The 120,253-nt window shown below is 40.9% G+C and overlaps 7 protein-coding genes across 8 annotated transcripts; 4 read left to right on the top strand and 3 right to left on the bottom strand.

The window, feature by feature from the left end:
* Nucleotides 1–44,750: 44,750 nt before the first annotated feature.
* tmx1 (thioredoxin-related transmembrane protein 1) lies at nt 44,751–52,794 on the bottom strand. Its single transcript, XM_069662486.1, has 8 exons — nt 52,582–52,794; nt 52,080–52,195; nt 51,171–51,216; nt 50,668–50,796; nt 50,257–50,302; nt 48,186–48,287; nt 47,999–48,065; nt 44,751–47,839 (listed from the first exon to the last, which is right to left on the bottom strand). The coding sequence occupies exons 1-8, from the start codon at nt 52,782–52,784 to the stop codon at nt 47,601–47,603; spliced, it is 948 nt and encodes a 315-aa protein (XP_069518587.1). The 5' UTR covers nt 52,785–52,794; the 3' UTR covers nt 44,751–47,600.
* A 1,053-nt stretch (nt 52,795–53,847) lies between these two features.
* Nucleotides 53,848–57,854, bottom strand: nubpl (nucleotide binding protein-like). The gene is made up of 11 exons (XM_069662176.1): nt 57,725–57,854; nt 56,760–56,904; nt 56,572–56,606; nt 56,192–56,282; nt 56,058–56,097; nt 55,806–55,896; nt 55,621–55,714; nt 55,349–55,434; nt 54,804–54,924; nt 54,413–54,495; nt 53,848–54,137 (listed from the first exon to the last, which is right to left on the bottom strand). Exons 1-11 carry the CDS (start codon nt 57,851–57,853, stop codon nt 54,075–54,077), a joined length of 978 nt encoding a protein of 325 aa, XP_069518277.1. The 5' UTR covers nt 57,854; the 3' UTR covers nt 53,848–54,074.
* Nucleotides 57,855–58,540: 686 nt separating this feature from the next.
* On the top strand, nt 58,541–61,022 carry LOC138591608 (D-aminoacyl-tRNA deacylase 2-like). Its single transcript, XM_069662253.1, has 3 exons — nt 58,541–58,769; nt 59,936–60,005; nt 60,115–61,022. The coding sequence occupies exons 1-3, from the start codon at nt 58,656–58,658 to the stop codon at nt 60,447–60,449; spliced, it is 519 nt and encodes a 172-aa protein (XP_069518354.1). The 5' UTR covers nt 58,541–58,655; the 3' UTR covers nt 60,450–61,022.
* Nucleotides 61,023–69,770: 8,748 nt separating this feature from the next.
* LOC138591160 (D-aminoacyl-tRNA deacylase 2-like) lies at nt 69,771–71,995 on the top strand. Its single transcript, XM_069661681.1, has 4 exons — nt 69,771–70,072; nt 70,181–70,298; nt 71,081–71,150; nt 71,412–71,995. Exons 1-4 carry the CDS (start codon nt 69,771–69,773, stop codon nt 71,738–71,740), a joined length of 819 nt encoding a protein of 272 aa, XP_069517782.1. The 3' UTR covers nt 71,741–71,995.
* A 1,904-nt stretch (nt 71,996–73,899) lies between these two features.
* yipf6 (Yip1 domain family, member 6) lies at nt 73,900–76,099 on the bottom strand. Its single transcript, XM_069661602.1, has 2 exons — nt 75,561–76,099; nt 73,900–75,089 (listed from the first exon to the last, which is right to left on the bottom strand). Exons 1-2 carry the CDS (start codon nt 75,897–75,899, stop codon nt 74,742–74,744), a joined length of 687 nt encoding a protein of 228 aa, XP_069517703.1. The 5' UTR covers nt 75,900–76,099; the 3' UTR covers nt 73,900–74,741.
* Nucleotides 75,875–80,048, top strand: snapc1b (small nuclear RNA activating complex, polypeptide 1b). The gene is made up of 11 exons (XM_069661601.1): nt 75,875–76,134; nt 76,718–76,864; nt 77,182–77,338; nt 77,463–77,603; nt 78,058–78,162; nt 78,237–78,392; nt 78,518–78,571; nt 79,163–79,225; nt 79,366–79,495; nt 79,581–79,652; nt 79,932–80,048. The coding sequence occupies exons 2-11, from the start codon at nt 76,734–76,736 to the stop codon at nt 79,970–79,972; spliced, it is 1,050 nt and encodes a 349-aa protein (XP_069517702.1). The 5' UTR covers nt 75,875–76,134; nt 76,718–76,733; the 3' UTR covers nt 79,973–80,048.
* A 1,390-nt stretch (nt 80,049–81,438) lies between these two features.
* Nucleotides 81,439–117,687, top strand: syt16 (synaptotagmin XVI). Of its 2 annotated transcripts, none has more exons than XM_069661599.1 (7): nt 81,439–81,471; nt 100,483–100,656; nt 106,540–106,767; nt 110,198–110,436; nt 115,483–115,944; nt 116,025–116,214; nt 116,409–117,687. In XM_069661599.1, exons 1-7 carry the CDS (start codon nt 81,459–81,461, stop codon nt 116,720–116,722), a joined length of 1,620 nt encoding a protein of 539 aa, XP_069517700.1. In that variant the 5' UTR covers nt 81,439–81,458; the 3' UTR covers nt 116,723–117,687. The 2 variants fall into 2 exon arrangements, with proteins under 2 accessions (XP_069517700.1, XP_069517699.1); XM_069661598.1 differs by having other exon boundaries at nt 81,442–81,471; nt 100,414–100,656.
* Nucleotides 117,688–120,253: the final 2,566 nt, after the last annotated feature.

The raw sequence follows: 120,253 nt of genomic DNA, 5'->3' as shown, positions 1-120,253 counted from the left end.
GGGAAACTAGGAACGTGGGAAGCCAAGAGGATGTTACTGAAGCATGTCCGAGCTTACATAAGTAGGAAAGATGTATGGCTAGTGGACACCAGCTGTGCCTTGATAATAAAAGGACACATATCTCATTTCCATGTTTATTAAGATAAATTCGTTGCATGCTGGATCCTCATGTCTCTTCACAAGACCCTTCCACCCCCTTCATGATGTCAGCGAAAGGTTTAAAAGTGGGGAGAGCCCCTCTCAGTTGACATGGTGACCTGTAATTTGTGCTCGGGGGCCCCAGACTCTGCTCCTACTGCTTGTCAGAGAGAAAGAAATGAAGTGCCAAACATGAAAAGGGGCGCGGAAGTGTGTCTGGTCAAGCCAAGCTAAACCCCCTCTGGCCCAGATTGTACACGGCTTTGAAGTGACATCAGAAAGGGACCTGTGAACAACAAAGCTACCCGGAGACCATTATCTTCAAAAAGCAAAAAAGAAAACCACAAATCCCCAAACCCTGGATCAGACGCCCAATTGATCAGGTTACTGTCATGTTTGAAGTCGATAAAAAGGAGTCAAAACTACTGTAACAAATGTCATATGTGATACGGTCTACAGCTTACCCTCTTCTCTCTCCCTCTCGAACCACAGAGTGCATCCTCCCCATCCTGATTTGATTATCTGTCTCTGGTCAGGCTGGAGGTGCAGCGGGGAGCAGGACGGGCTCTTTGTTGGGCACTATCTGACTAATTGAAATAACTCCCTCTGTGTTTCTGTCTCCCCAGGGGAAGATGAGTACCAAACATCCCTCTCCCACTGGACCTAAATCATCATGGAGAATCCTTGCAATTAGGCCTTCTCCTGGCTGGATGTGACACAGCTACTACAGCCCCCAAAGCAAGGTAAAAGCAACGTAGCATGACATCACACAAACCTTTATCTGTGCAACACTGCATGCTTGAGCACAGAAGTGGTTAACACTATACTATTTTGTCGATCACCGCGTTAGAAATTGTGTGTATTATTCAAAGATACTTACAGGTGAGCAAACGTATAAGTATTCAGATATGGTCAAGGCAAAGGTATTAGGGTGACCTACATCTGCTGAGCTTTTAATTTGAAAATATAAGGAATTAACATGCTGTTGTAACATCCTCTAGTCTTCTGGTTTCAGTTTTTTTAGATCTTGGAGCCTGACTGCAGGGATTCACACATATTCAGCTGGAGTTAGTTTGTCCACTCATGTTAAGCGATAAAGTCTGGCGGATCTCTGTTGGTGTTCCAGGTCATCCTTAAGCTGCAGGATGGTGTTGCATTCAGGAGACTTTGCAGGCAATTTAAATTTTTTTATTCCCCACCAAAGTCAATATTTTACTTCTTCATGGATCTGGCTTTGTGCAAGGTGGCAAGAGACTCTGTTTCCACAAAGTTGGAAGTGCTATATTGTCTCACATATATTATTGTAAGCTGTAGGATTAGGAAGTAAAACAGGTAAGAGTTGGGTTACGCTCCAGGAAAACTAGTTTGTGTGACGTGTTGTCCGACCTAACGTGTTAATGGAAACGCTCGAAGGTGGGGCCAAGGCCTTCACATGCTTCAAGGCTTCATTGAGATAGTTGCACACATTTTCAGCTTTTCCTGGCAGACATTTTTATACATTTCACATAAATGGAGAGGTTAAGAAAGGAGTTTAAACCCTGGCTTAGTTAACATTGTTAGATGATCTGTTTTAGAAAGTTACAGAAGAGGTTATACAAGTATGTAGACAGGGGTGTCATGGGAACATTTTGGTACAGGGTGGGGAGTGGATTTCTTTTGCAACCATCATTATTTGTTCAAAAACAATTGTAGCATGGTCGAATTTATTGCTTTTGGAAGGTGTTGTAACAACAATCGCTGGGAACTTTATTTTGTCTGCACACAACAAGCATGCATACTTGATTTTTGAACTCCATGGCCCTTATTATTAGTTTTTTCCCCTTTGCCTTCAAAAGAATTCCCGTAAATTTCTGCAGTTTAAATCTGACAACAAGCATGTGTTTGAGCTTCAATGTGAAATCTAAGAAGCCGTGCGTTCAATCACAACGAAACAGATGTTGTTTAATTGTTGCCATTTGGAGCTCTGTTATATAAGGATGCATACCGATCCTACTGAATAATGTTGGGTCAGGAGAGGTGGAAGATTCCCCGGCTCGGAGTGCCAGATCAAACAGAACAGTCCGCATAATTGTGCCTGTCATGTTTATTTTATGTACTTTTTTCCAGCATGTGTCTGAATGTGGATCCATTCTCATGCATAAGGCAGATTGCAGGTCAGTCGAATGAGCTTCTTGACTCAATATTCTCACCCCTTTGGGAAATATGAGGGAAATAGTGGAGGGATATCTGCTGGGAAGATATATTACAAAGTTTTATGGTTAGCAGAAGGTGCACTCCAGAGTACAGTAATCCTATTGGAGGGCAATATTGAAACTTATTACTTAAACTTTTAAGAATGGACTTCTTCATCGTGCACTATTGTACGGGAAAGTGCAGCTGTAATTCTGAAGCCCTGGTGCGCTATAAACTTAGTTGAAGAAGAGTAGTGCGGAAGCTGCACGAGATCCCTGCAGGCCGGTGGACAGATGGGGGCATTGATCTCTTCAGATATTATCAGAGAACCCATTAATTTCTCTGTGGCACCCAGTTACGGCATTGTAGGCAGAAATAATGGAGCGGAGATTAGACAGATTTTTATACTGTCTAATTATCAAACACACAAAAGTGTTGGGGTGCAGATTTCAGTAGTAAATGCCAGTAATTCCCTCAGATTTTTTTCCGTATTTCCCGCTAGATTTCAGCATTGTTCCTTCTCATATTTGTAACAATGTGACCCATAAAGAGCACTTGCTTTTTTTTTTGTCATTGTAAAGCAGAAACAATAGCCGCTGTATTGCTGACACAAAAGGGCCTTTGCCGTCATACTCACATCTGCACAGTCACCAGCTAATTTCTCAAAGCACCTCTCACTGCAGGCTGGACAGCAAGAGAGAGAGAGAGAGAGAGAGAGAGAGAGAGAGAGAGGGCAGCAGAGGAAAATATAAACAAAGAAAGAAAGTGAGGGAGTAATGCAGGGGGGTGGAGGAGTGCGAGTCACCAGATGGTACAGTGAAAAGAATACACAATGGTAACACAACACTGGCTTCATTCATTATGCTTATGTAATCTATACCGTAATGGTATACGCAGCATCGCTGTCTGAAAAGACACGTTATGTCATCTGTAAATACATAGATACAGCATGTTGGCATTCTTTCAGTATTGGAGGCCAAAAGGTTTAGGGATATTTGAATTGATCTCATGTTTTTTGCAGATTTCTGACATATATGGAATAATCTTTTTCTAATTTTTTTATCGGCCTTAAACACTTAAGAAGACGCAACACATTTATTACAATTTGGGTCTTAAAACTACTGCCATCATTTTTTTGGATGCATGATAATATTGCACTCACCAAGGTCAATGCTTTAAGTAATAATCTGGTCTGTTAAGTCACTATCTTTCGCCGAATGAGGTAACACAATGGTGATTGAGCCTATGGCCCACTGATGAAAGCCTTGGCATTTGCAGTGTTACAGGCTGGCTGTCTGGTACGACTTTCACGGAAAAAATCACAAGCGGTGCCCAGTTAGTGACGCGTTTTTTTCAACTGGATGATACGATCTAAACCAATCCAACCCACTGATACAGAAGAGAAACACAGAATATCTAGGCTAGCAAGCTCAAGCTAGCTCTCTGTTGCTTTACATTGCTGCTCCCTGATTTTAATGAGTCTTTGCTTTAACCAGAGTCACAAATATGAGCCAGCATACAGTGTGTGTGTGTGTGTGTGTGTGTGTGATTTGGGTGCAGAGGGCTGTTGTTTGTGTTTTGGCTAATGTAGCAACATGAGGTCGTGCTAGTAGCTGTGAGTCAATACGGGCACCAGCTGTCGTACCTGGCCTTGTCCCCGAGCTTTCACACGGCCACCTGGCACTTTGTCAACTCCACTCTGCATTACTCACTTAGTCAGGTCTATTTAGAAGAAGATAACTAACAGCACAACGTGCTCTTCACTTAGGGAAAAACAATAATCAACTCTGGGCACTGAGACTGATCATTACTGACAAGCACTATTTACTCTGCTATCAAATGTAACAGCCAGTGACATCCCTTTCTTATTGATGAAGTCCCTGTCGCAGCGTTTTTTGCTCTCCAAGTAATTGTCGATTGAGCGATGGCTGTGTTTGCATTCATTTCAAAAAGCAGATGCTACATTTCCTGCTAAATTAAAATCTGTCACCTCTTGTGTTCCATGGTAAGATGTGTGTGTAAAGAAATGGGCGTGCACATACAGTATATGTTGTATTACATTTAGTGTTTTGCATTTTGTGGATCGTTGAGATCCAACACTTTGAATGCAATTCCATCATCATGAAACATCTTTTAACATTGCAGTTTACATCCATCTTTTCCAGCTGGCACTGCCTTAGTGAGGATCATTGCTTACCTTGTTTGCCAGGTACCGAAACCAACATGAGGAAAATTGGCAGCAGATATGCAGTGGTAGTGCATTATCCCTGTGCTTGTGCATTATTACGTGCATTTAAACAATACAAGCCCTTTTCACATTGCAATTCCACCAAAGCGGCGTAACGAAGCACCGCTGCCATGCCGCCTTTGCTATTTAGATTGGACCATGCAACGGTGGCATAAAGTCGCCCCAATCTTTCGCTTGCAGAAGCAAAACGTGTGCGAGTGTAAACAAACGAAACAAACAGTACGTGCTTCACATACACACACACACACAGCGCTGTTCCGCCCTGATACCGTTTCGCCTCTGTTACCACTTCCGCTGCCGACTTTGCCCCACCATTCCGCCTCAGTGTGTAATAATCCAACCTTAAACTGGCAATGTAAAAAGGGGCTACAGAGACCCACCAATAAAAGAAGAAGAATAAATACTTTATTAATACACGAAGGGAAATCCAATCTTTTTTAATTAAAATATTTAATAGCGCTACTGATGGTTAGAAACGCCACATGGCAGCTTCAAATTACAGTTGTATTAATGGATAAATTGCCAATCTTTGTAGATAATTCAGCCACTTAAATCAGTATCAAGACTGCCGTTACAAGAGGAATTTTGTAACTTAAAATGTTCATTTAAACGTTAAAAAGTTCATTTAAATACCTTTCTTGTTTTTTGTACCACAGCTAATTTGGTCACAGTTGGCGTCTCATTCATAAGCGGTTGATATCTCACTTTGAGCTCATCAAACATTGACTGGAACAAGCACAGGACGTTTACAAGCGCTAAATTATTCACTGCAGGTGTTGAGTTGCATTCTGAGTATTGCGTGATGCAAAATTTATACGTGCTTTGCGCATGTGTGGCCTCCCTGACCACTAAAAAGATTAGGGCAGGAAATTAGTGAACAGACAGATGCCTAATGGACCCTCGTTATAAGAATCGTAAACAAGTATTGATTTCCTCCGCCTGTCAGAGCTGGTTCGGATTCGCTGTGACAGACCAGGGCAAGAGATCAAGGATGCTGGTCTGTCACAGCTGGTTGTTGTGCCTTTGAGCAAGGTTAGAGAGGAGGCATGCGTGGATGGATGGCTGTCCTCGGGCTTGATTCAACAGAAGCTTTGTCCTTTACGGTAACAACACGACTCGACTTCTGCTTGGGTTGACAATAATTTTCATTCATGTCAATATCAGTCCTTGCAGCGTGTAGTCATTGTAAATATGTATTGAACAGTGGAGTAAAAATAGCACGCATCAACTCATCTATAAGACCTCAGCACCCGGGGCTGGGTTGTGACTTGTGCTATTAATAACCGCCATGTATTAATACTATTTGTTGTCTGGCAGTCAAGGTTAAAGTGTGTCAGTGAAAAGCTCCTGAGCAAGCACTTACCTTGTGACTGATGTGCACAAACAGGACACCTTGAAAAAAAAGCCTTTTCCCGAAGTCCATCAGCTACCGTTCCCCAAAGTTACGGGAGATTAGCTGCTCTTTAAAAGACTGGAAGAGTTTATTGTTACTTCCTAAGCACATCCGAAGTCCATTAACATGAATTAAGATGTTTACCTTTTGGTGAAACCTTAACAGCAGCTTTCAGTCAGCGGGTTATTGTCCGTCCCATCACAGGTCACTGCTTGTTCCTGAGTCATAAATCACCTTGTCCAACATCTCGCAGGTTCAGGTTTTTTTTTTTACGGATGACTGGGGATTAGAATATCTGTTGTTGTTGGTGTCTATCAGGGATTAGAGTTGATTGTAATCACTGATTCTTCCAGGTCGCGGAGGTCACAGAGCCGGAGGCCGTGGAAAGGACGGAGGCTCGGGAGCACAAAACAAACAAACCCCCCCTTTTTCTTCAGCTCCTCTTACCCACCCCCACTGCATGGAATGTGCGTGTATGTTCGCTCTGCTCCCCATTCTCAAAATCTGCATCAACCCAAGGTATAAATGTCAACATACACAGGTTAATGTTCCAATAAACAGTGACTGCATGCGTGACATAGGTACGTCAGACTGGCACCTTTGTATCTGCAGGTTATTGAAGCGTGACCCCCCCCTGCTCCTGTCACGACCTCCTCCTCCCCTTCACTGCAATAAAAACATTCTCTGAATATGTGAGTTGGGGGTTGAGTGCAAAGTAAGAGTGGGGAGGGTGATAAAGACTAAACCTATTCAACAGGTGACTGGTATATCTAAAGCTCCAGGCCCAATACAACAACAGCTACCAACATTCGCTATTATTTTGATTCATGTTTCTGGCATCCTGTTTATTGTAGGTATAATATTCTGTCTCCCTTTAGCTTTTTGTTGGTGTCTACCAACTCTAGAGGGATATAACACTCTTTGGAAATCGATAACCGTACGAGTAAGGAAAATGCCTCTGATACAGAGTAAAATGTGGTATCAGTTAGTGGCCAGTAGGCTATGCCAGTCAATGCAGCAATCTGACAGCATCATTTATTAGCACCCCCCAAAATTGACCTGTTTCTTAATCCTCAAAACCATAGCCTACACACCAACAATATATATTGTATCTGCCACAAGTAACTTTTGTTTAGGAGTGGAAAAAGACTTAAGATTTAAGGTAAATTATCATACGAAGACAGCAATCAACAACAGTGCGGTGCTAGCTTAGAGTGCAACGTTAGCAAAGCTAGCAAAATTTCAATCTTAAGCATTTTTAGGCTTTATTTTTTCCATTAAAGTTAACATCATGGTTAAAAACTTTTCAGACACTCTTCGGCAGACATGAGACGTCAGGAGGGACAGCTAGCTAAGCTGGAGCTAACATTAGCTTAGCTTGTTTCTAGGCTCTTGGCTTGTTTTTGGTCAGGATTCCTTCAGTGTACTGAGCCGTGTATTTTTTTTTTTAGCTTTGGTATCAAGGGCTACTCGCTAATGGCCAATATTCAAGGAGGTACCAGAATTGGTATTGGGAGGGAAAAATATGTCTAACTATAATCGTTACTTTGTTAACTAGCTAGTTGCTAAGTTTGTTCGTTTGCAGTTTGGAAATGCGCAGTGGGTTAAATGTAGCTCTTTTTTGCTGTAAACAGCTTCCTGGTGTAGTGAGACTGAAGCAAACATCAGTGCAATCCTGGCTTGACTCTGATTCGTGCATCCTTTCATTCTTAAATGTGGGCCTTCGTTTCGAACAGGTCCTCCCTTTGTAATGTCACTCACGCCTGCTATCAGTTTAAACAGGCTTTAAATGACCTACATACAAAATTAAAACATCTTAAAACTGTGCAAAAAAAAATGTTTGGCAGCCAAAGCCGTTGCTTTCACTGTAATCCTGAAGCTGTCCCACGTTTGCTTTTAGTGGTTGTTTCTGTTTATTCAAAGCTTTCTTTATGTTTTCCAGTCAAAACACAGAGTGAAGAATGACTTCATCAGAAAAACATGCGGACGGGGTGAGATACAAGAAGACAAGAACAGACTGTGTGCTTTTTCTGTTCACTTAACACCACAACCATCAGATCAGATGTGACACTTCCAGCTCTGGTGTGAATATGTCTTTTTATGTCTTCTTTCGCTTCCATCTGTCCTGTCGTTTTCAGCATTGGATTATCTAGCAAAGCTGACAGGATGTCAAAAGAGGTGCTTAAAAGCTTGTCATGTTTTTTACGAACATAACTCATGTATATCAAGCAAAGAGCATGGAGGGTCAAGGCTCAGGCTACAACAAAGATATCAGGTGTTTTTAAGGGCACAACATCCTTGAGATACCTGAATTTTATCTGTGCCAAGTCTAAAGCCGAGTCCTTGATTTTATCCGGTAAACTAAAGCCTTAAATATACCAACACAATCTACACTACAGGACACAACAGGATAAAATAGAGGACATGCCGCTCTTGTAAATAGATAAAGGAGCTATAGAGAGATTCTTCATAGTGTGGAGAAAGGAAAAGGATAGGGGCAAAAGCTAATATTTACCCTCACTGCAAAGGTGTTTGGGTTTCGGGCAATGAGTACAAAGTCCAAAACTACAAACTGCCCCGACACATTTAACTTCCCCTAACTTTGTCTGCCAGTCGAAACCGAAACAGGCAACACCAGCGAGTGCAAACATAATCCCGTTTCAGAGGCCTGACCCCACAGGTGTTGTTTGACCTTGGATTCCTACAAGCGTTTTTGTTGCTAGAATAAAGAAAGATATGATGCTCCGAGTATCTGCACGGAGGATTATAAACCCTGTTGACGCATGTCGTGAAGGCTGGGAAAGCTTCCCCGCGTAACCCTGTCAGAAATACACACACTGATATAGACGAACTCACTGTCCTCCCACATGTTTGACTCCCTGCTTGTTGTGTCTCCACGGGCAGAGATAGTGACGGTGCCAGCAATGGAAGGGGGGCGCTGGATTAAATTTTACTGTGACGGGTTTGGTGGGTGGGTGTATGAAGTCTTCAAGGATTAGACAATGAATCAGCACAATTACCGATAAGAGACAGCCCTAACGTTAATACCACCAAGCTATATTTATATAAAAGCTCTACTTGTCATGTTTATGTGACACTTCAGTTGAAATATTTGTGCTTTTAATCCTCCAACGCGGTGCTATTCTTAGAGACTGGATTTACAACTACATTTATACAGTAGTGGGCCTATCAGCACATTAAAGCCAAGCGATGTAACTGTTGCTATAGCTGTCAATCTCTTCTTTCACATACAGCACGCAGATTAGATTGAGAACAGAGGCACAAGAACAAATCACCATTCATAGTCATCTTGAAGCACTGGATCCTTTATTTAAGACAGTGGCAGCCAAACAAGGCTTCTAACTGGCTGAAATGAACGACTGTTGCTAGCAGATTTGATCAGAAAGTTAGCAAATTAAGCTAATGTTAGCTTAACTAACTTGGTTGAAAATGCTTTCAGGCTAACTTTTTAATGTTTTCAGGTGACTCTGAACAAATATACATATATTTCTGACGGCTATATTTATGATACTGTGCTAATAGATAAGGCTAAATCCTCAGGTCCCTGTTATAAGTATCTAATAAGCATCCAGATGATGATTCAATTCTTGTATTGCAGTGCAAAGCTAGTAACTAAGTATTAACATAAGGAAAAATGTAGGTCAGACTGTAGTAGAACCCTTTTTGGTTGATAGTTTAGATTCTTGTAATGTTAGCTAAGAATGCTAATGTTAGCTCAATGAGTTGTAAAATGCTGTCTCTGGCTAATTATATAATGAGATTTAACGCACACTAAGGTCAGACCGTTCTAACTTAACCCTTTTTGGGTGATAGTTTACATTCTTGTAATGTTAGCTAATGATGCTAATTTTAGCTCAACGAGTTAGTGGAAAATACTGTCTCTGGTTATCTAGATAAGATGAGATTTAACATACAGTAAGGTCAGACTGTTCTCACATAACCCTTTTTGGCTGATTGTCAAGATACTTGTTCATATTGTACCGTCATTTTTTATGCTAACCCTAGCATAAAAGGGTTAGCATTTGTTGGCAAATGTTTTGCAGCAGAACAGAGCCTCTCAAGTTAGCTTAGTAAGTAACGTTAGCCTAAAAAAAAAATCCCAAAACTAAAATTTGAACTGCAATCTTTTGCAGATCACAATGACAAGGAAAAATGTCTGCCTTGTATACATACCATTTTTCTAAAAAACTTATTCAAGAGAAGATGTCAACGTGTTGTTTCAGTCAAAGCAATTGATATTTGTTCCTACATGACTGAGAACCTTCACATTCACTTCCTATGTATATGACTATAACAACCAACTTTTAAAAAATGATGGTAAGTAGGTGAAATATTTTCAATACAATACACAATAAATGTTCATCTGAGCTAATGCTACGACTTCAGCTAGACCCACCTTTATTTTGTTGAGTCACCTCTAGTTTTTTATGTTATGCTTTGCCAGAAAGAAATTATCCTTTGGAAGAATACAAATCTGAACTGATCCGAACTTAACGTATCATGGCATAAAGAAAAAGAAACACTGTACTTGAGAAGCACTCGTGCACTTCAGGTGATTTTGTAATGACGAATGTATTTTCTTTGCTGAGGTTTTGTGCATTCTATGTTTAAAATGTTGAAAGGTGAAATGACTAAATCTTAAGTACACGCTGAGCTAAAACATTATGTGCATGTTCTCAACTGAGACATTGATTTAGCACAGGGGAGACAGGAGCTGAGAGGTCAGCCTCCTTAGTCCACAAGGGACATGAGTTAAGGGACCATCCTGTTCCGTCTCCTCTCCGGAGCTCAGAGCTTCATGTGCTCACACAAAGGCTCAATGTTTGCATCTTATGCATCACTCTAAATGCGTCCCACACTGTCAAGAGAGGAGCTAAAAATAGCAACCTGGATGAAAAGTTTCAAGGCCCTAGGGAAGTGCGAGAGAGGCAGATTGGACCTGCTGTGCGCTCACTCTTAAAGGTTTAAAGGTTTGTACTATTTTTTCCACGTAACAGCAATATTGCAAGGGACGTTGTGTAGGACATAAAAAGGGACAAAAAAACAAAACAACAGCTTTACGATGGAGGTGAATCAGTGCAACCAGTCAACCAGAAAATCAGCCTGCTGCTTCTACATAATTAAGCAACAACATTGCATTATTTTCCATTACTGTAAGTTTAGCATGAAATTGGATTTGAAACTTGATTAAATACGGCAATTTATGAAAGTAAACATTATAATGCGTAATGTTACTTGTTTGTTGTTGTACAGTAATGTAGTTATGAGCAGGAACTGTTTGTTCAAGGAAGCTATGATATATCCATATGTCATATTTCACTGGCAATGTAATCTTGAGTATCGATAATGAGTGAAATAAGGAGTCTTTTCAAGTGACACGTGACATGTGACAAACACTGCTCGTCTCAGACATCAGGTCATCCTGCTGACTCTTATGTTTAGGCCTACTGAAAACACCAATCACTCAGTGAGGTAAGGAGGTACAGACTTGATGGTTTGTTACAGTCGGTAATTGTAGGGCGACTCGACACTGACAGAGTGCAGGGTTGTATCTGACATCAGGGAGTGGTGCTGGGGTTAACGTCTATACTCTGGGTCCCCCCCAGCTGCCCGTCAATTACATCATCATCTGATTACATCATCTCCCACTGGGACCCGAGAGCCGTCCCAGCGTCTCCTCGTGATTGGAGCTTTGCGGTGGCACACTACCCCACACCACAGCCCAAGATGCTGTTAGTTTAACTGTGGATCTATTGTGAAAAGGCAGAGCTCACCTCTATTTGCCATCTCTCTCATTTTTTAAATTTTGATTCAGTACAAAGCTTTATTTTACATATTTACATTGCGGCCATGATCCTCTGATGTCACACTCAGTGTCGGAAGTTCAAATGATGTCATAATGTTGTTCTAATGTGTAAGAGGTTTGCTAGTTGTTTAAACAGATATAGTGACATTTTTGTTGTTGTTTATATAGGGCCGCATTTCAAGTTAAAACAACATATTTGATAACTCAAATGTAATAAAAGGTCACAACAGCTAATGTTAGCAGCATCCATCTATTTCCCAGCTAAAAAAACTGTTGGCTAGCTGACATAACCTTTGGTCCGCTAACTGTCAGCTTACAAAACTGCTAGCTAACTAACAAGTTGTTAGCTTTCCTATCTTGTTTGAGTACTATTATTAATGTTAGCTTGGAAGTGGTTGAAGGCTATTGTTACCCTAACAGCTAACAATAGTGTTCAACCGCTTCCTAGCTAATATTACCACTTGAAATGTGAAATAAAAGATAACAAATATCAATTTGTCAGTATCTCTTTATGACTCAATTACCGTTAGACAACAGCTAACATTAGCGTTCAACCAATACTGACCTATCTTAACACATCATGACAGGAAAGCTAATGATAATGTTGGCTAGCTAGGAGTAACAGTAACGTTAGCGAGCCAAAGCTTATGTCAGCTAGCCAACTGTTTTGTTTGCTAGGCATTATTTGAATGCCGACATGTAATGTTGTGACTTGTGAGGATGGTTATAAAATGTGTTGTGTTTACTTGAAAGATGGCCCAAAGAGTTTATGATCAATAGAGAGGCGCTTGTTTTTGTATGTTTTACAACCTGGACTGCAGAGGTATGACATAACAGCATTTGAGCTTTCCATCCCGAGCATGATGTCAGAGAAAAATGGCCTCCATAAATGTACAAAATGATCAAATATTTAAATAATATACCAAAACAAAAACATTAAAAATAGAAAGATATAAAAATAGATAAATGTCTCTCTTTCCTTCCCAGTCTCTCACTCTCTCCGCTATAATTCAACATAACTGCAGAGAGAGTTCAGTTAAAGTTAACCGCCTCGCTGTCTTTGAGGCTTCCCACCCGGCCTTGAAAGCAGACAGTAATCTGAAGATTGACTGAAGCAGTAAAATACAAGTGTGGCCAAAGTAGCTCAGCTTTGATCATGTGTGTCACATAGTTTTAAGCTTAAATTTTTACCCTTCAGGTAAAGTTTCTCTCACTCAAGTGGGATATTACATAAACCAAAAGTGTTTCACAATAAGTCACTGAAGCAGAACCAACATTATTTTCAATGGTGCAATTTTTTTGGTGGTTAAAATCTGATGTTATATTGTATTTTATTGTTGATATATTTGAGTCAGAGCCATGAATGTTAGCCTTTGGTACTGTTACAGCAAAAATAAGGGGATCACCAAAGTTAGCATCCTGAAAGGACAATGAATATTGGTACACATTTTTTGGTAATCCGTCCGATAGTTGTTTTGATTTTGTCAGGACAAACATTGCCATCTTGGAGCAAAGACTGTATATAAAGTGGATGTAGCCTCTGAGACGTCAACCATTGGTAAATGAACAGCTGTTTTGTAGCCTCGAGTTTGGCACTGTGGCCGTCACAATTTTAGTTTTTTTGAAGCCAGAAGTGACTGTTTTTGGATGGGAGGATGGAGTTGGAGAGTAGTGAGGGGTTAAAGTTATCACAGCTATCCAGTCTATGCTGATTGCCAATCCACTAGTTGGCTGTTTAGATAGTTAACCACAGTGTTTCCCATAGAAGGACATTTTATTAGCGGCTGACTGGAGTTTGGTTTGGAGCGTGAACAGTTGGCTTGTTTAAAAATTCACTCCTGTTCAGTTGTCATAATTAGTGAAACTAGCTCGAAAATAGCTATAGAAACCAAAACTTTAAACATGTTTATTTCAGCTGTAAAGTTTGGCATTTTAATGAGGGTCTCTGCAGGGATTGACTCGCTTTTGGAGCCAGCCTAAAGTGGCCATTATTTCGGTCATAAATATCCACTTGTTAACCCAATATGCATTAATCTACTGCTTTAAAAGTCTCCAACAAATACTATATATATTAATGTTTGAGCAAATTCTTCTTCAAGCCACAGTGCCCTTCTATTTTAAGTATAGTACTTAGCCTTTTATTGAAAACGAACTCAGCATTTTGACCCATATTAACAGATTTACATCTTCAAAAGGGATGTATTGGCTTGGGTTTGAGTGCCACAGAAATAGTAGGGATGTCAAAGTAAGTAAACCATTGTTGGTTTGGGTTTTGCCATTGGATTTGTGAGAAAGTAAGAAAGATAAATATAAGAACTAATCTTTTAAATGCATGTACGGTCACTGTTATACTTGTGGATGGCAGGCGGTGTGAGTGGAAAGGATGGAAAACCAGAAATCAGCTCTCTTAGTTGCAAGAAGAATTTATTCAGGCCGGCCGCACAAAAGAAAAAGAAAAATGATCATAACAGGAAAACTGGCTCTCCTCACAGCCTTAGTGACAAACACAGACCAACCAGTCTGCTGTTTCCCCTCACCTTTTATACCCTGTCACCTGCTTCCTTGTACCAATCAGGTTGAAGGTCCGTAATCAGTGCCAAGTTGTTTCAGGTGGAATCAAACACCCCTCACCTGTGTCATGCCTGCCCGTTAGGTTAAGTTTTCTTTTATTTTCTCCTCATGTGTCTTGTCTGGTACTTCCTGTTTTCTTTTGAAATCACTCACCCCTGTCTCTGTTTCAGGTCTGTGTCCTGCCCCTCCCCCGTCATGTGCTCACCTGCTCCTGATTGTGCTCTCCCCAGCTGTGTCTCATCACCCACATTAGAGAATTAGAGAAACGAATGGCTTCTCTGCTATTGTCACTACAGCTCATGTGAATATTATCACTATTTAAACAGTTAAGAGGGGATTTTCATAGGAACAGGATGTAGCATAAACCGCCACTTTGTATGCAATGAGTCAAACACAAGAATGCAGAGTTAAGTTATTCTGCTTTGAGCAAGCAGGGGAAAGTTTCAGAGCTGCATGCATTGATATTTTCTGGCCCTTACCTCAACTTCTTTGTCTGCATAACTTTGATATTTTCTTCCACAGTTATATTTTTGACATTTATGAAAAGGGGCCTTGAAATAAATCCATCCAGCATCCTGCGTTGGTAGTTCAATTTGTTTTCCACGGATCAGTGTAGGCAGATAATTGCATTCACAGGCGGTAAATGTCATCAAACAATGACATTACAGGAGTCAGGAGATTGTTTTTTAATTGTTCATATCCAGCTTTCAGAAGCGTCGTGTGCTTTTTGTAAAAAAAACAATTGGACGAGACATTTTGGTGGCACATAAAGAGAAAAAGCTCACTTCTCTTTGTTCCAGATGGACCGTGTTTTTACGTGGGACGATGTCGCCGTCAGTAATTTCACTTGTCATTACCCTCACAAATAGAAATCCCTGCTCAATCTGCATTTCCATCACCGGCTGCATCTATTAGTACACAAACTAGAGCTAATGATCGGAAAAGAAAGGCTGCTGGTTCATTGAGACGCTCGCCCACACACTCGCGCACGCACTCCGAGTCGTCATACTGGAGAGTTTGTGATGTGTCTGCTCTGTCTTGTGGTTTTATCCGTGGTTACGATCTTCATTCGCAGCTTTTTTTCTTTGTAAAACACTTGATGTTTGGAATAAAAATCCAGCTTTGACTGGACTCAATTTTCCAAGCCGTTGCACGAGATCTTACCCTCAGTTTTCCCCCCTTTTACTCGAATTTCCCAAAAGGCCCGTTTGAAAGAAAGTCAATGTCGCATCACATCTGCAGACCTTCTCATTGATCCGCTTGATCTGAGATGTTTCGTGTGTCATACAAATGAGCAACAGGCCTCGGAAGACGAAGCAGGAGACGATCATGACAACCGAGCTCGATTAACAAACTGATGAGTGGAAGTTTCCTGGCAGCTCGTCAGTCGTAATGAGCAAAGTGGAGGATCATGACTGAAATGAGCTTTAGTGACTCATGTTGTGCGCCGAGTCTCTCCGCGGAGGCAGCAGGAGGCCCGCCCAGCACAGCAGCTGCTTGTCTCTCTGTCTAAACAACATCCATAACAGACTGTTCATGGACCACAAACTGCTTATGTTTTCAAATCTATCAGGAAGACATATTGTCATCATGCGGACTAGCTCCAACTTTCAAGGAACTCACTGGGATAGTAATCTGTCCTGCATAAAAATAAACTCCTGTTGTTCAGACTTGTCCACTCTAGTTTGCTTGTTTTTTTTTTTCCAAAACCATGCATACCACTGTAAAAACAACTCCAACTACTAACAATATGTTTGGTCACTAGGTCAGCAAAACAAGATATTAAAACATACTGGAATTATACCTTTATCAATTAGATAATGCAAGCTTGACAGCACACAGTTGCCTATTAACACACCGGCAGACACATGTCAACATTGCATTGATTTTAAGCTTTGTTTCTGGCCACCTGACAGTTAAAAATCCAATGGATTGTCTCCTTTTAGCTCCATCTTTGGTCTCCACCACCTCCAGAAGAAAATAAGCTGTTTAGCTGCTAAAAACAACACTTTATTCCACAGTTAATGGCTAACTTTTTTCAGTCCATCTGTCCGTCTGCTGTTCAGGGCTGGGCAGGTAGCATACAGGAGTTATTTTTTAAAAGCTTACTGTTAAAAAATATTGCTGTTGTGTGTGAAAATGAAGCAGATGATGATGAGCGCAGAGCATCAAGAAAAGTTGTGGACCATAAAACCTAAACAGTGAGTTCAAATGTCAAATAGCAAAGTTTTTAGACTTTAGGCACTTTAGGCCCCGTGTCCACATTGAGCCTTTTTCTGGCAGAGGTGAAAGAAAAAACGTTGCCTACGGGTTTCGTTTCTATGACAACAATAATTTTAACTAACTACACAGCTAACAACAAGCTTACAGTGCGTAGGGCGATAAAAGCACAACACTTACCAGCAACATTTAGTGTCCGGCCGACTGAAACGGCCAGAACAAGTTGCTCCTCCATGTTTGGTGGTAACCAGGGTGACGACACCAGCGCCTGTCTGAAAAGTTCAGAGATTTTCAACTTGAAGCGCTCGGACTGGCCGCACAAAAAAGGCCAAGCACTGGTGCTATGTGGACACAGGGCCTTATGGATTCATCACTACAAGCGCCACTTTTAAAAACATAATGTAGTCTGATCCATTTCTAGTGTGAAAATATAATTATAACAGTTTCCAGACCTTATTAACAATGTTATGTATATAGTATATTCTCTCTGTGTTCTTCCTTTGCCTTATTAAAGCTTTATCACCCCAATTTGTCGGGAATTATTTGTATTTTCAAGACAAAATCCTGAGGACAAATAAACAAATGTAAGTCCACAAATGAGTCAAAACTTTTGTGTTTTTTGGTGTCTTGTTTCCCATTAAAGCAGGCGTAAACTTTTGGCCAGCCCCGGCACACGACTGAGGTGTGATGAAGCAAAACACTTGAGAAAGGATCCTGTTCCAAAATAGAAAAACACTCCCGAAGGAACATTCCCCGAACGTGATTAAACAGCATCCTGGCGTTGAGTCAGGCCTGCAGGCTCGTCAGGTGTTTCGTACCTGACTGGGGCTCCTGCCTTTGATTGGCTCTTTATATTATTTGTCCTGATGACGGAGCTTTGAGTGTCCTTCCTCTGACTTACAACAAACTTGACGAGGCATGAGGAGACGACGCGTTCTTGCGTGACCTTTACTTGAATCAGTTATCCCAGCATTGTTTCCGGATTCTTCTGGAAGTTTATGATTAAGCAGACGGGGTGAAAAAAAACACATATTTAAGAATGTTAACCAGCCTAAAATTGTTTGAGCTTGCCAGCTGATTAATTATACTTCATATTAAAGCACCTAACTGCTGTCAGTAGACCCTAGTATAAATATGTAATTACAGTCCTGGTAACTATTTGTTTTTTTTACAGCTTTGCCCTCTGTCGTAAATGTGCTTTACAGTATCTGGCAGGATGGTTGTTGGTGGGATACAAAGCTATTAATCCCCCGCAGGTCGGCCTGTTTCTCTGTCATCCAGTAATGAGCTAATTAAGGCAAACAGTAACCCGTGGGAGCGCCACCCACCTCGTGTGTGCCAGGCCGTGAACCGTACCTGTTGTCTAAATCAAGACGTCGGCTTCAAAGGCCTTTTTGTTTTCATGTTTATGACGTGAAACAAACTGCTGGGCTGTGTTTCCAAGAGAATCTCGTTTCATTGTAAGCCAGCAGTAGGAAAGGATGCATCAGTTTAAATGGGTTAATCAATGTTAATTAGAAGCAGCTGCAGCAAGATTATCACTATAGTCTTGGTGTTTTTTGTTTCGTATCCAGAAACTTCTACTACATGTATAAAGGAACCTTTTAAATTTTGTCGTAAACATATTGTCTATTGCCTTTTCAATGAGTATTAAATTAAAATAACACTACACTAAGTTTTTTTCATTCTTTTCCCCCTGAGGTTGAATCCTACCGACTTTAGTGACCCTTTATTTTTCCTCCAGAGCCACCATGAGGTTGACATTTTGATTTTGCTGAATTATCTCAACAAATATTGACTGGATTGGATTCAAATTTGGTACAAACATTCAAATCCTCTGCAGATTGAACTGTGATCATTTTGGTGATATTCTGACAATTCATCTAGCGTTACCAGCAGGTAAATGGTCTGCACTTATATAGTGCTCTTCTAGTCTTTCAACCACTTGAAGTGCTTTTAAACTACATATCACAGTCACCCTTTAACACTCACATGCACACACTGATGGCAAAGGATCTATGCATAGCCTTATGCCTTCAGGAGCAATTTGGGGTTCAGTGTCAGTGCAAAGACACTTTGACATGTGACTGTAGCAGTGAGGGTTCGTACCGCAATCCTTCTGACTGAGAGACGACCCACTATACCGCTGAACCACGGCCACCCCAGGTCCAACAATGTAATATGACCAATACTTTGTTTGATGAATGATGTTCCCATTAACCTCACCTATTCTTCTTATTTAATGCTATTAGCCAAATAAAGCATGCTAAAATGCTAAACTACTTTAAAACAGTGAAGAAGGTGAACATTGTACCTGCTAATTATCAGCATGTTAAAAATGTCTCAGTGATATATTACTGGCATATTACACAGCTGTGTTAAATACTTGATTCTGATTGGTTACTGTATTCTGAGGTCTGTAATTTCTCGATAACAGACCGTTGCTAGGGATGCAGCTCTAATCACAATCTGGAGGACTAACTGTAATCATTTCAATCCGCTGAAAGACGTCTGGTAAATTTGACGTCAGTCTGTTTACAGAGGGGAAAAAAGAGAGAAAAGAGCGGAGAGAAAGCAGTTATGGTGGAAAGCTACAAAAAGTGTAAGCTACGACAGAGAGTAAACTGAACACAGTGTTGGATGCGGCGGTGTTTAAAAACGGTGAATGGGAAAGAAAATGTCAACAGACTGACAGTGACGAGACAGAAACGGGTCGAGGTCCTGCACACCCTTTCACCACCATCTTAAGCTCATACTTTCCCTTAACTCCTTAAAAAGGTTGACATTAAACTTTGACCTTTCACCAAAGCTATTTATTAACCCAATCAGAGAAATGTTACAGAGAAAAGTTTCATTGTATTATCAGAATGCATACTTGTAATTTACTCTTGATTTTTGGATCAGCTGCAGACTTGGTTGGTTTTCTTTTGTGTTTTCATGTTGAATCACACAGTGAATCTAAACACCTAAAGGAGCTTTCACTGCACCCTGTCATTAGATGGGAGGACACCACCATATTTACTTTTGATTCGTTGCTCTCTTTGCCTTTTTTTTTTTGGAAGCATCAAACACACACACACTCGAAAAAGAAACAGGAGCCTGTTGCAGTTTCTCCTCTTTAAAACACATTAGGCAATGATTAAGTGGTGCCTTGTTTCCTCTCTGGGAGCGACCTCACCTCCGGCTCTCACTGTGTGAGCTCGTGCTGTGCGTTTAGCCCGGCCTCCCCTCCGCCCTCCGATGTAATACTTCAGTGATCAAACCCTGAACCCCCCAACAGCCAGGCAGTCGCCTTCAAAGCACCTGCAGACCGACTCCTCCCTCCTCACAGCCACACGAGTCTGTCCCGACTGAAAATTGATTCTCACAGGCTGCCACTCCTTTTTTCTACCAGTGTGCAGAGTGAGTCTTAATGAAGCCTTTGATGTCTGAAAAAACACAGCTTCAGGAGCTTTTACTAGAACGCCTCATTACTAAACACTAGCTAACGGTTATGGTAACTCCTATAACCGTTCCGCTTCAAGTGAAAGTCATGCAGTTAAATAATAAACATGATGATTAATGAGTTAAATGCGCTAACGTATCAAAGTAAAAGTACTCTCTCAGACCAGTTGAGAAAGGCAAGAGGAAGGAAAGGGATGAAAACAAGGGTTTATATTGTGTTTATATTAAATTGGATGTAAAACACGGGAAAATAGGGATAAAGTTTGTAGTTGGTTTCCAGCTAAATTTAAAAAAAAAAACATTTACATCCACTTAAACGAAATATTAACTTGTTAGTCACTTATTACCGGAAATTGTAGTGCAGTGGTTAGCGCTGTCGCCTCACAGCTAGGAGGTTCCTAGTTCCCCGTGCATGCGTGGATTCCCTCCAGGTACTCCGGCCTCCTCCCACAGTCCAAAGACGTGCTCGTTAGGGTCAATGGGGACTCTCAAATTGCCCGTAGGTGTGAGTGTGAGCGTGAAAGTTTGTCTGTCTCTTTGTGTCAGCCTTGTGATTGACTGGCGATCAGTCCAGGTGTAGCCCCGCCTCTCGCCTAGTAACAGCTGGGATCAGCTCCAGCACCCCGCGACCCTGACCAGGATAAGAGGTATAAATAATGGATGAATTGTGTGCTCTCCTGTAGAAAACAATGTGTGTTCAGCTTCTGTGACTTAAATACTCTTTAGATTACCAAAGCAATTAACTGGAATTTACTCATTAGAATATTATCAATTAAACAAACCAAACAGCCCTGGAAACTTCCAAGAAAACCTTTTTACAGCTGGTTCTGCTCGAGCAGTTTAGTTTTTTTTCCTCTGTTTGACAGTTTTCTTAATTATTAACTGTGACTATATCATTGCTGGTGGACGCATTTACCTGAACTTGGCGGTAATGGCGCTGATTATATTGACTGCACTCTCCTGTTATCTTCTGGCTTTAACTGAGAGAGAAGGTGAGCTTGGGAGGCACTAAAACGTTGATTTTTACGAGCTGGCACCTGCTGCCTTTTCTGCTCTTTATGTAAAGTGTAATGAGGTAACTTTTGTTATGATTTGGCGATATGTACATAAAATTGATGGATGGATATTTGTGATGTTTAAAGCAAGATCGAACGTGAACATGAAAGTACCTTTCAGGAGCTTTAAAGCAAAAGTTTTGGGAGAGTACACTTACTTGCCAGTAACATTAGTTAGCTGACCTATGGCTAGCATTGCATAGCAGGCCGGTTATGGGGGGGACAGTGAGGAACACAGGCTTAGCTTTTTGTCTTCAGCCTGTCTGGCACCAAATCTGGAGGCCGCTTGGTTCCGTCAACAATCCTCGGCTGATAATGTTTACAGCTTTTCCTCGAAAAACTCCATTGTATCCCTGCTGCCCCTGTTAATCAGCCTGCAGGTCACAACGCCTGATCTGAAGACGGCTGAGGTCATCCACTTCCTGCTAATTGTCAGTGAGATCAGTGTAGCAGCGGTGATAAAAACTGGTCCAGGAAACTGGTAGAGCGGGAGTGTTGAGTGGAGCTGGAAGCGGAGCGGACTGGGAATATGGTTAGACCTGGAGGTTGGAGTTGGAAACGATCGTGGCAGCGGATGTTGTGGTTTTAGCTTTGGGAATTGGGACAATAAAGGGAACGATGCTGTTTTTTTCTATTCAAATTTCTGTTACAACACTTCTCTTAAAATAAAAGTTACAGGTTTGGCTCTATAACTTTATTGTTTTTTCTTTGGGAGCGGCACAATATAGGCATTGAGCAACGGAAATGTGTACGTGTCATGCCCTCCACTTTCTATTTCAGGGCTCTAACGGTGCAATTTTCTCCTCCTAAAACAACAGCTTGCTTTTATACGGTAGTGTTAACCGCTAGTGGTCCTGATTGCTTGGCCGAATGAGGAAATTCCCCGTCTAAATGCAGAGCTAAACCACCTGCATTTACACTAAACACAGCCACAAAACAATGAGAAGAAAACAGCAGACTGAGAGGGGACATGAGCTTATCTGTTGGTCAAGGATAGGATACATTAAATCCATTTCAACCTGGGCTCAGGGACAATCCTGCAGACAAGGGGGAGCATTAACGTTGCTATCTCATGGCTGAACCCTCTTCTTTGGGACCTCTCTGACCGACACAGGAACGCATTACAAACAGCCCCTGGAACGACGCGTGGAATAAACACTGTGCCTAAACAGAACCAGATGTTCCTCAAGCTATGAACCGGAGAACGCTGTGATCCTGCTCAGGGTTGGGCTGATCCCCAGCGTCACGGAGGCAAACCAGCTCCAGCTTTAGGCCTTTAGCAAAACAGGTCTCTTCCTGTGCCTCACAGGAGCAACTATTCCTGCTCTGAGGCCAATAATTCTGCACTGTACACATTTAATCTGGAGAATAGTTGTATCTTTGAAGTGACCTGGTGACTAAGAGGTCTGTTTCTTGCGTAGAAGTACGTAACTGAGCCTGTGCTGGGCTGTGCCTGAGTTAATGTTTTCTCGCCTGCATATTTGCTGGATGACGAACTCACATTACACCCTGCGTCCAAAGAGAAAGCACAAGTGGAAAGAGTTTACAGCCATGCTCGTGTTTCTGTGAGGCTGTATTTTAGTAGGCTACTTATTTTGGACAATATTTAGATTGTTCTTGCATTTTTAATTTTTCCGGTTTCATATTAAAAGTTAAAATTTTAGGACGAGACGCAGCGATGTAACATCTTTATTTAAATGTCTAAACTAGCCTTTTTACTCAAGTACTCTATGATAATTAAATGCAAGTATTTAAAAGTGGGAAACTTAAATTGCCCGTATTTCGTACTTACACACAGCAGTGCACTGAGCTGAATGCAAACAGCATGCTAACGAAAGCATGCTAACATAATCTCTACGGCAACGTTAACGTGCTAACGTTTAGCAGCTATAATATTTACAATCTTAGCTTAGCTTAGCATGCCACCATCTGCTCATTAACACTCAACATTAAATACCGCTGAGGCTGAATGATAAAGTCAATTGTTTTGCAGGTCATAAACAAAAGTATGTGGGGGAAATTTGATGCACTATTAAAGCAAGAGGTAACTGTAAAGCTGCCACGTGTTCCCTGCGTCTGTTTGGAGCGTCTGTTATGCATGTTCTCACTGCTCCATGTATGTAAGTTGTAGTATGCACACGACCGGTAGGGGCAGTGTAACGGCAACACAGCAGCGTGGACAACAACGGCAGAAGGTTTTGAGCTGATGGACCAAGTCCGCAATTATCCACATCTGTACGATGTGTCATCATCAAAACAGCTGACGATGGATAAGTTCCATTTTAGGAGGCAAAGTGGAAACCTGCAAAACTAAATAGAAACGAGTCCCAGAACGTCGGTGCACGGAGGAACATGTGGGGGAGAAACAGAGTGGGGACGGTGCCGACGGTGTGTTCTGTCCTCCGAACACACACAAGCTGACACTTTTTCTGCTGTGATTTCAGAATTAAGATAATAGTAACCTCCTCGAGTGTCGCCATGTCTGTTGTTTACATCCCACACATGGTAGTTGCATACGGCCTGAGCTCTCTGGTGTGCCTTTTAGAGGTGTCCCCCAGTAACACGTTTAGTGCATAAGCGACTACATTCATGACGCAGACGGTTGTGTACGCAAACGCAAGCTTAAAAAGCAAGCGTATATTGGGGTGCCGGTTAAGCTCAGTTAGTAGGTAGCGCAGTTCTTGTTGCACTGATCGCAAGCTCGACTCCCGCTCTGCCGATCATTTGGTGCATGTCATCCCTCACTCGCTCCTCCCCACACTTCTTGTCTTCTTGACTTCATCTGTCCTATCAATAAAGGCAAAAGCCAAAACAATAATCTTTAAAAAGTATATCTCCGGCCTAAGGGATCACCATCCCTAGGGAGACAAAGCTTAACCACCCGCCTTAACGCTAAACACTGATACAAAACAATAAGAAGAAACTGCAGAGTGAGAAGGGACAAGATCTTATCCAACGGTCAAGGACAGGTAAGATTAAATCCTTTTCTACCCAGGCTCAGGGACAATCTTGAGGTTGAAGGCACCAGCTGTTAAATTTAATAGGTTAAAGGTCAAATCATTTAGTGTAAATGTAATTTCAGGACGGGGTTGATAGAGGTCAGAAACTCACATTGTCAAACCAGAAAAGCAGGCTGCTGATATCCCGTAAGTTTCGTGTGAACTTGATACACTAATAATGCATAAAATTCTGAGATGAAAATCTTAATGGTTGTCTTGGCAGGAGTAAGATGCTTTTGTTGTAACTCAAAACTCAGGCTGGGGAAGTTTGGAGAGGCAACAACTTTGTGGGATTAGTCTCCACGGCCTGTGTGTGTATTTTCACTGAAAACAACAGATTTTCACATTCCTCTGCATCATTTATTCATCTGACAAGCATTACGGTTTCAGGCCTGCGTTAGAGATGATGCAAATATTTTCCTCCTGGGTGGAATCTGGCTTGTTTTTTCTCCCTCTCTCCTCCCAGGGTGAAGTTTTGAAATAAAGTGAGCGTCGAGTTCGCAGGGACTTGCCTGGATCCACCCTCGTTCGTTGGGAGGAAACCGCTTCCATTCCCTCCAATTTGAGACTCGGAGCCACAGCTCCGTGTTACACAATCGGTGGGTTTGGGAGCGACATTCTCACATGCTGATGTTAACTACATACGCAGCACTTTCCGCGGGTCAAACCCCAGCCTCTATAAACCCACAGACTATCTCAAAATTAAGCTGTTCGTTTGTGCTTGTGGTACAGAATTCCAGTTGTGTTACATTAAAAAAAACATAAGCCTTGTCATGGTACATTTGATGATGAAAAATTGGTTCTCAGCTAAAGCCAAAGCTTGTGACTCATACAGTAAAGCTGGAAGTTGTTATAAAGACTCACAGATGTACATGTGGCTGTACAGCAATCACATACTCGAGCTATGGCTCTATTGGAGTCTGTGTGTTTATCTGTATATTGCATTTATGCCACTGTGAATTAACAAAATAGCACTTAAATACAAACTATACACACCCCTAATTTATATGTAAAGAAACAACCTTCTCCCAATTCATAAAACCTGTTCAGGTATGACAATAGCTGCATCCCAATCCACAGGACGCAGCCTTCAACGGAGGCAGTCCATGGAGGATGCTCCATTCTAGCCTGCGTAGACCGTTAAAGCTGAACTGAAACGAGACGGTCCGGTCTGCCCTTGTGTCACCAAATGCCTCTCCTGTCATCTAGCAACAGGTAGCTATCGGGCTACCTAGCTAGCATAACTAACGTTGCGTAAGTTAACCTATTATTATAAAGGTAATTTGTTTCATGTGTCATGAACCGGGGATCAAGTGGAAGGACTGAATTGCAAACACACAGGCGGGGGATCCAAATTCCGAGACGGTTTAATGACAGAAAAGGTTCGGTACACAGGTGAGCAGTCAGGTCAGGCAGAGGTATCCAAAAACCTGAGGCAGAAAAAAGGCAAGGTCAGTAGTCAAAAAAACGAGAGCTAGGAAACAGAATGCTGTAACACGACACAAACGAACTGGCAACGAGACGGGGTAAAACACATGAGGTAATGGGGCTGTTGAGACACAGCTGGGGAGAGCGCAATCAGGAGCAGGTGAGCACATGACGGGGGAGGGGCAGGACACAGACCTGGAACAGAGACAGGGGTGAGTGATTTAAAAATAAAACAGGATACACCAGACATGAAACAGGAGGAACAATAAAAGAAAACTTAATCTAACGGGCGGACATGACATCAAGTGCCCTTTCATTTTCTTATATCGCTAGCTTTTTCGACTGAGTTGAAACCAAAAGCCTTTTACATTTTAAAGTGTATTCCTCGGCCGTTTAAAAGTCCGCCGTTTCGTTTGAATTGGCGCGCAATGCATCTTGGGATATTGTGTGCCGCGAAGGATGCACCCGATCGCAGCCCATTAAACGGACGCATTTGTTTCCCGCATCTGAAGGTGCCTTCGAATTGGGACGGCCTTCGACGCGCTTCTGTGACACAATCAGCCTTCGAAGGCTGCAGCCCCTGGATTGGGACGCAGCTCATGACTTTGTTAGCCAACATTTGATAATGTAGCCACTGTTCACTCATGTTAGCTAACGATAGTTCGGTTTTACTGGGCACCTAACCTTATAATGAGAAAGTTACAGGGCTTTGTGACGCTTTTCTACTTTTTTCTACTGTTTAGTAGCTTGTCACAAATTGACACTACAGTTTTAATGACTAGAATTAAACAAAAAGAAACAAAAAACGCAGCAGGCTACCTTATTCTGAATTACAGTGAAGCAATTTCAGGAAGAAACAGACATTTTTTTCTTATACATATAAGAAGTTGAATCAAAATGTTTTAATTCAATACAATCATGGTGTTTTGCTGCTAGAGTAAGATGGCTACATTAGCTACATTGCTAACATTAGCGAGAATTTACGTTGTAACTGACATTTAGCTAGTTAACTGATTGGCTGTCTTTTCTAGCCTACTTGTGCTACTGTAATACTAAATTAATTTAGTCAGGAGATAAATACTCGACAGCTAGCCTTGCAGTTACACAAATACATTGAAATGTAGCCTCATATTGTATTTGATAAACCATAAAATGTAAGCTAGCTAGCTAGGTGTTTTGCTACTTGGATATTTATTGACATTGGTGGCTTTTGAGAAAAGTTTGTGGACATTTATGAAGTTATTTAAATTAATGAGTAACTTAGTCTGTTTAAGGAGTCAGTTTATTGTGGCTGACTTTGCAAAATTTGTGTATAATGTACAGAGATTTCCATACAGAGAGCTCTGTCTGAGTGATGTATGAAAAGTCATCAGTAATTAAAGTTTGCTGTAAGTTTGACATTAAGGAAATGAAAGGGAAGCAAAAACCGTGGTTATGGTTACTGCAGGAAATAAACCTTTGATGGTGTACCGTGTAAAACAGAGTCCTGTTAGCTAAGCTGGAAGTGCAGTTCAAGAATCCAAACCTCTTTAAGTTTTATTCCCTGTCCTCCATTTGTCGTCGTCATGTTCTCCTCTAATCATTAGGTTGCTGGAACCAAAAACAACGCTCATTTTAATTCATATAGCTGCAGCACAAGCCACATGAAGAGGGGTCATAAGTTTGTTCCCCACCACAGCCGATGCGTCTGTCGACAGCCATGAGCTAATCGGCCAAAATGCAAATGCGATGCCAAATAATTAGCCTTCTACAAATCACTCTGCGCTCTGATAAAACTCCGCCTTCAGCCAAAACACAAACTGTTTGGCGTAGAAATCTCCAAATAACCCTCCATTATCATTCCACCAGGGCTGGCACGGGCCACAAAACAACCAAAATAACACGACTCATTTGGCGCGCAAACGTCTCATGCATCTGCCGTGCATGCTGAGGCTTTGATAGTTTCTGGATCGCCCGCAGAGAGAGCCAGATTCCTTCTCTCAGAATAGCTGGCTGTTAAAGTAGATGATGTGTTTAAATTTGCTCTGTATTGAGGAGATGCAGAAGAGGGAGTTTCCCCACTTGTCATTTAAATGTGGACTTGTAGGGAAACTGCACATGAATGTGTCATTAGTGGAAACAAAGCAGCGTAAAGGGACATTAAAGGAAGATTTGTCTTGTATTTTAGTGATGTTTGCACTGCTTTCTGTATGTATTCTTAAAAAAAAGAGGCATTTCTTGGCGTGTAAATGATCACGCAAAGACGCGCCAGCTTCAAATTCAATTATTCAGTGACACGCGCACAATACGACCGATTTGTCCTACAAACACTCCACTATTGTCAAAGTGTATCTTCCCAATGCAGCGCTCTGTTTAACTTGTATGTTGGCTCGACATGTCTGGACATGAAGGAGAGTGAAGGCCGCCGCCTCTTCAAACTCAGGCGCTCTGACAAGGCTGAAAAAGTAGTGTGGAGTTGTCTCTTTGTCATTTTTCTGCTATGTAAACTACTTAGATGGGGACTTGTCTAATTTAACATACTGTTTTTACAAGCAAAACCCAGTGCTAAGATAACAGGCCGAAGCTCAAAAGAGGAATTCATGCATCATTATTTATTCTCTTTTTGTGTGACCCATAAAAAAAGAGAGCAGAGGTGAGTGTTGGGTTGCGGCGCTCTGAAGGAGGCAGCAGGATGTCGGGAGAGCCGCGTACAGGTTACGGCCTGTCCTGCATTCAGAGGGGCTGGATTTAAGCTGACACACAGGAATGTGTCTACATATAGAGCGTGAAATCTGTGCAATGCGATCTGCTCTTTGTCAGAAAATTGACGACCAGAAAGATGAACAAAAGTCTTGATCGTTGGCGTGAAGAGCTCAAATTTAAAGCTGGAGGTTAAAAGCTCCGATTGTTTCATTGTCACACATTTTTAATGTCTATGTTGGGCAGTTATTTTACTGTATTTTGCTCAGTTTAAAAAAATAAAGGTCCAAATATACATAGTTATGGGTTAAGAGGTCCCTGCGTAGCTCTGTCCATCAGACAAGAAGGGAATTCTTCGAGGAGACGAACAGTGATCCTCGTGGCATGAACCCTCCTGATCTCAGCTGCCTGAGACTCGACCTCTCACCCCCTGACTGACCCTCGCTGCGCCTGCTGTGGAGTCGATTGTGGCATCAGAGGGCTGCAGGCGAGCCCCTTCAGTCCGGGAGAAATGAATCTTCCACATGCTGCAGGAGGAATGTCCGGGTCCAGACGGTCCGGAGTTCGCCCCTGGGAGTTCAGGAATTTGGGCACCTGTGAAAAACTTTGCAGGAGGGGGTGAATCCTCCTTAAGTTCATCTGCAGACGAGAGAAAGATTTCTTCTTCTTTCTTATTCCCTTGTCGTTACATACTTGTCACTGCCCTCAGCCGCTCCTACAAGCAGACAAGGTATCCTTGAGCGTCTGAATGAGACACACTGCGCTTTAAACTACTGCTTCAATGTAAACCCTTCCACAGAAATATTACACCATCCATACATGAAATGTAAAGAAGCACATTTTACATAAGAAACAGTAACAAGTCTTGTTTGACCTTTTAGAACGCCTCATAAATCACCTCAGAGATCAGTCTTGTATGTCAGTTTTATAACCCTCTGAGCTTTTTCTTCACAGAAACAGTGGCTGGAATTTCAAGAGGAGAGTCTGTGAACTTCACAGGATGACAAAACCGGACCCTTTTGATGTCCCGCACAGTCGAATCAGTGTCGACTCTGCCCGCAGCCCGGACAACGTGTTGGTGTCACATTTCATGATGTGTGCGTGTGAAAGCTTTGAAGCTGCACGGCTGCAGCTCGTGAATGACAACGGGGGAAGACAAAGAGTCTGCAGAATCGACTGATGGTCCTCAAACACAAAGAGAATCTGAATTTAAATTGTTTTATAACCACGTTCATTATATCTGACCTGCAGTGAGTTCTGGGTTTATTGGAACATAAAATACAAAGTTACTGTTGAACTGGTTTTATGTTTTTAAGGAGGTTTCAAAGATCTTTTTGTTCTCTGTTTGACAAAATGAACTGATTGATGGAATAAATGCACAAGCTCAAGTCTTTTTTATACAAACTGTTAATCAAATGAATTCCAGCAATGGGAAAGGAGCTCCCAGTCGTGATAAAGACAAAGAATTATCATGTCTGCAGTTTCCTTCAGGTCTGTACAGTGTTTCAGAGTCTTTCAGTTAATCGTTTTGGTTTGCTCTCAACGCTCTTATCAGCCTCTTTTTCAGGTGCAACAGGAAGCTGTTTTCAGTGAAGAGCTACCTGCTGACACATGGTTGGCTGCTAATAAAAGCTTTTAGCAGCTAAAGACCCATATATTCTCTTCAGGAGTTGGTGGAGACCAAAAACAGAGTTAAAAAGATGGCTATTATTTGCTTCACGTTTACCTATCAATTACAAAAGATGCTAATATACCAGTGTTTACAGCTTATTGCACCAAAGAGTGCATGTTTAAAATCTACTGCAAAAGAGTTAGACACATCACCGCTTACAATTCAATGTTTAGTTGAGCGGTGCTGTGTGTTTATTTTAATGTATTTAACCAGGAAAAGCCTCATTGAGATTAAAAATTAATTTACAAGAGTGTCCTGGCCAATTACTTGTGAAGTATCCTCCTGTCCGTCTCTTTTCTGCTGCGTCACCGTCTGACGCACAGGAGACAGGGTTAATAAACAGTGAAGATGTTACGGTGGTTAGGTCTTTATTGTATCTATTACTCATTCAGTCTGTTTATTAAACTTGGTGGCGACAAATTTGGAACGATGTTCGAGCGCTGCTCGGACAGAATATGTAGCTGAGATAACGAGGAGTCGCAGAAGTTACCGACGGAGCATAGCATCGCGCCGGAGAGGGGGCGGAGATTAGCGTGTCAACATGGATTTTGTGTTCCCTTCAATGCTGATCGGAGCCGAGGCGATAATTACCCGGGTCTACTGCAGAGTAATTTGACTCGGGTCTGAATGCTGATTGTAACCTTCTAAGCATATAAGCTGAGTGTTAGCCGCTTTTTTGACCAGTGGGAAAGCGGCTCAAGACAGCAGCAGCACATTTTAACAAAGTTTCAGACATACAACGCATAACTATTACAAAAACAAGTCAACATATCCTGGGTCATTAATCTACTTTTAAAAAGATTTAAAGCACAGCGTACCTGAAACACCTATTCCCTCATTTCAAGACGAACTTTGGGGACAGATAGCAAAATTTAGCCTTATTTGCACTTTACAACTACGAAGATTAAAGAAAGACTCTAATATGAAGAAAAGATGGTGGTGATGAACAAAAGTGGAGAAAGCGACAGAAGCTGTGGTGAGAGACGAAAGCAGCTGAGGGGGTGTGAGCATTTAAGACAGTTTAACTTCTCATCATGAATCATGTAACAATCCTCCCCTCAAATTAAGACACAGGATTTTGGACCACAAGACAAACGCAAAGACAAGCAAGAGAAAAGAAAACAGATGTTATTTTACAGTAGGCCCTATGACAGACAGAGAAACAAGGCTAATTTTTATCCAGCGAGCGTCAACATTTTATAAAATCAACTGAATCTTTGCAAACTTTTTCCTCTGCGGGAACACAGTGTCCTTCCCTTCCTCAGCTTCAGACTGTACTGTACCCTTCACTCTTACATAATTCATAATGTATGGCTGATGTTTCTTCCAGGAGCTGCACATTTACTCGTCCTAACTTTCTGAAAATCAAGGAATAACTCTCTTTATTTCAACCAGAACATAATAATCCATCAAAGGACATCAGGCTGCGTAACAGCGAGGACAGTTTGACACATTCAGCTCAGAGACTCGGCGTCCTTTTGGGGTCGAACATGACCGGAAAGATTTAAGACAACGGCGTGATTTATTCTCGTGTTCGCGCAGGGTTCAATCCATACTTGACGGCTGGAAAATAATGAAGATGTCAAAAGACAGAATGAGTTCATTTTAATATTCATCTGCTGACCACAGAGCGAGTTCGGACAACATGAAACACGAGCGCAGCCTCTGATGAGTTCATTACGGAGGTGAGTTAAGGCCGCGTGCTCGTCCTCTGAATTCTAATTAGCAGGTCATAAAATCTGGTCAGGGACGGGAAGAGTGATTCCCTATGTCCTTTTCTCCCTCAGTGGACTTCCCTGCAAAGTCACACAGCCAGTGGACATTTTAACATTTGAATATTGTACTCGTAATCATAAATCATCCTGTTTGGTTTGACCCGATGACTGTGTCCCAATTCAGGGGCTGCATCCTTCGAAAGGACGTTTTGCGGGCGATTGCATCACAGCAGCACGTCGAAGGCCGTCCCATTTCGAAGGCTCCTTCAAATGCGGCCGACAAATGCGTCTTTCTTTTCCCGGAATGATGGACGCGATGGATCCATCGTGGCCTAACGTGGCCCAAGATTCATTGCCTTGAAACTCCAAATTATCTTTAAGATAATAGGTTAAGTTACGGGAGGTTATTTACGTTAGCTAGTTAGCCAGCTAGCTTCCTGTTGCTAGGCACAGGAGCGGCACTTTTTGACGCAAGGGTAAGGGCGGGAACTGGTGACGCAAAAAGGAAATCCTCCGTAGACCAGACCGTCTTCAGTTTGGCCTTAGCGGACTCTGCAGGCTACGAACGACGCATCCTTTAAAGCCTGCATCTTTCGAAGGATGCAGCCCCTGAATTGAGACACTACTAATGTGACTCTTGTGCAGCTGACACCTCCAGCCTGTCCTTACAAAATGCAGCCATATTGGCCATCTGTGCAAGCAGCTTATTAAGACCCATTTTACGTTAAATGTGAGGTGGTGACACAGGAAGTTATTCCGATTTTGGAACGAGTACCAGCCAGCTGCAGCAATTTGTGATGCTGTAAAGAGACCCTCAAGTCCTTCTGGTTCACAAGGACTCTTTATGCATGAGCGCCTCAACATTTAATTACATATTTTGACCTCAGATGTGCTGACTGTTAAATCATCACTAAAGACACAACGTGACAGAAGAGGACACACACACATACTCTGATGCACAGGGGATCAATAACTTATGGATTGTCGACATCCTATCACACGAACCCTCACATTACTCCTGATCCGTCCCCTAAAAATACATGTTGACAAACAGCAGAAAGCTGCAATTAAAAGGCCTCAGAGACTCTGAGGCTGCTGCTGACGAGGTTCAGTAAGTGTTCCCTTGTCGTGTAAACCCTGTAATTACCTCACGGAGGCATCTTCCCTCTGCAAGAAATAGTCCGTCTCTCCTCCTCCAGCTGCAGCCCTCCAGAGAAACACCAGAGTCATAATCCTGCCCTGCGCCCGGAGCGCTTTTTCCTGCCACTTTGTTTCAAATGTAAACAGGAAGTAGGAGCTGTACGGCAGAAACTGTGGCAGGAAGTATGCTGTGAATGGTTAGGGAAGTGTTGAGGCCACCTTGATGTGGTTGGGATCAGAGGATTTGGCTGCTCTACATGCTGTATGAGGGGGTAATGGAGATGTTGTTATACTCTGTCATTCTTTGAACAGCAGATGTTTTACTGGGACTGTTAGAAAAAGCTAGCAAATAATAAAGAGCTGTCTCTGCAGCTAAAGAGGAGGTTATGTAGATCTTGGGAGCAAACTTGGCGTTGATTAAATTGATTTAAAATGCATCTAAATTGTTACAAATGTCTAAGCTAATATGCTAATATAGATAGCATCTGAAGGCAGCTTTAGTTTCTCCATCTGCAAGCTTTTTGGACCATGTATGATTGGATTTGATGGAGCCGGACCGAATGACACAACTTCAAAAACAGGCTGTTAACTTTGGCTCAGTTGGTGGAGCGGGCGTCCTGTGTGCAGAGGCTACAGTCCTCAACGCACTGATCGCAGGGCTGAGCCTACTTCTCAGTTGATTTATTACCTCACTAAACATTTCCTTAATAAGTTTCTGGTTTCAATCCCTAGTTTCAAGTCTTACTCAACACAACATGATATTCATTTTGCAAATGATGGTCCGCATTAAAGAAAAATGGATGATAAACCAGGGTATGACTGTAGGGCGTGGCTAACTTTGATTGACACCACTGGAACCCGTCAACCATGATAGAAACAAACCTATCCACCCTGTCGTCCAAATATGGTCACTTCCAGCTCCAATAAACCAAGACGCCGATGGCCAAGCCAAGATACAAGTACTTATTCAAACTGTCCTGATGGTCATGAAGCGAGCGTTATATTTCTCAAAGAAAAGAGTTCGCTGTAAGCCATGAATTTTTGTGATATATGACTACCTGCTACGGACCTGATATGTCTCAACATGCTGTTGTGTTAGATCTGGAATTTAAATCCTCTCAAACTTTAATAGCATATTCCTAGCAATGGTTGGAGGCACTTAATAAATGACCAACAGTCCAAAACTTGACTTCTTTATTGATTGTTTTTAGGTGCCGTTGCTCCAATACATATTTTTTTGTGGGCAATATGCTGTTCACCAGTTACCCTGAGACACTGAGGTAAAGCTAACGTTACTGGCTGAAGACCAAAACAACCAGTCACTACCGGTTAGAGGAAATACTTTGATACCTCATCTGACTGTGCAACAATAATACCTCGCATGCCGATTACACAAAGTGCCGGGGGGCATCACCATCACCATCCCACTGATTACATAACCACAGCATAAAGTGAGAACACGGACCGCTCACTGGTGCTCATAAATACAAATATCCATACTGTGACATTTGGTTTCTGCAGCAGTCAGGTTTGTTTTGATACCGTGTGGTGGCTGTAGATCTGTTTAACGTGAACCCAGCACATATAAACTCAACCTGAAAGGGAAAACATATTAACTCTGACCCACAGCAGAGGCTTAACCTTCACAGGAACATATCGGGCGTGTTGCTCCGGGCTCTTATCTGGGTTTTTGTAGTTGAGCTGCCGTTCTCCAAGAGCCTCAGATAAGAGCTTTTATGCGTCTCTAAACCGACACTGTGAGTCTCTCAATCAACTCTTAAGACCCTCAGAGACGTCAGAGGACCTCACCAGTGTTATACACTAAAGTTTAGAGAGAACAAGTACCTGTAATTTGTACTTCAACTTAAATCTGCTGATAATATGTTTAAGTAGGAGTTTCATTGGTATGGTTGCCGAAACGTATCGAGTACGTCATGTACCGGAGCTCACAGCATGGCAGACAAACTTCTCACACGAGGATTGACTTGAAAGTTACACTTGGCACATTTGAGGCTCAGAAAAAAACAGCAACAGCCCAGGCCTTTCCTTTTCCTTTCACCCCTCTCCTGTGAAGAGATTTAAGATGTGCAACATTTTTCCTCTCACATGGGCGTGTGAGACAAACACTCCCAAAGTCGGTGCCAGATTTTGCTCTCTTTTTTGCTGACCTGTGATAATGTTAAACCGGGGGTGTGTCTCATGTTAGATTAGGGACTTTTAGGAGAACCAAGAGGACCAGATGTGAGATTTGTATCATGTGACGTACTCCAAAACAAAGGGTTGGATCCATGGAAACTGCTGCACTGCACGCTGAGTATAAAGTTTTAACTGAACTTTATCCTCCTTCTGACCAAAAGATTTCTGTCTTCACACAAACGCAAACCACAAGACGCATAAAAGAATGCATCAGCACCTCTGCACCGAGATGAGACTGAGATCCTTTACATAAAAAGAGTAAGAATACCACTGTGTAAAGAGACTCGGTTATGAGTAAAAGTTCTTTCTGAGTAAAAGTTTTACCAACAAAATGCACAAAGCATAAAAAGTACTTATTTCGCAAAATAGCCTCAAAGTGTTAAAATATGTAGGCTAGCCTGAAGTCATGAAAGATGATGTGTTTCTTAGCAGACAAAAAGACAGATAATTCGAACACAAAAGCTATTTAAGTGTTCAACAATATAGGCTAACAAATACAAGTCTTGCAAAGCTTACATCAACATTGAAAAATGCAGTTTATGTAACATTTGGTCAATAAGTGCCAAGTCACAGGGGCGGATCTACCAGGGTGGCATGGGGTGGCAGCTGCCACCCTTGAAAAACGTCTTGCCACCCCAATTTTGAATGATCACATTAAACATCATCCATAACAAACGTATATATGCATGTATTTGAGGCTGGTCGGAAATTCAGAAGAGTGAAACTCCAATGTCCGAGTGCAAGTAAATGCAACACAAGATGATGGCATGACGCTCCTCCTTGCACCTTGACACTGGACGCGGGGCTGCCTGTCGGAAACTGGGACTCTTTGTAACGGCTCCATACTGTCTCCAAGCATCGGGGAAAGTGTGACTGTCCGGGGCGAGTGAAACCCCTGATTTTACATATAATAATGTCAAACTATTATTTACACAGGATTGTGATTCGTAGGTTACACAGAGGTGGAATTGTTCCCATGATCCCATGAGCGTGACACCTCTTATAAATACGCCACTGCAGTTTCCAGCAGCTCTCTGCAGACGGCTGTTAGTGCTGGTGTTTGGTTTTTTATTGCCATGAGGCTCAAATGTCTGCATGATGAGTTATTTAGATAGAACTACACTGTTAGTCTGATGTAACTCATCATTGGACATCATCTGTTGAGGCTGGACTTGCCTCATCAACTGAGATCTTTGAGATGATATCTTAAATAATTCTTTAAAAAGCTGCGACAAATTTCCCCCAAAAGATACTTTAAAAACTTTTAAGTCTCAGTGATTTAAAAAAAACCTGTTATGAACGGTTATGGAAAGTCTTTTATCTTACGAAATGATTCCAGGGGTGACGGTGAAATATTGGAGTCTCCTGTGATAACAAAGGTTGTGAAATAAAATCAAACATTTCCTGCATTAACCCTCCACAAACCTGAAAGTACATGAAGGACACCTGAAAGCCTAGACAAGTGAAAGTAGGCTTTGTTAAACTGTAACATGACTTCCTGTTCAGGGGCGGATCCAGAGGGGTGGCCTGGGCCCCCCTTGAAATCTGATTGGCCAACCCAACATCCTAAACTATAGACTTGTGTTTAATTCAATTATGTGGGCTGTGTTGCAACAGGCTGCTCGTAGCTTTCTTTCCATTTCAATGTGGCGCCTTTCCTTTAGTACTTTAAATTGTTACTCTGACCACACATCTTCTGTTTGAGTCGTTAAAGAATTAAGCTTAGAAGGAAGGGTTAATTAACTGCTCTTCATTTGCGTGTGTGTGGATACATACTTCATGCCACCCCTGCATAAGTCGGTGCCCCACTTGGGCCACCCCAGTCAAAAAAGTCTGGATCCGGCCCTGCCAAGTCATAGGCAGAGAAGGCCAGCTCATTAGCTAACATGAGAAATGAGGGGGATGCTCTTTCACGTTGCTAACGTTAGGTAAGGCAAATGTTGACATTGGCTATTATAAGTTAGCTAAACTGTAACTTAACGTTATCGTTACCTGTAGACGATTCAATTCAGAAATGAGTAGAAGTAGTTTTAGAACGCTAAAGTGAAAAGTGAACTTAAGTGTTTAAAACTAGCTAGCTAGCCACTAACATAAACCTTCAGCATCTAAAGTAGCTTGTGCATTTGACCATATTCACAAAACTGCTACTTTCCTCTGACATCATTTTCCAGGTGAGAAGTTAGCTGTGTTTCAGGTTGTGAGTCATGTTTATCTGGGGTATCACACACGTGATTATTTTAAGTTAAAACATTTGATAGCCCATTGGCTACATTAGCTAACGTTACCTTTCCCGCACTTCATAGCATACACAAGCCAGGAAGTATTACACGACACAATAGGAAAGGCATCGACTCAATGCTAACTTATGCTAGCTAACATGTTAGCTAGGAATTTACATGCTAGCTGACCCTATGTTGCAGTTTGAATGCTATTAGCTGTTAGCATTAAGTTGTGAAAGCTCTCACAACTTTCCTCCTTATAGTAAAGGTCTCACGAGTAGTAGTAGGTCTTCTCACCAACATAACTGAGACATGTGAGAGTATGCAGGGCTTTTAAAATATGACAATCCATCATATTTAATAAGTTGATCATCATGACAAATTTTTCTTAAAATGTAGAGAAGTAGAACTATAAAATAACAATTTTTTTATAAACTTACATGACGTATAAGTACCACAAAAGGCTCCTTGCTTTAGTAAATGTATTAAGTTGGTTTTAATGGAGGGTTTTATAAGACCAAAGGAAACTTAAGCGGTGGTTTAGTGACGTTTACTTCTTGCATGACTCAAAAATCTGTGAGTCAATTACATTTATTATTTCTATAAATGGACCTCAGTGTGTTTTTTTTGTCTTTACCCTGCTGGGACTTTTCTCTAGTTTAACCTTTATTCTGAAACAGCCTGTATGTTTTCCTGTGTTTATACCACAGGGTGCGTGTGCTGTTATTTCTGTCCCTGCATACAGTGAGAGAAAGACGTTTGCATTCAGGCAAAGACGAGCGAGGCAGGGTTTTCTCTCAGCCATGTCCGCAACGGTTTCCTGAAAGTATACCTGCTGTAGACTGAACGGAGACACAACAACAAACCTCTGTGTTCTCATTTATTTCTGTTGGAGCCACCGTGTGATTATCTGACCTGACAGGAAGTGACACACAGCTGGTAGATGTAAACATGGCTGGGCAGAGGGCGGTGAAAAGAAATCATGTAGCTGGACTATAATCACAGTGGAGAAACAATTAGTCACTAGAACAGCCCTACGTTTTGTTGGGTGTGTAACAGTGCATAGACATACAGTATGTGTGCTGAACAAATTAAGAAGTATTTTGGCTGCAACATGTCGCCAGTGCTCCAGACTAGCAAATAATCCATGAAGGTAAAAGCGGTGACTTTAAATGTTTAGAATTTGCCCCGAAAAACAACTTTCTAATGAAGAGGCTTTTAAAAAAAAGTCTTTAAATTCAAATGGTAAAATGTTTTATCGGTTTATTCTGCTTCACTTTTATGCATTCCCAATGGGATGGTATTTGATTGATTGATTGACTGAGTGAACTTTTCAAAATAAAGCTAAAAAAAAAACAAGACACAATTAAGGAAAAAAAAATCTGGAATCAAGGGCATGTTTTAACTTTTGTTTCCTGACTTTCTCCTGCATTTTGTCATCCAGTTTGTAGTGAAATCTGCACAACACTTAAACTAATTCAGGAAAAAAATGACAAAATGTTGTAGTAGAACAGAGGAGCACTTCCTGTAGGGGACACAACTTTAGGCAGATGCTACAGGTGCGCCAATAACTTTTAAATTTGACATACAAATTCAAACATTAGTGAAAATAATCCAATTATCCAATGCAAAAAGTCAGTCTGTAATAGGTGTACCGGTATAGTTCTAATAACTGAATACAATCTGATTCAGGAACAAAACAGAACAGAACAGAATAGATATTTATTGCTGCTTGCTCAGGTGCAGGACAGCACTTACGTTTGAATTTGCGTGTTCTTCTCGAGTCAGCTCCGCAAAATATAAAATAAGACAGAAGAGCATCAGAATAAATAAACTAAATTAAAATAGAATAAAGAACAAAAAGGAAACACTATATAAAAGATATATATAAAACGTATCTGTTATGAAAAAAATGTGCACATATATTATTGCACATGAAAAGTTTGCACCTATAACATTGCACATGAAAAGTTTGCGCCTATAACATTGCACATGAAAATTTTGCGCCTATAACATTGCACATGAATATTTTGCACACATAATATTGCACATGAAAATTTTGCGCATAGAATGTTGCACATGAACATTTTGCACATATATTACACATGAAGTTTCGCACATGTATTACCACACATGAACATTTTGCACAGAATTATTACACATGAAAATTCTGCACATGTAATATTGCACATGAAAATTTTGAACATATATTAATGAATATTCATAAATGTTCAAATGCTCTAATCAATAAAAATTTGCAATAAGCCTTTGTATCCTGTGAGTTTGCTCACAAAACACTTAGAACTGGTCAGATGTTTAATATATACATGTCAACATGTATGTCAATATATTTGACATATTCAGAGTAAAATATAACACAGTTGTAAGTTTGAGTAAGCTATACAGGTAAGAGTAAACGGGTAAGATAAAAACAGAGTGATGGGCATGATTCTCCTCAGTTTAACTTTTACCATGTATGAAAGCAGCTGGACGTGTGGACAGTTGCTAATCTAGATGAGAAATATTCCCATAACAGTAGATACATAATTTAAAGCACCAACCGGACTGATGTGCTGAATCTTGTGTGCTTCTGTGCATGAGAAGGCTTTCTTAGACAGAGTGAAAAACAATAGGCGCCCCGTTGTTCCCGCCTGCTGATTATCTTCTCCAGTATTTCAGATTAATGAATAAATCATCATTACGAGCCCAAACAGAGGAATCTCAATCTCTTCATCTTCTTTTATAGGATTTAATGGTCTGACCGCATGGAGGGACACCGAGGGGACACGGCCGCTCGGAGAACAAGTGCTGCCTTGTTGAACGCTCCCTCTCGCACCTCGCTGGCGTCCAGCAGCTCAGCCAGCGAGAAGGATCACATAACAGCGCCTTGTTTTCCTCGTGGATTTCTGTGGTTTGAGCAAAAGCCCTCCTGGCTGCCAGCCCGGGTATTTATATTTAAAAAAAGACCTCAATACAAAAAGTCTTCTGCCTCGTCCTGTGCGCAGAAGAGTCTCCAATCTCAAACAATGGAACTTTTTTAAAAGGCAGACAAAGGCGGTTTGCCAGTCAAGTTGATTTAATTTATCATCTGTTGGAGAATGTTTCCATTTTCATTATAGGGTTGGACATAAAATGCAGTTGCTTAAATGGAAATAAATTGATTTATAAAGCGAGTTGGATGAATTCTTGGTGTGGAGACAGGACAGAGGAGTGTGGGAAAGCGGACCTTCAGAGTTTCTGTTTGTGTTTGTGGTCGGCTGCTCACCGCTGAGGTGGAAAAAGTGACTCAGGGTGAAGTTGTGATAGAAGATAAAGAAACACTTCAATGATAGACACACCCTCACATCTTTCCTCGACTGCAGACAGTGTCACACAGGTAATAAGTGCATTTACTAAAGTCCTATAGGCCTACCTGTGTTGATTAATTGTACTTGTACTGCTTTATACATCACTACAATTCAGAGGGAAATACTGTACCTTGTAAACCGCTACATTTATATGTCCGGAATTTACTTATCAGATCAAAAGGCATGTAGAAAAACTGATCAGTATGGATTGGCCAAAAACTTTTGCACTCTTAAAGTGATAATCTCGAAGATTTTCATGTAAATAAATGTCTGTTAAGTCACACAATGGTGACTGAGCGATTCACTGATGAAAGCCTTTATATTTGCAGTATTACAGACCGGGTGTCTGGTGCAACTTTCACAGAAAAAATCACAAGCGGCGCCCAGTTAGTGACGCGTTTTCCATCACCCAGCAGTGGTTGGTCTGCCAGAGAGGGTAGGCGGAGCTAAGCGGCTGCTTTTCCGCTCTCTGCAAGTGTTGCGAGTAAACAGTAATCTACTATGGCTGAACAAACAAAGAAAAGATGGATGACTACAGATACAACTTCAAAAATAAGTGAAAATCCAAAGAAAAAGAAACAAACTCGACACTCAGATGAAGCAAACAGTCTAAAAAGGAAAGCGACCGTCAGCGAGGAAAATCAAGAGTTGCAACCGGAGCCAACCGTGGACGTCACACATGTGACGCTGTCTGGAGGACCAGCATGGTGTTTTGAGGTAAAACTTGAATGCCTCCAAAGTAAGCAGTATTTTTTTTCTTTGTGGTTTTGCCACTTCTACTGAAGTAAAGGATCTGACTACTTCGTCTGCTCCTGACCAACGAGAACATATCCAATGTTCTCAGTGAGACCCTCTGAAAACATCCAGCCAGTGGGATTTTCCTTCATCTGGCTGTGAAATATCTTTACATCATCCGTCAGACTGACACTCTCTATCTGAAATGTTAAAAGAATGTATTCCACAATGTCTCACAGAATCAAATATATGCTGTACCCATTTAAAGTAAGGCTAAATAAGGATGTGTCAAAGTTTAGCTAGGTTTCTGAACTAACACTGCTTGGTTAAATGTAGGAAAAGATCCCTGTTTTGGTTGAAAAAAACGAGTGAACTTAGACTGATACAAAGGACACAAACAGGAAGCTCCTGTACCCAAGATGCTGGGGAAAGAGACAACACAATCCGCAGCCATGCTAATGTGTTAGTCTGTCCTTAGACTAAAGCTAATGTCAGCATGCTAATATCCTCACACTTGATGCTACATTTAGATCACCAAAGTCAAAGAATTCACCCTCTTGAATAGAGACCTTTAATATATACAGCACATACTGTATCACAGCATCTGTCTGAGATATTTCCTCATGGTGGCACTAGAGTGAAAGTCAGGGGATCATCAAACTCAGTAGGATTGATCTTTTGGGATTCATGTGTATCTGTACCAAATCTAAGGGCAATCAATTCAGTGTTTGTAGAGATATTTGAGTCTGGATCAAAGGAGTGGACAGATTTAGCAACACTGCATCACCAGCACTGTGCTGCTAGCACGGCTAACTGTTCTGTAATACAGTACAAAACTTCCTCCATTGGTACAATCACTGAAAAACTTTCCTGTTAAAGTGAAAACAAGGACAATAGAAAACCATATGGACCACAGTGAGCTAAATGAACAAGAACCGAATCCACTAAACCAGCAGCGGTGCCATCTGCATCCACTTCACACTGCGGAGCAATAAAACAGCCGGCTGCTCATCCAGTGAAGTGTGTGTCCGATAAATCAAGGCGGCTTCAGTTCAGTGCGATGGCAGCTTTTATAAAGCATCTGCTCGGCCTTTGGCATGTAAAAACACATAATACAATCTGACTACACCGACACGTTAGAAGAGGCACACAGCAGGGGAATCCCTTCCAACACCTTCTTCCGCCTCCTTTATCCTCGGGCACATTAAACTTAACAGAGCGCGTGCAGAGGGCGACTCGAGCTGTAATGACAGCGCTGATTAAAGATCCACTCAGGAGACCGGCTCCCTTCTTAATCCAGGGGGAGAAACACGACTCAAGACATAAAGTGTAGTGCTTTATGTACACTAGATTTTTTATTCTGTATTAATGTATTTTTATCTTCTTTTTTATATTACGTTGTTTTCCTTTTCCAATGCATTTTAAATCTAATGCAACACACTGAATTTCCCTTCTATTGAAAGGTGCTATACAAATTAACTTGCTATGCCTTATAGTTCCAACATGACTGAAAATTAGAGTGAGAGTGACATCTGCTGGCTAGGACTGGGACTCAGTATAATACATTTTCAAATATGACTCCTCTTTTTGTAGGATATTTAGCCCCAACTATTAGGCTATGCGTTGTGTTGTGATGTACATGTTTATCCATCTATCATTTAAAGGCATGGTCGTTTAAAAACTGGTATAAAAAGTTTATGTACTCATGATTTGTCTAACTGAAATGTAGATTCAACTCCAGTAGCCTACTTTTATTTCACAGTTAAGATTGAAATAAGATATTTAACAGCTTAAACAAGTGGTTCACAAGCTTTTTGACTTCTCAGGTGACTCTGGGTTGAAAGCAGTTTTATCAAGAAGACATTTCCCCCTTTTAAATGTTCACAGGGTTTCATTTGAAGAGCTCCTTCACTCAAAAGTTTTTTCTAAAACTGACTTTCAAACGTCCCCAAGGCGAGCTACATTTGAAAGCCATTAACAGTCTAATCTCGGATCCCATCGGCTATAGTCTGAGATGACATAGCCTCTGGGGACACCGGTGAACGCGCTGGGCGGTAAACGATAGTTGACTTCCCGTCAAGACTTTTTTCCGCTCACGTTTTCTTGTGATTTGCTTGTTATTAATGAGTCTTACCTTTGCCGAAATTTCAACATCATGATGCAGATTTGTAAGAAGTAAAAATTACAGCTTTGTAAGGTCTGTCCTCAAGAGAAGAAGAAGAACTTTTAAAATGTTCGTTTTTTGAATGGAGGTCGGATCGATCTGATGCATTCGAGGAAGTCGGGAAATCTGAACGCTGAGCGGCTTTCGTGACACAGGATATGGGAATTCATCGCAAGTGAAAGTTTTAGATTGAGAACAGATCGTTAGCTGAACTTAGATGTCAGATGTTTATAGAGATTAATAAGAAACTAAATCGTCGTCAGATGACGCTGATGGGAGCCGGGATGTCATTACGGCAGATTAGTTCCACCTGTTTTTTCCAGCATACGCCCGCAGTGCTGATACTTGATTGGTCAATATTACTCGGACAGCCAGCATAGTTAAAACAAAACACTTGCCTTCCCGGAAATCCACATCCCTGCCTACAGATTCTACATTTCTATTTAGAATGTATAAATAGCGATTATTTACAGTCTAATAAACACAAAAACCAGCAAAGAAATCTTAAACATTTAGCGCAGCACAGATAAGAGATTACTTGCCAGTAAAGAGAGGGAGAGTTAGCATTAGCATAATGAAAGTTTTGCTAGCAAACATAGTAAAGACCGTGTGAGGTTTTCATGTAAGCCAGACGTTGGAGCTTCCTTCCTTTATCCACAACAACTTCGACCAAACAGTTTAATATCAAAGTAGCTATTTCTGTTAGTTTCACAACCAATAATGCTGTGTCAGCTATACACTGCTACAAGCTAACACAGATAAACAAAGATGCTAATGACACCACATTGATATGTCTGGTATGTTTCATTGATGTGCACTTATGTCTTACCTGTTGTCCACGTGAGCTGGGTGCGAGGCCTGATTTACAATATTCACATGGCGGCCATTTTGCTCTGATGTCAAGCTCAGGGTGGGAAGCTTAAATGCTTTTATAATGTTGTATTGATGTGATTCAAGTTGTAAGTCATACAAAACACAGGGAATCTGGGAGTTTTTTTCATTTGCAAGCTTCCTGATTAATCAGCAACTAAACTAAAACTAACTCAACAACTGAAAAGACAATGTATGGTGAATATGCAATGGGACATGTGGCCAAATTTAAAGGTAAGAATCACCATAAGAGGCCAAATTATCTGATTTTCCCGAAGTCTTTTATATAGTTTTTTGATGGAGAACTTATTGTGTATAGTTTTTAATTATCGGACGACCACTTTGATTTATCAGGTGGCCTTTGTAGGGGTCCAACGCCTAGGTTGGCAACTACTTAATATAGTCAGTCCCATGGGCAAGTTTTCTGCAGCAGCAACTACGTATTATTAGTAAAAATGTTTGCTGTTATATTTGTGTCAGTTAACTATTCGAAGCAACAAATGTGATCAATATGAGACTTTTTTATTGAGTTAACCCTTTATTAAAAGAAATGTCCAAACAATAAGCTTAGAGTGAAGTGTGAATGCTACAAGCTGTTAAGAGTGGTAGGGTAAAAAAACAACCTGTTTTCAACCATCACTGAAATGAGTCAATCGCTTTTCTTGATTATAGAGAAGCAGAAAAAAAATCCCTCATTGAGTTAACAGCGTGAAATGTGTATTAAAAACGTCGCTCATACACACACACCCACACAAACCATGTTTTCTTTACAGGACTGACACGGATACAGGCTGAGCTTAAAGTGGCATAAAAGGGCCAATGTGTTCATGATTTCAATGAGAAACCAAAGCACAATTAATGGCATTCATTTTGAGAAGTTAACTGCAGAAGTTCATCTTTAATTTAACATGTTTAAATGTTAAAAAAAATCTAATTATAATGGGTTAAAACAAGATTACAGTAGGATTAAATTATACCTCCCTTTGTTCATTCAAGTCCTCTTACTGTTCCACAAAGCAGAGCAGCATAAGGACGGATATGCCACGCCTTAAGAATATACTGTTCTGCAGACCTACTCAGAAGTCTGCAACACATCTGGGCTCTTTAAGTAGACACAATATAATAATAAGAGAATAATACTTAAACATAAGAAACAAAAAAGGAAATAAAATGTCCACCGGTTGATTCTGTGAAACATTAAAGGGACAGATTATCTACAGAACATTCCCCAGGCTTTGTGTTTGGAGTGAGTAGAAATCAGCTGCTTCCTAGCATGGTCTACTTTTCTGCAAACTGGCGACAGTGCAGCTCATTGAACGCTGATATTTTGGTGTGATTACTGATCATAGCACAGATGCTGTAAGGAGGGTTCCTGCCCCATATATACCCGTGCAGAGAGGATAATCACAAAACGACTGTATCCTGTGTGTAAGTTATAATAAAGATCAAGATTTTAAACCATTTGTGTCCTTTTTTTTGCTCAAAAGGCAAATGGGTTTTAGTATTAATTGTTTGTGGTAAAATCTGCCATTGCCCTGCTGGATTAAAATTGCCTTCAAAGCATAGACTGTATATAGGAAGTGGACGTAGGAGCCATGACATCACGTTGTTTTGTGGACCACTGTTTTGAAGCTTAGAGTCTTGTATTTTGGCTGTCGCCATCTTGTTTTTCTGGAGCCAGAATTGAAGACATTTAATTACACATTATTAAGCTGTGTCCCAATTCAGGGGGTGTATCCTTTGAAGGACATATTTCAAAACCAATTGCGTCACTGCGGCACGTCAAAGGCTCCTTCAGATGCGGCCGACAAATGCGTCCTTCTTTTCCCGGGCCACGAAGGATCCATCGGGTGCATCCTTCGTGGCCCAATGTCACTCGAGATTCATTGCCTTGAAACTTAAAATTATCTTTAAAATAATAAAGTTGCATGACGTTAGTTATGATAGCTACTTGTTGCTAGGTGACAAGAGCAGCGCTATGTGACGCAATGTTAAGGGCAGGAACAGCTGGCAACGCATCCAGCAAATCCTCTGCAGGCCAAGCCATCTCATTTCAGTTCGGCCTTTGCGGTCTACCCAGGCTACGAACGACGTATCCTTCGTAGCCTGTGTCCTTCAAAGGATGCAGCCCCTGAATTGAGATACAGCTATTATGAGGCCTGTATTCTGATTGACAGGCCACCCTGGCTGCAACTTAATCATAAGGTAGCCATGCCCTCACCCTGAAATGGGACTATTATTTACAAACATCACGCTGTATTGAAGAGGAGTTGAAACAAGTGATTGATTCCTTAACTCGTTAGTAAAATGTTTCCTGAGGTAATAAATTAACTGAGAAGTAATTGTATCATTCTTCTCAAACAGTGGTGTCTCCCCCTGCTGGCCACTAGAAAGAATGCAGATTAAAGGCAGTTTCAAGCCCCAGATGCTACATCCACTTCTTATATACGTCTATGTTCGACATGCATGAGGGACTCAGAGCAAACAAGGCGTTAAATCCAGTTATTTCTTCAGAAGAATCAGTTTTAGTATTTTAAGAGAGTAATGGAGCAGGACGGTGCGGACGCAGAAAGCTACAGGCTGCACACCTTCTCATGTTTTCTACTCACACCATCTGCTGCATTAAATCAGGTCTTAGTTTCAGTTATTATTGACTGACGTCTTTATTAAAACAAGTTGGTTTGGCTGCTCTGTATACAGATACACCAACTGCTCGAGTGTTTGCTATCATATTAAAAAGCACCACAGTAACCACGGGTATCTTAAGGATTATAACTCGCATACAGGGGCCATTTCAGTCCACTCTTTTCTCCACGACGCACTGAATGTTGTGTGCGTACTGTTGTGTTAGGTTGAACCGTCAGAGTTGGTATAATATGAGATAATATGACTGTATGTTTACATTAGCTGAATAGTAAAATTTAACAAGTAACCCAAGCCTGGTATAATAAATCAGAATCATAACCACATAATAAACACACATATCTTTTAAAAAACGATGCATAGCATAAACAACATTGCAAAAATCCATCTCTGCCGCTCTTCATACCTTAACCTCGGCCCGGCCTTTTGTCTCCACGAGTGAAAACAGGTGTCAGGAGTGTTTTTGCTCTTTTTTTCCAGGTGGAGCCTGCTGCTCAGGCAGAGAGAGTCTAAAGCGCTCCCGTTAAAAAACAAGAGAAGGAGAAGAAAAGAAGCGAGGTGTTCCTGGGGCCCAGAGAAGGAGGATGAAGAGGAGGGGGGAGGTTATAGGGGCGAGGGTAAGGGGGCTCCCTGCTGTAAACACTGCTGCTTGGGACCAAAACTCCTTAGACGTCGCTGACTCCGCATTGCTTTTATCTCAAAAGGAGAAGTAGCCGTGTGACTCTCTAGGTGTCCTCCTCCTCGTCCTCCGCCTCACGGTTGGCCACCACCCTCTTCCTCAGAGCTTCATCAGAGAAAGCCTGTCCCTTAGGTTCTGGGCGACCCTCCGGTGACCCTCTCCTCCTCCTCCAGACGTCGCTGTCATCATCCTCTTCTTCCTCTTCGTCGTCGTCCTCCTCTCCGTCGGCTTCATGCTCGTCCTCTTGTCGCTGGATTAACCTCGCCTGCTCCATCGACTGTTTTTCTGCAGGGTAACATTAACAACTGTCAGTAACCAGTTACAAACAAAACCTGACTACTAGTAGATCTATCTATCTTCTATTTTTGGTATCAATGCATACAAGGCGTGTTTTACTCAAGAAATAGAGGATGTATTTGGTCTTTTCTTGTATTAAAAACTCACTCTGGTAGTAATCCTGAGAAGAAAATCGCCGTGAGGGGAAGACAAAGTCTGCGATGAACACCAGTAACTGCAAAGACAGGACAATAACCACTGTTACTTTACTGGCATAGCATGAATACAGTTAGAGCATTCACTACACTCTCACTGTTTTTTAAATATGATGAATAAGTTAAGCACTAGTACTCACCAGTCCCAGAGCGAGGCCAGAGAACAGAGTGGCCAGGCCAAAGATAACATAAGACCCCCAAACAGGAATCCCCAGATGCTCCGTCATGTAGTTATGACAACGCTGGAAAACACAAGAAGAGTTTCACTTTATGTTGCACATGAAAAGTCGTTTACCTCGTCAAATAAATACCATATGGAATATAAGTCTGTCTGATTAATTTGTTCTCTAATCTCAAAAATATTTTAGATACATTAATATTGTTAAATATCTCTATTTTAATAATTGTTACAGTTTGAATCGATAAACAAATCTGGGAACGTGTTGGTGACTTAGAGGTCTCAAAAAAGAGGATAAATTAACAGCTGAATTTAAAGTATTTTGTATATTTTCTCCACATTTACCTCTTCAAATTTGACTCTGGTGATTCTGTAATCTTTCCTTTGGCGCCACCATGAGGCCACTCGTCCAATTTCTAAATATTTAAGATTTTACTTATCGAGTTTAATATACAGCTCCAGAAAAAAATAAGAGACCACTGCAAAAATCTGTTTTCCTCTGGTTATACTTTATATAGGTTTGCGTTTGTGAAAAATTAAAAATTTACTTTTTTTATTTTTTTTAAAATTGTAAACAACATTTCTTTCTACTTTCAAATCAGATACTCCAATTTAGGTTTTTTATTTTCAGAAAACAAACCTCAGGTTTTCAGACCTCAAATAATACAAAGAATCAAGTTCACATTTATGTTTAAACAACAGAATACTAATTTACTAAGTTTTAAGTTCAGCAATCAATATCTGGTGGAATAACCTGGTTTTTAATCACAGCTTTTAATGCGTCTTGGAAGACTTTCACATTGCTGTTGGGTTACGTTTGGCCACTCTTGGCACAAAAAATCAAGCATCTTTGTTCGATGGCTTGTGACCGTCCATCTTCCTCTTGATCACATTTAGGAGGTTTTTAATGGGGTTCAGATCTGGATTGGGCTGGCCGTGACACGAAGAGAGAGACGCTGATTTAAGGAACATTTGGAGTGGTCTCTTATTTTTTTACAGAGCTGTAAACAGACATAAGGGGGGCATATTTTTACAGCCCCCTGCAGACCTGCAGCAGCGATGACCACATAAGAGTTTGTTACTGTAGTAGCTGAATGTTACTGTTAGAAACTCAACTGTGCTTTTTGATTTGGCACTTGATCTGACGCTATTTTCCAGCTATATCACTCGGTTATCACAACATGATTAAAGATGAAGAAGAGGTTCTACACCTTCATCTTTTGTCAACAAATCGTATTAAAAAGCCAAAACCAACAGTGAATTCACTCCACTAAAAAGTGTCTGCATCCTGAGCACCCTGTTGTTTAAAAACTAATTAAAACACATCAATGAGCCAAACTGCTGAACTGTGTTTTTCCACATAATGATATGTGAGGTGTTTTATTATGAGTCAAGATCATTTATACCCTCCTGTAGCCAGAAATACTTCAAGAGCAGCATATTAATCCTCTACTGAAAATAGTCCCCGACAAATGCACCATATCTGCAGCTTGTTGGAATAGCATTTGCTAAAAACTGCAGTTCACAAATGTTACCGAGCTTTTTGAGAAATGAAACTAACAACTTTTTTTTAGAGATTTATGTTTGCATGGGATTTGGGCTGAGAGCCACAGACAGACAGGCAGGCAGGGGAAATCAAAGCATTTGGAGAAACATGCTGCTGGTTTTAGTAATATGGGATTTGCTGAGGGTAAAATAAAAAGAAGCCAACCTAATCCTTTAATAATTGAAATGACAAGTCGTGTACCAGAGGAGAATTTAGCTTTGTCATAACAGCAAACAAAACAGTGGAACAGCTGTGTATGTTTCATGTAATTGAGCCATCTGTCCTACAGCATGAATTGTTTGCACTGCATGTGAGGCCAATTACATATTGTTCTGTCTTTTGTGTCAGCCCTGTATCCCTACTGTTCTTTTAACATGCATTATCATCTGCACGAAAAAGGAAGCCGATTTCCTCGTGCCGTTTAACACCAATCAAGACCTTCTTCTTTGAATCAATATGTTTGTATCATAGTGAAATCCCCACTTACCCGTATGAACATGGAGAGCTTGAACAAGGCAGACATTGAATTCATTCTGCAAAAAAAGAGAGACGACAACAAAGATTCATCAATTTGTAACATCACTACGATGCCTAAACACAGAAACATAAGAAGTACAGGAACGGGAGGGGGAGGGAGTGATTGTAGTTCTGATTTTAAACCAGAACAGCTAAGAATAGAACAAACAGGGCATGTGACTGATGCTGTTTTCTGTTTATTTTCAGAAAGAGATACAGCTGTCATTATGATAAGAAGCAAAGAGCTGACTGATATCATCTAAATACATTTTATGATAGCCAGAAGGTTTTTTTTGTTACCATCTATAAAATATAATAATCTTCAGAGGGGAATGGAAAAATCAGCCTCTACAGATCACACTTAATGATTGTGTAAACTCACAGAAAAGAAGACGGCCCGAGCCAAGAGGAAACAGGCTCCACTGCTCTCCATTTCTGCTCATCGACGAAGCTGAGGAAGTCGTCTTTAGTGCGAGCGCCCTGATACTTCCTGAAGGCGCCGTCCTTACAGCTGAAACACAAACGCAGACACTAACTTTAAAACAGTGCAGCAGTTTATCCTGATACACACCCCACTCATTTATGTTTCCCGAAATGTAATTATATATATATGCTTCAGGGTTTTCTTCTGGCTGGCTGTACTCTGACATGCATCACACTTTGAACAATGTACTTATTTCAAATATTATGTTATATATCAGAAACTCAGTGTATTTATCCTAGCACATAAACAGTTGTTTCTTACTAATGGTTATGTATAAGCAAATTATACAAACACAATATAGTCTTTTCAATGAGATTCTGAGCTTGAAACAGATAAGGGTGCTTCAAAGCAGCCACCAAAAACAGGAAGAAATAATAACCACAAAATAACGAAGAGCTTACTGGTAAATAGTAGGAAGTGAAGTAATGATGAATCGCCCACTCAGACCTTACAGAGGGAGGAGATGAGCAATGTCAGTGTGCAGAAAGAGACGTTTGGCAAGTCTGAAATTCTTTCACTTTAGTTATGAGTCAGACAGGCTGAATGATTGATAGCAGCAACAGAACATCACTGACTTATGCTATTATTGACGTTTTATACAGAGCTGGAAGAATAAACGCATAGAGGTCAAATAAAGTAGCCCTGAAGCATTTACTACAAGACACTCAAACAGATATTTGACTTTTAAAATGTCATTTTAAAGTCGACATGTCACCAGAGAGCTTTTTTCCTAGTGATGAGCATGCTGTCAGTATATCTGAGACTATTAAAGCTGCCAAGACGAAGACATTTTTCAGTGATTGAAACTGATACATCAGAAAACACCACATCAACCATGTGCCATCTTTATACCTTAATATGCTGCCTTCAAAGTACCAATACAATTACACCTTAACTGTATTAGATTTCACCATAACTACAATATCGCTTTATATTTTTTTCTTAAGATAATTATGAACATTTGATGATTTGTCTGATTTGTTTTCTACACAGTCTCTAAAAAAGATTTTCCAGTTTACTTAGTGTATCAAATCTATGTTAATATGCAGTTTCTAAATTATAATTACTGTGAAAGAGACTTGTATCCATAACTCTTAACTGCTACAAAACCTAATTTTGTAACTGCATTTGCAACTGTAATTCTATCTGCAATACATGTCATGCAAGAACAAGGTTCTCACAAATATTGACTAGTTAATTAATACAGTATTGATATCCTGCATTATGTTGACACTGTCTTATTTGTTTCTTTGTTATATGCACAGGAGTGAAAGCTTAGCTGCCAGGTGGGAAAGGACATTGAAGCCTACCAGGTTGATCTGTCACGTCCACCTTTGCTATGTTGACCCCCATGTCCTCCCCCCAGTCCGCAAAATCCTGCCACACCGGCTGTAGCTGCTGGCATGCTGGACACCAGGGTGCGTAGCTGAAAAATATCGAGTTTCACAGGTAAAGCCTTAGATTAACAGAATAAGAACTTCTATCAACGTGTAGATAAACAGTCAGTACAAGCTTAAAGGTACCAATGACCCGATTAGCTGCTTGTGTACTTAATTAGCCTGTTACTAAGCAAACTGGCTAGCATACAGCTCTGTGGTAAGCTTTTTAGCTTAATATGGCAGCTGCTAACCTAGCTGAGACATTGTACCAACTTTTGAGGGTTATAAGAAGGCAGGCACGATTATAACAAAGAGCAAATTATCTATTAAAGTTCAGCAGACTTTAGAAATCATGCATTCCTTCTACGAGTTCAAACAGCATAGTTAGCTCAATGACAGCTTGCTAGCCGTTAGCCGTTAGCAGTGGACTGACAATTCAATCATCCATTCTCCAGTCAGGATTTCCTCCCAGTTGCCGTCGGTCACTTCTCTCAGGCTGTCCCGCTTGGCCGTAACTGGCAGCGACGTTAAACATATCACCAGAAACAAACAGCATATCCACGAGCGGTGTTTTCTTTGCCGTGTAAAAGAAAACATAGTTGAGCCTAAACTGCTGCTCGCGAGCAAACACGCCATGTCTGCCTGATCTGTGAGAGACAGCAGCCCGCCCACTTCCGGTGTGCGCCGTGAAGATAACGTCCGAGTCAAGTGGTAAGATTTAAATTGAGGGCAGGATGTGAAAGTCCGAAATTATCATTAGAACCCAGAAAACAAATTTTTTTTCATGCTGTCATAACATTTTTATTACCTATGCAACAGGCGACCTCAGCTGGTGATAGAACTGCACAGTGCTGAGAAATCACCCAACATTAAAACCAAAAGCATTACTTTTGTTTTTCAAACAAAACTCAGTGCCCGTTATTCAGACAGAATTATCCTTGTTGAAATGTGTTTTGAATGTATTTCCAGAACCCTCATGTATGCTTCTGTTCCTCTGATTCAAAACACATCTGACAGTTTCCAAAACTGCAACAATATTTCCTAAAACAAAGAAGCAAACTGGAAATGAAATAATCACCTTGCTTGGATCAACTGAAACAATGCAAAATGTTTCATCTTAATGCATCTTTGTCATGTTATTTTTATACATAACAAGGACATGTCTGATCTTTTCTGCTTGAACTGACTTAAAACACCTCCACAAACAACCATCAATATGAATGACTTAATTATTCAGATCCTTAAAGGTAAATAATATATATATAAACATGTAAATAACAAGATACAAATACATGCACGACATTAGGATAGTTCTGTTAGGTCCATGTCTGTAAAGATCTAATCAGTTTCAGTTTTCCTGTTAAATCATTAAAATAACAACAAAAAAAAACTTGAATATTTTGCAAACTGCAAGTGTTTTAAAGCTTCAGTTCTGACCTTTATGCAGATTTTGCACAGATTTTTTCACCTTCCAAACCGCAGAGTCAAATCCAAGAGCTCTTCCTCTTTTCTTTATTCACATTTATTCAGATTCAAACTCTGGGTAATGAAGTCTAACTCTATCAAACAGTTACCTTGTGCGGCATCTTAGGGCTATTAATATGTAATGTTAATTTAAATATATATATTAAAAAAATTTACAATCAAAGAATCACAGAAATACTTTTGTTTATCTAATTGTTTTATTAAATATCATCACACAACTAAATGAATCACATTTATTCAGTAATACTGCAGTAGTCATACACAGTAAAGTTAGTGTGCATTGTTGCTAACAGAGCTTTGGATTTAACGTATTGTGCGTTACGACAGAGAAGAAGTTTCTGCTTGCATGTGTTTTGTAGATATTTATGTTTACATATGTGTGCGCCACATGTTCGTTTTACAGGTGCCAACCCAGTCAGCATGCTCTGTTGGAGCTGTCAATCAGGTGCTGACTTCCTGTAGTCTCTGAACCACAACAGATGCCACCTTCTTGTATGCCTCCGCCTGGAGAGTGAACACAGACACACAGACACATTGAATACAGATTAGAATACAACAATATATGTATAGAAATTATAGTATAGAATAGACACGATACAATAGAATAGTACAGTATATAAGTTAGTCAAGAATAGTATCATATGGGAAAGTATAGAATATAAAAATATAATAAACATAAAATATAAAAAACAGTCTTATAGTATAGAAAAGTACTAAATAGAATAAAACAAATAGAGTAGTATAGAATTTAATAGATGAGCATAGAATAGATCAGAGACCTCCGGGCTGTCAGGAGACGACACGACCACTGGCTTTCCTCTGTCTGACATCTCTCTGATGTTGAGATGAAGAGGGATGTCACCTGGAGGGAGACAGAGATAATGAATCACATTAAAGAGGAAATCCATCAAATGTCTTTGAACTGCTTTAGTTTGTTCTGTGGAGTGAAACAGCCATTCATCATTTTGAAAGAAAACTAGATGAAGAAATAACTTCTACCCGCTTGGACAAATAATCATACCTCTACTGTTTGTCTAACTAGCTTGGTGCGACAAACTCTCTCCTGTGCTACATTCAAACTAAGCCAGCACAGACTTTACAGGTATTGTGTCTGGTGCAGCATACCTACCGTCTTTTCTATTTAATGAGTCGATGTCATTCTGTTCTTACCTAGAAATTTGACTCCCAGAGTGTCTGCGAGCTGTCGGGCCCCGTCAGAGCCGAAGATGTGAGTCTGGTGGTTGCAGTTGGGACACTGGAAGACGCTCATGTTCTGCACCAGACCGAGAACCTGCAGGAACACAAACCACAACATTTTTACCCTCCTATAACTTCAACCCTGACTGTGTAGTTACACACTTCACATTTAATTGCTTTACATTGTTTCTCTTTCACAAAGATAGAAAAACCTGATTGTGTGGGACCCCACAAAGATATGAAAACCAGTTGATGTGTGTCACCTCAGGCAGAAGAATCTGTATGTGTGTAAAAATCTAACCAATGATTAAAAAAAAGTGTGCGTGTGTCCTACTGTATTAAAAAAACATCATTTCTATCTTTGTGTTTATCATGTCTACCAAGTCTGTCTGTGCATTGATTGTGTGTGTGTAAAAGGAGGCAGACTCACTCACTGTAAACCAAATCCACCTACGGGTACAAATAAAGTAACCTGAACCTGAACCGATATCCACACACACACAATCGCAGACAATTACCGGCACGTGAACTTTCTTGAACATCTCTGCTCCTCTGCGAGCGTCCAGCAGAGCGATGTCCTGCGGCGTCGACACGATGACTGCACCTGTACAACAAAACACCAGAGGTTGATAGTGTCGTGTATTTACTCAAGTACTGCTTATAAAAACACATTCAAGGTACTTGTACTTTACAGGAAAACTTCTACTCCATTACATCTAAGTAGGGAATTTTGTATCTTTTAGTTGACTGAGTTTGTCTGACAGCTTTAGTTCCCGTGTGTGTGATGTACCTGCTACTGGGATGTTCTGGCTGATTGACAGTTGGACGTCTCCTGTCCCCGGAGGCATGTCGACTACCAGGTAGTCCAACGACCCCCAGTCCACCTATACAGACACACATCTTCATCTATTACATTTTTTTTGTGCAGCCTCAGCCTGACATTACCAAACTATCACTCTGAAAAACCTGCCTCACCTGTCTGAGCAGTTTCTCTATCGCTGACATCACCATCAGCCCCCTCCACACGATTGGAGCCACATCCTCCACCAGGAAACCCATCGACATGCTGAGAGAGAAGAGGAGGGGTTAAAATAAGGTGTTATGACAGGTCACGCAGCAGGTACGAGCTACAATTTAGTTTAGTTTCAGCTCTGCACTTTGAACCTGACGAGTTGAGAGTGAAGCAGGAAAACATGATGGCATTTTGTTTTGACCGGAAAGACTTACCAAGGAACCCCGTAGTTGGTGAGTGGGACCATGAGATTGTCTGGAGGAAAGAGAAAACAGCTGAAGTCAGTTATATTATCAGAAACACCCAAGACCATTATACCACCTCATTAAAGATAAACATTGTGCCGTACTGTCACTGAGCTCCGGGTTTCCCTTTAGGTTCATCAGTTTGGGAATCGACGGACCGTAGACATCAGCATCCAGCAGACCGACTGACTTAGACTAAGAGAGAAACACAAAAGATAGACTCCGTACTCAATACTCTTACACTGTACATCTAGCTAAATGGACTGACTGGATCTGTCGTGTTCAGCACTATCCTACTTTTAAGAATTGCAACACTGTTCTGAACATATTCTGGGCAATAAGCAAACGGATATGTCATTCAACAGTCTACAACAGTAAACTATTTGCACTGATAGGAGGATATAATTTCAGTACAACTTTTTCAGGTCTGATATCTAAAACTACCGAAAAAGAAAAAGAAAAAAAAAACTGTGTGACTTCTTACCGGATCGTTGGCCATTAATCCAAGAGCCAAATTCACTGCAGAGACAAATAAAACAGACATTAATCACCTATGATTAAAAGGCAACAGGCTGGATGATTTTTCAATTATGCATAAAACTACTAAAGCTTTGTACGCAGAATAAAGATAGTGGACGACTCCTCCATTTTATCAGGAAAGTCATGCTGTACCTGCAGTGGTGGACTTGCCAACGCCACCTTTCCCTGAAGCCACAACAATGACCTGTTTGACTCCTGTGATGGGCTTCTGTTTTGGAAGACCTTTCGCCATGTGCTGCTTCTGCCTCTCCTGTAACGCCTTGCTGTCCACCGACCGCTGTGAGAAACAACAACACAAGAGGTACACAATTAAACACATTAAGATTATGAAGTGGTGACTTAAAATTTCTGGATTTCATTAAAGACTTGGCTGGGAAACCTTGATATTTAAATCATCAATTTAACTGTTGCTCCCTTATAATCTTACAAGTAAATTAAGCTTTCTGTAGGTTTCAGAATGCTTTCAGTGTAGATGATCATTGGTGAAATTCTGAACGGTTTTTTTTGAGTCAGTAACAGTTTATAATCTCAATCATTACCAATGTTTTATTGAGCAGATGAAGACGATTAATCAAAACAACTTTTGTGCTGCCAAGTTGTGAAAAACCTTCTCTGTTGGTATTTATCCTCCTCCAGAATGACACTTTGTCTGCACATAACTTATAAAAATAAAGAAAAAAACAACAAGCCAACAACAACGAATTTTAAACTTTAATACGGAATTGTGCAATAATTATTTGGTTAGTTAACAGTCTTTGAACAGGGGTGTTTATAAACCGCACGAATTCAAAAGACACTTCCGGCTGTAAAGTTCAAAATAAAAACCTTGAGAACATTTCCGTATCAAACCAATGTACAAATATATATATCTTAATAACATACGTGACTAAAAATATCAAGTTTAAAATATTTACTCATGTTGAAGTATGTCTTGAATATGAGTTTTAATTTTAAGTAAATGTTATGCACTTGTCGCTTTTATTTTTTTACCACTTCCGGTACAGTTCTTGCTGTCTGTCCAACTTAACTTTAAAATGAAGCTTTTTAGCTAGCATAACTACAGCCGAGCTGTGCTGTGAAACAGACGGTTTTCTTACCTGGCAGCGAATGAACTGTAGACACGACGCAGGTCCGTGGTTTAGTTCTGTCCCTGTTCTTGAAACAGAGCCTTTATTAACAGAATTTCTCAGTAAATGGGACAGTCTGCTGTAAGTGTAATGCGCCATGTTTAGCTGTTTAGATCGATTCTCCTCAGCTCGCTAGCCTGGGGCGTATCAAGCTTGCGCAAAATACGCATACGCGGCTGTATGTCTGTTTGTGCATGTTTTTTAATTTTGTATTTGTGTTTACACGACCCCCTCGAAAATAAGATGCTGCCTCTCAAGGGGCTATCCTTTGAATAAATTGAAATGTGACAGTTTAAATTTTTTATTTTGGGTTATCTGGTCATAAATAATTTAAATAAATAAATAAATTCAATGTCTAAATTCAATATCGCAGTGGATCAATAACATCCATACACGTAGGTGGCCCATTTCTAAAATGCATTTCTACTTGATTTCAAGTTCATAACAATTAACGTTTATCTGTCTCTTTTAATTTTACTTAAAATATTTTGCTCTTGATAATCCGTGCTATGAATATATATTCCTTTTAATTTTGCAACCTTTTTTGTTCTGTTCTAATTCTAAAACTCTTTATTTTTGTATTATTGGGCAAAAGATGATGAAAAATTAAATCCACCCAAAGAAATGAAGAAAAAAAAAATCGGAAAGACTGCGAAAATAATGCGCAACCTTGTGCTCCTTTGGCAAAATGTAGTTGACGTTAATACGGAAGTGTATTGCATGTGTGTTTCTTATGATCTTTCTTTGCCATTCATTGAACATTACTGCCATTTCATTTCAAGCCATGTCAGCATTGTTCTAATCATCTAAACAATTCACATTAAATCCGTTTCTTCTGTTCATTTCTTAAAGTGGACGGAGTGTCGACATTAGTGAGGATAAACTTCTAGACTGAGCAGTGATGACAGAGAAAGGCAGTGCTGCTCCTGTGGCTCGCACGGTGCTGCAGCAGTGTCTGCAGGCCAGACTTCAGGTGAAACCAGCAGACGAACAGTCGGAGGCTCAGTTTGTCCAGGTGAGAACATGTGACCATTTTCACTGAGTCCATTCACTGGACAGTTAGCTCAACTCTCAGCATTCGCACTTGACCAGCAGAGACCGACTTAGGAACCATCAATAACTTACTGCTTCATGGACACAAAACTTTAACTTTTGCTATATCTCTCTGCTGACTTATAAAAATCTAAAAAGAACTAAATTGGTTTGATGTCTCAGACTAAATTTAATGATTTATTAAAGAGTAATTCATTTATTTTATTTAAAGAACAATGGCTTTTTGCTAATACACTTCATTACATTGGATTTTTATGCTGCTAATATTTTTATGGGAAAATGAATGGGGTTTTTTACCCAATAAGTTCCATGTCATGTGACCCACTGTCCTTAAATCAATGTCAGATGTTGATACTTGGAGAAATAAGACACACCTCATTACATTGGATTTAATTGCTGCTAATATTTTATATTAATATTTTTATGGAGAAATTAAGGTTTCCATAAAGATAATATACATCTTAGTTTTCATATATATGGGTAAGTGTCATCACGAAGATATAGCAAAAATAACAGTTTTGTTCCCTCTGAAACAGTAATTTATTGATGGTCCCTAAATTAGGCTCTGCCTGTTAAGTGCGTGGACTCGGAGTTCAGCTAATCATCCTCCTTCTAACAACTCTGCTCCCGAGTAAATGTCTGTCGAATATCCAACTTAAAACTAACTTCACTATGGTACTGTAATGATGGAATTAGGTGATATAAGTAAAAAAAAGAATAACAATAAAAGCTAGTGGACATATAACATGGGAAAAATGAAAAAAAAAACAGATTATAAAACAGCCCAAATACTGATTTAATTAATCAATTAGTTGTTTACTTTATAAAACATCCAAAAAACAATTTAAAAAAAGCAACATTATCTTTTCCAAAGCCAATGGAGATGTGAAATTGTTGCTGTTCTACTGCAGAGAATAATTAGGATTTCAAAGACAGATAATTTTGTCTGATAAGCCATAAATAACATCAATCAATCAATCAATCAATCAATATCAAGCAAGAAATAATAATGGACAAATCACAGCTACGAAGACACTTGCCCAGGAGCTGAAGGAAATGCACATGCAGCTCATTTGTCGACATCATTGATGACACCAGTGTTGCCTGAGTTTGTTTTTCTGTCTTCAGATTGAGAGAGGAATGGTGATCTACATCTGTTTCTTTAAAGGAGCCACAGATGACGTTCTTTCAAAGATGGGTCAGTGACCTTCCTAACATTTGACCTCTATATAACCCCTTTCTGCTCGGCACAACCAGTAAATCCCTCAATATGAGATGCAATTACTGTGTCCTCTCTCTGTGTCCAGTGTCCACGCTGTTGAACCTGCGTCTGTGTGAGTCCGACTCGGGGAAGTTGATGTCGGTGTTGGAGCTTCCCGGCAGCCTGCTGATCGTCCCTCAGGCCACGCTGGGTGGGAAGTCTAAAGGCAGAGCCATGCAGTACCACAACAACATCAGCAAAGAGGACGGACTGCGGCTCTACGGGGCCTTCGTTTCTCTGTGTGAGAAGGAACTGACGGCTGCCGCTGCTGCTTCAGGTGGGAGCGGAGCTGAAGTGACGGTGAAGCACGGGACATATGGAAACAGACAGGTGCTGAAGCTCGACACCAACGGACCCTACACACATCTCATGGAGTTCTGAACTGCAGGGAAAGACAATTGCAGCCTAATTCATCTCCTAATTAATGTATTGTAATGTATATCTACCAAAAAGGTTACAAAGAATCAGTGGCAATAAGTCTTGAGTATTAATTCTGGATTTATGCATTTTTTTATTTTTATTTTACCCACAGGTGTGAGTAAGTAGACAACAATTTTCTTTTCTTGAATTTGCATAAAAAAATATACATTTCTGGAAATTGTCTGGAGTCTAAACTGTAATGACGACTGTGAGTCAGACTCAAATCCCTGTAGTTAAAACGTCTGGTGGTCTGGTGGAAAGAGTGAAGACTTGCACAATAATGCCCAATAATGGTTTAAGATTCACATGTTGAACTGTCTATATGTAAAGCTTGGGTGTCCAAACACCTTTGGTGATATGGTGTATTTGGTAAATAAGGTATCATCACTATCCTGTAGACATGCCACTTTTCAACAATGCACAAAACAGATATTTAATAAGAATAATAAAGTGTTTGTATTTATACATTCTGTAAACATTGATGAAGACGTCCTGTCTCCTCCAGACCAGCAGGAGGCGCTCGAATGTGTTTTAGGGAACGGAAATAAACAGCACTCAGTAAGCTTGGGTTACAGCAGCTTTTACAACACTGCGTCAAAACGGCTCCTCTGTGAAGTGAGCAGCAGGTGGCAGCAGTATAACTTCAGCTAAAACCTTTCAGAATAAAATAAAAGCACGCGTTTAACAAAACTGAAACCTAAATATGTATCTATACTGGGTCTGAACTATCTGTGTTTCATATGATTAGTGGGACAATATTAGACAAGGCTGTCTGAGTTGAACTTAAATTAATATGATAAGGAGCACAATCTTACAACTATTTAACATGATATATCACTAACATGATGTTTGTATAATAACCAGTTATATAACCTACAGTTAAAACCTTTAGATTTGGGGAATTTGAAGATTTTGTAAGTCTTAAACGTTCATTGTGTTGGTGATGAGATGACATTATTTCCAAACTTAGCAAAAAGGCAACTTAGTTTCAGTCATTAATTAAATGCAACGGATCTACAACTCCAATCAGTAATCAAACAACAAACGCGTAATTGTATCATGGTTCCAATTTCTGGATCAATTTATGTACTTTTAAAAAAAAATATATTCGCCCCATGATATCGCAAGGTAAGTTCGAACCTTTATTTTGAAAATTTGAATACCGGAACCCTTAAAGTTGCTGCTGCTAGCTTAATGCTGCACACCACCAACGGCCACATTTAGCCAACAGTTCGTACTGAAATATATTACTTTGTTGAATGTTTACGAGTATTTAGATGAGATAAAATAATTTAAATTGTTTATGCTAACAGTTGAGTCCTAAAATAACGCACCAAAACTTTGGTTAATGTTGGAAGTTGCAGAGGGTGTAACGAGGATTTGTGTTTACCGGACGCAAGATGTGCTAAGGTAGGAAACGGTTTTCAGTTAATTTAGCAATTTTAGTGATACGTTTTTCGGATGAAAAGGACATGAATATGTTTCGTGGTATGAGATTTATGGCGATAGCTTGTGTGCATGTGCCTCTTAAAGAAGACTTTATAATTTAAAGTTGTTTTTTCCCCATTATAAATTAATTTGGCCAACTGTTTATTTTGTCAAATGTTACTTTTTCATTTGATTATAAATAATTAATATCAGCCTCAAAGTGATATTTAAAAAGAGCTTATTGTTACTAAATTTCTTTTAAAAACTTAAATATATTTTATATGAAATAGAATAACAGTCTGTACATTTTGAATTATTTTCTTATATGCAGCAGCAGAGAATATTGACAGATTTGATAACTAACAAATCAATTGATCATTTGTTTTAGATGTTATCATCAATTATCAAACTTTCAGAATGAAATGTAGAAAACAAGGTGAATATTTATTCCTATGTGCCGTAAAGACAAGTGTATATAAGTTAGACATTTAAAGGTTTTTTTGTCTGTCCCCTCTTCTCTTACAGATGCCCTCTTTTGATTTAGTGAATAAGGTGGAGCAATTATTGCGAGCAGGAACGTTTCCTGTGGATGCATCAAAGAGCTCAAAGAAAGTAACCAGAGCTGCAAGCAAAAAGTTTCTTTATAAAGGTATTTTTTACATTTACGCCAGCAGGTGACACTGAGGGAAAAATATCTCACACTGTAGGACACACACTTACACAAGACGGACTGGTGCTGCTGACTCAACGATTCTTTAAAGCTTGTGATTGGTGTGTGCTTCGTGTCTGGTTGTTGTGTCCAAGTATGTTTTGTATACCTTACCTTTACAAGAAACCTTCTTATATTTATTCTATTCTTAATATTTAAGTCTTATGAGCACCTCAAATAAACTTGTATTTATCTTTATTATAATGGGATGGAGGCAGAAATATAAGAGGGAGATGCGAAATAGTGGACAAATAACACCCAAAACTAACCTGGTTCATTCATCTTGTCATGGAAATATATTTTATAATTCTAGTTTCCCTGCAACTGACTGTGTTGACTGTACCTCTTCTCCTTGTCCTTCAGATGGCTGTCTGTGGCGCACCTATCGAGGCCGCCTCCTCCGCGTGGTCAGGAGTGATGAGGAAATTAAAGAGATAATGACCCGTTACCATGATAACAACAATCACGCTGGCCGGGTCCGGACAATAAAGGAGATAATGGTGAATTTTTTTAAGCAAAAGATCAAAATAGCTTATCTAATAGGATCAATAGAACATGTTTAAATTAATACACCTGAACCGTTAGAAATAAATCTTCCTCCTCTGTCTGTGCAGTTGATGTATTACTGGGTTGGAGTGACGGAGTCGGTGAAGACCTGGGTCAAAGGCTGTGCCGTTTGTCAGAGCCAGGCTCCTGTTAAAACATATGACCCGCCCGTCGAGTTCTGCCTGGCCTACGGTTGTGATGCCTCCAGCTACGTTTACCCCGAGCTCAGCTTCCACAGGTCAGACAGCGCATTTACAGAGTTTTTTTGATAAGTTAGAAAACAAAACAAAAAAAACATATTCTCAGGGAAAGTTTTGTCTGATTTTTAACACTTGCTTACCAAAGTGCCTTATAGACAGATGACAAAATTGGGTGATGCAAAACAAACATTGAAATGAAACTAGCCAATAGTATGACAAGAAAATCAATAATGTAGGATAAAGATAAATAACATACCATTAGCATATTATACAGAGAGGACTTTTTCATTTAAAACATAGTGACCAGTCATGTCATCATAATATGCAGATGATATAGTGCTGTACTTGTCAGATGTAGCACAATCAATATCTATGATTTACAAGAGTAATAAGGCATTTTGAATCCTCTCGGGCTACATAAATAAACCAAGATAAATCAGTTTTTTCAAATAAGCAAACACCATTCCATCTGCAATTACCGTTTATATCCATAGGTGCCGCCAAAGAGCACGAAAATAGAATCTTCGAGATTACAACTTTAATTTCCAAAGTAAAAACACAGAGAAAAACATACAAAAGTAGAAGGGCGGAAGATGTTTAGTCTTCTATGATTGCACATCCGCAAGCTAATCCACCATGTCTCAATATGTCTCGTGATATTTTTAACTTTATAAATTATGTCAAATGAAGGTTCTGTCTAGCTAAAGCATCATCATCTTAGCTGTATTATTGCTTGTTTGTGAGGTTAGGGTTAGTGTTTGTCATGAAAATCTGGCCAGGAGTTTTTCCGATATCATGGTGATAAACAGAAACAATTGGCAACAAAAAAACACCTGGGTACAACAGAGCAAATAGCAGCAGTTAAAGGTAAAGCACAGCATCATCTGCATAACAATAACAGCAAATACATTTTTGAAAAGTAGGCCATAAAGGAAGTATATTTAATGGGAACAACAAAGGATCTGAAATAGATCCTTGTGGTACTCCATACGCCTACTTTCCTTTTCTGTTCAGTTTTGTCTCAGATTTGAAAACAGAAATGGTCTCTCCTGCAGGTTTCCAAAGGAGGCAGAGAGACGGCGAAGGTGGCTGTCAGTGGCCCAGAGGGACGAAGGCTCGCTTCGTACAAGGTCCAGCCTCTGCTCAAGACACTTTGAACCGTCCTGCTTCACCCTGAACGAGGATGGTCAGCTGACTCTATCGGCAGACGCCATACCCACCATCATCCCTGTGACAGTGCATGAGCAGGAGGTGACGCAGACCACACATGCAGTATAAATAGGGGTAAAAAGATGATGATTAAAAGGGGAAAGGTCAGGAAGAATCAGGGATGTAATCACGCTAATAAATAAGTACACAAAAACAAGCATGACATGCAGGAGAACACGTACCTCTAGATCATTTTCAGAGCATCTCTCCACAGCAGCACGGAGCTTTGATCTGCTTGTTTTTTGGCCCTCCTCGGTTCTCAGGGTCCTGTTCCCTCAAATGAGGACTTCCTTTATTCAAACAGCCTGGAGGACCTCCCCTCCTCAGCTGCTGCTGCCGCTTCACAAAGCACTGAAGCCTCTGACCTGGCCTTTGATCAGTCTGAAACACCTTTGGAGCTGCAGGAACACCAGTACTGCCTCCCAGTTCCTGGTCAGGACTCCACGGCCGTCCAGACAGTGAAGGTGTACAAGAAGAGGCAGACGGTCATCGAGTCGTGCTTTGTGGCATACAACCTGATTGCCAGGTAGACATGTGATCACCTGACAGCTTCATTCATGTTATGAGTTGCATTCTTTTCATTTTATTGAGCTTGTGTTGACTTTTGACATTATTTCTGCAGGTATCTGAGCCACAGGGTCTTACCTATGCAAAGCAAGGCAAACAGAGGTTCTTTAAAAAGGATGACCAAGCGCTTCGGCCTAATAGGTGAGTTAAAGAGAGAGAAATCATGTTCTATTAGCCTCCTTGTTCCCCTGATTATAGTATCAAGTTAAGATGACATGCCTGTACTTCTCTTCTGTTTCAGATGGAGTTCTGATGTTCACACGAGTCTCTCCTCCTCTCAGGGTGCCGCGCAGCAGAGAGGAGGTTTGCATGATTTACTTAAAGTATATTATAATCTGGTGATTAAGATAATGTGATATCACAAAGTAACTGCAGCCATGTCCCCTCTTTAGTTTCTGTCTAAATCTTCACTGTCCATCAAAATAAGGTTTTATGTTTATCCTTTGTCCTGCCTTCTGACCCCAGGTCAACTTGATCCTGCAGCAGTTCCATGACAACCAGGGCCACTACGGCCAGGGAATCTGCCAGAAAGAGATCGGAAAGCACTTCTACTGGGCCAGCATGACCCGAGACCTGGCCCACTGGATCTCCAGCTGCAACACGTGTCAGAACAGAACCAAGAGGAAGTGGCTCCGCTGCAGCATCCAAAACTGCACCAACTGCTGCGGGCCGGTGGAGAGAGGCCTGGGCCTCACGTTCCACAAGTATGAAGACTTTTCTCCTAATTATGAGCTTTCTATTTATCCAGCAAGATGATCGAAGAGGAGGGGGTACTTTGATTAGATCGCTAACTAGCTCGTTCTTTCTGACGGAATAAGTTGGATTGTTTTGTGAAAAAATAATAGCTGATGAAGTCTTTATTTCTGTTGCAAAACACAAAATTGTGCAGTTAAAGAAACAAATACAAAATACAGTGATGAAAACTAGGGATGCACAATATTGTATTTTTTGCCGATATCCGATATACCGATATTTTCCAACCCTTTTTGCCGGTTGCTGATTTCGATACCGATGGCAGATGCAGAAATAACATAATAAAGTGCTTTTAAAAATGTACTGTGCAATATAAGAAAACTACTTAAACTTACGTTATGTACAAAATGCCATATTTACTTGTATGTTACATTTTCTTCCAAATAAAACTGTATTATTCAAACAACTTAGACGGGCTCAGATGAAGAGATTTGGCTCCTCCTTGCTTGACCGATGCTGAGCAACCATTGCAAATAGCAAACTTGCTGTTTGTTTCGGAAACTTAGAAAAACTGCCGTACCACAGACATCTTGCACCCTTCTTCACGCTTGATGGAAGAGGCGTGGTGCAGGCAGTGCGTGCGCACATTCGTGCCGAGCAAATGTCGTAGCATTACGTCAAGCTTTTTTGGGGAATGATCGAGCATTTAGGCGTCATTAAAGAGTTGTTTTATCGGCGGAAAATATTGGCAGAAAAAATGGCATATCGGCATCTGCAGATTCAAGACATAATCTGCAGGTAGCGATAACGTGCCGATAATATCGTGCATCCCAAATGAAAACAATAATACAATGTTGTCTTTTGTCATGAAATCTGCCCAAAACTAACTTTACCTTTTTTAAAGACACCTTAACCCACCTGTTCGGGATGATCTAAATGTGTCCTTGTCTGTTTATTCCCTTCAGGTTTCCTCTTCACAACGCAGCCTTGCTGGCTCAGTGGCTGAAGGCTGTCGGTCGCTCTAACTGGCATCCTCGCCTCAGGTCGTCCGTCTGTTCGGCCCATTTCACCGAGGACTGCTTCGACCGCAGTGGGGAGAAGGTCGCCATCCACCCCGACGCTGTGCCGACTCTCTTGGTCTACAGCGACTCAGCGGTAAGGCACAGGAGTTCCTCACTGTCTGTCTGATCTTCTCATAACGAGGAAGTGAAATGAGAGATGCAGTAGTAGTTAAGTTTGAGTTTTCTTCACAGACTCCGTCCCAGGGTCCGGCCCAGCCTGCTGCAGGGGACGAGGTATGTTCTAGATGTGGTATTATTCAAGGTTTGACAGAAACAAGGTCACAGAATGATTCGTGGTCCTTGTGAGTTGTCAAACCAATCAAATTCGATACTTAAGTTACTGTGTGTTTTCTTATAATCTGTATTCAGTGTGAGCAGGCCTTTTTTGCCAAGTACGATGCCGCGGACCTCTACCTGCGCAGACGCACCTACCCTCCTGGACTGAGCTACGTAGAGAAAAACACCTTCAGGAGGTTCTGCAAGCAGTTTGCAATGAAAGGTTCGTACAAAACCAGATTCCATAAACGCTTTTTAATCAATTACCCAAACAGATTCCCTCGATGCTCCACTGAATCAAAGACCTGCTCTACTAAAAAGAAAGCAGAAACACATGTACTGATTTCTGTTGAGAAAACCATGCTTGCATCTGTTTTAGACAGTAAATGGCTGAGAAAATCTGCAATGTGTCAACAATGACACATTTGTTCCCTGGTTTCCCAGACGACGAGCTCCACATGGTGAGGGGAGAGCGGGTGCGTTTGGTTCTGAGGAACAGACAGCAGGTCGAAGTGGCTCTGATTGATTATCACAACGAGCTGAACCACCTGGACGTCAACAAGTGTCTGAGACTGCTCAACGAAAGGTGAGAGGGGATCTTCTCAGTCCCTGATAAATCATCTCTGTCAAGATAAGGTGAAACTTTATTGATTCTACAAAGATGCAGAGGGGGAAAATTCCTGAAACACTGAAAAGGTGGTTCACGCACCCAAACAAACCAAACTAAACCAATGGCATAACATATCCATCCATCCATTATCTTCCGCTTATCCGATGACCCAGGCGTCCCTCTCCCCAGCAACGTTTTCCAGCTCCTCCTGGGGGCTTCAGAGGCGTTCCCAGGCTAGACGGGATGTATAATCCCTCCAGCGAGCTCTGAATGCCGGGAAAACCTCCAAAAAGGAGGCGCCCAGGAGTCATCCTAATCAGATGCCTGAACCACCTCAACTGGCTCCTTTCGATGCGATGGAGTAGCGACTCTACTCCGAGCTCCCTCCAAATGTCCGAGCTCCTTACCTTATCTCTTAGGTTGAGCCCAGACAACCTCCGAAGGAAACATTTCAGCCGCTTGTATTCGTGATCTCATTCTTTCGGTCACTACCCAAAGCTCGTGACCATAGGTGAGGGTTGGAATGTAGATTGAGTGGTAAATCGAAAGCTTTGCCTTCAGGGTCAGGTCCCTCTTCACCATGACAGTTCATTTTTTTGCCATCATGACCATTTTTAAAAACTATATCTTTTAAAGTTAAAAATAACACAAAAAGTTGGGGTCATTTTTAGTTTTTAAGATTTTGTTTAATAAGATTTCAATTTACCCTGGAGGTGGAAATGCTCAATAATTTAACTGTAGCACTAATATCCAGTTCATGATCCACGACAGGTACTTCTGGAAGACCATGAAATCCGATGTGGTGAAGTGGATCAACAGCTGCTTGCAGTGCAGCCGCAGGAAGAGGCCGAAACCAGACCACCGAACAGAGGCAGAAGGATCGGTCCTGGAGGCGATGAGGTCGTCACAGATTCATGATGGCTTGGACAGGTGGGTGGCCTTCTGTCTGCGGCAAACTTCATGGACACATTTGGAATTTAATACTATGTAAACAATGTGCTTTAGCCATGACGCAGGACTTAAGTGCTTTCTTGTTAAAGGTAAACGTTTAGATGCAGTCATAGCTTTAGAAGTAGTAGTAACTGTAGCAGTAGTTGTTAACAGTGTAAGCAGCAGTGATACATTAAGTTGCAGTAGTTAACATAGAAGTAATATTGATAGTAAAGATAGTAGCTGTTTTATTGGTGAAAACTGGGCCTCTCATTCTCTCTCTTCTCTCTCTCCTCTCTCTCCTCGCATCGTGGCAGTGGGAGGGACGACGATGATTACAGTCATGATGAAGAGGATGAAGGAGGAGATGCTGATGAAGTTGGTGAGAGTGTTTGTGTTGAAGAGAGTCAGCCTGCACCGAAGTCAGAAGAAAGATTGGTATGTTTCACAGCATATAAGTGTGTTTTTAAATGTGTACTGTACTGTAGTTTTATCTTATCTCTTATCTTAAAAAAGAGGTTTAAGTTCATGAGAGTCCTGATAATATCTTTAAGACTGCTTAAGCTACTAAGCTACCTGTGATTATTGTTTTATTTTTGGGAAAGATTCTTTTCTTTTCCATCACTGTTATAAATAAAAACAGAAAAAATACTTACCAATAATAACAAACTGACGGCCTGAAATCTTTAGTGGAGATGATCTAATCTCTCATCTCAATCGTAGGAGATCCATTCGTCCTCGCAGCCTGAAACTCCCCTAAACCCTCCACCCAAAATTCCCATCCTCCTTCATCTAAGAACTCCTGTCAACCTCAAGCCCAAAACTCCCATAATCCTCCAGCCAAAGACGTCTAACACCCGCTTTGTCGCCAGAGTCTGGTCCATCAAGACAGCGGCTCCTCCACAGTCTGAAGTCCAGGCGGAGACGAGCAGCTCTGACGCTCAGCCTGAGAATCAAAGCAGCGTCCAGGTTCTGTCACAGGACGCGACACAACCTCAGGAATCAAGCGGCTCTCAGGGCAGCGGCAGAAAACATTACGTCCAAGTCCAGGTCATGTCCGAACCGCCCACAGAGTCGCGTGATCCACCTGATCCCACGGCAGAACCCAGTCTACCTCAAGCCACAAGCAAGCAAATTCAACCCCAGTCCCTGATATCAGCTCACAGCAGGAATGCCGGTCGTGGCGCGCGACCTGAGAAGAGAAAGATGGACCTTGACGGGGGCTCTTCGGCTAAGAGGAGCTCCAGCGTCGGTCTGGAGCCTGTGAAGGCCTCGAGCACCAAACCCTGGCCCGTCTTCACCATCTCTGGTTCTGCCCCGACACAGACGGCCAAACCCGCTCCTAAAGTGGACAGGTATAACACCAAGTCCTTTGACCATCCTCCTTTACACATGTTTAGTTATTTAAAGAGTTTTAATGTTACTGCATATGTATTGAATAATGTTTATTTGTGTATTTGCAGCCCTGCTGCTGTTCGGAGGCCCAGGAGACTTCAGGCCCGGACGGTCATCCAGCAGTGCAGTCAGGCGAGAGTGAAGATCAAACCAGCCCTGGACGGGGCGGACGCTCAGTGGGCGGAGGTGAGACGGGATTTTTTCTGTTCATTCTTTTGTTAATATCTCTCAAAGGTTTAATATGTAAAAGTTCTGCTTTAAAACATCTAAAATAGACCTTTGTTTGTAGTTATTTCTTTACTTACATCATCCTCAATGTTTCTAAAAATGCTCAAAGTGTCATTGTTTACAACAGCAGCACCTGGTGCAATGCCAACCCTCTGGCCTTTGCTGCATGTCATCCCCTCTCTCTTACCTGCATTTTCTGCCTCTCTAGAGCTCACAGCTTCCAATTAATATAAAAGGACTGAAAAAATAATAGGTGATAATCACGTAATGGGACTAAACTTGAAAAAAAAAACTGTCAGTCAAAGCTGGTGTTCTCTGTAATCGATAGAAGCAATAATATTTGAAATTGGCGCCGTAGCTGTGGAGAAAGTTGTACAAACAACTCAACAGGTTTCACCCATTCTACATTCCTACAACACCCAGCGTGCATTGCGCCCCTCCCTCTGAAAGGAACTGCCAAGTGAGAGACGCTGGATTGAGGAAGTGTAGTTTAGCGAGCTCCCTGGCCTCCGCTAGATGACGCGTTTTACGTAGTCTGGTGGAGGTTTTCCAGGATCCATTGGAGAGGCGGATAGCGTCCTCCAAAGGCACAGAGTGAAATTTCTTTCGACCATAATGGCGTTAGCTCCCCATAAAAGCATGATAGGACTGAGGTTGAAAATCAGTGAACTGGCCCTTTAAGAACTAAGTTTGATTCAGTTAGTGAAATTGTATTAAATGGATCTGTACTCTGTCCTCAGATCGGGGAGGGGATGGTTGTGTATGTGTGCTTCTTCCACGGAGCCACCGAGGACATCACTCATGAAATTGGTGAGTAAGTAGTCAGATTGTAATCGACTGATATTCCTCATAGACATGGTCTCATGTCTAGATACGTGCATGTATATAAAAGGATATTTCGATTGAATTTTCTGATAGGACATTCGTCTGTTCTTGGAATCCTGCAGGACATTTCCTCAGGACATCAATTTTCAAGAATATATAATTGGATTTAGTGAACAAATTTCTTCATTCATTAATCTAATCTAATCTTAATCCCGCCTCTTTTTTCTTCTGTTGGCTCCACAACAGCCGACAGTCTGATGTCCACCAGACTTTTCCGGAAAGACACCCGGCACTTGGTTTCCATTCTCGACCTCCCTGGGAGCGTTTTATTCGTCCCTCAGGACTCCCTGGTCGGAGAGCCGGTGCCCAAGAGAAGGATGCAATACAAGGGAGGGTGTGAGCTGTGGTGGGGCGCCCAGCTCTTCTCAAACCTGGTGTCCGCCTGCATGGAGCTCATGTCCGCCTCAGTGAAGTGCACGGAGGCGGACGTGAAGGTGGAGCAGGGAGTCTATGGACAGAAACAAGAGATCGTACTGAACTCCATGGAGCCGCTGACGCTCCTGCTGGAGTTTTGAGCCCTCTGGGCTTTTTGGGCTTGTTTATCAGTTTTCATTAACACTTCCACAACGAGCTGTGAATCTTTTTTAAGTCACTTAATTCATGGGAAACTTCTCAGACCAACATGTAGCCCTTTTCAACCAAAGAAACCCAGGAACAAACCACCCCCCATACCTCATCTACCTGCAGCAGGAAGCCGCTCCATCTCCTCCATCAGTACGCTCGCCGTCCAGCGCTTAAAGTGGCAGCTCAGGCCGCTGACGTCATGTTGTCAAAGCACTTTAGTCTTCTCCAAAAGTTTAATAGAAGTATTTAAGTATTTAGAAAGTAAAAAATGAGCCCTGAGGCTTAATTAAATGCTTGTATAAATAAGCATTTTTGATCGGTGAATATGTAACATGACTTCATTTAGTCGTTTTATATATTCATTGTATCATATCGACTATTTTTTCTTTTTAAATGTTATTCTTTAAAACAATGGGCAAACTGTTGTGAAGCCAAAATGCATATATAAGATGGGAGTGTGTTTACAAAAATGTTTCATCGTCTTGTTCATATTTTTTCACGAGGAAGTCCTTTTGTTGAATCGGCTGAGTTGCATTCAGTCACAAAAAACTATATATATGTACGATACTATAGTATTTATGCTCTCGGGCAAATTCCTCATTCTGTACATAAAATAAATGTTTGAAATTCATCCTCAGATTTGTCTTTGTTTTTTGTTATTTCATTACAAGGACTCTTTGAAAGCAGCAACCAGTGCATTCCCATTTTATGCTACTTTATGCTTCTACCCGATGGTTCAGAGAGGACAGAGAGAAAGAGAAACATTATACTTCTTACTCCAGTCATCTGAGAGCTATTTACTTTGCAGATTCGCATCCAAACAAATTGCGATCGACTAAATGTCATGTCTCTCATACAGAATGTGGACCAACAGGTTTAGTGTGTTAGGATCTTTGCAATCTGTGTGTACTGATTGGTAACTTAACTTATGATTTACTAACTAGCCATATATATGGCTAGTTATTATTTTTTTCATATTTTGCAAGATAACTTGTAACAATGGCGGCAAATGCATTTACTGGACCAAAAATGTACTTCTGAAATTATAAGTATAAAGCATCATAAGCAGCATCGACTTACGTTTAAACAATAATGATTGAAGAAAAATGTACAAATATTCACAGCTGATGAAATATATTTTAATCTTTTACAATTATGGATGTCAATGAAAACATATAAATTAAAAGAAATCAACAGAAAATAGCCCCAGTAATTGATTTCCTACATTTCCCAGAATGCCACTTCAACTCCGTAGAGAGCATAAAGTCGGCATGTAAATAGTCAGAGAAAGTGTGATCGCTGTTTTATTTTCTGCCTCTTGGATTGTTTCACATCCTTGAAAAAGTCTCAGTTTAGATGACCGAAGCGTTTGTTGCTAGTGATGCAATTGCTCAGTTACCCACAGCGAGCCGTCCTCAAACAAGCCCAGGCAAAGGCTGACTCGTGAACACATTTATGCCGAAAGTAAAAGCTGCTGACAGGTGAGGTGCCAGTGTAACAGGAAAAGACAAGCCGGTTAATCAGACTGTTTAACTTTTGTGTTTTCACATCATCATCATTCTCTTGAATCGCTAAAAATCAGGGATGTGGGGGCGCCATGAAGAGGCAACATCAAACAGTAAAGAACTATTCCTAACAGACAGTATCTGTGAACCAAACATCCACACCACATCTGAGCAAAAACACATTTTCTTCCTTTTTCACCCAGTTTAAAGCGAGCTGATTTATTGTCATGAAGCTGCACCATGCACTGTGGAGTTCTGCCTTGCTCTGGTGTTGTTACACCGCTGTGTTTTACTTCTGCATGAGGAAAGATGGAGATTTAAACAAACACTAACATCCAAAAAAACAGACTGAGCAGCCATGTGGCTGTGACGTTCTGATGACTTCACAATGTGGGCACGTCGGTGAGGAACCAGACAAACATTTCACCGACCTTTGCAAGACCTCTGTTTCAGCCCTTAAGAAATAGTCACTTATTTGCAACTTTACTGAGTGTTAGATGAGAAGATTGATGTTGAAGAGGAGTTTTTCCCCAATGTTTTTAGAGCTGATGCTCGGTGGAGTTCTTTCCTAGCTGTTTCCCCCAGCTTCCAGCCTTTGTGCTAAGCTAACTGGCCACTGCTTCAAATTTATCGCACACACATGACAGCTACTAATCTTCTCCTCTAACGCTCAGCACGAAAGTCAAAAAGCATATTTTACAAAATATTTAACTATTTCTTTATATGGATAAAATAATCATCTTTGCTAGGCTGAACAGCGTATCAGCAGAGCTCTCTCTTGTTGCCTGCCTCCGCCATTGTTTCAACATGCTCCATCAGGGTGTTGTAATTTTCTATCACCTGTCTAATAAAAACAAAATTTCCCCCCAAAATAAAAAAGACAAAAGCTGAAAAGGGATGACTAGAGCCTGCAATGCTTGAGAGTTATTAGTCAAGTTGCATAAAAGTTCCTGCTACATGACTAAAAAAGAAGAATGTAGTGTGAACATGTAAGCTGTCAGGAGGAAACCCTGCCTCTAGCAGGAGGAGACCAGGAGGAAAAAGTATAGTCATAGCTCTGGTAGTTCAGACATTCATAGAACATTTCTATATACAAGCCTTTAGACTTTATTTATACACAGCTCGTAAACATATCTGGGAGACAAACTGGAAAAATATGAACATATTCATCAGCTTTTTATCTCTCCATCTGCAGCACACCGTCCCAAGGACTCCTCTGAATCTGAGAGAGAGCCTTCGCTTCACCGGAAAGAGTTAATTAGGAATCCTTTTAGAGTCCCGTGAGTCTAATTACAATATCAGACGCCCAGAAACTCTCACAGTCATTTTAGTAGTCATTCATCTTCATTCAAAGGCAAATACCGGTGTGTGTTTGAGTTCTTTCACTCCACAAAAACCTCCCTCATCTTAGTCAGTTAAACTCACGTCCGTTCCTTTTGTTTCTCTTCTACTGTGACGGCGAGAACGTCAGGATCATCCAGCCGATCACAAAGTAGAAGAGGAACACCGGGTACACCACCAGCGCTTTGCGGTTAGGGGGCTGGCTGTCGGCGAGGAAGGCCGTGGAGGCGAAGGTGGACCAGCCGAAGGACGCCGTCACCACAACGAGACGCACAGCGAAGCTGACAGTCCCCGAGCCACCGACCAGGACGATCCTACATACAGCCATGGCCGCCGTCAGAGGCATGATGCAGTATCCTAAAACACACAGGCTCTGGAAGAAGGAGATGGTGCCGCCCAGCAGCTTGGAGTTGAGGGTGATGATGATGGAGCCGAACCAGATGATGACGAACACCTGGAGAAGAAAAAAAAATTTTTTGCTGAGGATTTATTGAGAGAATTCATGTTTTATATAGGCAAATATTAGCTACATAATTATAAGCAACTACCTCAATTAGTCTTCAGACAAGGATACAAGACAGTGGCACAAGATATGGGCAGAACACAGGACAAAAGCCAAGAGGATTAATCAATTAATCGATTGAAAAAATGATTAACTGCTTCGTTTTAAATAAAATAATTATATTAATAATTGCCTTTTGTTATATGGCACATTGCTTAAGCATGTTACAAAGAGCTTCACATAAATATTGAAAATAAGATTAAAATATATATATATTAAATGAAAGAAAGCATAGATATCAATTTACACAGAGGGAAATAATATTTAAATTAAGGTTTAAGAAGAGATTTAAGAGCACTGATACATTCAGCAAACCTTTGGGAGCTCGAACAGCAAAAGGCAGAAGAGATCAAAAATAAGTACCTCTGCAAACTGCGGTCCTCCCTGGTCGTCACTGTCAGCCGCGCCGCCCTGCAGCAGCAGAGCCAGCGTCACGCAGAGCAGCAGCGGGCCCCACAAGTCCCAGTCCCGCAGCAGAGCCGAGCTCCGCTTCGGGTACAGGACGTGGATGAACTTGTTCCCCACGGCCCGCAGGTCCCGCAAGATGGTCTCTTTCACCGGCTCGTCCAATGTGGAGAACTCATCGTCCCGCCTGGCTGAGCTGATAGGCACAGAGATGTCCCCCTCCACGGGTATGTCCTCCGAAATAGAGACGTCTGACAGCCCAGCGAACGGTCTGCTGGCCTCGTCCGCTGCCGCCATTTTGCTATAGAGTTAAAAGTTTAGTTGCAGTTGGTTATCCCGGGAGTTTAGACGACTCTAACAGAGCCCATTTAATAAACTGTAAAAGAAGAAAGATATTGAAGCGACAAATGCCTCTCTAAATCAGTGAATTTAGCTTCAGTTGACCCAGTCCGTCCTGTTGGATGTGAAACGATCTTGCTCCACGTCAGCTGAGGATTGTTTACTTCCGGAAGACGTCAAGGATATCCTGATGGTGCGTTCAGTTACAGAATTTGATTAACGTCTACGCTTACTAACACAAATGCATTTAGGAGATATTCTTGAGGGGTCAGTTAGTCACGGTGCAATATTAGAGTTTCATAATCAGAGAAGTCATTTTCAGAACTCTAAAAGTTATTATTGACCGGAAATAAGTTCAAAATATTTTTCTATCAAAAGATTTACACTTTCTCTCCTAAAGTATTTTACATATTTACATTTTTGTCTTAGTTGATTTATATTATGTTAAAATATTATTCCTAAACAAATATCTTAAAAATATACATGATTAATATACATTCACTTGTGTCAATTTAACGTCTTTTTAAATACAAAGAGTGGAGCGGTATTATTTACGATGGTAATGAAGGTACCACCACAGCTGGAGAAAACGTCGGGGACTGATGACGCAAATAACCGTTGACAGTCTTGTTGAGTCGTGTGTATACAATAACAGTATCCCTCCGTTTGCTTGTTTATAGCTCAGTACTAAACGTTTCTCGTGGAAAATGGTTAAACATAATCGTTTGTAAAAAGGATAACATTTTTGACGTTTTATTTTATATTTCATACGTCAGAGAAAGCAGCACTGAGATGGATAAATCTCGGAAATTGGTGAAAGCAGACTGTGAGGAGCTCCTGGGCCGCTTCAAGCAAACAGATTCTGTCCGCTTCGAGGTTTTCTCCAAGATATGGAGGGAAATGAAGTTTTCAGAGATTTTCTAGTAGGTACCTTTAAAAAATATCTCTTTAATTGTCAAGTTTATGTGTCAAATAGCTTTTTTGTTTTTAGATACAGTCGAAATCAAAGCATCATGCATTTCTTTCATACGTCTTATATTATCTGATTATTGATTTACTTCTTTCATCATACCTGCAGTTTTATCTTGCTCACAAAAGCTCTATTACGCATTTTTGCTCTGTTCTCATTAATACATTTTCATGTTGTCTCCATGTTTTCTGATGTGATGTCATTGTCATGAGTAATTTAAGTTTTGGAATGTAAGGTTGAATTTGAAAAATAAATTGTATTGTTTTGCAGCGGGACAGTTAGACATGAGAAGCGAAAGTTCAGTCGTCTGATCATGGACACAGCCTGCGACTTCTTCCTGCCTCCGTTCAGCTTCCAGATCAGAGTGGGAGGACTTTATCTGCTGTACAGCTTGTATCAATGTCAGACTGCCTCGCCCCCACAGCAGGTCAGGCACAGAGCACATTTACATATATGCATGTCTTAAATAAATTCTATGTTAATTAATTAATTATTAAAATAATAATAAAATAATTGTTGATGATAAGTTCTTTGTATGATTCCGGTTGCAGATCCGTCTGGCACTGAGGGACTGGGAGGACGTGAAGAAGTTTGAGAAAGACGCAGTGGACGCTAAGCATCTGGATGTCGTTTACATCCTCCAGCAGCTGATGTTCCTCAAAGCTTTCCACTTCACTGCCATGCCCACTCTGGTAAGCTGCCTTCCACCAACAGAAACAGTCATATTTGATATTCACATATAATCCTAAATATCATTTAATATTGAAATATTATAAAACTATTGGAGAGAGTCAGTGGCTGGGACCCCCTTTAAAGGATTAATAAGCTACATTATCACATTATAATGTATAAAAACCATACAGGGTGAACCAAACGATTATGGGACAAGAAACAAAGTAAAAGAGTGCACCGTTTTCTAACGATATATAACACAGTGCTATTTCAGCTGATAAATAACCTCTGTTTGTTTGTCATAAAAATACAGTCCAGCTTATCAAATCTTTTTAGACTCTTAAAAATGAACGAACTCATTCTAAAAAAATATTTTTGTTTCAGTAAACAGTATAATACATAACAACTTGCAAATTTCCCTCCCTCCTCTTTGTGTTCCTCTGTTGTATTTTCCTCCTCTTCCTCTCCTTCCAGCTTACCTTCAGGAAGAAGAGGAAGGCGGACAAGTCGCCCTTGTGTGAGGAGTTCATGGAGCGAGCGTGTCGTCCACAGGAGCTGATCAACATCGAGCTGCTGGAGGTGAGCAGAGACCCCACAAACACTTTAAAGGTAGATCATTCAGAGGGTTAAATTGTGCTGTTTTTCCTTTGCAGGAATTGTCCAACATCCATGGGCTCTATGAGAAGTTGAAGACCTCTGCAGCTTTGACACCAGGAGAATCTGGCTCGTCCGTGAATCTGATCCAAAAAGATCTCGTCCCTCAGCTGCGCAGCACTGTGGTGGATTTCTACAAGTGGCAGCAAAAGAAGGTGAGAAGAATAAGGAAGGGGGCAAAATTGTGCAGTTATTGCATATTATAAATGCTTTTACATTTGCTTTACCATTATAGATTATTGTCATTTATGACATAATAAGATGATTATTGTCTTGTCAGGATGGGAATCTTGAAGAGGAAGACAGCGGTGAGGGAACGTCATCACAGCAGGAGGTGAGTTACAAAGTAATGGAAGAACATTTACTTAAGTTGGAGGTACTTTTTCTTTTTGATATCTTAATTGACTTGACAAATTACATATTATTTTTAAAAACATGAAAAGCTTATAAAATGCATTGCTGTAAATTAAATAACCATCAATATACAAATACAGCTGAATATTTTATTAGATTAATCAATTGGTCGATTGACAAATAAATAATTGGAAGCTTATTTGATCATCATATTTGTGATTTTACACACAAAGAGATTTCATGGTCCCAGATTCAAAACTGTGAGGATGTGCAGCTTTTCCTTTTATTTGTTTAAATAATTTTAAGTGGAAAATCAGATTCTGATCTCATAATTTGGGGGGCATAACATTTATGAAGCTGTCACTTTGTGCTCGGTATTTGTGACGGCATTTCTCACTATTTTTCTGATTGTTTAAAAACTAAGCAATCAATTGAATAACAGAGAAAATAATCAGCAGGTTATTACATAATAAAAACAACATGAAGTCTTTAGCCTGTACCTTTAAAACAGTAATATTGAGTGAGTCCAGAGAGTGGTGCTGTTGACTGACTGCCTGTTTTGTCTCCTCAGTCCTCCAAAAGAGCCGAGCTTCTCGCCTCCATCAAATCTAAGGCCTACGGAGAGGCAGCAGAGGTTGGTGTTTGTAACATTTCTTTTAATAGGTCAAGGACAAACATGAGTTTGTCTTTAAAAGATGTGTATTGTGTTAATGTATTTTCTTTTCATGTCATTTAATAAATCATCACAAATGTATGATTGAATCTGTGTCTCAGGCCGCCAAGTCCCGGCGCCATCGTCAGGTGGAGGTGGATTTCACGAGTAATGACGCCGTACCCTCCAAGTCAAGACCTAATAAACCACTGTCACTTAAAGCCAGAACCACAGAAAATGTACACATCTCAGGTAAAAAAAGATCATAATTAATTCAATTTTTATTTTCACGTTTTTATCAAATATTATTCACTCTATGAGACTTTCTTCCTGTCAGGTGACGTGTGGAAAGAAGCCACAACGATGACTCTGATCAATCGTCTCACCACGTTAGACTTTGATCCTAAAGGTACACAAGACGCAGCTGTACATCTTCTCTTTAACACTGACTGAATGATGTGGTACTTTCCTGTTCTGTTCTTTTCCACTGTTCCACTTGTTACGTTAGCATCCAAGTGGGCCTATTTTAAGCCCAAATTTAAACTTTTTCTTTTAATTTCATCCACCATCATTAACTGTAAATAACAAAATGATCTTATTTTTCTTTACTGTTATGAGTTTTGTAACGTTTAGAAATTGATTAACTGACTTGTTTATTTTTCTGATGTTTTCTTTTTCTCCCATTTAGAAAATCCAAAGAAGAAGAGCACAAAAGTCAAGCTAAAATGAAGACAGTGCAGGAGTCGACCTGCATGCCGATCGGAGCTGCTGTTCAGTACATGTTTGTTTTAAAATGTTGATACACTTTTTGAAGTTGTAATGCTTCAGTTACCACTTCTGCATCAAGGAAATTGTGAACATGTTTGAATTTTAATGTTTTATGTTTTTAACCAGTATTCTTATAAGCAAAAAAAGATGTGTTGTAACTTTGCTGTTCTTAAATGTAGAATGTATACAGCCATCACTTGTTGAAAATGTACACTGCACCTGCCTCTTTTAGACAAAATAGTTTTATCATTTGTCCTTTACAATTAAGGAAGCATAGTTTTTATGTATTTAGCCTACATTACGCATTTTGATACATTTTATAAATGTAAATTACTACAAACATTAACCTTGTACAGTTCATGTCTCTGTGCTGCTTCTTCCATGCAAAAGTTAAGTTTTATGAAGTTTCACAGTTTTATATAAACATGATTTTTTAACAGTTGTTGTCGTTGTTAGTGTCTTTTTTTTGTATGTCTGTGGAGGTGCTTGTTCACACATTTTTGTGTACTTTTGTTCTTGATATGTTTTTATTGTTTTGGTATGGCCCCTTAGTTTAAGTGAGGAAAAACCTTAATGTTAGTCTGTTTTTCATCTGCTGTGAACAGTTATTTATTGTCCTGTGTTTTATGATCTGAATTCTGATTTTCACTAGCATCCGAATTAATTTACCTTGATGTTTATTTATTGAATTATTTGCATATTTGATGTAAAAGTAGCTTAACCGTGGCAAATCGGGATGTCCATTACAGTCAAAAGCTAAGCTAAGCTAAGCGACGCTAGCTTACTAGCCAAACTTTAGCCTAAGTTGCTGACAAGTTTAACTGTTACATAATGTGACTATCTTGGATAAATTCCCAAGGTAGGCTAATTGTTTATCGCCACCGATATATTTCAACTACGGGAAACAGCCAGGGGTGAAAGGTACGTAAATCTTTCCCTCTTTTTGCTGTTTTTTTTAATCATTGATTTTTATTTCATATTTTAATTTTTTTAAATAAATCTGAAAAAGCACCATACGTCAGATTTTGGTCACTATGACATTTTATCTACCTCTAAATGTTTTTATTTATCTCGTAGTCAGATTTGTAGGACAGTACTGACGGATGCAAAACAAGTTCAAAGACCATGGGCTTTGTGCGATCAAGGTAAATGTTCGTCTATTTCTTCAACTGAACCAAAGATTTAGAGAGTTTATCACACAAATGAATAATTTGACGGTGAAAAAGTACTTATCTTAAAACTAAAGTTACCAAAAGTAGTTAACGAGATGGGTAAAAACCGACCGAGTTTACATTTTTCCTACAGTACGTGAAGGGGCCATCGTTCACCGCTGTGTGGATGCAGATTTGCGGCTCCGGAGGATGAGGAGCGGCGGGGACGCTGCTGCCTCTGCTCCCCCGATTGCAGACTCGTTTCCGCTGTGAGTGAGAGGGAGACAGCCGCAGCCATGGCCTCGGACAGTAAGTACCACCGTCTACTCACCGTGTGACCACATCTTATGTTGATTTATTCCTGTGTCAGTGCTAGGGATGGATGCACTGATTTCCTTTTCTTGGGGGTTGGCTGACTGAGAAAGACAGGACGTGTAGGCCGATTTATTCCCTTTTTACCCATTTTTATAGCTTTTGTTCATTTTAGCCACAGTATTGATATTTTAGCGGCTAAATCAGCATTAAAAGAAATAAATAATTATAATATTCCTTCAGTATTCCTGCTTTGAGTGTGCTGTATTGTGCTACTCACTGGAGAGTTGATAGTTGCCTCATCATGGCCACTTCATGGGAAGCTATTTTTATATCTCCTGCACCGAATTATACGAAATTCCTGCCCAGGTTTAGATTCTTTATGCAACTCATCACAGTGAATGTAGAGACACAAGCCTGTATCTTTTTTTAGCGTGCTGTTTCATAATACAGGTCTACTGAGAGCACGATGACTGGAAAGAGTATTATGGTATCTTAACTGCGTTTATGTTTTAGCAACAATCAATAAGTTAGGCTACATACCAATCTACTTTCAAGTGCGTCAACAAAGGAAGCTTTTAAATAGAGGTACAAGGCTTTCAAATGTAGTTTAGTTTAACCCACGATGTTAAATTAGATAACTCATCTTTTGATTTTATAGATATGAACATTTATTCATTCAGATTTTTGAGACTGATACAAATGCTGATTTTAGACAGGAAGAAGTCAGTCTAAAATCAGAGTAAGTGTCTTTGCTAAGGTAATCATAAGGCTGCCTTCATTAACAAGTAACTTTAATAAATAACATTTAAGATTATTTTACATTGTCAACCAATTTTATCGCAGGCCTTCATCTGTTCAGCAGTGATGCTCTGCTGCATGTACTACAGACACTGCAGAGAGTAGTAAACAATGGTGCTGGACAAACTATGTGATGACACCATTTTTAAATCACCTAAAGCATTGTTCTCTGTATTTTATGTTATGTAATTAAGGGTTGTCATATTGCTGCGTATCTTGAAATGTACGCCATTACAGATATATCAGTTGTAGGCCATTATCGGCTGATAATATCGTCCAAGTGATATATCTGTCAAACTCTAATGAAGGAAAGATAAGTTTGTTAAATCTTATGTACTCTTATTAACCTAGAATGATCAGAATGAATCTACAAAGGTCTTCTACTGTCACATAAGTACCTTAAACATTCCCTGGCCTGTCAGTCCAGATAATTGCAAGTTTACTTGTCATTTTGTAACCACTGCTTTTTCGTCCCACAATCCTCACGTTTTATTTTTAATGATGCAATTTCTACCAGAACACAGAAGAGATAAGAAACCGGTGTCATCTGCATACAGTCAAAGTTTTGTTGGCATATTCCCATTAGACCTCACTTTAATGGCTCCGTACCATTTAGTAAATACACATGATAACAAAGGGTATCCTTGTTTAACCCCTCATAGGCAAAGACTTAGAAATATAAAAATTACCAACAACTAGTACCACTGAGTAATACTCTAACCAAAGGAATTAAGGATTAAGCAAAATGTTAAATTACTAAACTTAAAGTTGTAATCTTGAAGATCTCAGTTTCATTCTCTTTGGCGGCACCTGTGGCGATAAACGGTAATTGCGGGAGCACACTTCCCAGATATCCAGACAGTGTCGCATTTGTGACGTCCACTGTTGGTTCCGGTTGTAACTCTTGATTTTCCTGGCTGATGGTCGCTTTCCTTTTTAGACTGTTTGCCTTCATCTGAGCGTCGAGTTTGTTTCTTTTTCTTTGGATTTTCACTTATTTTTGAAGTTGTATCTGTAGTCATCCATTTTTTCTTTGTTTGTTCAGCCATAGTAGATTACTGTTTACTGGCAACACGTGCAGAGACCGGAAGAGCAGCCGCTTAGCTCCGCCTACCCTCTCTGGCAGACCAACCACTGCTGGGTGATGGAAAAAGCGTCACTAACTGGGCGCCGCTTGTGATTTTTATTTGTGAAAGTCGCACCAGACACCCAGTACTGCAAATGCAAAGGCTTTCATCAGTGTGCCATAGGCTCAATCACCATTGTGTTACCTCTTCAGGCGATAGATAGTGACTTAAATGACATTTATTTAAATGAAAATCTTCAAGATTATTATTTTAAATGGGCTACAAAAAGATGATTAATTTAATGTCTTCTGAACAAGAACTCCAGAATTACATATACATATTACAAAATAATATCCAAAAGAAGTTTCCCAGAGTGTGACAGTTTCACCATGTTTTAACATGACTTAAGAGATAGTGTATAGACAAACTAACCAATCCCAAAGCAGACATGTGGTTGGTGATGTCACAGCCCACAACACCAACTATCACCTCCCGTTTGTTTATCAACCACACGATGAACAGTTAGTCCCTTCTGGCTCGACCACATCTGCTGGACAACAATCACTTACTTGGGCTTTTCCATTTTTCTGCTGAGATACAGGATGTAATTCTGTATTTTTATGTGATGTTTTGGTTTACCTTGTTGGACTTGTTCCAGCTGGATCTTTTTTTTTTTAACCCTTTCCTCTGAAACTCCAAGTCGCTCCTGGATGGATGCCCTCAAAAGGGGTCATCAGTAAGTTTGCTTCACTCTTTCTTCTTTTCCGACAAGTTACCCAACGCATTTCTAAACTGGAAAGTTCAACCACAATGTAATTTTTCTTTTTTGTTGCAACAATTCCAATCTTACTTCAGATATATCTGTTTTTAAGTGAGAACCAGGACCCTGAAACTCAAGCAGCTAAACTTAACACAACAAAGATTAGACAAAGTAATAACCTTAACATAAGTTACTGTATTATATGCTGAACAAAGTCAGTAGTTTTGAGTGTGCATGGCGTGTTAATGTCTTAAAATGTGTAAGATAAACAAAGTCGAGCCAAGGAGGAGTTAACGTTGTCACATAACCAGAGGGGTTCCTGTAGGGTGAGAGGGAGAGAGTGCGAGGAACAGAGGCTGCATTTTATAGACTGGGAACTCAAAGCCCAGGTGTCAGCAGAAGGCACTTTCAAGCAACGCTTTGACAACTGTGAAAATCATGATGAAGAAATATAAAAGGCTAAATGAAGGCCTCCAAACTACCAGCTCTGTTCCTACACATACATCTGCAACCTGGTAAAAAAATAAGCTTTTACCGTGGAGGAGAGGAAGAGAAGATCAAACAGTGCAGTTAAACAAACACAAAATGTAACCACAATTATAATTCCATTTAAATATAAAAAAGAAAAATCTACTAGCTAACACCTAATGAAAACAAGATTAACAATCGTAAACTGACCACATCCCAGCTAGCAATGTTTTGTTCTAAGACGTTCTGAGAATGTTAACATGCGATGTTCTGGTATCGTTTTGAGCGGGAAAGTTTTTATTTGTTTTTATAAATCACGCTCCGTTAGTTCAGGCCGTACTAACATCCTGAAAAGATCCTCAGAACGTTCGAGTGAGCATGTTCTACCTTTGTTTTTATGTAACATTGAGCAAATGTTTTCTAAAAGGCGTTCTGACGTCCCAGGCCTCAATAACATCCTGAAAATATCTTCAGAATGTCGCAGTTAAAACGTTTCGTCTTTGTTTAAGTTTTAACGTTACAAGAACTTCATTTGAAATGATTAACTTCCTTAAAACGTTCTTTGAATATTAGATTAAAACGTTTTCTTTCAAACGTCAATGTTATGGGAACGTTCCCTGCTAGCTCGGATCATTCATCTGTATGTTTGTGAACCGTGTAGTTCTACAAATATTTGTGTAGTTATTACTCGCTAGGCTGGTTGGCAAACTACTGTAGCTGGCTAGCTAACTGCTAACATGCTAGCTAGCTGGGAACTTACTAGCTAACTGTGCTCCTGTCCCATGACTGTCTACAAACCATGACTGTTTTGGAGCTCAGTTTTCTATGTTAAAGAGGTTAAGATAAAATTGAATGTTGCAACACAGCTATGATAGCCTTTCCTGTTTTGTTTCAGGCCCTGCCGCTTTCCTGTACATCAAAGGTTAGCAAGATGTGGCTAGCGGTGCACTTTCATGTTATATTTCACTAAAGCTGTAATCTATGTAAGACATTTGTTTGGATTCATTTTGATGGAAGAGAATCCACCTATTGTGCTGATCCATTGACATGAACTGATTACATTTTTATATAATGGAAACAGTGAGAACTCACTGCCAAAAATAAACACAACAAAACACAGCCAAGACAAGTGTCACACACAGTTGGATCTGTCTTGTACCACATCCCTCTCAGGGCGTCGAGAGTGTTGTAACAGAGATGAAGATGCAAAGCAGCATCTAAGGACTCCTCAGTGTGCTCCATTAAACAGTAGGAAGCAGTCAGCTGTGTGTGTTTGCGTGTGCGTGTGTGATGCCGTTTCTGCTTATTATGGCCTAGTTACAGGCTGCTTCTATGCCTTATTCATGGCTCTCTCTCCTCCCCTCTGTGGGCTCAGACTGCCGGCTGACAGGCTGAGAGAAGAGAGCGCTCTCAATCGGGACTCATGAGTAATATTTAATGCTGCTGCGTGTGTATCGGGAAATTGAAACTGCCTTGAAATCTGTGTTTGTTCCAGTTTATTCGAGCAACGGGGCCTATTGATGGAACTGTGCTACTTTACATTCAGCCTGATTGGAAACCAGGCTCATCTCATTTTCACTTTGCTCTAATAGCTGGTTAGAGTCAAGATCTTCCAGAGGGTAGATTTTCAACAGAGGTGAAATTGCAGTGAAGTAATTGTCCAGGGGACGCTTAGGGGGCACATTTGCATATTAACACAGCAACATTAGACATAGCCTGGAGTTGTGTTTGTGTCTGTTTGATGAACATATTTCAGATATTTGCTCTCCTTTTAGCTCAGGTTTGGTCTCAACCACCTCCCGATTAAAGTATCCAGCTCTTTAGCTGCTAAATGCTCCACTTTCTTCGCCGCTGGTCGCTTTGATTGTTTGTCTGTTAATTGTACGTAGAAGGTAGTGTACTGTTGGTTTGTCAGGGCTGATGAAAAGAGCAGCTAATGGAAACACTGATTATTAAACAGTGTTTTAATTTTTATAATAACAATACTGTAGCGTTGCAGGGTGGTAATACGGATGAAGGAAGGAAGAGGAAGAGGCAGATTTATCTCCTTGTCGCAGCAACAGCTAACACGAGGTTGAGGCGTCCCCGGAAAAACAACAAACAGGTTGGCTGACTGTTTTTCTCACTTAGCTCTCGCTCGCTCAACATGCGTCTTATTAGGATGTCGATGTCGAACTCCCGCTTAACAGTGGCTTCATCACAATACCTCCCTCTTCCCTCCCCTGGAACTACTTCTCAGCCAGTTACCCGCTACAGTGGACACCTCCCTCAATAAACACCTGCAAAACAAAAGCAAAATAAACAAATATATAAAATGACCATGTGACAAAAGTCTCCTGTAGTCATGACAGAGCTTCATTGTAGGTTTGAGGTTTTTTTGGCTGCAGCAGGCAGATGTCTTTCAGGGAAAAATAACCCTAAAAGAGCTTCTGTACAGTACCTACCCAGCAGCAAACAGCTGGCAGACACAGCTAGAGATTAGCTGGTAAACACAGAGGAGCATTTTGCAGCTAAATAGTCAGATATTTCCCTCTGGAGTTGGAGGAGACCAAACACAGAGCAACTTCAACTTCAACTTCAACTTCAACTTTATTTATTTGTCCCCAAGGGGCAATTTGTTTTGCAGCAAAACAAAAACAACAATACATAACAACACATACCCGAGTACAATGATACGAGAGGTCCACCACACCGGGAGATGCAACCGCAATCAACAAAAGAGAAAAATAAATACAATAAATATATGTGAAGGATAAAATACATAGTGCTAAAAGGACCATATGCCTACATAAGTTAAAACTGTGGCCACAGTAAAAAAATAACTATAACACTTTCAGGTAAAAGCCTGCAGGTAAAAGCCTGCTGACTTCTCCTCTGTCCTGAATTTAAAATGGAGATGGCTGTGGGGATAAAAGAATGTTTGTACCTGTTGCTCTTAACAGGGGGGAACCTCAACCTGGAGCCAGGCTACTGACTCCAGGTTACTGAAATTCTGTAAACAGGGGGTGGCTAACGTCTGACCTGATGCTATTAGCCTTCCTCACCACCTGTCTGTCAAACAGAACAGAGAGTGTGCTCTGCTGCACACCTAGAATCCTGCTGCTCATCTTCACTATTTTAGTGAGTGATTTTTTTGCCTTGATGCTGAGGTTCCCATACCAGCACATCAATGAGAGCTAAAAGAGAACGAAATATTGGACCTATACTTTATTTCTTTATTTCAGACGCATAGGTCCAGATCAGCATAAAAAACACAAGTACACAGAGCAGCTCAGACTGTGTTCAACAGGTGGCTAGAATTTGGTTACAAATTATTCTAATGTTGGTCTGTATCTGCTGAATGCCTAAATAAGTAGCTGTTTGCTAGTCAAGTTAACTTGAAAGGTGTCAATATATCAATATTGTGGGGCGGCTGTGGCTCGGTGGTAGAGTCGGTCGTCTCTCAATCGAAGGTTGAGGCCGACTGCTACAGTCTCATGTCGAAGTGTCTTTGGGCAAGACACTGAACCCCAAATTGCTCCCGGTGGCACAGCCATTGGTGTATGAATAGGCATAGATCTGATTGGAGAATGGCACTTAGGCCTTTGCCATCAGTGTGTGAATGAGTGTGTGAATGGGTGAATGTGACATGTAAGAGCAGAGACTAGAAAAGCGTTACATAAGTACAGTCCATTCACCATTGTGTTTCAGACTTGTTTGTGCTGAAAACCAAATAGTTGTGACTGGTATTAGTTATGCTTTATCAGACTGATTGTTTATAATTTCCTTATTTAAACATGATTCATATTCTGCGTGGAAAAAGCTATATTGCCTCCACAGGTTTTTTAACTTAAACTCTACATTTTTATAATCTGAGAGTCTGATCGCAGTGAAATAGAGCTCCAAAAAGGTATGATTGTACCTTTAACTCAAATGTGCCAAAGCTCCACTGTTTAACCAGTATTTAATTTCAAACAGGTTCTCAACTGGAACTGGTTGTTGATACCCGTTCCTCGTTACCCTGGGTGGCACTTGTGTGTAGAGTGTCAGATAAATGTCCCTGCTTCGTAAAGAGATATTTCAGCATATTGCTGGTGTTTCTGCCCTTCTTTGAAATGATCATATTACAGACTTGGATCGGTATCATCTGTCTTTGTGGACATATTTTGGACTATTTTGGGCCTTGACTCCTTGTTACAAGTTTCCAACAGCACAGATCGGAGGCATGCGATTCTAGTGAATTGGTTAACGTGGATATCAATACAGTTTAGCTGTTGGGTTCTTCCTTGCTCCACACTGGACAATATGGTGGGCCGCTTTCTCGCCTTCCTCTATGTTGTTGAGTCTTAGTGGTGTTCAGGAAGGGACGTCCGCCTCGCCCAGTGCGAGGCAGGAAAGCCTTGTTGATTGACGGCTCGTACAGGACACGGAGCAGCTCTGACTGGAGGAGCAGACTTCACTGGAAGGACGAGGAGAACAAAGGGATGAAGTCTAGGAGAGTCTCTTCTTAGCATGAGTGTTCATTTGTATTTTGGAGAGGAATGTGGAGAAGATTACAAGAGGTAAAGAGCGGAAAAGAGTGAGGAAGAAAGCGGAGATGAAGACATGGCCGGCGAAGGAGGATCTAATGAGACACAGTCAGCGGGGACAGGCGGTGGGACGGCAGGCAGAGATTGTAAGCTTTGCATTTTACGTTATTCTCTGGAACACTAGATAATGTTTCCTGATGGTTGAGCCCAGTTTCACATCTCTTGTTTCCTCTGTTCTGCTGTATTTATCGAGAACTTTACTTCCTGGTAATGACTGGCAGACAACCCAGAGGCCTGTAGCTTTTTCAAATGCTGGATAACAAATTGTGATAATGACCAAAACTTTAAACATCACCTGTGCTTCAGAAAGCTCTTCATTAGTTTGATAGTTTTAAAGTTTTGTTGCTTAGATATTTGGTCCTTTAAGCTGTGTTGCTTTTGCTCAGTTAAAAGTAAAACATATACGCGGTAGTTACCAAACACTGCGGCCTAATCTGACCTATGTGTTGCTTGTCTAAGAGAGCAGTAAAATAGGCCCATGTTAATATGAAAGTTAAACAGTGACAGGATGAAAGGCGTAAAGCTTCAGAAGGCTTCATCTGCCAGTCACCACCTCATCATGTTACACTAAAAGCTATCCTAAATTAGAAATGTACTTTTTCACCTTCTTCTCCGTTAGTCACGTCACAGCAGGTGTTTTGGTATCAGTGTCTTCAGCTCTCATGTTGAACAGTTGAGACGCAGCCTGTGACCAGCAGATGGCAGCTCGTCACCACTGTTTTCTAGTGAGCTAGGGAGCCACAAGTGCTCTACACCCTAAACTCCTCTGATAAATATTTCTTAAGTGATGGTAAGATGGCGGTGTTAACATCATTTATTTTGTTTAATAGTCTAGAGTTCCCTTCAGATCAGCTTTGACTCCAGCCTGAGAGTGGGAAAAACGTGCTTTAATGCAGGGCCGGTGACCGGTGAAAATTACCAAGCCCTTACCATTAACAAGAAGGGAGAAATTATACATCTAATATATAATATAATACCTTATCTGTATGATTGTCAAAGTCACCCTAATACAGACTCATTAAGTAATTAGTATATTTATTTTTAAACGTTTTTGGATGTTTTATTGATATACAATATAGATATAGCATTACCTTGTGAAGTCCTCAAGTCGTTCATGAAACTGACAAAAGTAAAACCTATCAAAGATACTTGTAACAGTAAATAAAGATAAAATATAATTTAAAGATGTTTTAAAGAGTAAACAAATTTGTGTGGTTGACAAACTTTCAACTTATGACAAGTTGAGTCAGAAATGGCGGAAGCTGTCTTTTTTAGTTCTTCACAGTTCCTGTCTGGCGAAATAAGAATTATACTCAGAAAGCCCAGTTGGATGGTTTTACTGTAAATAGGCCTGTTTAGTGTTTACTGTGCTACTTTTGAGCTTGTAGGTGGTAAAATCTCTCTTTGTCAACCAGCCAACGTCGTAAAAACACGTCGTACCCGCGCTGCTAGCTACCGTGACCCACAAGCTAACGATGAAGTGAGGTTTCAGCAAATGTGCTGGGTATTCTCCCCAAATCACCTTTTATTGGATGTAATTATGTACACCATAGTTAGGATGAGTTATTAATAAAAATCTAACCCACTACAGAAAGAAAAAAGAGAGGGATTTTGATATATGGAGCTAGCTAGAGAGGTAATAGCCTAGCTTATTCCCGAGCTAGCTTCCACAACACTGAAGAGTTCTATTTTGCTGCTTCTTGTAACTGGGCTGAGCTAAGAGGAACAAATACAACAGATAGATTCATGTTAAATCATGAAAATATAATGAAAATTAAATTATATTTATATATTATATATATATTAAAAAAAATATGTGTTGTGTGTGAGGCTAAGGCAACAAAAACACTTAAGAAAAGGTTACGCAAGGATGGCGGTTTCCTATGTTGACTTTTCTGATTAACAAAGACCAGGATCTTTTTGTAACCTATACCATGGGCTATGTTACTCTAAACATAACTATAAGAACTTTATTATTATTTTTGTTAAGCAGACATCATTGAAAAAGATTTTAAAAAAGGTAATTAGGGTAGCCTTACGTTTCTGATTGTTTAAATGTAATTCATAGGGTTGCATTAATGCATCATTAGCACCTGGCTGTATGAATGGAAGTTTAACACATTGCTTTACACTTTGAACTTCTCACTAATGAAACCTCCTTTGAATTGTTGCTGTTGTTATTTTTTTCATGCTTGATCAACATCTCTTCGTCTTAACCCTGAGACGCTGTTGTCCTCCTGGCCAATCAGGACGAACAGACAGACAGCGCCATGGTAACATGAGACCTTCTTACATGTGGGTGGGAAAAGGCACACTCATTATACCTTAATAGAGCCACTGGGCTGTTTCCAGGGAAACTATGATTTTCAGGTGTGTGTGTGTGTGTGTGTGTGTGTGTGAGCGTTAGCCTTGCGGTCAGTGGGTTTGAGTCAGACTGAAAACATGATGTGCTGATGTTTCTGGGATGATTCGACCTCCTGGCCCGACAACAACAACAGCTCGGTTGCTGATGTGTTTTAGAGCAGCGAGGTCAGTGAACGTCACGTGTCGGCTCTGGAGTTCCGGGTGTTTAAATAGAGATCAGTGGGGATGTAGGCCTGATCGGTCTATAGAGACAGATCAGTGTAATGATATCTGGATGGAGTTTGTTTTGAACCATTTTCATAAAAAAAAAAGAGGACAGGAAAAGCCTACAAGAGAGTTGCGAAGTGGGAGGTATTATTTTACATTTCTATTTAATCATGTCTTTCATGGACAATGTGGAGTGACTGACGAAATGAGCACTTTCCACGGCTTGATGGAGAGGAAACTCTCCCAGTTAAAATATCAGTACAGAAGATCAATGGCAGTGGTATAAGATATCTCGTTTCTTTCATTAAGAAGTCAAAGAAACAAGCCTGTGGGCATTCATTTTTAGGGTTAGAGGACAACTAGGGGTCTGAAGGTAAATTTCTGCTGTACTACACATTCGCTGCGCTGCACATGCGCTGAATACACTTTAAGATTCTGTCAATTTCTTGATTAATTCAGTAACGATAGCACTGTGTTTTGTTCCCAGCGAAGAAGCATCTTCAAATTGCTACAGCTCTGCTTTAAACTTACTTGTGTTCCACAAAGCCAGGGGCGGACACCCATGCGGTCATTGTAGTATATGGAGCCTGCGAAAATGACAGACACAAACCTGATTTCCTAGAAATTAAGGTGAAATTTGTGGTAAAGGTAAACCTTTATGGCGGTGACATTATGCAGGCGGGTCTTGAGAAAAAAATGGCACACTAGAGGGTCTGTTTTCTCAACAGAAGGGCAACCAAGATGGCACTTAATCATGTTTTCTCCACTGCAAGGGCCCCCAGTTTTTTCTATTTTACGGGCAGCCAAGATGCACTACTTCAATTTTTCTCCATTATAAGAGCACCCAAGAGGAAACTTTATCATGTTTTCTCAACTGGAAGGGCACCATATAGGCTTTTTGTTTTATCTTTTAAAGGGGCAGCCTAGAAGGCACTGCTTTAATTTTTCTCCACTACAAGGTTTTCCTCGAGGGCCCTTTATAATGTTTTCTCCATTTTAAGAAAAGCTGACAGGCACTGCATGATTTTTTTTCCAGTGCATCAGGTCCACCTTAGATAGCACTTCATCATGTGTTCTCCAGAGGAAGGGCACATCACAGGGCTAATGAATTAACTAATGCTTGTCATTTATAACCGAAAACAACAGTAGAACTTGTAAGCAAGAAGAAGATATTTGTTTTTCATTCCCACAGGACACAAGATCAGCATTTTCTGACTTTTCTGTTAGAGTGAGAAATATCTGGGTTTGGGAAGATAGAGGGCCAAAACAGAGGAGAATAAAAACTGGTTTTAAAGTTAGCATGGACGTGTTCACACTCACATCCAGACGTATTACTACGACAGAGGAACAATCCTCCTTGATCTAACAGGCTTTTGAGTTCATTACACTAAGACTGAGGACAGAGCATTCATCTGTGTGTTATACTAATAATCTGTAGGAGGAGAGGCAGGACACACACACACACACACACACACACACCCACAGGCTTACAGTCCTGAAACTAATTACCCACATTAATGAGTGACCTTACAGCGAACTGAGAGCGACAGCAGGGGCTCCTTTTATTCATCGCTAAAAAAGAAGAAAGACGAAACTACAAAGCGATGTCTTCTTCCTTCTCAGGATCTCTTGTATCTCTCGTTAATGAGCCATAATAATGTGGCCACCACCGCCGCTGTGTGTCTTCTTCTTCTTCTTCTTCTTTTTTCTCTCATCCTAATCTAACCCTCACATCAAAGTGCTCTCTTTTCTCCTCTGGAGCTACTCACTTCAAAGCCGGGGTGGAAAAGTCAGCAGCTGCATAGTAATCAGGGGATAAGGATTTAGTATTCACACACACACACACACACACACACAAAACCTTTCACAAGCGAGTCTGTCACAGATTAGTGATTATGAAATGTTTATGCTTCGATCCCTCCATCTCATTAGCCGGATCTGATGTCCCTCAATGACTTCTGGGAAGCTTCGCCTCCTAAATCCTTGATGCGCCCAAACTCCACCTCAAATATTGTTCAAATTACTATATTGGTAGTATTTTGTTGAGGTTTTTTTTAGAAGTTTCTATGGATTTAAGGTTCTAAGAAGTTAATTACATCATTGAAAGTAATCAATGTTAAAGCCGCCCCACAGACGCAGTTTCGTCTTTGTTTCTGCCTCCGATGCCGGCTCAGAGGCGGCACGACTTCACCCCACCATTCTGCCTCTGTGCGTTCTACGTAGAAGACGGAACGTAACAGAGCTGCAATAATCTGGCCTTGAAGTAGCATTGTGAAAGGGGCTAATGACAGAAGACGTAGTTTGGTGACCTTATGAAGACGCATTGGATGATGGGAGTTCTTTTCAAATCAAACAACCCCCATTGCAGGTGAATTCTATGTCACATGACTCAGGCTGAAATTATGTTCAAGGACCTGTTCAGGTTGTGTATTCGAGTTAATTCAGGTTCAGTTCACATCATTCATTTCATTCTAATTAAATAGCTGCAAGTGATGTTAGCTAACGTAAATAGTTCGCTCACTTATCTCCTCACTCTCTTCTTTCCCATCATGTTTTTGGCTGACCACCGGGGTTAGCCCTCCACACAGGTCTGTATGTGACTGACTGAGTGAGTGACGGTACTTTCACAGCCATAGAGAGAGAGTTGCGACATCGCACTGACGCGACTCTCTGTCTATATGGCTCTGGATACTTTGTTTGGGGAGTAGGCGGGGCTGCTCGGCTGCTTTCCTCACCTATATCCGCAGTACGCACCTGCTTTCACACACATTGTCATCGGCCTCATAAGGACAGTCCTTGTAACACATTGCCCACAAAAGCGCACATTGACCTAGGTTTTGACCTAGTCTTGTTTCTTGTGTTTCTCCGAAAGATAGGCAACCAAATACAATGCATCGCTACCTTGAATAAAATAATGTATTTCAACAAAATATATAACATAGGTATGAACGTTTTTAGATATTTTATTGGTGCAATATGTGACATACCTTTTAAATCACACTTTGATTCAAGGTTCAGAAAAGAACGCTTATAATCAGTTAACCTTTAAATCGTTTGTTAAAGGAAAATGAATAAAACATTTGCTCTTCCCAGCTTCCTTTATGTCGGTTTCTTTTTGGGGTGTTTGTATTGTTGGTCGAAGAACTATTTGAACACGCGACCTTGTGCTCTTGTCATTTGCATTTGTTCAAAGAGTAGTGCAGAGATAGCCTGCGTATAGTATATGTATTGTGTGTTAGAGCAAGCCAAGTAAACAGGGATGTCTGCATTATGAATGAGGTGCATCCATGTTTGAGTCCTGTGTGTGTGTGCGTCTGTGTGTGCAGCAGGTGTGAGGCCAGACATTTGACCCGGGGTTTCTTCCTGTCCATCTGCATGCAGACAGTAGGAGGCTCTGAGTCTCCAACACTGAGCTCAGTGTCTGTCTGTTGGAGCAGCTGAGAGGGAAACTCCAGTTTACGGCCTCACCCAAACACACCGCCCAAACATTTACTATTACTGCTGTGTTCATTTCATTAGGGGATTCTAAGTAGTAGTCACAGGCTATTTTAACTTAGGCTGGAGATTAGCAGTATAGCACCCGATGCAGTTTATGTCTTAAAAGGGTTGATTTTTTTGTTTTAATATTTCCTCATGTCCTTAATTTACTTAAAATATCGGCCCCCAGTGTCCTGTTGCATCCAGCCTCTGTTTAAAGCGATGGGGGAACAGGCTAGCAACATGACCCGTAGTTAAAGCCCTTCTTCATTTTGTCTTTGCATTGTTATGTTTCTGTGTCTTTGCGAACTTAGTAGTAAGATCTATGATGAAAATTAGACATAGAAGTTGACTGAGTAGGAACCGCAACAAAAACTTAATAGAAATGTAATAATGCAGTCTCATGTTAAATTTGAAACTCATAGCATATTAGCTTGCTAGCATGTAACAGTGCTAAAGTTTAGCATGTATGTAGGCAACAATTAGCATTTAGCATAGTTGTTGATTTTTTTGGGCCACTTTGAGATATATTATTACTTCTTAACGTTCTTGCGGTTAGCAGCGTTAGCTAACATTAGCAAACATTTGCGTCTTTACACATTCAGGATACACACAGCATCATAAGCATTTATTTGGATTAATTTAAGTAATATTCAGTTTTCCTTTGGTTTCATCTCGCTAGCTGCTAAATGCTCCACTTTCCTCTCTAGCTAGTTGCTAACTTCGTCTGTCCATTGTTTGGTGTTTAGAAGGTAGCTTCCATGGAGCTCAACAGGTCTTGTTTGCTTATGAAACCAACCTGAAAGAAGGGAGTGACTCTTTTTACATTTGTCCTTATTGTTGATATAGGCCTAAATGTATAAATAAGTTGCCTTAAGACTTTTTATTTGAGGTGTACACAAGTCAAAACACATTAGCTGGAGGGTGCTAATACGGTTCAAGTGAATGTGACAAAATTGCTCCTTTTCTCGGGAGCTATCCGTGTTGACACTGGAAAATAGGACAGAGCCGTATCCTGACATGTTGATAAGACTTCATCTAGAAATGTTACATAGAAGAACACATGTTTGTGTGATCTGTGGCATGTTCTACTTGTTGTTTCAATGTTCATTGAAACATGCTAAAGTTAGCTTGCTAGCATGTTTGTAAGCTGTGTTGGCATTAATCTCTCAGTACAGCTGCAGGTCACAAACAATTTGTCACAGTAGTTTGAGATGTGTTTATACACGAACAGAAGTGTTTGTCAAGTGGAAAATTATATCTGACAGTGGTGCTACATGCAGTAGTATTCATCCTCTGGGGATAAATGACAGCTGTACCAAATTTGTGGCATTGCATCCCTCAGTCATTTAGCGAGTGCGGATAAAAAGAAACGTCCTTCAGGTCTCTGCAGGAGTGTTTTCTCTGTCGCTGCCGTCATAAGTGTGTAGGTGAGGAGAGAGGAGGCGTTGATGTTTTTTTAAGTGAAACATGGACGGGGTTATAACCAGTGCAGACGTGTTCCTATGCTGCATCTGTCATGTGTTAGCACTTCCAAACATCTCTGTATGTGGGAGTGATCGGCAGCTGAACACGAAGAAAGTGGGTCACCTGTCTACAGAATATTGATGCCAGAGTTATCAGTGTGTTCTAATAGTAAGTAAGGTCCAAAAAAATGGGAAAGGGAAACATGTCCCTTTATAGAGTTGGTAAAAAAAAGGGGGGGGTTTGAGCCTGGATGTGTGGGCTCTGAGGCTCCTGTAGTTTGGTAGGAGTTTGTCCCTAAGCTTAAATCTATGATTACTTTGGTAACACTCTGGTGTCAGTTCTACACTTGCTCAGCTCTGCGGTCTGGTTCGCTATAATTCATATGGATCTTTCAAAATAAGGCAAAATTCCGAGTGATTTTCAAAATAAAGCTTCCTGATAATGTTTGAGCATTTAAACATTTTAACATTTTATGACTTTTTGATTAACAGGTGGTTAACATTGCAAAAGTTTGGACAGTTTAGGCAACAATTGTTGTTGGCACCTAAATTAGGCTACTTGGTGATTTCTAGGCATGGAAGCTACCTGCCTATCTTTAGAAAAAACATCCTGGTTTAACTTAAACATATACTAGTTATGTAACCGACGCGCTGTATTTGACCTAGCGGGCTAAAGGAAGTATTTGTAACTTCTTAAAAGAAGTCGTCATTGTCTTTTGTTTCACATCGCAATCAAACTGAGGTCTCCTGGATAAAAGTACCATGTTTGGTTGTCCGTCGTCTCTGACCACCACCTAAAGAGGACTTTTGTGCTCTTCATACTACCTCATGTGACATCAAAACAATAGGCAAGAGAACAGTGTCCAGAAATGACTCTATAGGGGTAAATAGAGTATCATATTTTAAAAAAGAAGGTGAAGAAACTGCTTTATTTTACAGCTTTGGAGTGAGAAGAGGCTAGTCATGTAGCATTTAGGTTAACGTTAGCAATAGGTGGACACTAGTTAAGCACCACACAGAATAACAATCTAGGCCAAGGCTTTTAGATAGTAGTTATCGTGTCATATTGTCATGCAATTTGTGAAGATGCTCTTAGTTGTGTTGCCCGGACTCTTAGGGGATCTTTAGGCCTTTTCAGCCTCTGAAAGAAGTAGAGATGTTACTGCTTCATCTTATTCAGAGAACTTAAGAAGGCTGTCTGTGTCTATTAATTTATGTAGACAGTGTTGTGTCTGCACCTTGTAATTTATGTTCTGCTTTCTATTATCTTAGATGATAATAGAAATACTGTTGCAAGTGCAATGTGAAGGCAGGATTAAAGTATTAAGGATGCTGTTGCGTGTAGTTTAAGCACAAACAGCATAATTGTTTCAGGAACCAGCTGCTCATTATTTTGTCACCGCACACACAAACACACACATGCTTGGCCATGTGAGCTGATTAATGAGCTACATCTGTACAGGGTGGGAGACTCAGTCCCTAAAAATGACAGAGAGACATCACTGTCAGAAAACAAAAGGTGGTGCATGAAATAAACATAACGGTATTACATCCTCACACACATACACACGCCTACGCTTGTCGAGTCCTTTTTTTTTTGGCGTCGGCTCTCAGCAGGATGTGTACTCGTCTCCGTTTGCTCCCATTGATTTCTTTTTGCTCTCTGAAATGTTACTGTGGAAACGGGAGACGGCGACCCCCCGTTGTGCATTTCTATTCATCTGTATTGAGCCTCAGCCGCCTCATTGAGAGCAGAGTAGTACGCCTTGAAGCACCTTCGCTCCCTTTTCATTTCTGCGTCTCCACACCAGTTTCCCTCTTCCTCCTCTTATTTTTCCCCGCTCTTCTTTTAACCCTCTATTTTTGTTTTCATTCATCGGTTTCCTCGCTACAACTTTCCTCACTTCTTTCTGTCTATTTTTGTCCAGATGTTTTTCTTCCTCCCACATCTCTTTGATTTCTCTATTTTATCTCACTTCAAGTCCTCCATTGAAAATATCTGTCTGAACTGTCTTCAGATCACTCCTTTCCCCATGGGTTCTCTCACTCTCTCTTCTTTCTGTCTTACATTTTCTGCATATCGTCCAGTTCTGATACCAATGTGCAAGATCCGTGGTTAACATTGTGAAATAGACACTAAGATGCTAAGTTTAGACACCAGAACTACTTGATTAGGTTTAGGAAATGATCATAGCATAAATAACACGTCAACACTGTGTTGTATTTTTTTGTTTTGAACAGCAGCCTCCGACAAAACAACATAACTGATGGCACGTTAGCTACCGTTAGCTAACGTTAAACCACTTCCTAGCAAACATCACCCCTTGAATGTGTCAAAGGTTACAATAGGAGAGGCACAAATTTAATGACCACACTCTTGTAATAGATCAAACAGTAATGTAAGCTAGGAAGTGGTTGAATGCTAAAGTTAGCTAACGGGTTATCAAATATGTTGTTTTACCTGGAAATATGGTCCAGTATTCCTCTGGATTTTGTGTTTTTTAGTTGGAAAAGGGAACAGGTGAAATGATAAGGATTTTGTCCAATTCCCTTCACTTTTATGATTTGCAACCTTAAACACAGAGAAAGACAGTAGCGTCTTGATAAACATAGCCTATTTGATGACACCTTAGCTTCCGTTAGCTAAACTAAAGTTAAGCTTAAGCCGGACTCTTGCAAACATAACAGCTTGATTTTGTCAGATGTTACGATAGGAGAGGCATAAAAAAAATCCAAGCTAACAGTAATATTAGCTAGCTAAAGTTAATACTAGTTAATGGTAATATTAGCTAGCTAACTATAATACTAGCTAGCTGACGCTAATGTTACAGTACAGTGACGTACCTTATAGCGGGAATTGATTGAGTCATAATGTTACATGTTGTGACTTAACTGTGGAAACCTAATGAGATGTCAAATACTTTGTTGTTTTACCTTTACATCTGTGCCAATGTCCCTCATGATACTCAGGAAGCGGTGTAATGATCACACTTTGTCAGCTAATACATGACATACACCACTTGCAAACCTGGAACACAGCAGTGTGAGTTTGTAACAGCCTCTCAGCTTCCCAACCTGAACAAGGAAATGGTGTGAAAGCTGCAGTAGGCAACATTATTTGGTTAAGAGTTTGGTTAAAATAACACATATCGATCATTGCATTCATTGCCTAACAACATTAAATTTAAATGATGTTGATTGCTGATCAGTGACTGTGAGCACCCGCTCCTTTGTATTGAATCAAACAACCACTCAGGCTTAGCTTTCCATGTAATAGCCAATCACAGCGACGCTGTACATACTAAAACATTCTGGCCTCTACGTGACGTTTCAGCATTTCCACTGGAATGTTATTGCCACTTTAAAATTATGAAACTTGTGGAGTGGAATGCTTGTCAGACATGGCAACAGTAACCAAGGGAGGGTGAACTTAGTAAAGGGTCAATTAAGGGCACTGTAAATTAAAAGTGTTACATTAAAGGAAAAAGTGACATATCTTGTAAACAATCAATTATGTTAGAACAGATTTGACCTCGATAAAAGTGCTCTTGTGTATGCCACTAGGCTGCTTTTTTTGCCCAGGCAACAGGGAAACTGTGAAAGTGTATTTTTCAAGTAGCCGCACAGTAGCTGTTTATACTCTGACTCTGCTTTTGATCAAGAAACTGCAGGTAACTCAAATACTAAATAATCACTCATTCTGTCTGTGTGTATCACATGTACCATGCGTACTGTGTGTGTGTGTGCGTGCATGTATCCAGACTGTCTGTTTGTGTGGTCTGATCAGTGTGTCATTGTGTGTCCCCTCTCCCTCTCCCTCCTCTTGCCAGTCACCCCAGAGGCCATCGGGTTCCTGTCGGCGGTGGGCGTCTTCATCGTGGCGTTGGCCGTGCTCTTCCTCTTCATCAATAAGAAGCTGTGTTTCGCTCGTGTCGGTGGACTACCTTGTCTGGAGCAACATGGCCGCCGGAAGAAAGGACGAGTGGGAATCCGCCAGGGGCTCGGTAAGTTAACGATATATGGAGACTGTCCTTACGAGAGAATGACATTTGCTTGTGTTTGCCTGACCAGGGCGCCTGCCATTACAAAAAAACTTTGTATGAGGGTTTTCAGGATGGGTCGACGCAACGACTGCTCCACAAAACAATCAAGCTAGTTGTACCACCAAACTCCACTGCACTTGTGGAGTTCTAGAATGTAATGCTTGTAAGACATGGCAACAGTAACCAAGGGAGGGTGAACTTAGTTAAGGGTCAGTTAAGGGCACTGTAAATTAAAAGCGTTACATTACAGGAAAGATTACATATCTAGAGGGATAAATATTCTCGTATATGATTTTTAAGCACAATTTCTGCAGGGGCCTCCTGCCACTTTCTAAATATACATGAATTTTACATCAGTCATTTCAAACGCTTGTTTCATATTCTGATGTGAAATGTAAAGATGGAAAGAAGCCCCGTGAAATGGGCTATGGCTAAACGCATAAAGCTCTACATCCAGAGAAACTTAGCTGTACAAAAAAGAACTAGCTACTGTCTGAATTGCAAGTACAAAATGATAGATACAATCATACTAAAAATACCACCAGACAAGTCTCCAACTGTGGCTAATTCACGGCCATTTTCCTCTGACGTCTTGCTCAAAGTGGGAGGCACACCTGCTGTAATACTGTTGGTCTGACAAATTGTTATCATTTCATCTCTTCTGGACTGAACTAGATGACAAAGGATAGTAAAAATCCAGCGGGATATTGAACCTAATTCAAGGCAAAACAACATAACCAATTAGCAACCGTTAGACCACAGCTAATGTTAGCCATCAACCGCTTCCTAGCTAACATTACAGCTTCATGGTTTTACACACGATACTATTGGAAAGACGTACATTTATTCTTTATACTAATAATATTACTACAACTTTACTATATTAATGTTCAACACTGTTGAAATGTTAGCTAGGAAGTGGTTGAATGCTAACATTAGCTAACCGGTTATCAAATATGTTGTTTCACCTTGAATTATGGTCCGATATCCCTCTAGATTTTATGTTTTTCAGTTGCTAATCAATCGGGAATGTGTGAAAGGATAACAATTTGTCTGATTTGTTTTTATGACTTGCAGCCTTGAACGCAGCAAAAGACAGTAGCATCTTTATAAAAGCGTTTTAGCTTCCTAACGAGCCTCCAAAAACTCTTCAAGTTGACTGAAACACTGCTCCATATTTTACAATCTTTTTATGTCTGTTTATTATACCTAGCTAACACAACTATTGTAAATCCAGATGATAGAGTGTTCAGGAAATCTTGATGAAAACCAGCAGAACTGTGTATTTCACATTTCTTAGAAGTGAACACTGTTGCTTCCTCGTCAAGGTTCAGCTATTATATAAGCTGAAACACCTCAGTGGGAGCGAGAGAAGAGAGAGTGACTCCTGTATGCATTATGACTCCAATTAAACTATTCAGTAACAGGGAGAGAACGTGGGTGAGTTTGTGTTTGCTCAGTGGTTCAGGTGGGCGAGCATGTATATATGAGAGAAAAGAGTTGAGTGAGTCAGCCACATACCGCCACAAAGCTCTGCTGCCGCGCACAATAAAAATATTAACATTACACAACCTTGAAGAAAGATTCTGCAAAGAGAGAAAAGCAGAGAAACACAGCAAAAAGGAAACTCAGCTCACATTTTTTGTTCTGTTTCATCACCCTGTGAAACTATTCCTTTCCTCCCACTTGTCAAACACTGCTGACGACCGGAGCAAAGGTCACTAATGCTTAAGGAAATATCAAATTAAAGGATCATAGCGGTCCTTTTGTATGCTGTTTAGCAATTGTCCCAATAGCACCAGGTTCACTGAGTCTATAGTTTGTGTTTTGTTAAAACATTAAATTAAGACACCAACTGAAGTAAATATTGACAAAGACCAGTGTTGTTACATAACCTCAAGGCCCTGCTGTGTCAAAAACGAGTTTTAAAGCTAACCTTTTTATTTTACAGCTCTGTCATTTCCATATAATTCAACAGGAAGTTGCTATTAGCATGCTAGCAAGCGCGCTAGCATTTAAAATTAAGACAAAGCACCTTTGAAGGAGAAGTTATCCATCTTTGGAAACATCCCAATTCACTTTAGACCAAAACAATAAAAATATGAGACAGAATGTGTCACATTCCCACCAGCAGGATTAATCCAGTGAGCAAACACAGTCCTGGTTTGTTGGTTCCTCACCTGCAGCAGGTGGAGTCTCTGGTATTTCCAGTTGGTTTCCTGAACAAACAAAACATCCTGTTGGGAGTCTGTGAATAACATTCACAACTCAGAATCCTCTGGAGCTTCACAGGACGAGGTAGGAGCTCTTACATGTGTTTTTAAAATGTCAGCCAAACCACATGTAAAAAAAAAAAGTGTATTTTTAACCTGGAAGCTATAGTCTGATAGTTTCATATTTACAGAGAGCAATGAAATGCTAATGTCTCACTTTAAAAACAGTTAGGTTTCTTTAGACATAAAGACAAAGGCAAAACATACACTCGTGTATCCAAAAACAAAATTGTTCAGGAACTAAGCTAAATTATAGCGAGTAAGTAGCTGTAAAATCATGCAGACGTTTGTAATCCGTCCATCTGTTAACTCTTTTATTGAGTGAAACTTTTAAGTGGGACTGAAAAATGTTTGGAAACCATACACTTAAGTCAGTGAATTGATTTAATGTATACGTGTTGCTTTCAACATAATATTTATTGTTACGAATTACCGAATTACATTATCTTGTTGAAATGTAGCATAAATGTGCGACTTTACATGGTCAGTGTAAAGTGCTGTGTAAGTTAGAGGCTTAACTTTGATAGAAGACTTTTGCACATTTTAAAAGCATAATGCACGATTCAATTCAATTCAAAACTTTGTTTACAGACTCATGGTCCAAATAGAAGACAGGACCGACAGAATAAGTTATATACTAAAGCACAGTAAGAGTCCATGGTTTAAAGTTGTAATCTCGAAGATCTCAGTTTCATTATCTTTGGCGGCAGCTATGGTGATAAACGGTAATTGCGGGAGCACACTTCCAAGATATCCAGACAGTGTTGCATGTGTGACGTCCACGGTTGGCTCCGGTTGTAACTCTTGATTTTCCTCGCTGACGGTCGCTTTCCTTTTTAGACTGTTTGCTTCATCTGAGCGTCGAATTTGTTTCTTTTTCTTTGGATTTTCACTTATTTTTGAAGTTGTATCTGTAGTCATCGGTCTTTTCTTTGTTTGTTCAGCCATAGTAGATTACTGTTTACTCGCAACACTTGCAGAGAGCGGAAAAGCAGCCGCTTAGCTCCGCCTCCCCTCTCTGGCAGACCAACCACTGCTGGCTGATGGAAAACGTGTCACTAACTGGGCGCCGCTTGTGATTTTTTTTTGTGAAAGTCGCCACAGACAGCCAGTCTGTAATACTACAGATAAGGCTTTCACCAGTGGGCCATAGGCTCAATCACCATTGTGTTACCTCATTTGGCCATAGATAGTAGCTTATCATTTTATTTAAATGAAAATCTTCAAGATTATCACTTTAACTTTCTGACCTGCACATCTGAAATGACTCGAGACTAGAGATAAGACTAGCACTCACTGCTTGTGTAGTTATCTATTGGGGGGTCAAATGACTCTGCCGCCCCTCGGCTGTATGACTTTGTATGTTTATTTTTTAACATTGCAGTGTCACCAGTAATGTTCAGTGCAACAGCTGCTAGGTTTCTGTTCAGGTAATAAGCATCCAGAATATAATTTATCTGGAGAATATGATCTGCCGATTACAGATGCTGAACAGCACATTTTGTAAACCTTGTTTGATGTAGAAAAGAATCAGCAATGATAAATAAGGATTGAAAATACATGCAGGCGACTAAACAGAATGTAGTTAGAGAAATCAAATTTATTCAAAAATATGTTGATTTTCCCCCTTTAGAAAAAGCTTAAGTTTGTTGTAGTTGTGGTAAATCAGAAGGTGGAACAACAAGCTCATGTGCTATATATGCATGTCAACTTACGGTTTCCTGCAGTCTATGTGTTGTGTTCAAGTGCAGTCAGATATCCTAGTTTTTTACTCTTTAAAATGGGCCTGACAGACTCTACACACATTCACTTTTTAAAGCTTCTTTTTAAAGCTAAAGATGTTTTTGAATGAAATTAGAACCAGGAACCTGGTGATGACTTCATCATCATCATCTACTTTTCACTCCTTGATACTTTAACTCATTATATTCATGAGTGCATCTGTACATGTGTGTGCTTGAGTGTTTAATTTAATCACCGATCCACACTCCTCCGCTCTGAGATCTTCCTCCTATGAATAGCCTCAGAAGACAGAAGTTAACAGACCAATCCGCCGTCGCTCGCCCACTCAGACTACAGCTTCCTGCTCTGTAGGTAACCATGGCGATCGCTCAGGTAGAGAAAGGTGACCTGCTCTCAGCTTTCAGCTGTTGCTATCTAATTATGGTCAAATTATGATGCGAGTGGAGTGACCCTCCAACCTGCTGACGCTAACAGCTTTTATTTTTCCCATTAGAGACAGAGAGGGCTTTATGTGAGTTCTCTCCTTTTTTACTTTATTTAAATCTCACAAAGCAGCACTGAGCTGGTTCATGGTGTTATTATCTATGGTCCAGGTTAAGATCGCTTTCAAACCTGTGTTTAACTCAACTCTGGTTCTGTTCCCCAATCTGCTCAACTTATTTACAACGATCTGAACAAAGCAGCCTCACTTGAGTTTGGACTAATATACCCTCAATAACACACAAACAAAGGAAGTGGTCTCAGTTTGGTCTCAGGTGAATGCTGGAGAGGTTTGTTTGTGATTGGAACGACCTCTGATCTAATTGTCTCAGCATTTGTTTACATCTGTGAAAACCTTGGCCTGTTTTTATTACTTTACATTTCAATAGTACATGAGCCCGTGTTGTCATTGTAATGTGCTGTGCAAGAATAAAGTAAAGAAGCTTTACATGGTCAGCTACAGTAACCAAAGGGGGCGGGGCTTAGCAAATGGTTTATTATTTGTAATCAGTGTTTTAGGCCAAAGTGTTCGCTAAGTTAATTTAAGTGTTTTTCATGCTTTCTTTCACACTGGATGGCATCTCCTCTCTTCCTTGTTTCCTCCTCATTTCCTCCTTTTTCTCTCTTCTTCTCTTTTTCTCTCCTCCTTTCCTCCATTCCTTTCTCCTCCTCCTTTCCTCTCTTCTTCTCTCCTCCTTTTGTCCTTTCCTCTCTCCTTCTCTCCTCCTCTCCTCCTTTCCTCTCTTTTTCTCCTCCTTTCTTCTCAAATGTTTCCTCCTCTCCTTTCCTCCTGCCTTCTCTACTCTCCTTTCTTCTCTGTTTTCTTTCTCTTTCTTTTCCCTTTACTTCTCTCGTATTCTTTGCGTCTCCTTCCTTCCTTCCTTCCTCATCTCCTTTCCTTTTGTCCTTGACTTTACCTTCCTCTTATCTTCTCTCCCCTCTCTTCTTTCTTCCCTGTTTCCTTTTCTCCTCCCATTTCTTCACCTCTCCTGCCTTTCTTCTTTCCTCCTCTTCTCTCTTACTTCCTTTGTTTCTTCCCTCCCCTCTGGTTTTCTTTCTTTCTCTCTTCTCATTTCCCCCTCTTCTCTCTATTTTCTAATTTCATTATTGCTCTGCTTTTTCTTCCTTACATACTCCTCTTCTCCCTTTTCTTACCCGTTTCCTTCTCTCCTATACTCTCTTTTTGTCTGTGTCTCCACCTCTCCTCTCCCCTTCTCTCTCCCTTGTATCCTCTTCTCCTGTCCTTTCCTCTCCTCCTTGTTTCCTCTCCTCTGCCTTTCGCTCCTTAACTCTCCCAGTTTTTCCTCTTTGTCACTCCCCTGCTCTCCCTGTGTTTGTCCCCCTCCAGTGAACAGTTACGGCGACGATGAAGACGAACTCAGCTCCTCGGACAGTGAAGACGAGGTCCTGAAACAGTTCGAGATCTCCGTGTCGCGCTCGCAGAGTTTTCGTACGGCGGCCACGAACATCGGCGAGCAGCAGGCGCAGCAGACGAACCTGACTTTGGGCCGACGCCACAAGTTCACACGCCTGTCAGACCAGGAGGAGGGCAGCACTGAGCCGTCGGACTGTGAAGGTGTGGTGAAAATTCCTGCATTGACTTTATAGTGTTGCACGTATCGTTTGCGTCAGTTACAGAACATTGTGGTCATTAGTGATCCTATAGTCCTGTGTTCCTTCTGTAGATTTTTAGATTAGGAACATAAAAGATATATAAAAGTACTGCTTCCCAATTTATACGTTTCAGTAGTCATGCACTAAACACACAGTAAAAGGGCCAAAAGTTGAAATTTTCTACCTAAACATTGTGATGATGATAATCCCAACATCCGATAAAACATAATCTGGATTACTCTCACTCCCTCATGTATATACGATTAAATAAATAAAGTTTTTGCCAAACACATTGGCACAAACCTTTGCAGAAACCTTAATCGCACCAAATTACAAGACCAAAACTTTGTCTTCCGAGTGTTTATCCCGAGCATCCATGAACTCGGGGCAAAAAACAAACTGTTGTGTCGCCTTACATCGCCTGTGTCAGGCTTAAGAACATTAACGCACCACAAAGACTTGAGCCGATGGCCAACTAGCATGTGCGCTCTGTGCCTGCATGAGAGGAAATAACTCTCCATGCGAGCAGTTGGCAGGACTCTGTTTAACACATCCAATAAGGACGGGGCTCACCACTCAGGCCTGTAGCTACTTCCTATGGAAAACATTTTTGATTAAAGGGTTTGAAAGGAAGTTTTTGGAAGACGAAAGGACTAGACTTTTGCTCGCTTTCCTTTTTCTTTCTTCTGTTCTCTTGCACTGTTTTGCTTACAAGAAAAGACAATTAGCATGATTTATCTCAGAGACGGACTGTGCTGCAAATTGAGCATGCTCAGTATGTGGCCGCAGACAGGGGCCAACTTGTGCCATCGGTGGGTGTACATACATAGCAAAACCAGGGTCACAGATGCTCACCGATGGCCCAGAGATTGACTGATGACTAAATACCAGACTGGTGACTGAGGACCCTGACACAATTCAAACAACAAACTGATAATTTAGCATTTCTTACAATTAGTGGGGCATTAAATGCTTGATTTGGTGTAATGTTGGAGTTTGAGGAGATGTCATTTGAAAGAATTAAAAAGAGATGTGTGGTAAACAGTTGTGAAAATATGATATCATTTCACGAAGGCGTAGCCTCAGAGCTAGCTGCTACACAGCTAAAGCATGCTTGCAGATTGGAACCAACTGATAAATGCTACCGCTACAATTTGTTTCCAAGCTAGCAGGAAAAGCTGTGGTAAAGGTACAACTGAAGAAAAACGAGCCAGCTTTTGGTTTGTCCATTCACGGCTATGCCGCAGCATGATGGTCGCAATATGGCGGAGTCCGTGGAAGAGGACCAGCTCCTTCAGTAGACAAAAAGATCTTATTCTACTGGAACAAAAACAATTCTTTTTATCACGCAGTTTTATACTTATGAAAACGTCCTCTGAATATTAGATTCCCCTTTAACTGGTTCTTGACCTTTTGTCACAACAACCTGCCTGTTTAAATGAGCAGCAGGTTGTTGGTGGGCGGTGACATTGTTAGGTTGGGGTCACTCTGTCTCAACTGCTATTTATTTTCCCTCTTTAACCAACATGTAAGAACTGCTGCAGCAACACATATACACACGCAGAGGCTGATGACTCACTCACATCAGCCTGTTGCCATGGTCAGCACTGTATGCAGCCATTGATATAACAGTCAGACCGACCTTAATGATGGAGAATTGGAAATAATTGCTATTGATTGGTCTCAGGTACGGCCTGTTCTCGGAGTGTTTCTGTCTGAGGAAAAGGCCAACGTTTGATGGATTACACAATATCACGTCTGTTAACTCACAACGCCTCCAAATGTGGTTTATGTAGCTTCTTTTAGACCTGCTGGAACAAGTTGGACAGTGTACCAGAGGAGATTTATGTCTGTTGACGTGATTTGTCCCAAGAATTTAATAAGTCTCTGATGGTCTTCAGAAAAATCTCTATTTGTGGTAATTTTGATAGTTTTTACATGAAGTCAGTTCAGATCAATGATTCACAACGAGACAGAATGCAACTGCCAAAAGAATCCCCTGACATCTGATCGTAAACATTCTAAAACTGGGTCGTTCACATCAAAGCCATGCAACGCAGCTGCCCGTCTCCATAGCAACGACTCCCACAGACATACCCCACTACTTCCGCGTTAATACTATAATGTTAATTAATACTATAATGTTAATATTAGGCTAGGTTACATTAATGAACTAGCTGGATTTCTGTTTATTAGTGTAGAATCACATGCTAATCGCTAGCTGGCAACGTGTATCTATTCAGTTAATCAGTCTTAATCTTTATTCACTCCACCTACAGAAAAGTTTCCTGTGTTTGCACCAACATACATATTTATTATTTATTATTATTATTATATTTTTATTTATTTATGTTAGAACGTATGTAGTCAAATTAAAGACAACATAATAATTAGTCAACTTTTGTATTTTGTGTCAAATTTTAGAGCTCAAAATTTTGACTTCCTGTTTTATCTAGGTCAACCAAGGTGCAATATGAGTGTATTTTTAAATTGAACAAACAGAAGGGTTACCTGTTATCCTATTCGTGAGCCTATCCCAGCTTTCATTGGGCTAGAGGCGGGGTACACCCTGGACTGATCGCCCATCAATCACAGGGCTGACACATGTAGCAGACAACCTTTCACGCTCACACTCACACCTACGGGCAATTGTGGAGTCACCAGTAAACCTGGCGAGCATGTCTTTGGACTGTGGGAGGAAGCCGGAGTACCTGGAGGAAACCCACGCATGCACGGGGAGAACATGCAGACTCCAACACAGAAAGGCCCACTACGTCCAAATCAGAATTTGAAGCAGGAAATCTGCTCTTGCTTTTTATTTTAAAGAAGAACCATAATGATATAATACAGAGGTGGGAGATTATATCAACTTCAACATTAATCCTTAACTTAATAAACCAAAGTTCTGGCTGTTGTTTGGATAGTGTCTTCTCTGGAAGATGGTGTCTTTGCTGCTAAAGATAAGTTGAAAGAGAAAGAAACCTGCTCTGTAAAACACCATACTCTTGAGTCTTTAGCCTTTATGTATGTATGCATGTATTATTTTCATAGTTGAAGCTCCTCAACGTTATAGTTCAAATTTAGATCTGCGAAATCGGCATTTAAATAAAGTTGTCAAAGAAATTTGTAGTAAATTGCTTCTTCACTTTAATAAGACCGCTTTGAGTTTTAGCTATTTCTAAATTAAGTTACTTTTGTGAATTTATTTTTACCCTCTGTTACTTGCAAATCTGTAACGCTCAACCTAATTCGTTTGACAAATGACTCATGTGTAAGGCCGATTGGAAGCTTGATTCATGCTAACAAACCCTAACACAACTCCTGTCCTCCTCAACCCGACCAGCAGAGGGCGTAATGCTGACTTTCCTCCCCTGTTGCTTCCCCCTCTGCAGAAATGGAGGGTCAGACCCGGCAGAGTTTCAAGGACCCGCTGACGGCAGCAGCGGAGGAGAGAGAGAGGGCGTCTACGCTCACTCTGGACAAACCTGCCACGTTGGAGGTGTTGGGCGCCAGGGACAGTCCTACCCCCAGTATGAGCCGGCAGGCCGCGGACGGCAGCGAGGAGACGGAGAAGGCGGTCGACAATGAGAAAAACGATGCAACAGACAGCTCCTCCACCTGGAGCCCCGAGGTGCTGCAGCCAGACATTTAGGAGAAGAAAAACTTTTATTTACAATTTAGCAGACACGCCTGCTTTTCATAATGAAGGAAATCTTATGTGTGTGTTTTACTAATAACACTTTGCAATACGCAAATGTCCAATCTGGCTTGTGTGGACGGAGTAGAGGTTCGTTTTTGTCTGAAAATTTGCACCTGACCCAAAAGGACTCTTATTATCCGACCTGAAAGCAAATGCAGACCCATAAAGGCTTTAATGATCATCGGTTTAAGAGCTAATATCAGGTCATTACTCTGCCCTCTCCCCAAAACAATATGTCCAAATTATCATCTATAAAATACAATTCAACATCATTAGAGCAACAAATGGTTTGGAACAATTTTAAACATTTTAAAAATGAAAACAAAATTGTACATAAATGTAAATGCAGCTATACAAGCATTTGTAGCTAGCTAGCAAACAAAGCTAGCCTTAATTAATACAAATGAAGCCTGAATTCCGACTCATGTTAGCTACCAAGAAAATAGCAAGAAAGTTAGCTTGTTCTAATGAAACATGTTCAAGCTATAGTAAATATATTCAATGGATTGTAGCCAGCTTGTGGCTTTGTTTAGTTTAATTTCAATATCAAACACTGTAAGGTAGCTAGCAAGCAAGGCTAGCCTAACAATAACGGGAAAGACAAGATGCTAACAATCCCTTTGGTTTGCTAACAAGCAGTGACTTGAAAATCATAAAGTGTAAGCAAAAATAGATTAGTTTAAACCCAAATCTAATTTTACCCTTGTTTATCACTCTGCTTCACTTCCATGTGGATGCAGAATTTATGATTTAAACCTGCTGAGCGGATGCGATCAGAAAAGTCTACAGACCAGGATGACTAATACCAGAAAACCACTCACCGTTGTAATGACTGGGCTTCAGTAGCTAAGAAAAAGGCTTAATGGGCACAAGAGAAAAATGGTGGTTGTTTTTATCTAATTAAGTTTCTCCTGACTGAAGCTTTCTGCTTTTAGTTCCTGGAAACAAGAGTGGGAGCTCTGAATGTGAGTAAATGAATTGTGATTTGTGGATTCTATGAATTGTGAAAGCTATTACTGTATGGAGACTGATAAGTATGATTTGAGCAGCTGCTGCTTAGCGTGACATTGTTTTCCAGTTTCAGATTTTCAGTCTGTACATCTGGCTCATGGTTTTGACACGAGACTAAAGCCCTTTTTACATTGCCAGTTCAAGGCAGGATTATTACGCCTCTGATACGTTCGGTCTTTTATGTATAACGCACAGAGGGACGAAGTCGTGTCGCCTCTGAGCCGGCATCGGAGGTTGTAACAGAGGCGAAACGGCGTCTGTGTAAACAGCAGAGCCAGCAGGGCGGAACAGCGCCGTGTGTGTGTAAGTGAAGCATGCGCTGTTGGTTTTGACCTCGCTCACGTTTTGCTTGGCCCAATGTAATATGACAAAGGTGGCATGAGGACAGAGCTTCGTTGCGGCGCTGAGGCGGAACCGCACAAAAAAAGGGTTAACAGTTATTGGGAAAGGCATATTGTATAACAACCTGCCAAAGCCGACCCTAACAGAGTGTAACATAAACATCAGTGCAAAACTAACTTACATATTCATGGACGCACACACGATAAAAAGAGTCCGTTGGGGATCACTGATGTCTCCGTAGTAGCTGCAGTAAACAAGTCCGGGCATGTCTCCCTCACTGCCGTGTTTCAGGGGGATGCGCTGAGTCATGCTGTGTTCAGGAGCGCTCAGAAATGTGAGTGACCAGACACGTTTTTACACATATTTTTAAAGATGGATTTATTTATCGATATTGGGTCATTCAAATGAGAATTGATTCGAATCGGAAAAATTTATAGCGACCGTTGGACTGTTTTAAATTGCTCTGAATGCTTCTTATTTATACTTTTATTCAAGAAGATAGCTACAGCTACAGAAGTAAAATGGTTGCAGCAGTAATAATAATCCAAAAACATCATGTAGAAGGACACACAGTGACAAGGACCATTTTACTGCAGATTGAGTACTTCTGCTCTTGATACCTGAACTGAATTTTGTCTTTATCCTCAGTACGGTTTTGAGGGCAGTTCAAACAAACTTAAAGTAAAATCTTTAAAAACTTTAATATTTCACACTCCTCAGCTCACAATAATCAGCAGAAACTAAAAAAAAAAAAAAGCAGAGGAAGGGATTACTTAACGGGGTCAGGGAGGTGACCGCAGCCCTGCTGTTACCCATCATGCTTGGCAGAGGTATCATCATCAGTCGGCTGTGAGAGGATTATCACTCTGCCATGTTATCCTCTCAGGTTCGTTTTGGAAAAAAAAAAAGCACACCAAACACGGCCCACCGAGGCCTCCAGGTTTCATATAAATAGTTGATATTTCCTTCGCTCTCCACGCTGCGTTGGCTAACAAACAGAAGCTCATGAATAATAATCACTCTGAGTGTGTGTGTGTGCGTGTGTAAACAGTGTGCAGAAATACGTGCAGAAATCTACTCAACGTGTATTTGTGTGTGGAGCTGGCGTGCGTGTTCGGTTTGTGTTTGTGCACGTAGGAGAGTGGGAATGTAGAATCTAACAACATCTCAGTCAGCGAATCACACTTTGAAATTTGGAGCAATCTGTGCAGTAAACACCTCCCACACACACACACACACACACACACACACACACACACACACATCCATGGAGACTCGGGGTTACATCCAGAAATGCTTCATAAATAAGACATGAGAATCAGTGGAGCTCCAGAAACCCGGGGGGAGCCATGTTGTAGCAGTTGATGCATACAGTTATGTAACAGTCGTGCTAATGCTACAGCTAATATACAGTAGTGCTGCTTTAATAGTAATAGTACTACCTCAATGAGCAGCTCTATGAGTAATGCTTCTATATTTCCAACTATGGTTGCTGTAAACTCAGTCAGCACCTCAAACAGATTTAACCAGTCGATATATATTTGCTGATATTTTTACTTACAATCCCTGGCCAGGATTTGAACTTGTCCTCAAAGGAGTGTTCTTTGTCCTTAAAGGGCCAGTTCGCCAATTGCTCTCTGTGCCTTTGGAGGACGCTATCCGCTCCTCCAATGGGCCCTGGAAAACCTCCGCCAGACGACGTAAAACGCGTCATCTGGCGGAGGCCAGGGAGTTCGCTAAATTACACTTCCTCAATCTAGGACGCCCGCCTCCGATGTCATGTCTCATTCAAAATCGTCAGGTTGGAAATGTAGACTGCAGACCTGAAGATTTTTTAGACGATTCACCGGTATATTCTCGTCATATTTCAGATTCTGTCCCGCTCTGAGCCGTTGCCCACAGCGATCAGTGTCCTTGACAGGAAAACGGTCGTATTTCACTCTAGAGTCTCTCACTGGGCCGTTCCTTTCAGAGGGAGGGGCGCAATGCACGCTGGGTGTTGTAGGAATGCAGACTTGGCGAAACCCAAGCCGTTTGTACAACTTTCTCCACAGCTATGGCGCAAATTTAAAATATTATTGCTTCTATCGATTACAGAGAACACCAGCTTTGACTGACAGGGGCTTTTCCCTTTAAGATGTAGGTGGAGTCCAGACTCTCCTATGCTGGGCCATGTTTGTGGAGGGTGTTTTGTTCCCTGATGTACATATCCCTGCATTCCCAGCAAACACTACATGCTGTTCCTGGGTGTTTGTGCTTTGGGACAAAATAATAACAGGAATAGAAGTAATGGTAGGTACTAGTAGTAAACATTCCCAGCTGCAGCTCAGGTGAGCTAGTTTTCTTCCGCACGTGTAAACCTCCTGACCCGCACGTTCAACAGACTCGAGCAGCAGCTCCGTCATTATCTTATCTCTACTCCGCTGTTGCCATGAAGACAGCAACACTCAGCCCCGCTCTGTCAACACTCGACACAATTGATGTTGTGTTTGCCGACCGGACGGGAGGCTGAGATTGGCTGCACTCAGGAGAAGAGGAGGAGGAGGATGTTTATTTCTCCTTTATGACAGGATTTCTGCTCACTTTCTTTCTCTGAATGTTTGAAAGAAAGCTTTGGAGAATCACTCTGCAATTATCGATCTTTATCTTTACTTAATTTCTTCTGAAATACTTAACTTAAGTTATTTTGCGTGTTCCAATTGTGATACCGACGGCAGTTTTCACAAAAGCATATAACCCTGTTAAAGTGGCTTTGGCGGCACCTATGGTGATAAACGGTAATTGCAGGAGCACGCTTCTCTGATATCCAGACAGTGTTGCATGTGTGATGTCCACAGTTGGCTCCAGTTGTAACTCTTGACGGTCGTTTTCCTTTTTAGACTGTTTGTCTTCATTTGAGCGCCGAATTTGTTGTTTTCTTATTTTTGAAGTTGTATCTGTAGTCATCCATCTTTTCTTTGTTTGTTCAGCCATAGTAGATTACTGTTTACTCGCAACACTTGCAGAGACGCTTAGCTCCGCCTACCCTCTCTGGCAGACCAACCACTGCTGGCTGATGGGAAACGCGTCACTAACTGGGCGCCGCTTGTGATTTTTCCCGCAAAAGTCGCCACAGACAGCCAGTCTGTAATACTGCAAATGCAAAGTCTTTCATCAGTGGGCCATAGGCTCAGTCACCAATGTGTTACCTCATTCGGCAATCGATAGTGACTTAACAGACATTTATTTATGTGAAAAAGTTTGAGATTATCACTTTAAAGTTAAAGTCCAGCTTTAGTTGAGAAGCTTGATACTACTCTTGTATTTGCAGCTGGTTAGCTTAGCTTAGCATAAAGACTGGAAACAGGGGGAAACTGTTAGCATGAATCCGCAGAAATTCACTTGTTAAATCAGTAGAAAAAACAAAGTGTAAAAACAAAAAATTGCCCTTCTATACTATTATTTTGGCGGGGAGCAGTGACTTCCTGGAGTCTTCCTTGGTTGCCTGGCATCTGGTCCTACAACAAAAAGTTCAAATATTGTTTTTCCTCTTCTTTTAACTATTTTCTACTTTATTCAATACAAATTCATGTATTTCTACACTTTTTAAATATATAAACTTGATTTTTTTTTACTCCTTCTCAGCAAGAGAATCCTCCCCTCGATGAAGTCTCCTCTCAGCCGGTCAGCTCCTCCCCTCGCCCTCCCATCTCTAAATGTGGCGACATGGTCCTCTCTCTGGAGTACCGTCCCGACACGGAGAAGCTGATGGTCACGGTGGTCGCCGCCCGGGACATCCCGGACAAGGCCCGCAGCGGGATGGACTCCTGGCAGGTGCACATGGTCCTGCTCCCCTCCAAGAAACAACGGCACAAGACGTCGGTACAGAGAGGTTCCCAGCCGCACTTCAACGAGACGTTTCGCTTCTCGCGCGTGGATCCGTCCGACCTGCACATGTTGGCCGTCAGGTTCAGGCTGTACGCGCTCGGCGGCAGGATGTCCCGGGAGCGGATGATGGGGGAGAAGGTGCTGCGTTTAGGAGGGCTCGACCAGGACGGAGGGACGATGGAGACGACGCTGGTTCTGGAGCCTCGCAGTAACCTCAAGGTGACTTCAAAAAATAACATCTACATTTCGATCTTGCTGCTTTGCTGCTGCTCACTGTGTTTGTTTCCGTGTTTCGTCAGAGTGTCGACTCCCAGCTGAGCCTGTCTGCTGTGTCTCAGAGCGACAGCGCTTCGTCCACTCAGTCCCTGACCCACGGCAGCGTCCCCGAGCTGCTGGTGGGTCTCACTTACAACGCCACCACAGGACGCATGTCTGTGGAGCTCATCAAGGGCAGCCACTTCAGAAACCTGGCCATCAACAGACCACCAGGTGTGTAGGGAGACTCACACACAGAGACACAAACACAGCACTCACGCACACTTGTAAACACTTAAACTTGATAAATATTGGGGTGATGTTGGATGCTACGGAGGCCACGAGGGGTCAGCTGAGAAAATAAAACTGTACATCTGCACAGAAAAAGAACTTACGACCTTCTCCCTCTCCTCCTCTCTCTGGTCCAGACACCTACGGGCGCCTGACTCTGTTGAACTCGGTCGGACAGGAGATCTCTCGCTGTAAGACGTCGGTGCGCCGCGGCCAACCTAACCCCGTCTACAAGGAGACCTTCGTCTTCCAGGTGGCGCTCTTCCAGCTGTCGGACGTCACACTGCTGGTCTCCATCTACAACCGGCGCAGCATGAAGCGCAAAGAGATGGTGGGCTGGATCGCTCTGGGCATGAACAGCAGCGGGGAAGAGGAGCAGCTCCACTGGCAGGACATGAAGGAGAGTCGAGGACAGCAGGTCTGCCGCTGGCACATCCTGCTGGAGGCGTAACGTTTCCAAGATTCTTTCCTTCTAAGGTGAAAGGAATTTAATTCTGAGAGTATAGGAGAATGGAAAGCCTTGACTTGTTCTTTGATGCATGTGGTTTCAGAGGCGATATATTCAAGGACTTACCTTTCTCATCACTATCTGTCCAAAGCTGCACACACATCAAACCTGGATGATTATTCTGTGTGAACAGGAGGACAAAATGTATTTGCTTTTGGAGGCCGAAACAAGTTTGTAGTGAAATCATTTTGTTGGATAATGAGGGAGAAAATAAATGAAAGGGAGAAAGAAAGACTTTCTGCAAGGATACACGACAACATGACATTGAATTTTGACTCACTCGTGTGGGACTTTCTTTCGTTTTGAAGTCCACTAATGTGGCAGACAAAATGAAGTATTTCATTGGCGTGTAAAAGCTTTATTCATTTGAAGGTTTCATGCAGAAACTCACTTCTCCTTTTTAATAAAAAGCTTTGTCGAACATCCTTCGGCCTCCAAGAGGAGCTGAGAATTTGTCCTTCACTTGCAGCTTTTATCTGTGAAGCATCTCTGTTGTGAGACGATGGAGCTGCAGTTTCGTTTTTCTAGTGAAATGTTGTGTAAGAAAGTGCACGCCAGTTGGAGGTGTGTTTTTGTGACCTGTTATTCCTAAATCCTGATTATATTATTATTTCCTCCTAGAGACAATGTAGGTTTGTCTGAAACTGAACAATAGATGTTGAGATCTTCAGTACACTTGATGCTGCAACAAGTCTCCTCACTAAAGCTACACTTCCCTTTGAGTGAGAGTTTACTTTCCGGTCTGTTGGGATCCTTTCTGAAATTATGTCCAACATTCAGTCTGGCAGTGACAAAAACGAACACTTTTAGCGGAGTTAAATTGCCCGTCTGTAATTGCCCCAAAGGATTACATTGTAGGTTAAAGAACATACAGAAATTCCCCTTAAAGGTGCAGTGCATTGAAAGTTAATCTCGCATCCCATTGGTTATTGTCTGACGACGATATAGCCTCTGGTGACACCTGTGAACATGCCGGGGCATGTACGCGGTTAGCGACTTCCTTTTCCGCGTGCTGCATTGTCATAGAAAGATGAACCGTTTTTCTTGTGATTGACTTTAATTAACGGGTCTTACCTTTTGAAATGTCAACATCATGATGCAGATTATAAAAAATGAAGCTTTGTCAGGTCTGTCCTCAAGAGGAGAAGAAAACTACTTTTAAAATGCTGGTCGGAGCGATCGTTTCTGATGCATTCGAGGAAGTCGGGAAATCTGAACACTGAGAGGCTTTCGTGACACCACTTTGAATTTTTGATCTAGAACAGATTGTTAGCTTTAAAAGAGTTTAATAAGAAGCTAAATCGTTGTCAGATAGCTGCTGATGGGAGCAGGGATGTCATTACGGCCTGCTTTTTCAGATTCATATTCAGAATACTTTGTTAATCCCAGAGGGCAATTCATTTTTACAATCTTTTCCATTCATGAAAAGGATAAAAGCAGAATAAATAGAACAGATAAAGTTCATAGGCTGACGTCACAGTCAGGCATCAACAACAACAACAAAATGTCAGTGATAAGACATGTTGTTGTTGTTGCTCACCACACTGACTGTTTGTCCTGCATATGCCGCAGCCGGCTGATACGTGATTGGTCAATATTACTCAGACTACAAGCGTAAACTTGAACCAGAACACTTGCTACAGTCCCTGCCTACAGATTCTACATTTCTATGTAGAATTCTCCATAGAAATGTAGAATCTGTAAATAGAGATTATAAGGGTGTAAATAACTTAGTCAACTCTAAAAGCACCATAAAGCTTCAGGCTCATGCAAGACATGAGAGAAACTGCCGCAGGAACTCTGTATGTGTGAATAGGACAGAGAAATAATGACGTCAATGTTACTGATACAGCTGAAGGATCATGTGACCATAAAATACCGAGCGCAGAAACAAACATGAGAGTAGAAGTGAAGATATCTTATGATTCAAGTGGAGTAGGAAGGCGCCTCATTCATATTCAGCCCTCATTCATATTCTTCCTGACACATGTGCTACTACAGGCAGGAAAACCAGCAGCTGGAGACTCTTAACCCCGCTGGGATAAGAGCCCCCGCCCCCTCCCTTCAGCCTCTTCGACACTGAATGATGTTATTTGGCCCCGGCTCCATCTCCTTCACAGGGCAAAGCTCATTTCAACACCCATCAACGCTGAGCTGAAAAGAGGCTTTAAATATCTCGCTGCAGCTGTTAATAACATGCAATGAATTACCCTGGAAGTGTGTTTTTTTCCCCTCCGTGGTAATTGGTAGTTACAGCTGCAGATACAGTGTGATGATGGTAATGCCGCTGCTAATGCTCATCCTCTTCCAGTCGGAGCATCATTGAGTCATAAGGCAGCGGTTCAGCCCGGAGGGGGGATTATATTTGTTTGTGTCGACAGATACTGTAGCGCCAAACCCCCTCGGGGGTTCACACGCCGAGAGCAGAGATGTGTTTATTTGAGCGTTTGTTTGTCTTCGGTTGGTTTTCTGCAGGCAGGTGACGAAATCTTTACAAATGGTGAATTGCGGCGAACTGTGATCGCAGGAAATGGCAAGAAAATGACTTTAAAAATGGAAGGTTCATGTGTACAATGAGAGGTAATTACTTTTGGAGAGTCAAGCATGACAAATGAACTCAGGGCTGATGCTCATATTCAAATTCTCCATGTGAATTAAGGGGTCAGCTCAGCCATATTACAAACGAACCTTTCATGCACATCCCCAGAGGCACCGAGTAGTCCTGATTTTGTGTGTCTCCACTATAGTACATGGATAACATTTTGGAATTGCTCCTTAAAGCGCTGAAAATATTACATATGAAAATGGTGTTTAACATAGGATCAGATGCTGTTAGACGGTTTTCTGTTCGTCTCCAATGTGGATGTCATTTCTTGGGATATTGGGCTGCTTTGACTCTTGATCTGCCACTGCTGTGTTTAAGGTTTATTTAGACAGCCTTGGTTTGGGTTAGGGAAAGGTAATGGTTGACTTTTGGTGGAAATTCAGGCTCTTCACCTCCCTGACCTCCTCCCCGATAGGCATTGTCCTTTTTATCTGTCCAATAACAACCCTGCCTCTTAAAGCTTTTCGTTGTAGTGACAATCGTCAGTTTTTACAAGTTGCTTGCAGGAAAATCTAGTTTGTCTTTGAACACATGATCACAGCTGTAACAACTCTGGACGAAAATGTCTATCCTCCATTGTCATCGTCTAGTAGTTCTAGTGTGTTCATAACAATGAGGCAATGTTTTTCTGTGGCTGACCTATTTCTTTAGAAGTCTGTGAATGTTCTCAGTCATCCAGGTCATGGTCAATTCTTTTTTTTTAAATATTCTTTTTTTGGCTTTTGCCTTTATTTTGACAGGACAGCTGAAGATAGACAGGAAATGTTGGGAATAGAGAGTGGGGGATGACATGCACCAAATGATCGGCAGACCGGTAGTCGAAACCTGCGATCAGTGCGACTAAAGAGCTAAACCAGCGCCCCAAGGTC

This window comes from Semicossyphus pulcher, unplaced genomic scaffold, assembly GCF_022749685.1.
Source record: "Semicossyphus pulcher isolate SPU_LCO1_2020_fin unplaced genomic scaffold, fSemPul1.0.p SCAF_14, whole genome shotgun sequence".
In the NCBI taxonomy this organism is placed as follows: Eukaryota; Metazoa; Chordata; class Actinopteri; order Labriformes; family Labridae; genus Semicossyphus; species Semicossyphus pulcher.
This window is presented reverse-complemented; position numbering and strand designations above follow the sequence as displayed.

Excerpts from the sequence above, each read along its gene's own strand:
- LOC138591608 (XM_069662253.1), top strand. The coding sequence starts at position 58,656 with ATGACAGAGAAAGGCAGTGCTGCTCCTGTGGCTCGCACGGTGCTGCAG. Across the intron at positions 58,770-59,935 it reads CGGAGGCTCAGTTTGTCCAG|ATTGAGAGAGGAATGGTGAT; the intron begins GTGAGAACATGT and ends TTCTGTCTTCAG. Across the intron at positions 60,006-60,114 it reads TGACGTTCTTTCAAAGATGG|TGTCCACGCTGTTGAACCTG; the intron begins GTCAGTGACCTT and ends CTCTGTGTCCAG.
- nubpl (XM_069662176.1), bottom strand. The coding sequence starts at position 57,853 with ATGGCGCATTACACTTACAGCAGACTGTCCCATTTACTGAGAAATTCT. Across the intron at positions 55,897-56,057 it reads ACCAACTACGGGGTTCCTTG|CATGTCGATGGGTTTCCTGG; the intron begins GTAAGTCTTTCC and ends CTTCTCTCTCAG. Across the intron at positions 54,925-55,348 it reads TCAAGAAAGTTCACGTGCCG|GTTCTCGGTCTGGTGCAGAA; the intron begins GTAATTGTCTGC and ends GTGTTCCTGCAG.
- tmx1 (XM_069662486.1), bottom strand. The coding sequence starts at position 52,784 with ATGGCGTGTTTGCTCGCGAGCAGCAGTTTAGGCTCAACTATGTTTTCT. Across the intron at positions 51,217-52,079 it reads GGACGTGACAGATCAACCTG|GTCTGAGTGGGCGATTCATC; the intron begins GTAGGCTTCAAT and ends TCCCTCTGTAAG. Across the intron at positions 48,066-48,185 it reads CTGGCCTCGCTCTGGGACTG|TTACTGGTGTTCATCGCAGA; the intron begins GTGAGTACTAGT and ends CTGTCTTTGCAG.
- yipf6 (XM_069661602.1), bottom strand. The coding sequence starts at position 75,899 with ATGGCGGCAGCGGACGAGGCCAGCAGACCGTTCGCTGGGCTGTCAGAC. Across the intron at positions 75,090-75,560 it reads GAGGACCGCAGTTTGCAGAG|GTGTTCGTCATCATCTGGTT; the intron begins GTACTTATTTTT and ends TTTCTTCTCCAG.
- LOC138591160 (XM_069661681.1), top strand. The coding sequence starts at position 69,771 with ATGTCCGAACCGCCCACAGAGTCGCGTGATCCACCTGATCCCACGGCA. Across the intron at positions 70,299-71,080 it reads CGGACGCTCAGTGGGCGGAG|ATCGGGGAGGGGATGGTTGT; the intron begins GTGAGACGGGAT and ends CTCTGTCCTCAG. Across the intron at positions 71,151-71,411 it reads GGACATCACTCATGAAATTG|CCGACAGTCTGATGTCCACC; the intron begins GTGAGTAAGTAG and ends GCTCCACAACAG.
- snapc1b (XM_069661601.1), top strand. The coding sequence starts at position 76,734 with ATGGATAAATCTCGGAAATTGGTGAAAGCAGACTGTGAGGAGCTCCTG. Across the intron at positions 77,339-77,462 it reads CTGCCTCGCCCCCACAGCAG|ATCCGTCTGGCACTGAGGGA; the intron begins GTCAGGCACAGA and ends TTCCGGTTGCAG. Across the intron at positions 79,496-79,580 it reads AGAAAATGTACACATCTCAG|GTGACGTGTGGAAAGAAGCC; the intron begins GTAAAAAAAGAT and ends TCTTCCTGTCAG.
- syt16 (XM_069661598.1), top strand. Across the intron at positions 106,768-110,197 it reads TGAGCCGTCGGACTGTGAAG|AAATGGAGGGTCAGACCCGG; the intron begins GTGTGGTGAAAA and ends CCCCCTCTGCAG. Across the intron at positions 110,437-115,482 it reads CCTCCACCTGGAGCCCCGAG|CAAGAGAATCCTCCCCTCGA; the intron begins GTGCTGCAGCCA and ends ACTCCTTCTCAG.